We start from the raw sequence: 110,042 nt of genomic DNA, 5'->3' as shown, positions 1-110,042 counted from the left end.
TTAAAGATAAACCCATTGATTATTGTAATAAGGTTGTTTGTTTTACCAATTGAAATGTAATAGTAATGAACAATCAGCAGTGTGGTAAAAAAATAATTGAATTTTACAAATTTATAAGATTCAATGTACGATGGAATTTGTTTACCTCTTTCTGCCACTCCATACCTATTCTCCCACCCTTCAAAGTCACTATCAATCAGTCTCCAAGTTAGAAATTTTATACACTTTGAAATATTTTAAATGAAATAGACAATTGAAAAATAATTTTTTTTTTTAAAGATAAGCAATTTTAGAATAAGCATTAACAGTAATATTATTCAAAGTAGCTACACAACAGGTTTCTATTCTTATTTTGGACTTTCATGCTTATATGAAATAATGAGGCAGGCTAAGAAGTTAGAGAACAGTATGTTTTTTTGGTTTGATAGGCTGTTTGAAGATGTGGAAACATTTTTATTCGAGTTTCCCCAACATGTCAATTATGTTTCTATACCATACAAGATAAACAATGATTTTATGATACTTTTGAACGTATTTTCAGTTCTCTGTACATTTATGTCTAGCAGCATATCTTTACTATAAGGTTAGGAACCATTCTGTGGCAAAGTGCTTTTAATTGAACTTACCTCAAGGTTTTTGTTGTTGTTTACAGAGAAACTGAGGATTTTGCAAACATTAGACTTAACTATATTTAAAAATATTTTTAACATCTAAGACATAGTTAACCTTTTAAGGAATCCTCAAGGTACTTTCACATTACATTTATCTCAATCATCACAGTATAATATTCCAGAACATCAAATTACAACAAATTTTTGTTTGTTCTCTAACCACCCAAATGTGTGAATAGTCTAAAGGAGTTTAGTAATGCCCTAGATTTGGCCAGAAGATGGATCCTGTAAATACAATTTTGACAGTGTTACTACATCCTTCTAACTTGGTTAAAGTCACTACCATGCCTCTTGAATTTTTATTGTCTTCATACTTTTCAAGAATTTTATTGATAATACTTGGTAAAATAATTTAAAGAATCTGTAAAAGCACACATTTATTTAATTAAATATTAACTATTAACAGATGTGTACAATCAGGTGTCAACTTACACTAAATCCAAACAATAAGTTACAAGGTACTCTATATTTTCCAACAGGATAAGCCTATTTTCCTCATAAACAGCGAAATGAGATAAAATGTGTTACTTGTTTAACAAATGTTTATGACATATGGTGAAATCCTGTCTATTTTTTGAGTCAACAAAGAGAATTATTAACAATTTTTGGTCATCATTTCTGGCTTTCTCTTTAAAGATAGATTCTCTGTCATGTTGTAGTAATAAAACATGGAAGTTCAGTATGCACAAGATACTCCTAACAGAAAATGTTTCACCTGCAAACAGACTTCCTTCCTTCTACATAATACTTCTTACATGAAATTACCAGTGTAAAAATGATACAATAAAAAAACAATCAAATTACAAAAGCAATACGTTTTTGGTAACAAATTCATATTATCTTTCTTAACCTTTATCAGGACACTTGGGGTCCATATCTTTCTTAACTAAGCTAAGATAATAATAAAAAAATGTCCAACAACAACTTAATTTCAAACTTTCTTCATACTTTATTTGAGCATAAATCTTTTAATCATTAAACCAAAACACTAAGAACAGAAAATGTAATAATTTAAAACATAATATGAAAGTTACACAAGTTGATTATTTAGCTGGATGACACTTCTCAGGAGCAGCTAACTGGCTGAGCTTGTCTGTGACTTTCTATACAGAGTTGGTAACTGTAAACTTTTAACAAATACTGCTAATTTTATTTTAATGTCTTGTCACATTTATTATCCTATTTTGATATTTAAGGTTTTGAAAATATTATTGAATTATTTTTCAAACTGTAGCTTTTCTTTTAAAAGGCTTAGTAGTTCAAGTTAGAGCATTCAAGGTAACTGTTTCAACATCTGCTTTCACAACTCAAATATTTAATGTTATATTTAACATACGTAGGGTTTTTGTTGTTTTTTTCAATTTCCATTGTTGATATGTAAAGCTTTTTTTTTAACCTATTCACTGCAGCTGAGATGTATTTATTTATATCCTAGAGCACTTGAAAACATGTCCCCAGCTGCAGTGAGAGGGTTAAAAAAATAAAAGCATTTCAAATATGAATTTTCTATTACTGTCCTTACTACTCCAAAGACATTAATTGAATACAATAACATTCAAAAAATAATTATTTCTCTCTTTCAATATTTCATTGATTGTCAACTTTTATATTCCAATACAAAACTATTCAAGATTTGGTGCAACAGGCTGTTCCCTGATGTTATGTAAAGTAATATGATTTATTGAACTATTTCTTGGATGCATTAATCTTGAAAATAACTAGATAAAATATTCAACAAACATTTTTCAATTTGTGAATTGATGTTCATATCCAACTTTTATAACCACAAAAGCTTTTAACAAACACTTCCATCACATTTTACAAAAATACAGAAAATAATTATTTGATTGAAAGACTTGTTTGACATTGCATAAGTACATTTTTTAGTGGTTTTTTTCAATTATTTGAAATGAACTTGCAAAATTAAATAAATGTTACATTGTCTGATAAACTTGTACAATACTGCAAAATTATATTTAACTTTTAAAACTTGTGACAAACACATATGAAACCCTTCACCTAAGACTTCAAATCTAAAAACACTGGTAATCACAGAACACAATTTCTATTACTGATTATTAAATATGTGTATATGTTCAAAATCACACTTTTTTTTTATATAACAGTATTGTGCTCACTGCACTCATGACTATGCACACACAGATAAATTAATAAAAATAAACTGCATTTGGAAATGTTTATACATTGTATCCCCATTACTCTCATACAAAACTGCATGGATACTAATTTATTGCACAATAATTATTGCACAATTAAAAATATATATTCACTAACATGATTGAAAGAAATATTTTAAGTGTTCTTTAATATCAACTGTTAACTAAATTTAATAAAACAAATAGTTGACCCACAACATCGACTGCAAGTCTACATATACACAGATCGTTCCATGCAGTCCACAAAATTTACCTTTAAGCATAAACAATACCAAACAGTTGTTGAAAAATATATCAGCACAACTTGATTCACATGTTGTTATAATTTTTTTGCACGTGAGCTTTATAAAACCTGAACCCAACATACATTAGTGCAATAAATCCATATGTTAAAGCAATCCCCCCAATAAAACTAGGTGCATCAAATCTTCGACTATGAGTAGGTGGAGCTGAAGTGGAGGAAAGAGTTGTTGAAGAGCTTTCTGTAAATGTTCCATTCATGGTTCCAGAATCCTCAAACTGAGTACTTCCTTCAAGCAGAAACCAAAATATTTATCACCTTAATTCATCCAGACATGACTAAAGTACAAACTTAAATTAGACTGTAATGAACATCTATTAAAATCCAACAAAAACAGGCTCTGTGTTACATTTATCAAAGATGTCTACTTAAGAAAACATTACAGTAAGTTCAATAAAGGCTTCTGATTGAAGAAACATTATACTAGAAGGAGTTTAAGTGTTAAACCTACACAATTTTCCATCTCAGGAATTTTGGGATAACTGTTAAAAGGAACTTTCTTGTAATGCTATACATATAAACCATATATGACAACTGTCTTTATAGTTTAACGGTGTGTCATTAGGTGACAAAATAATTTTGTTAATTCTTATTCATCGAACTTTTTGAAAAGTTATAAAGGAGTGCATTGTCAATTTGTTGTATATCAATGCAAGACATGTAAATGAGAAGTCTGGGAAAAGTATTAACACTTTTTCAACAAGCTTAGTATAATATACAAGTTCATCTACATTTAATCGTCTTTCAGTAAGTTTACAAGTTTTTGTACAGACTTTAATGAAATATTTTTACCAAAGATTTGCTTGTGAAATATTGTTTCATTACTAGTCTGAGTGCAAAGTGATTTCACATTATGATTAAAAACTATTCTTCATCCCAAAAATCTTAAATATTATTTACATAATCTTTAACACCTCCTAAATACATTTCAAATGATATGTATTCAGTAAGACTTTATATTTTATGTTATTTTTATATTCTAAGCATGAGGGGTCTGTCAACTGACCAACTTTGTAACCATCATAAAAATTTAGGAAATAAATATAAATATTTTTTTTATGCTAAAATTACTACATATTATAACACGAAAATGAAAATGTTTAGTCTAAGTAGCGTAAGTCTCATAAAATTACACATATATATATATTATTGTTTATTATATTGACCAGTCATACCAAGCTAACATAACTTGCATTGACAAGGAACACGTGCATTCATGTTACAATATTCAATAATATAAGATTCACCTTTAGTATTCTGTGTTGTTTAGTGGAATAGTATTTTGTAATATACAGTAACATTTCAATTATTATACATTATATATGAATTTAAATTACTATTTAGAAACAAATTAAGTTTATTTTTTTTAAATTTAGAATAATAAATAAATAATTGAAGCAAACAATTATCCTTTCTTCCTATGACCTTTGAACTTGGATGCTGCTGAACATAGGTTGCTAATCCTTTTAAATTTTGCATGTGAAGGATATAAAAAATTTTTAGGTTTTATATATACAATTAAATAACCAAAACATCATAAATAAGTATACTGATACCACAGAATTCCAGTACAACGTATTAAGCTTAGTAACTAAGATGTATTTGGATTTTTTAAAAAATATCAAACATCGAGCAGATTACAGACACAACCTACCTTCTTAAAATCTTGGTTCAAAAGGTAGCCTTTTAACAGGTTAAAATTGCTGAAAATGCCACTAGGGGCATTCTAAGCTGCTGATTGGTTATTAACATGTCATATATTGAAGTGTGTATAAGGGGTAGTTTCCAAAAATAGAAACAGGTAAATAGGGCCACTGTTTGATTCAGTACATAAGCTATATCTCAGCAAAATAAAAATATCTGATGTTCCTATTTCATATTCTATTGTGTTAATATTAAAGTTTTGACATCACAAACATCTTAAACTGTGCTGCATTCAACATACCACACAACTCACTAAAATCTAAATTCAAGTGTTCTTTTCATATTTACTTTTAAATTATGAAATTAACTCATATATAATATTAAAGTTTGAATTATAAGCTACAATTTGATTCCAATAATAGACAAATTCATAAAATAGTAGTTCAATAAAATTCTGAATGCAATTGAACAAATGCAATGACATGGCCTTTGACCCATGACCCGTTGTAAGAGGGTTAAGTCAGCAGTTATCAGCCAGTAAAGAAAACTTCAAAAAGCCAAAAATAATTTCAATTATGAACTGGATTACGACTGCCAAATAAGAAAATAAGATACGTTATAAATAAGATAGTCTTTCAGCCCATCATGTTCATTTGGTTGTTGATCCAAGGATCTCATCAAGCTATTATTTAAAGGATCCCAGAGACTTAACTTCAACAAGATGACTGGATAGCTTGTTCCAAAATTGCACTTCTCTTTGTGTCAAGGAATGCCTTCTACTGTTGATCCTAAATGTATCAGCAATTAATGTTCAAATGGCCTCAATATATGTTTTATATTTTTTTTGTTTTAATGCAATAAGTCCACAAGGCTTTTTTGTAGTCTGTTTTGAATGAGAAATTTTTTTAAACTTATATTAACAGTTTCTTGTACAATTATTTTATATCATTGTGCAGTAGATATTGTTTCTGTAAGACACATATTTATTTTTTATTTGTGGTACAACTGATAAAACAAACTTTAAAATGTTGAGTTGCTTCACATGGAAGTTTACATTTTCAGTCTTGTCTACCTTGTTTTACTCTCATCCTTGAATTAGGAAATACCTAGACTGGGAAAAACTTCCACATCCTCCTCATTCTCCAGACCTTGACCCATAATCATCTATTCCAAAGTTTGCAGAACTTATCTTGATGGAAAAAGAGCTTGGAATACATGATGTCAAAACAACCCTCTTTACATTCTTTTCCTCCAAACCCCATGAATTTTATAGAAGTGGCATTCAGAAGCTTGTAAATCATTGGAAGAAAGTAATTAATAATAACAGAACATACTTATTGAATAAATAACATTAAAAGTGTTTGAAATCTTTTCTCTTTTTCTGAACCTAAAAATCAGACATTACTTGAGGGATGACCTGATAAAAATGTCTAATGAAAAACTATGCATGAGAATTTACTAATAGCAGCATTCAATTATTTTCACATTGTTGAATTATCTTGGGAATAATCAGTTAATGGCTGAGGTTTTAATTGGATTGCTGTAGATTCTAGTTGATTTGATTTCAGAAAGCCTCAAAAACATTCTTAAGATTATAACCCAATCAAATAAAAACAGTGACATTTAAAGTTTCTTTTTGATACTATATGGTAGTGTCAGTACAGCTGATTGATTTTATTAAATTTTGAAAAGTATTACAAATATTGATTTACTTAGCTTTCATAATTTTTGGTAAAGAGCTATTAGAATAAATTCCTGATCATTAGTTTAATATGAACTTCAGAAGTTTGAAGATCTTTTTTTGAGTTTATGTGATTTAAAAAAAGCAAATAGGTTTATGCATACCAAACAGTTAGACACTCTAGGCATGTGATTTCTGACAAAATATGGTTAGAAATGGGCATACTTTCATAAGGGTTTTATTAATTACACTGAATTCAATTACTTATTGTTCATAAGGACTTTCTTGAATCAAGTATACTATAAATGTATCACATGTGTAGTTTTCACTTCAGTCAAATTTCCCAATTTTCACTGGTTCCTGAGAAATAAAAATGCCATATCATCAAAGGATTAAAACCAGTAATATTCTACAAAGCATTTTACCTCACATAAAGAACCTACTAATAATTAGAGAACCAAAGAAGGGCTTATCTATAAAAACTTGTGTTATTGTAGATCTTCACATATAGAAAATACTTTAAGGAGCATAATGCACCATATGGTTATTTATAAATACTTCATTAAAATAGGATAAGATAGTTTGAAAGGGTTGTAGAATTATTAACAGAAACATTAAATAATTCATCCAAATCAGGAATAAGGAACTCTCAACAGAGATTTAGGGTGAGAAATCAGCAATCTGCAGGTAGTATTAACCTAGGAACAGAAAAGAAACAACAAAACCCAGAAACATATTGAAGAATGATCCCTCAGTACCACATTGCTTGTACATCACTCCTGGCAATCAACAGATATAGAGACCTTTTGAAATTACAGATATTCTAAAAACAAGCTCAGAAAGAGTATTATCAGTATGAACAATTTACATAAAGAAACATTAGTTTTAATAACAACAGGTTATTGAAACAAGACATCAACAAGCAAACACATATGTTCAAAATTATGAGACTCAAACAGAAAATGCAAATGTTGTCATGCAGCCAACTGAGAAAAGCTGGATCAATTTAAATACTTCCTTCAAACCACTGCATTTTTAAATCCAGAAGTTACTTCCAACACCCAATTAAACAAGTAGTTTTGTTTTTCATAACTCTTCCTATTATTACAAAAAAAAAAAAAACTACTTTTCTGAAGTCAAACAAGTTGAAAAAAATCCAAAATGAGGAGATCAACACAGATGCAACAATATATCTCTAAGTCTTGAATGAAAACTATATGTAAATTCACAAATCCCTCAATCACAAATGTACTGAAATCAATGTAACAGTATCATTATATAACTTTTATCCATAATGGGAGCCCTGTAAAGTTAACTACTAGCTCTACAAAGGGTACAAAATATTCAAAATTTCAAGGGATTTTAAACTCCATAAACTGAAATGGTAGCAGCATTAACGAAATTTTTTTGGAGGGGTTATACATGTTGCACTGCAAAATTATAACTACACTTTAAAAACGAGATACAAGAGTGAATATATATGAAGTGTTTAGATTGAAAACACAGTGTACTCCATTCTCCATAGAAGTGAACTACCAATAGCATTTTACCAATTGTTTTTTAATATTATATAAAATCCTAAAAGTTATCTCCTACTTTTTCCTACAGGAAAGGCCTAGTAGATTTTTATGACATTTTAGTAATATTTGACCATCCCTTTTACAGCTAATATTTAACATTCTCTGTTAAACCACATGGCAAAAAGCATTTATTTATATTTATTCTGAGTTTTCACATAAACATTGGAAGAAAAAGATTTAAGTTATATTTCACACTTCATAAAACCAAGTTTATCTCTTGAATTCTGATACATCATTACATTTTGTTAATTTACTTATCACAAGTTCATACAAATTTTCTTTTATAATTATTCTTTATAATGTTTCATGTTTAGCCATCAAATTACTGATTTTTTTATACCATCCTCTACCAGTGAAGTCAACATCACCATGTTGAGTATATGTTTTGCTCTTAATGCCTGTTGTAATACTAATGGTGAAGAAATAGGTAAAATATATAGCTCTGTATGAAACTCCAAGGATGATGGAAATCATTTTGTAAATATTTTAAAGTCTCTCAACCTAATTTTCATTTATTTTGCTAAACTTGGCATTATTTCTTTTTGTTTTTCCTCTCTTCTTCTTCTCCAAGCTTCAACTTCTGAACCTTTCAGAAGTGATTATCTATATTTCTTTATAAGCAGTTAAAATGTTATTGGGTTGAGGAATAATTCGTGAGCGTTTTTTCAAGTTGAAAAAATATATTCATAAATGAAACGCTTTCGCAAAATATTTCATGTCATTTGGTAGATAATTGTTTGCTCTAATAGATGGTGTGTTTGATTTTCATATGTCTTTAATTTTTGCTTTCATTTTCAGCTCATTAAATTGACTGTCAAGTGGACAAAATCGAGCATTTTCGACACCATCTGCTTTTCGCATTTAATTTCTTGCAATTTCGTTTAAAACAATGCATACTATATACCTAGGTATTACATGAAATAAAGTATCATAATAAATGTTTTGGGTGTAATGTGTTCATGCATTGAAGTATTGTATAGTCTTGCATGTAATGCTTGAATGAAATTATTTAAAAACACTCACGAATTATTCCTCAACCTAATATAAAACTTTCTTCAAACCAGTAAAAATAAAGTTACAAAATTAAGAAAGCTTTGTGATATAGAATCAAGATCTTTATTACATTATTATGGTGCTATGGCATGTTGATGGATTAGTGACTGATGATGCACAGTTCCAGTTAGGTATTACACTGATTTACATTTAGATAAATATATGGTTATCAATTCAGATTTAGAATTCTCTACTGTTTAAATACTTTGATTATTATACAATTCCCCTTGGTTGTTGAAGAAAGACAATAAACAAAATGACATTGTGTACACACTGTATATTCTGCAAACAAGACAATATAGAACCTAATTATCAAATTACTACATCTGATGGTAGGTTACGAACAATAATTACTTTGAAGTGTGACTTAATGCTTAGAGAATTCAGTCAACCAAAGAGTAAGCATGAAAGTGAGCTTTTACATCAAGTTAAGATATTCAAATTAATATTTTAAACTTTACCATTCCAACACAAAGAAAACCAAAATCAACAACTTAACTATACTCTTAGAACTCAAGGTGCATTTGGCTTCCTTACCTGACTGGGAAAATCGGTCTTTAAATATTCAGAAATTTTAAATAAGAATTATTTGTTCAACATTACATTTAGAACAAAGATGCTGGTTTGTCCTTTTACAACTGAAAGATTTTATTTCTTTTATAATTTTAAATAAAGCTAGTCAGATTATTTGTGTTTCTGCTTGTTGGGGTTTGTACATTTGTTCAATTTTGCCAAAGCTACATGAGAGCTATCTGAACTAGTCATCCCTATATTTATACTGACAGCTTGAAGGAAACAAACTAGTCAGGAAATTCCACAGCCAGCACTGGACTACATTTTTCTGACACAATGATTGAATTTGACTATCACCATTGTAGCAGATCCACAATTAAGATATTAGACTGTGCCATGGAAATATTAAATATAAGTTTTAAGAAATTATAATTTCACTGTATAAATCACTGGTTAGGCCTTATCTTGAGTATTACTTTCAGTTTTCAGCTCCTTTTCTTCAAAAACAGAGTGAATTATTGTAGCTAGTTCAAAGAACTACTACTATAATGATACCTGAGGTGGAAATGTTGTCATAAGAAGATTTCTTTTAAGATCTCTGAAATTATTTACTCTTGTGTTATAGTTGATGTGATTAAGGTGTTCAAGATTACACTATGTAACAAAATTTTTACTTTTTCTGTCCTGGACAGAAAGTGTTATTTCCCAATTCCTTATACCTAAAGTAAATGGAAAAGACCTATTTTTCTCTTCAAATTTGGTTTTGTGACCTGGGAGCATATAACGAAAGCATGATGGAAGACTATATTTGGGGGCTCATACATGAAAGTAATTTACATTACAGTCGTAAATCTCGAAAAACTACTCACTTCTAAACATTTTTGCATAACTTTAGTATAAATACATGTAATTCTTGATTCATATGTTGTTTTATTCAGACCTTATGTAAATGAAAATGTGCAAATTTGCCCATTTTACATAGAAAATAGGTTAATTTCTATATTTCATTATCCAGGTCACAAAAGCAAAGTTTGAAGGGAATAATGGCCATTTTCTGTACTTTTACAACATAAGCAATTAAGAAATAACACATACTATCCAGGAACAAAATTTATGTTACATAGTGTTATTAAAGTAACTGATAGTGTTTACGCATCACCTTTCTCTGTACTTAAGGTGAGAATGGAAACACAACTACCAATTCTGGTACAGTAAGAATCATGTTCAACTAAGATAGTTTTAATTTTCTAATATAATGATTAATTTTTAAATTGAGTTGCCTTCAGATATGGTGGCTTGATAAATATTTAATTAATTGATAAGGGTTGACTTCAAATTGTTTGATTTTTTTTTAATTTAGTGGATGGGACAGCTAAAGTGGACCAATAGGTCCTAGTTGTCCTTAATTTTTATGTTAACTGCAATGAAAACAACTTTCCAAAACTTTTTTGAAACACCTTTTCCTTTGATAACAACAAATTTCTAGGAAGTGTCAATTCATAACATATCCATTACATATTTGTTCTAATGACACATTGTAATGTACAACACAAAATCTTAACATTCTGGCCATAAAATTAAAATATCTGAAAGATCAAAATGTTTCCTCTAATTCTTTTTTTACAGACAGTACTTCTTAGCTTCCACAATTGCTTCCTTAAACTCTTAATTTCAGACCTCAACAACTTCCATTTTACAGGAAATCCTAATATTTTTATAAAGTGTATTCAATTTTCCCAATAACATAAACAAATACTTTCATCAGTAGTAATGACTGAATTTCCCATTTATTATCAATCGTGTTATCACTGAATTAGTTCTTGATCACTCTCATCTTGCTTCTAAATTCAAATAAATGTTTCCCTAAAAACATAGGAAGAGCTGTACAACTAATCTTAAAATAAAGATTACATAATAATTGGCATGGTCAAAAGAATAAGTTGTTTTGTACAGATCTCTCATTATCTCTCAGTACTAGGGACAAAGTCCAAAGAAAAATTTTTTCTGTAGGTTCTTTACTTCTGTAGGTTAAAAAAAACAAATCCCTCACAACATGAAGAATCCTTTCTTCATTATTATTCTACATAAATTAAGTAAGCCTATTTTTAGTATCAATATAACTAACTTGTTTGTCCTTATACTAATAGATATGAAAATCCTGATTGAAAAAGCCCTACAAAATAGGGGTACACATCTTTCTATTGTTAGGCAACTAAGTATAATTATATTTTTATAGCTTGAGTTCTTTCAAACCTTGATTGAATGAATTTATGAACAGAATTAAAATTAATAGACTCTAATCATCTCACTCGATTCCTATATTTTGATAACTTTTGTAATACCGCACAAGCATATAAAAAATTTATCAGTTTGAATAAGCACAAATATCAAAGATTTACTAAATTAACACAAAGAAGTTATCATGCAAAAAATATACTAATTAATAACAACAGGATCTTAAACCCTTGTGTTTATTCAAAAGATAAAAATATTCACAACCAAATGTTATTTGCCTTTAAAAAATTGAAATACAAATTTTTGCATAATTATTAGAACACTAATGAACACATCATATTTAAATATTATCTTAAAATAACAATACAAATGCTGGCATAAACAGAAACCTGAACTATTTATACAGTAAATTATTTTATCTCTGCTTGCTACAGTGCATTGCACACAAAAAAATAATGCCACTGAACACAACAAAGTACAAAACAAACATCTTGTGAAACAAAGTGCTAGTTTGTTTTTAGCATTATCAAAGCTCTACACATCTAACTTACAGTTTCTTTCCAAAATATAATTTTACAGTAGTCTTATTCTCAGTAAACATCTAAAAAAATATTTAGGAGTTCTTCTAAATTTATCTTTAGGTGTTACAAAACATCTTGGACAGATAAAAATTTATCTGGCTACAAAATTTGTTCTGTAATACACTTTGTTTGAACAACTGGGGCAAATATCTTTTAGCCCTGCCCTCAAAACTTCCTCCTTGAAAAAGGTTCAAAGGAAAAAGAGCAAATGTAAAAAAGTAATGGCAAAAAAACAAACATAAATGGACAGTGCTATATCTCTCCTCTGATCAACACAGACAAGGATATCGATATAGCAACAAAAGACTAAACTCTCAGATTACCTATTGACTTATATGCATGCAGGTTCATATATCTTTATTACAAACTGAAGAACTCACTCTTGGTGGAAATAGAGGGAAGCTCTTATAAGTAATATCCTTCAAGTTACTCAAACAGTATATAAACTGTCAGAGTTTCAGCAAAATATGGTTATTTACCATGTAATACACGAATAAAATATGAATATTTATAATTCAATGATGCCTCTTTAGTGCCACATTCAGGAAACTTATTCCTAATAAAGTTTAATTTCAAGCTGTTGAATATTCATGTTTTTCTTCAGGAGTTAGTTGAATTTATACACCAGTAAGTTTGTGATAAAAAGACTAATGATTATGAAAATATTAAAGTTTATGGAATTTCATCAAAATAATATAAAACATTTCATGGTTGCACTTGTAAACCTGCTTTATGACCTTACTGCAGTCCTGTTTGTCAAACTGTTTAACATATTTCTTTCTGTTAATCAAAATTTCTATTAATTAAGTTGAAATAAATAGAATAATAATAATACATTTATAGAAATGTAACACATAAAACAACAGTCAAAACTGAAATTATGATGAGCGAGAATTTTAAACATTTTAAATATCTTGTTTTGTAAAAATATTCCATATGCACATATAAACAAAAGACACGAGTGCAACTGACACTCCAGCAGATTTACACAAATGACAGATAAAAGAGGGAAAGAAGAGAGGAAGAAAAGACAAAAAAAGGAGTGAAGAGATGTAAGGAAGAGGAATATGGAGAGAGAGAGAAAAAAAATAGGCTTAAAATACCAGTTCTCACTGATTAACCCTGAAATAGAAAAAGGTTCCCATTACTTATCCTTGACTTCTGGATTAAACAATTTTCCCATCTGCAGGTATTTTTATTTTTAACCACACAGAAAACTTTGAACAATCATAAACAAAATTTTGACTGAGCTCAGCTACACATTACAGTTTCTAACCAATCAAAATTAAACAGCATTTAGTGGGACTTCTTAACAAGAAAGTGGTAAGAAATACTAGAGCTGAATGTCATAAAGCAAAGGTGGGTATTAACACACTTGCAGTTATGGTTTTATTTTGATTATTAGCTCCATTTTATGTAGTTGCCCCAATCCAAAAATGCTTCTGGTGTGCCTTGATATGTGGCAATTCAACACTAAGTCTACCAGTATCAATCATTAACATTAAAAAGTGGAAATACCTATTTGTCACACAAAATGTTATATTCAAAATATAGAAACTACAACACATTTCTTAAAACAAACTGTAAATCTTGTTTTAAAAAAATGAATTCATAATCCTGTCACTGGTAAAACAACTATTAAAGAGCTAGAAAATGTGTAAAAATGTTAAAATTATCTTTGCTCTTTTTATTTATATCAATGACAGAGATGAAGGAATGCCAATAAAATTTACTTAAAATTGCTGATGATTGTAAAATCTTGTGTGCTGAAGACAGTGACATCACTGCTGCTGCATCTTATAATGATTCAGATCACCTGGTGTGTTAAGCAAATAAATAGCAGATGGTTTGTAGTTATGATAAATGCAACATAATGCATGTACGTTACTGCAATTTGAATCTTATGCATTATTTTGCTAGGAATAGGCTTAAAAGACTGATAAACCAAGACATCAAGATCTTTATTTCCATGACACTGTTAAGGTTATTTCAATGATATTGGTAGTGCTAAGCAAAAAATTATTTTAGATTGTATCTATAGAAGTAATTAATACAAGTCTAAAATAGGTTATAATTTCACTATGTGATCATTGATTAAGCCACATTTGGAGTACTGTATTCAGTCTTAAGTTCCTCAGGAAAGCAAATAAATTGTTGAAAAAGGTTCAAAGGAGGGATATTAGGTTGACACCTGTAATGGAGAGTTTGTCATAAGAAGAGAGGTTAAGATACCTGAAACTGGTTTCTTGAAGAAAATTAAAAAATAATTGAAAAGGATCTGATTGTTAAGGGAACTGTTAGTTTTGATGCATTATTATTTTTCATACTTAATAATGAGACTAGTAGGACTGAGGGTCAAATACATCTTTTGTTTTTTTTAATAGGATAGTTGGGTTTTAGAATGGGATGCTTTCAGATCTAGTGGGAGTAATAAATGTAAATAAAGGCTAGATGAATATCTGAATGATAAGTTGGAATTAAATGTGTGCATCTTTTTTATCTCTATAGGTGTAAAGAATAGGTTGGCTCATTGGATAGAAAACTGTATGAAAGAAAGCAAAGAGTTGTTGTAAGAAGTTTGTTTTAAATTTTGTGCAAAGCTACACAAGGGCTATCTGCACTTGTTGTATGAAGAGTTCAGTCAATCTAGGGTACCTCAAGGCTCAGTATCAGTACCTTTACTATTTTTAACTTACTTCATTAGAAGTATTGGTATCCAACACTTTCAGAGAAAAATAAAGGTGGGCTTCAATTTTTACTTATTCAAAGAGTAGATATGAAACTTTAATTGGTCAAATAGTTCCTTGTTGCTCATTAGTTATGTTAAATTTGCTGAATATGAATATATTCTTAATAAACTTTTATGTTAAAACTAGAGACAAAATTCTAAATGGTTAAAGAAAAGTAGTATATTTCCAATAAAAAGTAAACAAAGGCTTTTCAAAAATATTAAAATCACTATTGAAGTGAAAGATGCCTTAAAATACACAAAAACAGATTAAGAAGGCTAATGCTGAGGCTAAAATGAAGTTTAATTTACAGAGTTTTAAGGTGTCAAAGAAAATACTGGACTTAAAGTGGAAGTAGAGTCTGTTGACACTGAATTAGATTCAAATGACTTCAGTTCAGTTTGTTTGCTTCTAAAAATGTGGTAACTCTTCATACTTGCCTTGCATACAAATATGCCAAGTTTACTTGGAAATAGAATTTGTTCTTGTGGTTCACTTCTGCATTTTGTTAGCACTCAAGTTCTTTCAATGTTCACATTCAGGTTACTCTAGTTAAACAAACTTCTTTCACCAAACAGACTGAGACTACCTTGTCTAATGACCTCTGTTTAGTTCAAATGCCAAACAAATTTTGTTCTTGACATTGTTCAATAAATGATCTAAAATGAGGACAAGGAAAGCCCTAGTGCAAACAGGTCCTTTGATAATAAATGGAAACCTTAGTGTTGATGTGAAGTACATAACACAAGTGTTAAACAACTTTTGGTCTAACATTTTTACTTAAGCTGTTTAATAAAGTTAAAGGGACAAAAAGAGCTAACTCTACTTAGATATTATTGAAGGAAATTATATTTTTGAAAAGCTCAGAAATGTTAGATATAGTAAATCTCCTGGTCTTAAAAAGATTTATCTAAAAACCAATGTAAGAGATTTAAAGTTAAATCTTTGTGAAGTTTTTATCATATTATGCACAGAAGATGTTGATCTTGATTGCGAGGTCACTAATGCAACTTCTTTTTTTAAATAGGTCTAGAGAACTCCCACAAAATTGCACACTAATGAGCCTGCTTTCTGTTCTCAGTGAACTTTAGAATCTACTACCAAGGTTCATTGTGAAAGTACCATGTAATTTGAGTACAAATTCTCAGCATGTATATAAAGAAGGTTTATTAATTCCACAAGTCTCTTGCATTTCTTTGGATCAGGGTACATTTCTTGATGTTGTATTTCTTGCCTTCCAAATAGATTTTCATAAAGTTTTTCACAATAGTTTGGTTAATAACTTACTCTTACAGAATTGAATAAAACTCAAAAGGTGAGTTAAAAATTGGCTTTAAAGTAGAAAACAAAACATTATAAGCTGGTCCCATTCTGACAAGGAATATGTAATTACTAATACTGAAGCCCTTCAGGGGTTTACTTTGCAGTATTTATTGTTTAATATCCATGAAAATATCATGGATTAATATATGAGTAGTAAGATTTCTAAGCTCTGCTGATAATACTATATTGGTGAGTATAATTTATTTCATTGGAAAATACTTCTAAATGAAGAAAAATGGTAGATAACCTTGCTTAATGGATTTACTTGAGAAATAAATCTTAACACTAGTTGATACAAAGTGATGAATTTAGGATGTACGAAATATTTTGAGCAGTCTTATTTTTTGTGCTTACAAAATATTAATACAATGGAGTCTGGTGTTATGATTCATAAAAACTTCAAATTATCAGCTAAATATTCACAAGCGGTAAAAAAGAGTAAATGAGGTTGTGTGTCTGTAAAACTATTGATTTCAGGAGTTTATCATTACTTTGTATAAACTCTTCTGAAGTATAGTGTTCAATTTTAGTCTCTTATAATAATGCTGATTTATTTAACGTTTAATGAAAAGCTTCCAAATCAATCCTAGTGTAAAACATAACTATTAAAAAGACTCCAAAATTTGAACATATCTTTGAATGTTACATGATTCACACATTTAAAATCATTAGAAGCTTGAATAATATACTCAGGGTAGAATAAGATGTGGAATGAAGTTATGCTAGGTTTTCAAAGAGAAAACTTTCACTTGTATCCTACAAATATAGTATTTTATACATGATTAAGAAACAAGTTACTAAACAGATCTAAATAAAATTGTTTGATTAAAACAGAATGCAGGTTAGAAGGATTATAGAACTTTAAGAATAAACAAGGCCCACTGAATACCTTGCTAGTGATATGCATGTTCAAGTGCCTGAGGAAAGATACAACCTGGGCATACTGGATCAAACACTACAAGATTCCAAATTTTAAAACAACAACAACTTCAATCATTGAATATTATCTAGACAAAATCCTATTAAAATCCAACACAGTAGAAGAAATATGCATAACTTATTGATGCTCAGGTGAATCCACGTTGGTCATTATTAAGTAGTTTTTCCTATTCATTGCTAGATTTATTACTATGAAATAGTTTGCTAGATGATGTGATGATACCTTTAAATTATATTTATAATTTTACAGGTTTTGATGGTTCAAAAAGAGATCTTTCAAGAATAGTTTTATGAATGGAAGGGTTATCTGTTTTATCTTTGGGAAAAAAAAAATGGAATGAAGTGATCTTATTTCTGTTTACAATATTATCAAAAGGGATCAATAGGATAAAGGCTTCCAAATTAATTTTGATTAATGAAAATATATTTACACATAAATATAAGATTTGAAAAAGGCAGACTAGAATGCAGCTGACAATTATATTCTTCTAACAAGGTGATTAGTTTATGAAATGATTTTATATCAGCAATAATGGAGAACAACTAACTTCCTAGAATGGTAAACCAAGGATGGAATTAACCTTTTAAATTACTACTTTTCTCAAGGGCCTGATTTGCAGACAGCATTGAAGTGAAAAACCAAACTGACCACTGTTGTTTGTATGATATATGAAGGATTATATTTACCCTTTACTTCAGGTTCAACTGTTGTTTTTTGCAGGTGGAAGCAGTAAGACAAAATACCTTTCATTACATTGTTTTTTTATGTTCACCCAAGGAAACAACCCTAAATAAACATGTACTACTCCCTTAAAAATACCAACACCAGAGTGAAGTCTTGTTTTTAATTCCTGCTTATTCTGTGCTTTACTGGATACTATCCTAAACCTATATTTCTCCATAATATAACAATGTTTAGAAACAACATTTTATCCATAGTAACCCTCTTCTCAACCCTTTCCAGCAATTCAATGTATGTCCTTCCTAATGTAAGGAACCCAAGACTGAAAACAATACTCCAAATGTGACCTAACCAGTAAAATTATAATTTCTAAGGCTTATATTCAATGCTTTTGTAAATAAAACCTAAAATCTTACTTGCCCTATCACTAGCAATAGCAAACTGCTTGGATGGCTAAAGAGACTGATCAACCATTACTCCAAGATCCCTTTCTTTCATAACACTGTTAATATTATTCCCATCCAAATTATATTTAAATTATGATAACCCATATGTATTATCTTGCATTTTAACATAACTGAAACCAATCTGCCACTTCTATATCCAACTCACTAAATTATCTAAATCCTTTTTATAAATCAGCACACTCTCTTAACTGCTAGCAACACCAATCAGTCTGCAAATTTAAGTATTTTATTGACAATTTCTTCATTTGTGTTATTGATGTAATACAAAATGAGCAAAGGTTCTAAGGCTGGGCCCCAATATACCCTTACTATGTTAAATTAATCCAGTTAGAAACTCCATTTATAACAACATTGTGCTTTCTTCCATTCAATCACTCTTCTATCCAATTAGCTAACTTACACAGATAATTTTTACAAGCCTTTCATATCGCACCTTATCAAAAACTTTCCAAGAATCAAAATATACAAAAACTACTCTGTCACCCTCATCTACATATGCAGTAACCTTTTCAAAGAATATCAAAGGATTTGCAATTTTCAAGGCAAGATTCTTCCTTAATGAAATCATGCTAACTATTCAATAAAATTATAAACGTTGTTAAGCGACTTTCCAAAACTTTTCCTATAATAGTCCTTATATTACTGGAACAATTTTTATTACCACTCTCGAAAACAGAAGCAACTTTTAAACAACTACCAATCCTCTGGCACCTCACACTATTCAAGGACATAATATAGATTGACCACATTTTTTTCCAAAATCAATTATTATTAGCGAATGTACCTTCTAAATAACGTATCTCCCTACTAATACTAAACTGAATGTGTCGTAAACTATTACTAAAAGTTTATTCTACTTCACTACTTACTTTCGATAGAATTATATTCAAGATTTTCCAAAGGTAACGAACCAGATTTGTCACTTGAACTTAAACTATATTGTATGAAACAAATCACAAATAAAAAAACTACTTTAAAACTTATGGCAAACGATACACCCATTTTTGCAATACCGTTCGATATCAAAATTTTGATATGACAATCTTACAGTTATTTATCGTGCGAACAGTAAATATTAAGTAAACACACTCACCCCAAAGAATCACGTTAGAATTTTAGGCGCGACCCCTAGCGAAATCTAATATTAAAAACATACATAAAAACATATATATACATATAACATTGTTTGTTTGTTTTTAATTTCGCGCAAAGCTACTCGATGGTTGTTGTTTTGAATTTAGCACAAAGCTACTCAATGGACAATCTGTGCTCTACCCACCACAGGTATCGAAACCTGTTTTTTAGTGTTGTAAGTCCGCAGACATACCGCTGAGCCACTGAGGGGCGCTACTCGAGGGCTATCTGTGCTAGCCGTCCATAATTTAGTAGTGTAAGACTAGAGGGAAGGTAGCTAGTCATCACCACCCCCCAACTCTTGGGCTACTCTTTTACCAACGAATAGTGAGATTGAACGTCACATTATAACACCCCCACGGCAGAAAGGGCGAGCATGTTTGGTGCGACTGGAATTCGAACCCACGACCCTCAGATTACGAGTCGAACGCCTTAACATATAACACAAAATTTACATTTCCTATAATATTTTGTTTGTTTTTATACAAAAGTACATTGAGCTACCTCGCGTCCACTGTGAATAATCGAATCCTGAATTTTAGCTTTATAACTTCATAGACTTATGGCTGACCTCAGGGGGGGTCCTTTCTTTACTGAAAATTTCATAAAAGACCAGCTTTCGCTGGTCAATGAGATTGAAAGCTGGTTTTCTGTTAGCCAAAGTGACATTAACTGATCTTGATATACACAATTTTAAAAATTTATATTGCCATATATTGATACTTTCAGCCAGTTAAATTGAGTTTATTTGAACTTTCCAAATGTTATAACACGAACTTCTTGTAACCATGATAAGCCATATTAACAGCTAAAAGAAATAACCTGATAGAATATTTTTATTTTGGATAATTTTTTATTAGGAAACTAGGCCTACAAGAAAACATCTTAATTAGATTGATATACAGACACATCAGTATCTAGAATAAACACAAAACTTTAAAAAGATTATATTAACATAACTTTGAATTTGCAAATTAGCAATTCACTGACCCATGGCTGATATAAAAGTGTGGTAGAACAGGATGTATCAGGACTACATTTTAGAATTGTTTGGCATTCTATAGGTAGTAGGATGTCATCAGAAATTGATCGCTCTTGCAAAGGATATTTAACACCTCTTTCTGACGCAAAATATTCGTGCACTTATCGCAGGTTATAATCCCGTCGTACCTAACATGCGCGCTCTTTCAGCCATAGGGTGTTATAATGTAACATTCAATCCGTTATTCGTTGATAAAAGAGTAGCCAAAGACTTGGCAGCGGGTGTTGATGACTTCCTAATCTTACACTGCTAAATTAGGGATGGTAGCACAAATAGCCCTCGTGAAATTCATAGCAAACAAACAGAACAAAGTAACAGAATAAACTAGTTGCATCCAAGATTATGAATGGCCCCCCAGAGGCTCAACGGTATGTCTGCAGACTTACAACGGTAAAAACCGGGTTTCGATACCCGTGGTGGGCAGAGCACAGATAGCCCATTGTGTAGCTTTGTGCTTAATTCAAAACAACAACAACCAAGATAATGAAATAAGACTAAATACATGCCAAACATGAACAGAATGCAATTTGTTTATTTTAGAGCAAAGCCACAGTGGGCTGGCTATCTTTTATGACCACCTGGAAAATCAAACCTCGTATTTCAACATTTAAAGTTCACAGACTTCCTACTTTCCTACCAGGGAACAATAGTATAGAGAAATAATTAATTGAACAATAAACAAAAGTGGGTAACAGAGGAACTTAGCTTTAAATTAAAATATAGGAAAACAGAAAAGAAGCTAAACATAATATAAATTAAAATGAATATGCCAATTCACAATAAAAAAGATGAAAGAAAACCAAATAAAGTAGTACACAATTAAAACATTATAACCAGAAGGGTAATTTCATCTCTCAAGGAAGTGGTTTCTGTGATAACACAATTTTAAATGGTTATATCAGCTTATCCAGTGAAACATGAAAATAAAACCAACAGTAGCGGTAATTTAAACTGCACATCTACCTCCAAAAACGCCTCTAGGATTTTGGACCCTAAGGCTTAATAGTAGCATCGACTGTCTTCACTGCAGCAAATGTTACAAGGCATTATTAGTATGCAACTGCCATGTTTGTATGTTATTGTATAATAAGAGCGGTTTATCAGGCACAAGTATCATTCAGACTAACGAGTCCGTTCATTAACTCAGCTAAGTTTAGCATTCAGCTTATAGATGATATTATGATGGCTAATTTTGAGAACCACGGTCTGGTAATTACGTAATATGAGTTGATAACAATATATGGAAATGAAGACTAGTTTTTAGTAGATGCTGTGATATGTCAGGACCTCAATCAATATTGTTGTTTGTCAGACACTCCGTGGAAGAGGTATTTAGTACCAACTTCGTTCTGGAAAATGGTGGCTATCCAGACATGACTGGAAAAATGCATCTCTGAATTAGTCTTGACAATGTAACTCACCAAGTGGACGTAATTGTTTTCTGTCACCAACATCTGGCAGGTGGACTTATTATGGAGCTTGTTTACCAGTTTCGCTTGGGTAACAAGCAAACTATAGCTTTGTGGTAAAACCATCTAGAAGTAGCCACACTGTCCTGAAAATATTAGACTGTATCTAATATTATTTCCAAGTAAGTATATTCCCCTAATATGCCAGTGGTATTCCACTGTGAGATATAGTGCAGTCTTGTGCATTTTTCCCATTTGTTGCAGTAAGAGTACCGACAGACAAACCAAAGTACTGTTAGTGTTTGTTATTTTTTTCATTTTCATGGGTGAAAGTCTATACATTTATCTAAGTGTAACTATTAATCAGTTGCTCCTTCTTCAGTAGACTATTATTTGCATGGAAGGTAAAGTACATTTACCGAAAGAGATCTGTACCAATGTTAGTCTGCAACTACAAATATTTGTTTACTCAATTCCCCCACGGAATGGTTTAGACACAGCTTCCAGATTGTCTGAAGCCTTTAAATGGGAATTGTATTAACACTCTGAACTTAACACAGAGACATAAAGTAAGTAAATTATGCAAGAAGTTTTCTAATCTGTTTATGATTCTTGTCTGAAAAAAACAAATACAACACAGGCTTCCATGGAGTATAAGGAATGCTCCCTGTAGTTAAATTGAACATATTTTGAATGATGGAATAGTACAATCTTTGAAGAGTACATGTTTGATGGTTGTAAAGAAGGAAGGAACATCAATTCTTATTTATTTATTTATTTTTGTAGACTTTAGAACGATGAAGGCAATACTATACATCAACATCTTTCTGTTAATGCATATTATTTTATGTCTGGGTGCACTGTATGTACTCTGACCGTTATTTCAGTACATTAGGTCTGGCTACTAGAAAGTTGAACTCGATAATGAACATAGATCAAAGACTGTTTTCGATACTAAAGAAGGACTGCGTGGATTCCACATTCTGCCATTTGGCCTCTGTAACATGTCTGTAATTTTCTCGAGAGGCTAATAAAGCTTATATTTAAGGAATTGCAATAGGAAAGATGTCTTATTTATGTAGATAACATCCTAGTCTCTTACTGCATGTTTCTGGAGGGAACTAAGAATCTTAGTATTGTATTTCACAGTGCCAATACAGTGACGAACTGATGTTTAATGGCGTCCTCTGTAACATATAAATTCGGCACTCCCTAAACTCATTAGTTCTCTTTGTTTGTCATTCGGGCAATCGACGCCCTCTTTCGAATTAACGCCTTGTGCGAGCGCACCTCTCGCACTACTCACGATACGAACCTGCGGGAACATGCTTTTATTTTCTTGTTCCGGGGGCTTTCTTGGAGTGGTAAGTAAAGACCATTAACACAAGACAACCAAGTATTCTTCCCAAACTCGAGCAGAGTTCATCGTACAGAAGAGGAAAAGCAAAAATGTTCACATCGGAAAAAAATATTAATTTCTTTAAAACAACAACACAGTACAAACAAACAATGTTTGTTTGTTTTTTAATTTCGCGCAAAACTACACGAAGACTATCTGCGCTAGCCGTCCCTAATTTAGCAGTATAAGACTAGAGGGAAAGTAGCTAGTCATCATCACCCACCGCCAACTCCTTGGCTACTCTTTTTAACCAATGGATGATGGGATTGACCGTCACATTATAACGCCCTTACGACTGAAAGGGATAACATGTTTGATGTGACGGGGATTCGAACCCGCGACTCTGATATTACAAGTCGAGCGCCTTAGACACTTCTCCAAACGGGGCCAACAAACAATGAATTAAATGTGTTCTATTGGTATGCAGACCTAAAGAGATATGTGTGAAAAATTTTACTGGTGTTATTTGTTGTTGCTGTTTCTATTGGTATGTAGGCCTGGAGAGATATGTGTGAAAAACTTTACTGGTGTTATTTGTTGTTGTTGTTTCTATTGGTATGTAGGCCTAAAGAGATATGTGTGAAAAACTTTACTGATGTTATTTGTTGTTGTTGTTTCTATTGGTATGTAGGCCTAAAGAGATATGTGTGAAAAACTTTACTGGTGTTATTTGTTGTTGTTGTTTCTATTGGTATGTAGGCCTGAGAGATATGTGTGAAAAACTATGGTGTTATTTGTTGTTGTTGTTTCTATTGGTATGTAGGCCTAAAGAGATATGTGTGAAAAACTTTACTGATGTTATTTGTTGTTGTTGTTTCTATTGGTATGCAGACCTAAAGAGATATGTGTGAAAAATTTTACTGGTGTTATTTTTTGTTGCTGTTTCTATTGGTATGTAGACCTGGAGAGATATGTGTGAAAAACTTTACTGGTGTTATTTGTTGTTGTTGTTTCTATTGGTATGTAGACCTGGAGAGATATGTGTGAAAAACTTTACTGGTGTTATTTGTTGTTGTTGTTTCTATTGGTATGTAGACCTGGAGAGATATGTGTGAAAAACACTACTGGTGTTATTTGTTGTTGTTGTTTCTATTGGTATGTAGACCTGGAGAGATATGTGTGAAAAACACTACTGGTGTTATTTGTTGTTGTTGTTTTTCTATCAGTTAATCGTGGTTTCCTTTGTAAGTTAAACTAAACATAAATCAAGTAAAATATAAACGTAAAGTAGCTCCAATAGTTAAAATGAGACAATTAGTACAAATGTTTAGCCTGTAACTAAACCCAAACAAACTAACTCCCTCTGAAACCAGTCTGCTACAATTGAAGTCGACGATTAGGAGTTAAAGCTTGAAACTTAGCAGCACTGATACACTAAGTAGTAGTTTGAGAGACAACGTATTTGTGTGTATGTATATAAAACTTAGCAGCACTGATACACTAAGTAGTATTTTGAGCGACAAATTATTTGTGTGTATGTATGTAAAACTTAGCAGCACTGATACACCAAGTAGTATTTTGAGTGACAACTTATTTGTGTATGTATGTAAAACTTAGCAGCACTGATACACTAAGTAGTATTTTGAGTGACAACTTATTTGTGTGTATGTATGTAAAACTTAGCAGCACTGATACACTAAGTAGCAGTTTGAGTGACAACTTATTTGTGTGTATGTATGTAAAACTTAGCAGCACTGATACACTAAGTAGCAGTTTGAGTGACAAATTATTTGTGTGTATGTATGTAAAACTTAGCAGCACTGATACGCTAAGTAGCAGTTTGAGTGACAACTTATTTGTGTGTATGTATGTAAAACTTAGCAGCACTGATACGCTAAGTAGTAGTTTGAGAGACAACGTATTTGTGTGTATGTATATAAAACTTAGTAACACTGATACGCTAAGTAGTTGTTTGAGTGATAATTTCTTTGTGTATATGTATGTAAAACTTAGCAGCACTGATACACTAAGTAGCAGTTTGAGTGACAAATTATTTGTGTGTATGTATGTAAAACTTAGCAGCACTGATACGCTAAGTAGCAGTTTGAGTGACAACTTATTTGTGTGTATGTATGTAAAACTTAGCAGCACTGATACGCTAAGTAGTAGTTTGAGAGACAACGTATTTGTGTGTATGAATATAAAACTTAGTAACACTGATACGCTAAGTAGTTGTTTGAGTGACAATTTCTTTGTGTATATGTATGTAAAACTTAGCAGCATTGATATACTATGTAGTTGCTTGTGTAATAGCTTCTTCATAAGCGCGTATAATACCGAAAGCACTCACGCATTGTACAGTAGTTTGAGTGGTAGTTTCTTTATGCAAGTCTGTTTAATACTACAGACTAACCTAGACAAAGAAGCTAGAATGTACGTAGGTCAGTTCCAAAAATTATCAAAAGTCAATTAATTGTGTCTGTACTTTTATTAATATATTGATTTTAGTTGGTTAGTTTTCCTGTCTGTAGCAATTTAAACTAATAGAAAAGCGTTTTTCATTGAATATGGTATGCACTCTGCGAATGGGGTTCATATTTTGTCCGTTAGATGGAGGATTGCACAAAGAGCTTGGGAGAAAATCTGTTTACTTGTTCAGAGCAAACCCACATTCGGCTATCTGGTGGGTGTGTCCATTGTGGTGCAAGTCAGTGAACTTACCGCTGTCTCACTGAAGGGATGGCCTGAGGGGAGGGGGTTTAAATCATTTGGAAAATAAATGCATTAATAAAATTAATAATTCTTGATCATTCTGCTCATTCTTTACGTATGCAAGAAGAAACAGACAATACTCACATATTATTTATTTGTATACTCTTAAATTTTTGGAAAATAAATTGGTCAGTTTAAGCATTTATTTATCTCACATTGTTGTTGAACCTTTCTGTGTTCAAATAAAGGTGCAAAAACAAAATAATGTGGATGAGGTGTGTTTTTGGTTCGTATGTACAATAAGATCACACTTAATACTGATTATTGTGTGTTATATGTACATTATAATACATGATTTATTGGTTCTATTTTTTTATCTGCACGTGTAACGACTATACTGATATCAGAATATATATACCTTGATAAATCATTGCAGAACAGTTGCCTTATCCCAATTCGTTTCTGACCTGCAAATATTATGATTTTTACAATAATCAAAGAAATAAAAAAACACCAGGTGATTGTTTTGCTCAAGTTTGTTTAATAAAGAAACGTCAGGCAACCTCCTTGTTCAAGTTTGTTTTATAAAGTAACACCAAGTGACCACTTTACTCAAGTTAGTTTTATAAAGTAACACCAAGTGACCACTTTACTCAAATTAGTTTAATAAAGACACATCAGGTAACCACTTTACTCAAATTTATTTAATAAAGAAACATCAGGTAATCACTTTACTCAAGTTAGTTTAATAAACAAACATCAGGTAATCACTTACTCAAGTTTGTTTAATAAAGAAACATCAGACAATCACTTTACTCATGTTTGTTTAATAACGACACATCATGTAATCACTTTACTCAAGTTAGTTTAATAAACAAACATCAGACAATCCATTTACTCATGTTTGTTTAATAAAGAAACATCAGACAATCACTTTACTCAAGTTAGTTTAATAAACAAACATCAGGTAATAACTTTACTCATGTTTGTTTTACTCATGTTTGTTTAATAACGACACATCATGTAATCACTTTACTCAAGTTAGTTTAATAAACAAACATCAGGTAATAACTTTACTCAAGTTTGTTCAATAAAGAAACATCAGGTAATAACTTTACTCAAGTTAGTTTAATAAACAAACATCAGGTAATAACTTTACTCAAGTTTGTTCAATAAAGAAACAGCTGATTTGCTCAAGCTCTATTCCTTTTTAATAGACCCTTAACATTGTTATTTCTTCATATAATCTAGCAAGTTTGTTTTGTTTTAGAATTAAGCGCAAAGCCACACAATGGACCGTCTGTGTTCTGCCCACTATAGATATCGAAACCTGGATTTTAGGGATGTGAGTCCGCAAACATGATGCTGTGCCACTGAAGGGTACACCAGCAACTTGACAATCTGGCATTTCTAAACGTTTCCTTGTGGTCGAGACACATAAATCTTATTTAAACATACTGCAAGTCGTGGACAAGTATTCTACTTGATCAGTGTGTCTAATGATGTCATTATAGTGAAAACATTCATATTTTTACACACACATAATGGCTCTGCTTGGATGCTCGGTCGACTATCTCCTTTAGATTATATATGGAATATATTTTTGTTTTCATGCAAGTTTTCGGACAACAGGGTGAGAAATAAGATACTTTCAGTATGTGCTGGAGAGAAGCCAGACTTCCTATTTTAATTTATCGTCTAACTGGACTGAGATGCTTTATAGAATGAAACCTTGAACCTTAAGGTTTCTGGGGTAGACCGCTAGCGGCACAACCAGGATAACGAATAGTTTATTCTGCTTCGTTACTGAAAGTACAGCGGCCCCTGTAAAAAAATAAGTAAACACAAGTAAGAAATTATCTTACTTGTTTACAAAAGTGTTTTAGTCGGCGCCAACAGGATTAGTAAACATTGCTCTATATAATGTTGAATATAGCTTGAAATGGAATTTTCATTATTCTGTGATCTTCGATATCAACATTGTTTTTGGCACATGACTCCTATGGTACTGTGCTTCAACAACATATGACTTTTATGTACTTTAAGTGCTATTATTAGCACATGCTTGTCATAAAATAAGGTTAACACGTCATGTTTGAATACAAGTAAATAAATGTGTCACTGCAGTGACTTCAAAAAATAAACATAAAAAACAAAGAGATATATGCAATTAACGTGTCCTGATCTTTACCTCGTTATCTTTAAGGATTTCTAATACATTACGTCACAGTTGCGTCATATCCGGAATCAAATGTCGCCGAATTTCAATAATAATTTTATAAATAATTATTATATTCATTGCTCCAACTAGATCAGAATCACATAAGTTGCGGAAGATGCGTTTTATAGAATATTTCTGAAGTTCTAAAATGCGGAAATATTGTGCTAGTTATCAACTATCTTGATATAAAGAATATATATGTTTGCAAAAATAACTCACTTGCATCATAACCCACCCCCTCTTCACCCACTTTCCCTTTCCAGTAGAGTACTTAGTTTCCTTTCTGAGTGTGACGTGTGTACCTCTCCGCACTTGTGCCATATGGCTGGCTGATCCTCACTAGATGGTTAGCGTGAGTGAGATTGAGAGACGTCTGAAAGCCAGGCGGGGCTCCGAACTACCAATGTCTGCTCGCTCCTTTTTAATTAGCGGTTATATAAATTACAGATGGTGAGGGGTTAGGTTTGTATACTCTGGACAGAAGTTATCTAGATGTTTTTTGTTGTAATATTGTGTTAAATGCTTTTAAAACTGGGTTAATATGGGGCGAAGCTAGTGCTGGAACGAAACTTGAGGATTATCACGTACGGAATTGCGTTGTAGTCGGATGGACAGACCGCACGCCGGTTGAACGTGACTACTGGCAGGCCCTTTTGCGCTGGTAGTCTCAAAAACAAGCCTGGAAACGGTCGTTTTTGAACCCACTGGAAACGTCAGCTGTTCAATGAAACTGACTAGGTTACAGGGACATGGAATTAGCAAGCTCTACAGCTCGCAGGTGTTCGTATTTCTTTCGCACAAAAAGCATTCTGGTAAGTCATGATAACTAATACCACTAAAACAAATTACAGGATTTCATGCCAACTACCCTTTTTTAAAAGCAATTTCCTACTGTTCAGATACACATACGTTCAGGCGTTATAGAACCGGAAGAACGTTACGAGATAATATGTCCACTAACCTCTCCGAAAAGTAAGACCCACGTAAACGAAAAATTAGATTATCGTATTCTGTCCACAGAATGTCTAATAATATTACTCGCAGAGTGAACCCATTAAGTCTGTACCGGTAATCTGTTTAGCTTAGACTCTGTAGTAAAGTTCAAAACACTTATAGCAAGTTCAAACGTATTAAACGTAACATACGACTTAGTTTTCGACTAAAACGTGATCACGTGATTACTTGAAACATACTGATTGCCCGGCGAACAATCATGAGTTTTAAGCAAATTAACCCTTTTATTTCTTTTATGATCATTCAGTTTCACTGACTGTCAGTTTTCCTTTCTTGTGTTAAGACTTTAATAATGCATTAACTATCAGTAACTGTTATTTTTGTAATAACTGGTAATAATTTGGTATTCTTGTACTTCCAGTAATGTGTAAATTTATTAGGACATTCCATTGGTCCTGTAGTTTTTATTTGTTGAGGCTAAGAAATTAAACTATCGTTGTTTAAAGTTTGGAAGAAGCAAACGAAATACGCAAATTATTGATTTTCCTCAGCTATCCATAACCTTAGTATGCTAAACATTAATTTAAAATTTCAAGAGAAGAGCAACACATGGCCACAAATGATAAAGCGAAGTACGTATATTAAACACTGTTCAGTATGTTTAATCGATGTGCAAAGTGGTGTAACTTTGTTGCACGTAAGTATTTAAAGATTTTGTACCACTCATCACAGACAAACTTTGGGATTTTAACATCCAGAGATTTTCTTGTAGATGTTGCTATTAAAATACTAAAACATAGAGAAGTAACACACTTTGACAGTGTACGAATAAAATGTTTACGCGATGCTGGTTGGAGTCGAAAAAATGTGTAGAATACCTTGGCCGTTCACCAAATAAGGTGAAGTACACATTGGACCCAGTTTTATGACATCATAAAAGGAAAGGAACAGAGAAACAAGCTATCGGAAAGATATGTCATAGAATCCTTGATAATGACGCTAACAAGTCGCACACGAATAAAATGTCAAGAGTTATGGTCTCAACAATGTTATAGAAATGTGGCTTTTGAGAACGAATAGAAACAAGAAAGCTCCTACTGTACCAGAAGACCAGCCTTTGTGAAATAACATGTATCCTGATCTTTGTAGCAGTGACACAAGGGGCTTTGAACAAACTTGTTTAAATTTTAATTTGGTTCCAACTGACAAGCATACGATTCATGCACTGGCGTAAAAAAAATCTATGTGGTCTACAGTTTACTTCGCAATATTGGATTTCAAGTGCTTACAGTCGTTTAAGGTGAAAAATGATAACATTTTCTTCTAATATTGTTTTATCTGACGTTCTAAATTATCACAGCAATGTGCATAACGAAACATATGTCGAGAAACTAAAGAGCCGTAGAGTTTCGAATATTTATATTTTGCCACAAGCACTTCTTACGCCATTGTCCTAATGAAAGCTTTACCTAATCTTCTAGTGGTATGGGTTATTGATTGCTAGAAAGAAATCTTTGGTGTTCAATAACGTTGATGAATTAAACACAAAGTTTTATATCGTTCAAGAGTCAATGAGAGATTATACCGATAACTTAATATACAGGAGGCTTTATGACCGTATGGAGCCCAAATCTGCAAATAGTGTTACCAATCATCACGACCTGATGGAACTATGGGTCAGCATTAATAAACAGTATATTTTTATCGCGCTAGAAGCTGATTTGGCAAGATCTCATATTTCCAGAAGATAATGACTCCAAACATACAAAAGTGTCTAATTTATTTCGCAAAAAACAAAAACAAATTTCGGGAGATCTCCAGCGAATGGAATGGCCACTACAAAATCCAGACCTGAACCCTATCTCACAAATCTAGGAGTTGCTAGATTTTATACATTGTAAAAGTACCAGCTGTACTAAGAAAGCCTCTGGACGTAGCTTTAAAAAAAAACATTGAATTATATGCAGCAGAGATTTTAAGAAGATACCTGGAAACAATGCCACAATGATACCAAGCTGTTATTGATGTCATAGGTGGCTACAAAACAGATTAGCATTAAATAAACTTAAATTTATTTTTTGTGTATTAATTTTGTAATAATTTGCTGTGGGATTATATTACAATAATAAGTTAATTGGCAAGTCGTCGAGGACTCTTGTTTGTACAACTTGTAAGATGTTGGGAGGTTTTAATGAATTTGCACACTAATACACATACAGTCTATATCACATAAAACACCATACCTATATTACATGAAGTAGAATAGAACCCCTAAAAAAATATCAGTTTACAAAGATAACTCTTCAGTGAATAATATATAAATTAAGAAAAAAATATACCATACCACTTACAATAAAAAAAAAACTAAACCTCCAGTTTTGGGGCGCAGATAGGCTAGTTGCTTTGCGCCATAAAACGCCAAACCAACCAACCAATCCAGTTTTGGACATATATAAAGAAACGCAACTCTTTGATCTATACAAGATAAAGTGAAAATGTAACTCTTTTCTTCAAATAAATTATGACACATTACTCTTCCATACATACCTAATACAATACGAAATGTTATATCAAATAAATTATGACACATTACTCTTCCATACATACCTAATACAATACGAAATGTTATATCAAATAAATTATGACACATTACTCTTCCATACATACCTAATACAATACGAAATGTTATATTTTATTTTAATAAAATGAGAGTGAAAAACGTCACCCTTCAGTCAATACGGTGCAAACATTACATATCAGTCTATGTCAGTCAAATCCTGCAATAATAAACGTAATATTTCAGTATATATTACGCAAAAGAAGAAATGTTGCTTTTAGGATATATCAGCTAAAGTGAGAAACATTTTATTTTAAGCTATACTAAATAAGAAAATGTCACCCATTTTACACCAAATGAGAAAAAAAATAATATTTATCCACTTCATATAAAAAAGATACAATTTTTTTTCTTAAAACACATAAAACTTTAAAATACTCATCACTTTCTGCAGTAAAAAAGATTAACCCACAGGCTACGTTATACCCAGAAAAAAATAAAATTTACATTTTATGTATTATGACATAAACAGTAAAACTGTATAACACTATACTGCACAGTGAGAACCATTAACCCTCGCGCTATACTATATACAGAAGCAAAGACTATTTATTTCATAACGCATGAAATTTAAAAATGTCCACCGCTTTTTACCTCTAACTTCCGCGCTATATTACATGCATTATTTAACATTTTTCTAAAATATATAAGGAACACTAATATTACGTTTTGTATAATTTGAACAAAATAATTATAATGATATATAATGAATTAAAATTTTGCGAAAATAATGGTTGATGCCAAGAAAAACTAAAAATGATAACCTTAAAAAAATATCGTGACAGATATAATAGATTACTTATGTCTTAATCAAGTAATAATTTCCAAGATGGCGAAATGAACATATGTCAATCTGTCTGTGAAACAGATAACATTTTTTGAGTTAATTACTTTTTAATAACAACAAAAAAGACTATACATTTATTAATAAATCTAATCATATCTACTAGCTTTATGTTACAGATTATGGAATTTTCATTGTGCTATTTCACCATGACTAACACACCGGTCAAGTAAAATATCGGCATATTTTTCATAATCATTTTAGGCTCACGTAGTCTTCCGAGCATCGGAAAAGTTCTATCATACTTTCATTTAGTTTTTATTTTAACCCAGAGAAAACTCCTGTGTGAAATACATGCTACTCTTATGTTGTTGGAAAAGATAAACAATATATTCTACTGATAATGGAGGCCTACTCACTGTAGAACATGCAACATGACCCTATCATCCAGCAGTCAAATTCGTAAAACCAAATGATGCTGGACCAAAATAGATCTATAGTCAGATTTTGATGTCGCATGCTGTGATTGAAATTGAACCTGTAGCAACTTAATATCGTGTTTTCAGTGAAGAACACATTGTTATGTGTCTAATTAGTGATCCTGAATATACAACTTCGCCTGTTTGAGCTGATAATCGTGTTTTCAGTGAAGAACACATTGTTCTGTGTCTAATTGGTGATCCTGAATATAAAACTTCGCCTGTTTGAGCTGATAATCGTGTTTTCAGTGAAGAACACATTGTTCTGTGTCTAATTGGTGATCCTGAATATACAACTTCGCCTGTTTGAGCTGATAATCGTGTTTTCTGTAAAGAACACATTGTTCTGTGTCTAATTGGTGATCCTGAATATACAACTTCGCCTGTTTGAGCTGATAATCGTGTTTTCAGTGAAGAACACAATGTTCTGTGTCTAATTGGTGATCCTGAATATACAACTTCGCCTGTTTGAGCTGATAATCGTGTTTTCAGTGAAGAACACAATGTTCTGTGTCTAATTGGTGATCCTGAATATACAATCTCGCCTGTTTGAGCTGATAAATGTATAGAATTAGACAACAAAAATAATTATCAGAAAGTACAGATAAATCAACTGACATCATACACAGCAACACAAAATTTTCTAGATGTAAATGGGAGCGTTAGATATCACTATGTTCTTATATACTTCTCTTTTAACAACATGTCTCCAAGTCAGGTAATAGCATTTTCTCCACCTCCGATTATATTACCATTAACGGAGTGTCTACAACATAGGTATTTGTAGTTTTTATGACAGATTACATGTTCATAATTACCTACAGAAATGGAAATTCCTTCCTTGCCTCGTTTTACTGATGGGTGATACAGTGGACCATTATAGTCCATTAGTGACTCTCATCCTTAGGGCAAGCTAATATAAAATAGAAACTGTGAAAGTTTGCCCTGACATCATTCTATAAATAAAGCTGCTACAGGAAAAATGCAACTTGCAGACACGTATTTTTAATTTGATGTGGTTTATTATTAAAAATTACCTTGCATAATCCATTTTAGAAATTTAATGGCCAACATGGATATTGTTATATAGTAATACATATGTTGTTAGGTAGCTAATTTACTTTCACAGAGGTTTATGTAAGATTGTTTTAAAGCTGCTGCACATACGAATGTATGTGTGTGTGTGTGTGTGAAATGGAATAGACCTTAACAGGATGTTTTGAAAGTTCCACGAATTGAAATATAAAAACCGTTTTTGTCTCCAAGATTAAAATAAATGTAATTTAAAAAGTCTGATATTACATAAAAACTCGATTCGCAATTTAAGAGCAGTGGGTTCGAATCCCCGTCTCACCAAATATCCTAGCCCTATACCTTGTTGTTAAAACAGTAGCCTTAGAGTGGTGATGACCACCTGCCTTCTGTCTAGTTTTTACTGCTAAATTCGGGACGGCTAGCGCAGATAGCCCTCGTGTAGCTCTGCGTGAACTTTTAAATAAGTATGAAAACAATTGGAAGATATGATTATTATTTTTCTGAGAGGGAGCTGGAGGAGGTCACCTGTTTTAACCACTTATGGTACCATACTGTAGCGTGTTGTCTGTTTGTCAGTCAGTGGACACTAAAATTATGTCACATAAGAGACACTTTACGTCACACTTTTATACTCTTGTGATGTCATTCCATGAATCACAAGAAGAATTACGCACTCTGTAGACTACAACACAACATGACATATGAACTTCAAAACCCAAAAAATAATATTTGTGACTCTTAATTTTGGTTTTATTTACGGTAGAAACAGAACATTTCGGGGGGCACCGCGGAAATACAACTTGTACATATACTTGTATTACCCGTGTTTTATGTACCTGCTGTGTTACTGTTCTATTACAGTAAATCTTGGCAATCAGTCCCACCTATTAAAATAATAATCGTGTAAATCCTAATTTACTTTGTATTAAAACAACACTGCATCATTTTCATGTTACATTTAGCTGGTCCGGCATGGCTAAGTGTGTTAACGCGTGCGACTCGTAATCTGATAGCGATTTGGAAAAGTCTGAGAAACAGTGAATTAGATTTAAAATAAGACAAATAATGGATGAAACATTCAGGGCGACAGGTTTAAATGACTTTAAACAACTGCACACGTACAAAGTAGAGAAGACAACAAATAATGCATTTGTTTAGGCGATCTATGGTCATATAGTAGTGTGAGCCACCTTTGTATTGGTTTTTAAAGTTGTTATAACATTGTCCTTCAATTGGCAGGTTAATTTAAGTTGTGTTGTAAAATTATTCCAAGTCCAGTCCATATAAACTATAACAACTTACTTCATTTTTTTTCTTAAGGTTTTAAAAAATTATTTTCATTGTATACAGTTGTAAACCACGCTAACAAATGGCACTAGTTGTGCTACATTGAGGCCCGGCATGGCTAAGTGTGTTAACGCGTGTGACTCGTAATCTGAGGGTCGCGGGTTCGCATCCCCGTCGCGTCAAACATGCTCGCCATTTCAGCTGTGGGGGCGTATAATGTGACGGTCAATCCCACTATTCGTTGGTAAACGAGTAGCCCAAGAGTTGGCGGTGGGTGGTGATGACTAGCTGCCTTCCTTCTAGTCTTACACTGCTAAATTAGGGACGGCTAGCACAGATAGCCCTCGAGTAGCTTTGCGCGAAATTCAAAAACAAACAAACAAATACATTCAGCTATTCTTGACCAAGAAATACGATATGTTTATAACAAAAATGTTGATTATTTACTAATTTTTTCTCTGCCTTTTAATCAATTATACAAATTTTACAAACTATTTTTATAAGCATATCAGTCCATATAGAACAGCCAACGTAACGTTTAAGTAATTATCCATAAAATGTCAATTATTTGCAAATTGTAATCGAGCTGTAATTTAGTATACATAGTACTAAAAAAATGGGTTTGTAGGTAAAAGAAAGACAGTAAAAAAAACTTGGTTGTTTATCTAGAATTATCTGTAACATTTTGCAATCAGCGCCTCAACTCTTAATATGTTTTTGTACTGAATGAAAAAAAAGAGAGAGAAAGAGAGAAGCATTATATCTGTGCCCCCGCCAGCTCTTCTGACCCTGTAGGAGTGAATTAATAAACCTATTTAATGATGTCGTATGTAACGCTTTGAACTAATGCTCACTTCCTAAAGGAACTAAAGCAGGTTATTTGTCCCTAGACTCCATTTAATTTCACTCACCTACATAACCCCATTACAAATATGAAAAATGTATTCCAGTTTAATAATATCTAGAATTTATTTTAACATTCTCTCTAATTTATACTTGGTAAATTATATTTCTGCTTCTAGAATAATTCGAGGTTCTATTTCTCTGCGGCTGGTAGAGTGCAGATAGCTAATTGTGTAGCTTTGAACTAATAAAACAGCAACTTCTAGAACAATTCTAACCATATGCAACGTAACATCTGTTGACAAGAATTAAAAATATATAATTACAATGAACATTCGATAACCATTTATTTAAGAAAACAGCATCTTATATTACAAAACTTGCAATACCAACCACATTATAATTTTATATTGATAAAGCTTAAAAAACTCCACGTGATCGAATTACAAATCTCTGTATTTTATTTTGTAACAAAATTTGTCAGCGTGTGTACAGACGGCGGTGTTATAGAATTTGTTTCTTAATTTCTGCGCAAAGCTACACAAAAGGTTGCCCTTGTACAACAACACCTAATTTTGAAAACACAAACTACAGGATAAACGAATTAACGCACCGAGTTAAAAAAACAAAAGGTTTCTAAAATTAGCAGAATAGAAGCAGCAGTGAGTCATTATTTTTGTTATTCCTAACTATTATCTGTACCTAGGGCCCCATTAAACCTTAATCCAGCCTTATATATAGTTTGTTTTGAATTTCGCGAAAAGCTACACGAGGGCTATCTGCGCTAGCCGTCCCTAATTTAGCACTGTAAGACTAGAAGGAAGGCAGCTAGTCATCACTATCCACTGCCAACTCTTGGGCTACTCTTTTATCAACGAATAGTGGGATTGACCGTCACATCATAACGTCCCCACGGCTGAAAGGGCAAGCATGTTTGGTGCGACGGGGATTCGGATCCACGACCCTTTGATTACGAGTCGAACGCCTTAACCCACCTGGCCATGCCGGGCCGCTTTATGTATAGGGAAGAGAGTTCGTCAACAGCACCACCCGTCGACTCTTATAGCTCATTCACAGCCCCAAAGTGGAATTATGAGGTAACCCATTATAACGTGAACAGCTATTTATTGCTAGTGTCTGTATTTTATTACGTCTTTCATACACACGTATTATTGAATTATGCACATTGTATCAAGGTGTATTTTATATGTACAAAAACAAATATTATATCCCACCCACACTCTTTTTTTTCCAAAACTTCATATCAAAAGTTTTGATTAGTCGTTGTAATATGTTTAAAACTGCACATATGCATGTTCTGATCAAACTGTAGGTTTATTTGGCTGTGGAAGCTGTTATTAATACTGTAAGTTACTTTACTCGTGAACCATGGTCCTGCCCACTGTTGTGGCATGTGACGCAAACCTTTGTCCTCTAGCAGTTCTACCCCCTCTGCTTCAACTGAGTATATCCTCTTAAGATTTTTAAACTTTTTATATTATGACTTACACTGACATAAATATGGTCATATCTGTTTGTTTTTTGTTCTGAATTTTGCGCAACTCTACATGAGGGCTATCTGCGCTAGCCATTACTAATTTGGCAGTGTAAGACTAGACAGAAGGCAACTAGTCATCATCACCCACCGCCAGCTCTTGAGCTACTCTTACCAACGAATAGTGGGATTGACCGTCACATTATAACGCCCCCATGGCTGAAAGGGTAAGCATGTTTGGTGCGACAGGAGTTCGAACCCGCAACCTTCAGATTACGAGTCGAGCGCCCTGGCATGGCCAGTCATTTCTGCTGACTGCAATCTCACTTTTTGCCGCTCTTATGCTCCCAAACTAAAAAAAAAAAACAAAAAAAACTGAAAAATGTCACTGTCCTAAGCACATTAGAATTAAACAGTGGGTTTATTTAACTCAACACTACAATTAATACTACGAGTTCATTTACCTCTAAATAGTAGCTTTATTTAGCTGTGCACACGTGTTATAAATTCGTCAAAATTTTCAAAGAAACCGTGAATAGCTAGTTATATGATTAACAAATAGTTTGGCACTTGTTTTATTAGACAGTCATAAAGTCTTTAACTTATTCATTCTTGATTTCTTTCTTTTTTGCCATTCTTGAGAACACATCATTTACTCATATTAGAAGTAACATTAAAAGCATTCTATTAGCTTATCATATACCTAGAAAAATGTGGAACAAACTACAGTGGAATATGTCTTCTGTCGTCCTACTCATTTGACGACGACTTTCCTTCTGGCCGTCCGACCTATATTTCGAGTTCCAATTTCAAAATTCTAGTTACTTATTGATCTACTTAACATAAAGTTATGTGTACAATAAAGTATATAAGTGTAGATAGGTAGAGAGAAAGCAATTTGTGTCATTACTTTAAAAATGTATCTCTTATTAAGACTAAACTACACTTGTCAGTTTTTCGATATTTTATAAATACACATACGCACACAAAGCAGATGTAACTTCATGTATATCATTCATATGTTATAAATGATTTCAAAATGGTTAGCTGTATCCAGGTTCATACTTTTCTGTGTCGCAGTTCTAGCTTGGCATTGTTTTAAGTGTTAATGCATTGAGCAAGGGAAAAGTGGTTTGTATAAGAAGTAATCTAATGCTCTTAAGGAGATCCACTTATAAAAGTAAAGTCTGTAAAGTAGCGAATATAAATCCTTTTTGATATGTTTTCTACCTGATTTGTTTTCATCATTTTGGTGAACCGCGCAATAAACTCAATTAATTTAATTATAAAAAATGTAAACATTCCTTAAACACCTAGGCCTACCGAGGCCTATACAACTGAGTGTTTCCTTTTTCTATCCAACATGCTCATCGTGCATAAAAAAATCACATATTTCTACCTGTTTCTACGGCAGACTTTTTGAAGTCTAAAGCTTCGCGTTTATAATCGGACTTTTGACCTTGTACAGTCTTTCTGTGGGCCTCCTGCAGAGAGTGGATCCTCACTTAAGAACCTCTTCTCTAAAGCTTCTGATTATTAAGGTTAATTGTATCTGCGGTGCGGGATATTTTAACATTAATATTTGTACTTGTGTATACCACAGAGGTCGCTAACGGTTAAAAAAGGAAACTGGGCGCAAGAATAAAAAAAAGTATTGATGGCACCTTCTATATCAACAATTAAGTGTTTTAAAGACTTCCTTGGTGTTCATGACTACATGAATATAAAGGACGTGGAAACGTCGTTGGTCTTAAGGAGCGGTGTCACAGTTCTATATAAACACACACTTGTATACGTATATAAATACGTATAAGTCTTATACAATTTGCTGACAGTGTATAAAACAATATAAATATTAATTAAAAAGCGATCCCATGACTTCTTGCTTCCAAGAAGAAGTTTCTGTATAAATCACACTTGTAATATGTCTGTAATAACGAGCTTGTGGCTATCTACACATATGGTAACGTCTGTTTACCCTTACACAGCAATTCGAGGAAGCTATGCATATATTACTCGTGTGTTTCACGTGATGTAGACTACAAGATGGAAAGAGTAAGCAATTTCATACATACACCAAAATTTGTTTTTTGTAAAATAAAATTACAATGAAATAAAATATTCAAAAGTATCAGTTCGAAAGTATCTAATGGGTTTTTAATCACAATGATATTGCCGTGCAAGTTATATGCAAGTATGTATATGTGCGCGTGGTAACAACATCTTGAGTTTTTATTCATAAGAGGACGAGAAAGCGATTTCAAGATTTTCTGTTTATGAAGGTGATTTTGTGCAAAACTATTCTATTTTCAGTACATTACATCATTTATTTACACATCTAGTGGAATAGACAACCACTCCTCTTACACACTAGCTCCACCTATGTCCTTCAGGCGATGTTACAAGATGCTTTAAAGCAATGGAACACACGCTCGGGTTTTGTGCTAGCTGATTATTATGGCTGTTATTTGTCTCAACTCATTGTTACTCGCACCATAAATATGAAATAGAAATTTATCGATACCGAAAAAGACGTGGTTTTCACCTTAACATTTCCCCAATGCAATTAAAGCAACTCTACCCAGAACCAAATAATACGACAATACACTCGTGTCTGCTAATATCAGTTAACTAAGTCTAAACAAACTTAAAACGGTCTCACGCTATGATATCCTTCATACCAGTGCCTATAGAAGGAGCAATGGATATAACTGTATATAAAACATCAACCAATTTTCTTAGGATCCATATTTCTTCATCCAAAGTGCACCATGGGTAGCAGGATTCACAATTCCATATGATGGTCGACCATTATTTTTCACTTCACTTTCGACGCTTAAATAAAAGTCATTCCACATAGAAGAAAAAAGTGAGGAAGTTAAAGAGGTTAATTTAGTTTGACCGTCGGGAAGAGGTTATTGGTATACATATATTGTACAATATAAACACACATCTATAAAAGACAAACTCACACTTCGAAAACCCTTTCTGAAAACATCAAAATTCTCATGACTTTTGTGAGCATGTTTCCAAAATCTGCTGTGAAAAGAACGACTTAATTAACAAATTATGAGAACCGATTGTGTTGAGCAACCCGTCTGTGGAATCTAACAGTAAAGGTATAGATAATCAGCATGCTAGCCTGCAAATCGTAACTCTTATAAAGTCATGAGTGGTAGATTTAATACCACCTGCACAGTTATGTTTTAAATCATCATGAATAGAGGAATGGTTAATTTTGAATGGCTGACCGATATATGTCGTTAACACTTTTTCAGTAGTCCTTCCCATTATCTACAGTGGACTTCAATGTGAACATGTGGACTGAAAGTCATTAACACCCATACTACTGATGATAAGTATATATAACATATTTTGGAAAGTTTACAAAACATTTTCTGCGCGATATTTTGAACTCCCAATGGCTATCTGTGGCAGTTCTTGACCTTTGTCAATCTAACGCAGTAACACCGTGAAGTTCACACGCAAGTACAGTTGGAAGGATTCCATTACGAACTAGAGGGGCATACAGCATATTCCTCCTTCACTCAGTATTGATCATATTCGGCTCACAAAATAATAGGAAAACGTATGGGCGTAACAAATGAACACGGACCATTTTTGGCAGAACAATGATAAATAATATTCTACACAAGTTCAATAAGTTTCATCAACATCCAGTCACCTTTAACTGAGTTGTAGAGCAAAGACTGTATGAAAAATCTTTCTCCATATTTGTTTATTCACGTGATTTGATCTTCGAGTTTCTATCGACTTTCTATCACTCAGTATTTCTTAAATAATGTCCAAATGTAATCACTTTGTACTGTTATTGTGAAATTATCGTCTAATATTCTGTAACTTGAAATGTCCAAGTATTAAAATGACTGTTCCGCTATCGTTTGTATCATTCTCTTGTAAATTGACTAATTGTCTACTGTTTGTGCTTGTTAAACCTTTTCTATTTATTAAATATTGACAACATAAGTTAGACCCGGAGCAACATTTTAAATTTTATTAAACAACTCATTTCGCATATCAGATGATTTTATTCCATTTAGAAACATGAACAAAAGTAGCAACGCAACAAGAACTTTGTCTGTGAATTAGAGCGATCCAGAACAATGTACATCTGAATCAGAAAACATTGGAATGTGTTGTAACTTTGTTTACAACTTGCTGACATTACGCTAAAAAATACCAGTTTTTAACTGTCGTCCTAAGAAGGTGAGTTTCTTCTCATTCATGTAAAGGGAGGTATGTTTTATAACTATAAAATATATACATATATATACATAGAGAGAGAGAGAGAGATAAATGAAATATATTTGAGTTACTACAGACATTTTTATGTCTACATGTATGTATAAGTTTAGTAAAGGTTTCAGAAGAGGGCGCACATATGCACTTAAATTCTAGAAAAACCAAATCTCTTAGTTTTCATAATTTTACAGTTGTGTCTTGATTCGAAATAAGCGAACTACATATAGCAAGAACTGATTATAAGAGTACATGAGATAGCTAGCCACTCCACATCTCTTGAGTAAGTGTCACCAGAATACATGGGGTCTAAAAGACACTACTAACCCACTCCCTGTCACACTAATAATTTTTGGAATCAGCCAGTGTAGTTTAAAACTTTTTCGGAAGAGCATGCCTCAGACTTCATCAAGTTGCCGCCCCCTCAAATAAAATCCTGAGTCAGCCCACGTAGCTGTTTTCATCCACAACATAATCGGGCTGTTGGACGAAACTAGCAAATGTATAGTAATAATATAGTTCTTGTCTTTTGAAAAATAACAGCTCAGCAGTGCATTTATACCACAAAAGACGACTGTCACGATAAAAAGAATCAATTCACTGAAGCAAAAATAAGACGGAAACATGTTTCTTGTTGCAGCTGTGATTAAGATTAAAGTGTGTTTCGAGTCTTCTCAGTTATGGTATTTTTTTCATATCGATATGACTACAAAATAATTTGTTTGACACCTGTTAACAGACTTCCCATTTATTTTAATATAAGCGAGATTAGAAGGTTTTAGCTTTTAAAGACTTATCTTTTTCTCCTTTCTTCGTCTGTTTATTTTGGACATTACGATGCGTTCTGCCCTTGACATTATGTTCTTCATAGATTATAGAACATCCAAACTTGTATATATAGTTAAGACACTCGAGAACAAGTGACGAAACGACATCAAGGTTGACACGTGTGACGTGAGAGACAGTTTGAAATTGTAGGCGGAAAATGTCAACCCATATCCAGAAGTTAAGCTAAGAATCCAGACTCTTATCTGCTATTCTCTGAAAATTAAATGTCCACATGTAAGAAAGATTCCCTTTTTTATGTCTCTTGTATTATAAATTTTTCTTGATACCAATTGACCCCTTTAGCAGAAAGCTATCTTCGCCTCCTGGTGTCAGACTGCAGTGCTTAAGAAAGTGATAGTAACTAAGTGATGGCTCATTACTTTTTGTCATCTTAAAGTGTTGTGTACAAGTTATATAAGGTATGAACGTACACTTCCATACAAACGAAAATCTTAATATTGTTTAAACAAAATTTATTTATGTCCTCAAACGAATATTTCAAGAGTATCTATACTATAAATATTTTTGTTTCCTGAACAATTTTTCAAACCCTTAAGAAAGATTTATTAAAGCAACTGCTAACTATAACGAAAATTACATGGAGTCCTGGGAAAATCGTGAAAGTTAAGGTGAATGGGATATTCGCTTGATTATTACAAATATAAACAACTTAGGATTTCACATAACACTGTCATTATTAATAACAGTAATTAAAGTGAAAATCTGCATACAGGTAGATGGACACTGTATTATACCAAGCTTTTTTAAATTACCAAAGTTATATTTTGTTTAACTTCTGTCTAATCGTGGGATAACGGCTGAGATAGATGAAATAAATAGTACGAAAATTTCGATCTACATTCAACTAAATCGTGTTTAATCATGTAGATGTAATTTATGAGACCTACTGATCAGAGATCTCGGACGGTAAATCCGAAGGTTCAAGGTTAACGTCCTGATGCCGGAAAAAGGTGTTCAGAACAATGGGGTCATGATTTCATTATGAGAGTCACACTGAGATCCCACTATTCATTAAGATAATAAAATCAAAATAACTTATGGTGGGTGGTGTTAACTGGTTGTCATTCCTCTAATCTACCACTGCAAAAATTAGGGAATATTTTGCGCAGATAGTCCTATTGTCGCTTTGCGTGAAATTTTAAAGCAAACACTGTAATTTTGTCTAGTATTTAATGGTATTTCAAACCTGTGAAAGTTAACAAATGCGAATACAGAGTCGGTCATTAATTCTTTTAAACAAAGAACTACGCAAGATAGATTTATAATGTATAACACTCTAAAAAGCCTGTTATAAGTTCAATTTGCAAACTGTTCCGTCTACTACCCATGACCTTCAAAGAAGTTTATAATTTCAAGGTGTTATGTTATGTGAGACAGTAAATAAAGGTGGTTCAAAACAGTGATCTCATGTTATCTCTCGTGCTGTAATTTTTATCCCATTTTTATATTTTCTAATAATGATCAGTATAGTTACATCAGCTTATATGTTAAATTTTACATTATGTTAAACTTAGCTTAATTAGAGCTAAGTATTTTAACATCTGCTAAGAAATCTCATAGAATATCGTTGATTCATCATTTTTATGTTTTTGTAACATGTTTATGCCTTTTTCATAGATTGAAGACATTACAAAAAATATTATTCATATAAGAAATATTGTTGATGCACTTGTAGTCTAGTGTAAGTAACCAGAAAGAACACACTCTACTGACTGCTCTACGAGTTCAAGTTTCTCTTCTGAACACTTAAGTTAGTAAAGCTATTACAGCACTTCAAACACTGTTAGAACCCTAAACTCGCCCTCTCTGCGCAGTAAATATAAACAGTTTTCTGTTGCGTAAATTGAAAGTCAATGTTATTAAATTGCTAATTCTCCGTGTTAACCAACTCTAATACATACATGTATGGAAAGTTAATTCTACTTTATAAACATGTTTTGCATATTATGCTAATACGGTAGCGTGACGTCGCAGGTGGCGTCACGAACGGCATATACAACACCTATACATATATGGTTCACAGCGAAATCCCGTCCACTTGAGAGACACTGTGGTTTTGGATAAGCTTAACGCTAGAGGGATATAAAATTCATTTTCAATACCTATCGTACAGGCAAATTGGGTAATATTAGCTTCTGGTAGAATCAGGCCCGGCATGGCCAAGCGTGTTAATCTGAGGGTTGCGGGTTCGCATCCACGTCGCGCCAAACATGCTCGCCCTTTCAGCCGTGGGGGCGTTATAGTGTTCGGTCAATCCCACTATTCGTTGGTAAACGAGTAGCCCAAGAGTTGGCGGTGAGTGGTGATGACTAGCTGCCTTCTCTCTAGTCTTACACTGCTAAATTAGGGACGGCTAGCACAGATAGCCCTCGAATAGCTTTGTGCGAAATTCAAAAACAAACAAATTAGTAGAATCATCGAACGTATTTCTCGAGTCAGATATTACAGAAGGAGTTGTAATTCTCATATGGGTTTACTTGTTTGTTTTTGAATATCGCGCAAAGCTACACGAGGGCTAGCTCAGCTAGTCATCACCACCCACCGCCAATTCTTGGGTTACTCTTTACCAACTAAAAGTGGTATTGACCGTAACATAACGCCCTGACTGCTGAAAGAGCGAGCATGTTTGGTGCGAAGGGGATTTGAACCCGCGACCCTCGGATTACAAGTCGAATGCCTTAACCACCTGTCACTGCCGGACCTATTCATAGGGGTGGAATTATTCCTTTGTTTGTTGTTGATATTCTAAAAAAACAAAAAACTTCTTAAGGTTTGCTTTGAATTACGCGCAAAGCTAAATGGGGGATATCTGTGCTAATGATCACTAATTTAGCATTGAAAGTCTAGAGGAAAGGCAACTAACTGTTACCCCCTGCTGCCAAATTTTGGGCTACTCTTTTACCAATGAATAGCAGGATTGAACGTCACACTACAAAGCCTCTACAGCCGAGAGAGAGAGCATGTGTGCTAGGTGCCAAAATAACGTATATATTATTCGGAATCGCAGCAATGGACATGCGAGCAAGTGCTTTTTATGATCGCTAAGGTAGGACAATGCACAATCTTAACTATATTTTCAATCTTGTACCACAATGATAGTGACTGTTATCGGTTTCAAATTTCGTGTATACTTCGCAAAAGTCAAAAGCAGTCGCCCTCTAACTGCTGTCTGACGAAAAAAGGAACTTGAACGTCTATCTTAGAAAACACCTACAGCTCAAAAGTTCAGAACGCAGTTTTACAGCAATGACTCACGAACTAGGTACCCTCGGTTTCACACTTTGAGTATGGTTAACATTTGTCCACATATAAATCTTGTGCATAATAAATATTTTACTCTGTTGCATTATTTTTTATTAGGTCTAATTTTGTGTTTTTACCATATGATAAACTTTGTCCTTATGTTTTAGTTTATTTCATCGGTAAGCGGATTTGGTGTCCGTTGGATAATTAATAGCTTTATTTTGACATATAGACGACATGCAAGAGAGCAGGAAATGCTTTAACCGTAGGCGGCGGAACATGTTTGAATTTGGGATGGGAGATCACTGATGACTGGGGGCACATTATTTGCTGTGCTAACCTTGTTGGATTCAAAATTGAAACAACTACTCTCTACGATGGTTGTGCATCGTCTGTATTCCTCATTCTAAGGGGCGCTTCACTAATTATATCCAATCTAATTTCGTAAAAACTACCAAATAAGCATAATTTCACAAAGTGATACAGGATGGCATGAGGAAGGTTATGAGGGGGGCTGGATCCCCATTTAATTTCATACTGATAGAATATTTGAAGACAATATGTTTTTTCTTTCAACGTTTGCACCTTTCTGTATTTTATTGCACTTTTCAATGTTTATTATGCTAAGAAAAAACATAGAAACACAATGTTCTATTATTTATTACAAACGAGTTTTTATTTCACACACTCAACGGACGAATATAAGGGAACAAAAGCTGAATGCTAGTTGGACATTGTCTTTTATAGGTCAGTTAGTAATTTGCTGCCAGTTGACCATTCAGATGGTTAATGGTAAGTTTTGAATGGCTAACTGGCCACAAACTTTTATTACCTTCAATAACAATGAATTTTGTAATTTCTGAGATCAATAGCTGTTATTAATAAATCTGTTTTTTTCGTTCCTACAGATACTCTGGATGTTACTGATGGCTGTCGTTTTCTGGAACACTTACTCTCACTATAAGTATGATCCTAAGTATTATTATTTGCGGGAAATGTTAGGGGTAAGTTTAAGATTTCTGTATGTTATCGTATCACTATATTATACACACTGTTGGTTTGTAATTTAGCAGAAAGGTTTCATAGAGATTATCTTTAGATAACTCAGGAGTTTCGTGTAACAGTTCGTTTCGATCGTCCTTCCAACACTGGACTAAAAATTAGAGATTACTATAACTGTATGTGCCATCACCTTATTTCAATTGGCCTGACATTGCCAAATAGGTAGTGAGCTTAACTAGCAATCTACGAGTTGCAGGTTCGAATCCCCATTACATCAAACATTCTTGTCCTTTCAGAAGTGGGGAGTTTTAATGTTATGGTCATTTCCATTATTGATTGGTAAAATAGTAGCCCAAGAATTGGTGATGGATGGTGATGACTAACTGCCTTCCATCTAATCTTTTACTGCTAAATTAGCTTTGTCTAAAATTAAAAAACAAAACATAAAGTTATTCCAGTCTTTGTAGAAACAATCGATAGCTGTGAAGAATCATTACTTACCGCTAGAAAATTGTGGAGGTTCTAAACTTGGAGCTCTATAGTTGTGGAAACTCAAAGCTTAAAACTCGATAAATAGGTAACTTTAGAACTTGAAACTATCAGGTCATCCCTTAAATAATGTCCGACTTTAGGTTCAGAAAAACAGAAAGGAATTCAAATGCTTTTAATATTATTTAAACAATAATGTATGATTCATTATTATTAATTACTTCCTGCCAACGATTCACAAGCTTCTGAATGTCACCACTGTAAAATTCTTGGGGCTTGGAGGACAAGAATGTAGAGAGGGTAGTTATGACATCTTCATGTATTCCAAATTATTTTCCATCAAGATAGTTCTGCAAACTTCGGAATAGATGATAATCAGATGGGATAAGGTCTGGAGAATAAGGAGGATGTGGAAGATTTTCCCAGTCTAGCTATTCAATCTTTGCACATGCGATCCTTGCTGTATGGAGCCGTACACTATCCTGATATAACACAACACCTTTATGATTGATCAAAGCAGGCTTCTGTTCTTTCAGTGCAACGTTCAAGCGCTCTAACTGTTGACAATAGAAGTCTGATGTAATCGCAACATTGAGTGGCAGCAACTCAAACTGGATCACTCCAACAATATCCCACCAAATGCTTAGAAAGATTTTCCTAGGTTGGAGGTCCATTATTGTCTATGTTTTAACCAGTTTCCATAGACTTAGCCATTGCCTGCGGCGCTTATCACTTTTATAAAATATCCATTTTATCTCCAGGCATTAACCCATCCAAAAAAGGTGAGTTACGCTCACGAGAGTGTAAAAAAGTGCAAATGTCCAGCCTTGCTCTAAGGTTAGCTTCTTTCAAATCATGGGGGACTTATTTTTCAAGTTTTGACACCTTTCCAAGCTGTTGCAGATAACGGTGAACTATTGAGTGGGTTGAACGAAGTTTTTGTGCTAATTCTTCAACTGTTACAGCAGCCAGCAGCAAGTCATCATTAAACTCAAAAAGACGACCTGAACGTGGCTCATCACTTAAGCTGTAGTCGCTTGATCTGAACTTTTAAAACCACCTTTGATATTTTCTTTTACTGAGAGACTACGCACCATAAACACCTTGATGTTTCATGTGGTTTCTATTGTACTATTGTTGTGTTTTTTTTTCAAATGTATAAAGCATTGTATGCCTAATGTGCTCCTCAGACACATCCATCTTCATAAGGGTTTATTTGATTAATGATCTGAAGAAGTAGATTTGGATTAATTTATTTTATTTGTCTGAACATTTTTAGTCATGTTCTACTACATATTTTATTTATTAAAGTCTTCTACAAAGAAAGAAATGATGATACGCTTTCTGTATTAAATATTTGGACATTACTTTTGGGATGACCTGATGGATAACTATATAGATAAAGAACTTGAGACAGGATAACTGATGGCTGTGGAAATTAAGAATTTGAACATTATTATTTTTGAAATGTCAGTTCTCGATGATAGATAATAGTGCAAATTCATTCACAACTTGGACCTCGTAGTTGAAGAAATTCAAAATTTGAGGCCTAATAGTTATGGAATCTCAGAACGTGAGGTTTGATAGTTGAGAAAATTTTGTACATGATGCTATATAGTTGTGGGAATTAGAACTTGAGGTTGGTTAATTGAAAGTTAGTATTTAAGAACAACTAGTTGTGGATGGTCAAGACTTAAGATTAAACAATATGGTGAAAATAGTTGTGAAAAGTTAATGGATGTAGCTGTCTAACTATTGGAGGTTAATGATTGTGAAAAATATCATATTAGGAGGTTGTAAAAGTTATGGCAAAGTCAATTTTCTGTGGAATACCAGTTTTCTAGAGTTTAGACAAGTTTATTGAAAAAAAATAGTGTTTCATAATGGTTGTTCATGGGAAGTTATGGTATTTGATATGTAAACCCTTGTTGTACTAATAACTGTTAACAACACATTCGTGATAATGAGTGGTTGATGAAACTACAAAACTACATATGTAAACCATTGCTGTATTAATGTTTACTAAACACACTCGTGATATGTCTTTATGGCACAAGAGGAGCTCAGGTCTCCAAGGTATAATTTATACTAACAAAATTCAAAACAACAAATTTTTAAACTTTATAATATAACTGAGTAAATATCTTCTTGATTAGGAGTTTGTAGGGGGCACAGGATAGCAAAGAGGAATACATTTGAAATACGATTCAGTAAAGTGTAATTTAGGAAATTACTTAATCAGTAGAGGATGCAAGATAGCTAGCAGGAGTAACCTAAAAATTCATTAAGATACAGCTCAGAGTTACCTAATAAATAGAGAACACAGGGTAGCAAAACAAAATAAACCGAATATAAAGTTTAACAACATGTAACAGGAAGTTACTTAGTTGACAACACAGATAGTAAAACAAAGCAAAATAAACATTAGGTGAGGTATATGTAGGAACAAGGGCAGTGATAAGGAGGAAATTTCTGGGGCTGAAGCTACCCCTAAATGTACCTCAGTCTCTCCTGTGACTCACCCCATACCCAACTGAAAGTGCTTACTGTTAAAGTTGGTTCATTCCCTAAATACTACAATATGTATGCTCACGAGATGTAGGTTGCAGCCCTCTAAATTACTTTCTAGCTCACCTCAACCTCCTCTGGATGTATAAGAGTCATTTAAAATTTAATAGTGACTGCAACGAGAGATACGAGATGGAGTGAACTGGAAAATCCAACATTATAAAAAAATGTAATATACAACCTCGCTGTCTAGCTTTTTCGATAAGGTCCTCAGAATACAGCGTATTTCAAATTTAATATACACTAAATACACTAAAAATATATATACATAATATACACTTAATGCAGTATTGACTTGTGGCTTCGTTGTGAAAAATATTTAATGAAGAATACTAAATTGGTACCTGATAATGCATGTAGTGGGTAGTTTGTACATAAATAGATTTATTTACAATAAGAAAAACCTTTTAGGTATACTTTTAGCAAATAAAATCTATTATTTGTCACAGTATCTTAAATTCCATGCATAATATGAATTAATATGCTCTAAATAACCATCCTATGCAACGTTTATGAGTACGAACAGTGTCTTAGTTTAGAGTTCCCTGTTACATACATTGTGATTTTTTGTTACCTTTGACCCTTAATTTTTTTTTTAAAGTCACAAATTCCAGGTCTGTCTGATTTATTATTTTGGGATTGTTTCAAAGTATCATTGTGTCAAGTCTAATTTGGATTGATGGAAGAATACAGGAACTGTAGGTCAAACAAACTGCCACTCTTATAACGCACTTTCAGCTGAAAGTGCGTGGCGTCTCTAAATAGCATATTGTTTGGAAGCCGAGATAATTAACTCACCAGCACAATACACTAGCCAATAGGCTACGTTCGGGCCGGTAGCGAGTGAGCTGATGATAAAATGAATACAAATGATAATGAAATTGCGAGACAAAGTGAATTAGCACACACTTGGGCATTTAGTGCATAAACACTACGGTAACCATAGTATACAAAACCACATATCGTTTCACGTAGTTACACCATTTGAACCAGTTAGCGAATAAATATAGCACTCAAAACCATGTGTCATGTCACCCAGTTACTCCATGTGAACCATTTAAAGTAAAAAATAGTACACCAAAACGTGTATATCATTGTAACGTTTCATTTCACCTACTTAAAGTATATGAACCATTTAAAGGAAGAAATAGTACATAAAAACATGTCCAACAGTGTAACACGTTATTTCATCATTCACGCCATCTGAGGCAGTATATTACGGTCACTTCATGTAAATGACCAAGAATGTAAAAAACGTTAACTTCCAACCTGACAAATGAAAATACAGAGCCCGCTATACACAACTGAGCACGTATAACAAAGCACGAAAATTGATTAGTGTTAACCAGTAATGGACTTGTATAGAAAACGAGTTCAGAAATACGCAAAATTTTTGATATCTTAGAATTAATATGATAAAGGGAAACATTTGGTATGAAAACCTTTACATGTATTAACATCTTTAATTGCTCAATAAGTTGTCTTTCTGTGGTCAAACAAATTAAAGTCTATAATGTTTATAAAAATCTATGTGTGAAATAGTGCTTCAGAGCAACTTATCAGCAGACTGGCATAACTTGGAAGTATTCTTCCAATGAAAATAACCATTCGTAGCATAATGACAAGCTAGAATCATTCAAGCGAGATGTTATCTTGGGCTTTGTCTTCAATAGAACTTCACTTTGTAAAAACTATATATTTTATTTAAATCATTGTTTTCTTAATGCTGTTGTTGTTTAAATTTGTTAGTATTTTGCCGTTTTATCTGTCGTTTATTGTTGTTTATTCCTCTAGAGAGGTTTTCTTTTGTTCTGTTTGTCTTTTCGCTGACTTATTATGAAATACGGTCCGGTATGGCCAGGTGGTTAAGGTACTCGACTCGTAATCCGAGGGTCGAGGGTTTGAATCCCCATCCCATCAAATATGCTCGCCCTTTCAGCCGTGGGGGCATTATATGTTATGGTTAATCCCACTATTCGTTGGTAAAAGAGTAACCCAAGTGTTGACGGTGGGTGGTGGTGACTAGCTGCCTTCTGTCCAGTCTTACACTGCCAAATTAGGGACGGCTAACACAGAAACACACCTTTGCGCGAAATTCAAAACAAACCAAACCATTATAAAAAAAAAAAGCCGAATAAATCACTGTAATCCATTACAAGGAAGTTTCTCAAAAACGGCTCTGACATCAAATGAAACAAGACCATCCACGATTCATCTTAAATTTACTTAAAGGCTACAGTTCGAATGGTTTTTAAATGAAAAGAGAAAATATGAAAACTGCTAATTACCAAAATTTGTTTTAATACACGTTGTGGGTACAAAAAGACTTCAAAGTTTGATAAATAGTGCATCATTGTAACACAATAAAAAATATCGAACCATCACAATTTCTTATTGTAGCCCACTATGATCAAAAAAATAATATATATATGTAGTCTTGTTGTTTTTATGTAAACTTATAGTAAAAAATATTATTCAGAATTAACCAGTTGATTTATATAAACTATTGATCTCCAAATGGGAATTAATTACTATCTCATAACATCAATAAAAAGTACTATTTTAAACCATAAACTCCTTGCAATGAGAAATGGCCCACACATACTAACATGGTATGTTCACTTAAGAATTTCAGTTAAGTTTTGTCATTTATTTGGATAAATGCCCACGTTTTCATGTAAAAGAATACTTTAAAGTTTTATTACACATGCCGACATTATTTTCCATGTACCAGTTGTCACTGTATCTGTCAAGAGGCACAGCATCCATGTTGAACATCAGTTGTTGTGTGGTGGTGCTACCTATGTGCAGAGGACTCGGTTATCTTCTGCTCTCGCTTGCTGGCAAGGTGAGTTACTGTTCCATGAAATAATAACACAAGAACTTCTGATTTTTTTTAAAGCAAAACAATGTTAGCTACTAATCAATAAAATTCATGTTATAATGATTAATAACTGTTTTATACATTATTTTTTATCACTTAAAACTAGATTGTATTACCTTTTTAGCATTTATTGGATTTATTTATTTCTTATTTAATTGTTACAGTTTTGTTTAACAGGCGGCTCTCTCAGCACAATATTCTTTTATTCTTAACTGGAAAGTTTCTGTAAAATTATATATTTAAGTGTGTTTACCACTTATGAAATTTCGGAATGACTTTAAGAATTTTCGGAATAAAAACGCTTCACGCTTTTCACCTAATTTCTAGACCCACTTTAGAAATTCAAGATGATATATATATTTTCAACCTAATTTCTAACCTTACTTTAAAAATTCCAGATGATTTACGTTTTCCATCCAATTTCTATTTTTTTTAAGACTTCAAGGCAATTTAAATTGTCCAACCACATTTCTAGTCTTATTTTAGTAAATCGAAAAAATTAAAGTTTTTGCAACTGACATTTTTAAGTATTTTGACTTCCAAGATACTTCGTTTTATCTTTCTGCGTTTCTAATTATCATATTTATTTTTAAATAGCATTCATGCTCCTTAATTCGTTGCTGGATCAACGAAAGTAAAAAAGTTCACATCATATGTGCTGTAACTATAGTGGTTGCATCAAGTAAGTTTAGGTTTTGTTTTCATTATTTTAATCTACAGAGATTTATTACGTTATTAAAACAATCTTATAGCGTCACAATGTTGTTAGTTCATGTCGCAACGTTCTGTCCTGCTTTATCTGACAATAAACCCACAATGTAGTTTTCATTATAAAAGGTTTCATTGTAAGACTGTAATGCCTAAAGCGTACAATTCCTTCCTGTGTGGTTTCTATAAGCTATTTAATGCACAAGGACGTCAGTTTCAAAAGTCCGATCGCATAGAAATCCATAGGCTCTGCATATGGAATAGCATGAACACCCATTTCTTTCTCCAGCCACGTGTTTGTTTTTGTTTGTTTGTTTATTTTTGGAATTTCCCACAAAGCTACTCGAGGGCTATCTGTGCTAGCCGTCCCTAATTTAGCAGTGTAAGACTAGAGGGAAGGCAGCTAGTCATCACCACCCACCGCCAACTCTTGGACTACTCTTTTACCAACGAATAGTGGGATTGACAGATACATTATAACGCTCCCATGGCTGAAAGGGCGAGCATGTTTAGCGCGACGCGGGCTTCCCAATACTAGTAAACAAAAAGGATATCCACATCTTGGGGATTCTACGTTCACGATCTGAATACATTTTTATGATCTGTGTGTGTTTTGATGTTTTTTTTATCAGAAAAGGTTTTAATGCGCCCTTCTAATAGATGACCAGTTTTTAGTGTGATTCTACAAAGCGCCAAACAGTGTAAATATGTAGTTCTAATACAATCTGTTCCACCGCGATATTATACCACTATGGTTGTTACGTGATTTGCTGACTTGCACATTTAAAAACATTTTGATATAACATATTAACCCATCTGTGGTAACTAACAAATGGGTTTCTCAGTTGTTGTTGTTTGTTTATACAATCTTATATTATACCATTTAAGTTAACAAATGTATCAAGGGAATTAATAATATCTTTTTTTCAGATAACAACATCGCACAACATAATAGAGAAGAATCTCCATGTAAAAATGTGACGCAAGTCGTGTACACAAGATGCTTCCAAGATTTATTAGTTTAATGGTCCAATGCAGAGACGTATCTTGGGCAATGGCACGCGGTGTCCGTGCCCCGATTCTATTTAAAAGTTCACTGAATCCCCAGTTGATATCTTAAAAGAGTAGAATATAAAACCATGATCTTGTGGAGGGGGGGCTATGGGCTTGAGTCCCAAATCCATTAATAACCTATCAAAACCTATAGGTACATATCTCAAGTAGGTGGAAAATGAAATTGATATTTACTCTATTCCATGTTTAGGTCATTTTGCCTGATGTAGTGCCTATAAGCTTTTGTACGATAAAACTTGAAATGGGCAATGGAAAACCATGTTTTTCGTACAGTGAATGGCTTATGGAAAGCAAGCAGGGAGGGTGAATTTGCTGGGAGCATGACAAAGCCGTTTACTATGGGAAATGTGCTTCAGGGCTATTGTCAAGAAGTAGAGTGATAAAATAGAGCATGATTGCATACGGCAACATACCCTGAAGTGACGTTTATTTTATTTTTATTTAAGCACAAGTTTACGTAATGTAATGAGCTATCTATGCTCTGTCAAACACTGTCGACCAGACGTGACAAAATGAACTGTAATGATGTGGTTTAATGTACCCAACCGTTGTATCAATATCTTCACAATATTTGTATTAACTATTGTTTACAGCAACATGTTTACTGTGTTTAATCACACATATCTTTATTTCTTTGTGCAGAATATTAAATTTTATTCTTTTGTGCTTATTTTTAGTCCTCCATTCTGTCTCGCACGTGATTAACGCTCAGAACTTCTCTCATCATTATAACTATCATTTCAAGGATGTGAATGTGGCCAGTTTTTGTGGAGAGGTAAGATTAGGACTTACTGGAGAAACGTTAATATTTTTTGCAACGGTTTTAAAAATATTAATTTAGCGGACAAAATTAGTTCAACTAGCATAGTAACAATTGTTTTAGAAGGCACATTGGTTGACTAATGTAAGTATGCTATTTTTTTACATTAAAAATGAATGAATAGAACATAGATAACATTATATGTGACTAGATCGACTAATGTAAAGAATGTGTTGTTGGAGAACCTACAAGTGATTGTTTACTTTAGAAAATATTAATATAATTGCCCATAAGTTCCTGTGCCTATCCGGCGACTGCCCGTGACCGCTTTTGAACACTGCTAACAAATCGACACAAGTTGATGATTTTATTCGAAATACACTAAGAAATCAGTGGGAAAAACGGGTCATACGATACCTCTGGTGGCGTCTCTAAACCGTCTAGACGCACCCGGGGCAGGAAACATACACACACGTTTTTACGTCTGTTACAGCTTTCATAGTTCGTGAATTTCACCAAAGCCGGAAAGGCCTAATAAACATAAGATGGAAACGCGATATGCAGACATAATATGTGCTTTAAAGATACATACATACACACACACACACGCACACATGTTGTTTTGTATATATACAGTTTCAGCTTGATCAGGTGGTCCAGGAAGTCATTGAGATTCCTTATTGTAGTTGTTTTATTTATTTTACCTATGTAATATGTAATGTCTATTTCTTCCAAGAGAATATTGCAGTAACATATAGCACCGAGGTTAAAAGGATAGACACTGTAATATCCTTTGCTGACCGTGTTGACATTAGCTGAGTGATGTAAGAGAACAAAAGTCACCGAGTGACGCTGTCGCGTATACAAAGAGAGCGAGTTTACTTGTTAAAGATCGTTGAATAACGACTTCCTTGAAGATAACCATTTGCTTCGACGAAAGTCTAATCCGAGAGAAAAAAAAAACTGTGGTACCAAGAACACACACTAATAAAACTGACTATAATTCCTTCTCTGCAAATTCGCTCACGATACTATACAAATAGCTTATTTATTTACTTGTATTTGTCTGGTCTCGTTATTTCACACTTAAAGTCAAGTTGTCAAAGACTGAGGATTCCCTTTTTTTCTTGATTGAATCTGCTGTTATTAGTGAAATTACTCATCGGGAAATTCGTTTTATCTGAACATTCCACACAACGATACTATTATTAGAAAACTAATAAACGGTTTGACAATTATGGACATGATAACAGCATATTTTTAATAACTAAGTCACGGACACCGCATGGGAAGTATTTAGTACGACTGGAAACTTAAACTAAAGTTTATTGGTTTTGTGTGTGTGTGTGTGTTTCTTCATAGGAGTCGAACGTATTACTGTTATTACAACTAGAGTATATGTTATTTAACATTAGACGTTTCGACCATATCATTCTGAATAATTTGTTTTTACTAAGGTTTAAATGGTAATCTCTGGTGTCAAAACTGTCAGTTGAACAAAGTAATTATAGTGTGAAATATTTACCAACCACAGGGCCTGCTATCGGCGTAAATGGCGCGTGTCCCCGCACAGGACGTCCACCCCAAGGAGTGCCAAAATTGACATCGACACTGCTATTAAGTGTTCTCGTCATTTTACAGGGGGGGGCACCGAATAAATAGCTTGCACAAGCCTTAATCTCTATAACCGTCTCTGATCAACCATACCACTGAAAGTATGTTTGAATTACGTTCTAAAAATTGTTATATCCGTCCATATGGTAATTATTTACATTCGATTAAACACACAACTACATTTAATGAAAATATTATTTGTTTACATGAATTTCTCTGAGTTACTGGGTTATCGAATAAGAGTTATAATCGATCATGTAAAAGCCTTTCTTTAATTTTCTCTTCTTCAGACGAGTTTTAAAGGGGCGTAGGTCCTGGGGGAGATGGGTTGGATACATTCCCCTTCATTTTAGGTGGGGGTTTGGTGCATACAATCATCCCCCTCCTACAGTTTGGTCTGTTGAATTGTTTTATTGCATCACAGGCCTACAAATTGTGTGTTTGTTCTTGTGATTCTCGTGTTCTTACCAATCGAATTATATAATTAGGCCTAGATGTAGACTTTTTCAGTAGCTGAAATGTACATCTTTAATATAGGCGTGCTTCTAAGCTTTTCGATCTAAGCGATAGTTCATAAGTATCAGTCAGTAGGCCTAAGTATACATGCAAGTATCGTGGCAACAAGATTAATCTGTGACTGCATGTTTACAGCTTTCAGGTTCACGTAATCAGAGATTACCAATTTGCAAAATGAACAGTCCACATAAGCGGTTGTAAAAATCATCACCCCCCCCCCATCGGGTGTAAAAAAGTCTTCACCCCTGACTTTTTGATAACAATATTCTATAAGGTTTCATTGTCCCGTTCCAATAAGTAAATAATAAGCAACGATACGACTGAGCACTCTTCATTTTTCATTCCGGATGAAACTCAACTTCATAGTAAATTAATATGTAGCCAAAAGGAAATCTAAAAACAAACAAAGAAAATAAGTGCAAGGGTACATAAAGTGTAGCATATCAAGATATAAATACAAGTTGAAAGGGAATACATCAGAACTTCGATAATGCACAGACAGGGCTGGTACAAAGTACGTTTTTCTGTATATATATATATTTTTTTATTTATAGGAACTAAAACTGGCTCTGACTATTTCTTTAGTGTTAACTTTGAGCGTTTGTGCCAGTTCGTTTAACCGATAAACAAATGAACAAGCTTTGAAATCAAATTCGCATTTTACCGCATTTCCTGTTTTTGTCCTGTATTTCCTTGTATTTACCAACTAACATAGCTGTATGCCCTTTGGTTTTATTACCGTCAATATTATCATTTCCAAACTTGGTTTGGTTTGTTTTGTATTTCGCTCAAAGCTATCCGTCCCTAATTTAGCAGTGTAATGCTAGAGGGAAGGCAGTTAATCATCAACACCCACCACCAACGCTTGAGTTACTCTTTTACCAATGAACAGTGGGATTGACTGTAACATTATAACGCTCCCACGGCTGAAAAGGAGATCATGTTTGGTTGTGACGGGGATTTAACCCACGACCCTCAGATTACGAGTCGTGTACCCTAACCACCTGTTCATGCTGAGCCTTTTCAAACTTACTTTCAGTCACTTCTGTATACGAACTACAATGGAATACACCACTTCCAAATCTCCACGTAAAATAAAACTAAGTTAAAAAGTTAATTATTTCAGTGGTTCAAAAGTAAATAGATTTTTCACTAAAAAGTACAGCAGTATCTAAGTACAAACTAATTCGTAACTGAGCTGCAGCAAACCAAAACATAAGTGTCAAATATCAATTAAGACACTGAAAGATCAATCAAACGTGTTAACAGTAAAAAAACAAAAAACATATTTATAGAAATACATTTTCCAATTTGGGAAATATTAAATAAGGCATTTTAGTGCTCAAAAATAATTCCTTGACACTGTATAAAATAATGTTTTTAGTTTAAGTTGGCCCAGCATGCCCAGGTGGCTAAGGCACTCGACTCGTAATCTGAGGGTCGTGGGTTCGAGTCCCCGTCTCATCAAGCATGTTCATCCTTTCAGTTGTGGAGGCGTTATAATGTGCGGTCAATCCAACCATTCGTTGGTAAAATAGTAGCCCACGAGTTGGCGGTGGGTAGTGATGACTAGCTGCCTTCCCTCTAGTCTTACACTGCTAAATTAGGGACGGCTAGCGCAGATAGCCCCCGTGTAGCTTTGCGCGAAATTCAAAACAAAATCTAGTTTAAGTTGTACTCTTGAGCGTGAATTGTTCAGTTAGCAGTCAAAAAAATTGCTGGAATAATTGTGTAATTTATTACTTGCTGCTAAACAACAAAACAGTCGGAAGAATTATTCAATGACCTTGTGTCTTGTGATTTATATCAAATATATTAACAAATAACTTACTTAATTCTGCCTTAATGAGCCAATGAAGTTGAAATGTTTATCTTTTTAGCAGCATATATTCAGCTGTGTTATAATTATTTTTGTTATATTTTACAGGACCCTTTATTTACTGTGCTAGGAACAGGTACGTTGATGTTTATATTTCTAGTCATTTCTTTACGTAGTACAGATGTAATTCTATGGTTTCAGCTTACAAATGTGTTTCCAGGATGATACCTATAACATATAAATCCCCCACAGAATCTGCTGCACTGGCTGTTGTAGGCTTAGTATTTTATTTGATCTGGTATAATTATATGCATATCTCCAAGACGTGTCACAGATTTATTTTATATTATCGAATTTTATTACGTATATGAGTTCATGTGTTTGTATTGTTTATTTTGATCGCATAGCTGCTTATTTGGTTACACGCTCTGCGTCCATCGCAGGAATCCTAACTACTCTAAATTTTAGAATTATAAGCTTTCAAATGTACCTCTGAACCACTAAGGCAATATTACTATATATCTAGAGTTTCTGTTTTTGGTATTTATTTAATTCTAAGAAATCTATGTTCACTTACAGTTACTTATATTTTTATTTAGATATCGTCAAATCGGTGTCTTGTCGGGATTTTTATTTTTAGTTCTATGAAGATACCACAAAATCGGTGTTTTTCAGATTTTTTTTTATCAAATACTGTAATTGGTGTACTAATATATCCTGTACCTTCTGCACATCAGTTTCTGTTATGGGAGTAATAACAGGTACAAAACATAGTTCTATTTATGTTAAGACTTTCTAAGAGCAGCTAATGTCTTAAATGAAAACATAAAAACAAACTTCTCAATAACTCACGAAATATATTTATGTATCAGTGGTATTTCGTTAGTTAGTATCTACATGTATATACAGTGTGGTATTTCGTATATTGTTTTTTTTTTGTTTGTTTGTTTGTTTATTTTTTTAAAGTTCGTGCAAAGCTGCACGAGGGCTATCTGTACTAGCCGTCCCTAATTTAGCAGTGTAAGACTAGAGGGAAGGTAGCTAGTTATCACCACTCACCGTCAACTCTTGGGCTACTCTTTTACCAACGAATAGTGGGATTGACCGTAACATTAAAACGCCTCCACGGCTGAAAGGGCGAACATGTTTGGTACGACGGGGATTCGAACCCGCGACCCTCAGATTACGAGTCGAACTACGTGTATATTCAGTCACGTTGTCGGGGAAAACAAAACGGGAAGGAGTTTGAAATCTAATTAATGATTTTCTGTTAGCATATTTAGAACATAAGCGTCTACAGGAACTGATAAATCACAAACAGACTGTGCTTCTTAGTACTCTGAGAACCGAAAAAGTATTTGTATATTATCACCAGGTGGCGATAAACAACCCTGAATTGCGACATTAACCTGCAGCGCTGATAAGGCGAAGCAGAACCGAATTCTGTGTATGAAAAATGTAATTAAAGGAAGTTTTGCACGTTTAATAAGATTGTTGTAGTTTTGCTTCTTACATAAAGTTTGGCGTTTTTATTTTATTCCCGTAAACTGTTAACAATGTTAGTATCTTTGTTTCTATTACATTTATTATAATGAACGCAATTTACTTACACATGTATTTGTTATTGTTGTGGAGTATTTTTTTTATTTATTATATCAACTGAATTGCACACATGTCATATTAATCAAGCTTGTTAAGTTTCACGCATGCTTTTTATTATACTTATGAACTCAGTGATTTTAATTACTTAATGTGAATTAAAGACGTGCTTTAGTGTTTAGGAAGACAGTTTACTGTTGCTGTCATTGTTTGTGTGCTATATTCCCTAGCCATCCCTAATTTTAAGTGATAGACTAGAGGGAAGACAGCTAATCGACACCACCCACAGACAACGCTACTGATTGAAAAGTGGAAGAAGTTATCATTCTTATAAAGCGTCCATGGCACCAGTGCAGAACGCCTTTTTTTCTTTTCATTTTTTTTATAACGACGCGCGAGCCACAATACCAAAGACCCACAAACAGCCACGCTAATATATATGGCATACGCATTTCGTCTTTCACATTCTTGACCTAGAAAGTTTTAACATTGCTGTTTTATGTTACTAAATCTAGTTGCTTTGGGCTTACATTCTCTAAATAACATGTTTTGTTCCATAGTTCCTGGGGTGACTGGTGTTGCAATGGTACTAGTCCTGTCTTTATTGTGTTCATCTTCAGCATCGTACGTCAGGTAAGTTACTGAAACATTACTATAGCTTATTGATAAAAATTATACGAGTTAAATACAAGAAGTATAATAATGTTAATCACTATCTGCTACCTCTAGTAACGAGGTTTTTTACGTCCCAAACTTCATATCTTCCAGCCAAATGAGATAAAACAAGTGTGTTAGTGGTTTAGATGCTATTTCCTATTGGTTATTGGTAAATGGTTTTACAACAACTGCTACGGTGTGAACTGAGCTATGTTTGTGATATGTAATTTTCACCAGTTTTATTTAAGTGACAATTCATCAGGATTATGGTACGGAATTTTTAGCATTATAATATTAATTTATTTTAAAACCATATATGGTTAATTATTACTTTCTTGAATTATCTTTTCAGGTTTCATGTATACGTGGGATTATTTACTCGTAATTAGCCTACTTATTATTCACCTTACTTTAGCAGTTTTAAAATCTGGTCTTATATCACGTTCATGCCACAATTCAAAGTAATGACATGAGTATTTGTATAAGTAACTAATTTCCTGCTCAGGTTTTTTCTCCTTTTATGGCAAACAACCTTAAAAACTCATCAACTGGCGAAGAATGTTTAAATGCAAATAAAACAGCATAAGTTTAGCGGCAATCGTATATTTCAAAGTAGTAACTTGAACATAAACCCTGTCTCAAAATTTTAAAATTATAACAACGTCTCTTTATAAATAACATTTGCAATTTGATTTCCATCTACCAACAAATAAATATTTTAAGGTGAGCCCACTCTTGAATACCCCTACACTACTTTACCGAAAATAAAAGCATAGTTGTTTGAGAAACAATCCAGCAACTTTTATACTTTGACCTTGAATCCCTTTAAAATATTCAACATTGTCTAAAATGTCAATCTGCCAAGATTGCTTGAGATTGACTCAAGGGCTGGAAGTAATTAACCAACAAGCTTTACAAAATACAAGTAGGGTTAAGTTCAATTTTGACCCCTTTAGAACATTCCTCATACCTCATAGTATTTATATACAAATTTTGGATGAGATTGGCCTCGTAGGATCGAAGAAGTTACGGTCCAAACAAACATTTCGTCTGCATTCGTGTGTGTGTGTATATATATAGATACATAGCTTAAATATAGTCGGTGTTGTATAAAACTTACGTTAAACTATTACTGACAATAAGTAAGTACTTGACAGATGAACAATTATTTATATAAATATATGAGGTTTTAGTATGACAAATATTTATAGGGGGTACAAACTGACTATAATATATCTCCCTTGGTATTTATTATATGAATATTAATGTATGGAAACTGTGTCTGAAATATTCTAATTCCTTACTTACTGTGGAGAATAAAGTTTGGATAATAGTCTAAAAACAACTAAACAACTCATGATATGTACATATTCTAAGTTATAATGTATTTTCCACGAAGGCGAAGATAATAACGTAACAGAAATAATATCGTTAGTCAAATATTTTTTTTTCTCTCTCTCTCTTCTATATCAAGGGAAACTTGCTACGATGCGTTTTGGTATACCCACCGATTGTTTGTCGTCTTTTTAATACTGTTGGTTCTCCACCCTATCAGGTAAGACGAAACAAACTGCTAAGTATTATGTTGTGAATACCTCTTACTGGTGACACGTAATTATGATGAATTATACATCTGTTATAAGACAGTACTATTAGGTTTAGGATATTTTAAAATACTACATTCTATACCTTAGGGTTTTACCAAGAAAGAGATTGTTATATTAGTATTTCAACAACACCATCCATCTCTGCCATCCACTACCGACGCCGCATATCTCTCAGTACTATGTTATCAGATTGCATAGATGGAACAAACACAGTAGTGGTTGTAACGTTATTTGTACAAATCGTTTGTTCGAATGACAATTGTTATGATGTGGAAGCTTTTTCCCGGTACTGAAAGAACAATAAGCCAAATATTATTGTCTTTTGACAACTGATTACAATTACAACTTGTATCGTTATCGTTTATATGCCTTGCTAGCCTTGTTGGTTTTAAATGCTGCTAGCTAATTCAAAACGTGACTGCTGTAGTTATTTCTGCATATATAAATATATTTGGTTTTAAATAATCACAGGTAATTTAAATTCTTTTTGAGTGGAGTGACTGTTGTTTAGCAGAAACAATTCAGATAAAAATAGTGTTTAACTTAACACTCACCTAAATGAAAACTTTCATTTTATTTATACGACTTTTTGGCAAAGACCCTTCATTCTTAACCAGGCGGTTAGGGTACTCGACTCCCAATGTGAGGGTCGCGGGTTCGAATCCCTGTCACGCCGAACATGCTCTCCGTGGGCGCGTTATAATGTGATAGTAGAAGAACTATTCTTAGGTAGAAGAGTTGGCGGTGGGTGGTGATGACTAGCTGCCTGCCCTCTACACAGTCTTACACTGTTAAATTAGGGACGGCTTTGCGCGAAATTCAAAAAACACCCTTCTCTGTATAGTTAGTTTTAAATACATTTACGTGAATCAAAAGTTGGTATTTGTGGCTCTTTATTTTTTCTTATTTTGTTTAAGTACACTTGGGTAACTAAAATCACGAATGTTGGCATCTTTTGTTTTATATTGGATCTCATGCACGCTTAAGTAAATTGAAATGTGAATGTTCTACTTCTTGTCGTTTTTAATGATGTTTGCTGAAATTCTGCTACTGCTCTAGATTATTATTTCACTTCACGTTTACTGTGTCTGGTAGTTGTTTCGTTTTGCTCGCGTTTTTAAACTCACTATTATCTGTATACATATAAGGTACTGTCTGTTGTATGTACATGTAACTGCTTCACAGGGTGTGGATGAATCTTCACCTAAATTGGTATGCAAGTTTACTAGGACCATGTGGAGGCACATTCACATTTTCAGTTTTGCATTTTGCGGTTTTTATGGGCATTTTTACAGTTATCTATAAGAGAAACAACTTTTCATATCTTAAGATAACTTTCATTATTCATGAATTTATTTCCATCCATCTAGTTTATAACAAAGGTTCACTCAAACTACGTGAATTTCGGAAATTAACAGCACAGGTTTGAGTGCACTTTTGTTTACCAACCAGATCCAAATGCTGACCCCTATGTCACTCAAGGGAGAGGGGGAGGGCTTCTAATGAAACCCTCAAGATTTGATGATAATACAGGCTACGAATTTAAACTTCATGAAAGTCGTTTTGGTTTGAATAACGGATTTTCCAAAATTCAGCGACGCAGATTTCGAAATTAATTTTCATTTCTGTTTTGATATCATAATCTAATAATTATAAACAAATCGATTATCACAATGATTATTTATTATTATTATTATGTTTGTTAATAAAAAATATTTCATGTATTGTGCTTGGAGCATCTTGTTTCATTGACCATCAAGAGTCAATCATCATGCTGATGTTTCATTTACCCTGATGTCTTAATAAAAAAATTTCCCTTGTTCTCCACTGACGACACCGAGATTTTCAGGGAAATAGTCAATATGTGTGTGTGTGAGAAATAAGGTTTCAAGTTCATATTACAACTCAGCTCATCCGAGCATGTTATTCACAGTATTTTCCTAATTTCGGTCTTTGATGTTTCCTAAAAAATTGTCGATAACATTTTAAAAGGCAATCCACGCTTCTTTTCCAACTTTCCTCGTTGTCCTTTCGAACTGTCCGTCCGAAGTAAATGCCCTAATCTAAAGCCCAACAAAAATCTCTTCTTTAAGATTCGCTTCTGCAAGAGCTGGAAATTGCCCACATATGTATTTTAAAACAGTTACCGTCTTTGTCTAAGGCCTAAACGAAATTTTCGTAAATTTCCTTTCAGTAAACGGAATGAGAAATATGAACAGAAGCTTATTTATTGCCATTGTTAGGGAAAACACATTTTAGACTTCTTTTAGAGGAATCAATGAACAATCGCCACTCACTTGGTTCATAGTCTGCAGCTTTTAGTATTGATATTAATTCAGCAAAATTATTGCAATAAACAAGTGAACCTTTTTGCAAAAAGTATGATATAAACTCTTTCTCACGATTTCTGTAACAGTAAAATTATATCCCTGGTGAAAGTAAGTTCTTAGTCTGAAGTTTGGGCCCCCTAATCTCTGAAGAATCCTTTAAAAGACTCAAATCTTTCACCAAATCCAGAAATGGCACGTCATGCGTTCTATTAACCGTTTATATATTAGCAGTGTGTTTCTCGTAGGTTCCAAATCAATCGATAAGACTGTCACGTCGCGACTGGTCTAGAGAAATTTATAGCCCGTAGCTGTTAACATTTTAAGGATAACAAAAATGTAACCCTATTTCAATGAAAATGATTCACTTGTGTAAAAGTATATGTGATGTTTTGTACAAAAACCTGTACGTGGTGGGGAAAAATGGATATAATTTTCGGATTGATTCAGTGTATAGGAAGTACTGTAGAACGTGTAAAAATTTAAGAACAATAAACCATCGTAGGTTTATATAATTGGTCCAGTAGTTTGTCAGTTATAAACAGACAAAAATATAAAAAGTTTTGGCAAATGATGTTTTAGGTGTTCTGCTGTATTCACTGAGATATGGATCGTTATACATTTTATTTGGGTCCCCCCGCTGGGACAGCGGTAAGTCTGCGGATTTACAACGCTAAAATCAGGCGTTCGATTCCTCTCGGTGGACACAGCAGATAGCCCGATGTGGCTTTGCTATAAAAATACACATACAATTTTTTGGGGTTTTTAATCATTTTCATTTGTCAACTGAAATTTGAATGAATATCCATAAAAAGTGTAACGAAATTGTGAAGACATACACAAGTTTATTAATTTGAAACAAAATATAATTGTTAAAAATCTGTAAATACCTTACCAAGTTTGTCTCTCGATAAGTAAGTGGTAAGTTTAGAGACTTACAACACTGAAATTCAAGGCTCGATTTTTGAATGTTGGTTTGCTATAAAATAAACATTTTTGCCAAATTTTCCAAAGCTTGTTACAACTATTAATATTTATTCTTCACATCTACAACTAATAACAACCAACTACGCCACTACGACTGTGCTTCGCTTTTCTTATTCTAATTAAATATATCATTAAAAGTAGGGTTTACATTTATAACTAATAATAACCAAGTATCACTACAGCTGTACCTCGCGTCTCCATCAAATACACCGTCGTCGTAGCTGTGCTCATTTTTACAACTACTTATAACGATATATATTCCTAAAATCGAGCTGGGCATCTACTAATTACAACCAAATAAACTTACTGTAACAATATCAAATATTTGGTTATCGAACTGGAGTAGCTAAATTAGTGACAGCTGAGGAAAGAAAACCACTTTGATGCAGGAAGGGAAACTTACACAACACAACATTTATGGTGATTATATATGAAGGCCCGGTATGACCAGGTGGGTTAAGGCGTGCGACTCGTAACGAGGGCATTATAATGTGACAGACAACCTCACTATTCGTTGGTAAAAGAGTAGCGCAAGAGTTGGTGGTGGGTGGTGATGACTAGCTGCCTTCCCTTTAGTCTTACACTGCTAAATTAGGGACGGCTAGCACAGACAGCCCTCAAGTAGCCTTGCGCGAAATTAAAAAACAAACAAACAAATTATATATGAAACAATAAGAAGTATGAGTGAATATTCACTCGTTAGTTTATGTTTGAATATTTAAGTTGCACTTATGGCATTTTACGGCTCACGGATTTCCTACAAAGCAACGAGTTTAAGATCCGTTAACTGAACGTTCGAGAGATACCAAGTGACGGAATGCTAGATATCTGTTTATCTTTTTGATATTCAATTGTGTTAGTGAGAGAGCAAACAAACGAGGCCAATTGCGAAAGACGCGCAAGAACAGTCATATTTACTGGTGCAAGAGAAAACAATGGCATGTGAATCTGTGGTTAAATGTGTTGGACTGGCTAGAAACAGAAAATGGGAGAGAAGCTCTCCATTACAAGTCCATTATGTGTCTTCCCCCTGCAAATGAAACTAAGACAAGCCTACATAATAAAAGTTAATGGAAAAAAGAAAGAATATAAAGACATAAAATTCACTAAAAATTGTACTAAAGCTCGACAAAAATCTGTTTTCACAAAACTTCTAATAAAAAGTCGACTAAAAGGTAAGTTACAAAACAATGTGCCAAACAAAGGAGAACCTGACTTTTATTACAAAAAACATTAACAGCTTAAACCAGGCTTGCACGCGAAATGCTCTTCTGCTCGTCACTTCCTTCCGCTCATGCTTGAGTGCTGCGTGAGAGAAATCCCAAGCCATGACTCAGTTCTTCAACAGGAAAAACAGCTTTTTATTCCTGGACGTTAAGTGCCATCTTCCATGCTTATTGCTATGTTAGTTGCTAATTAGTGAACGAGGTTCCCAAGAAAGTTAGAAATAAGCAAAGCGAAGATTTTTTTTTTTTTTTATAGAACGACTTTCCATGACCAAACTGAGCTTAAAGAAATTGCAGAAATTTCGAAAAACTTAGACAAGGGAAAGCAAAATGCGTATACATACAAAAGTCCTGCACCGCTCACTTAAGAATTTAATGCTGTTGTTAAGAAAATCATGTCCACTTTAGAGATTGGATTGTTACAAAATGAAGTTAAACATTTCAAAATATACCAATTTACACTGTCGCTGAAAATACAAGTGGTGACAAAACCACTACTGGTAATTCTAAAATTATTGTTATCGTTGTTTATCTGCTTCTTTTGTTTTACCAAGAACATGCTAATTTTGGTTATCACCTTTCATTGACAGATGAATTTTAGATTCTATATGCACTTGTTTGATACGTTTTATAGCAGGTACTGTTGAGACTTGAAATTTTAAGTATATAAGCAATTATTTAACAATGGAATAAATAATAAATATTTCAAAAATTACGATAATACAAGTAGGAATTAGGAAAATCTCGTGGTCTGAGTCTTCACATTACTGACACGTACATTCGTTATTATTATCGACAGTTATACTGTTTATCTGTACAGTGTATTGTCCAATCGGTCATCCAGTTATAATATTGACTATTAAAACTATCTCTGAATAATAAGTTTTGGAAAAAGAAGTTACCTACCGTGTTTTACTGTCTATAGTAATGATATGTTTGCTTGTTAGATATCGTGCAGAGCTACTCTTAGGCTACTCTTAGCAGTCCCAACATGGGATTTCACCATCAGTCTTATAACGTAGGAAGCACGACTTTTTATTGCAGTATCAAGATTCGAATCGTGAAACCTCAGTTCTGTAATCCAGCACACAAAGTCACAAACCACTAGACTGAGGGCTACCACTCTGGGTTATGGAAGATGATGAAAAGGATTTTCTACTAACTACTATAAAATACCTGAATTCTGCCGTGAGGTTCCTAGTTTCCCTCGCGATTCACAGATGTTTCAATTTACCGATCAAGCTCCTCTATTCTGAAACACTTCTATAACCTCTGCAAGGGATATTTATACTCAAAAACAAATGTTTACCACGTTTCATCCCATTAACTCGTGAATTGGGGGTATGGACACAGTTTTAAACATAGTTCCCAGGGGATCCAAGAGAGAAGCCAAGAAACTAAATTCGGATTCAGCGACTTTGAAAAGTTACTCCTAGATTTTCAGCACGTCTGGGTAACCTTCTGGTTGCGTTCTAGTTCCCCGCCCCTAATCTTTGTAGTGGTTCAATACGAGTACAAATTGATAAGGGTACCCACGGAATCGTCTGTCGCGTTTGGCTCTGCTAACTACAAAAAACCGTTAGAAAACTGTGGATAAACACAAACAAGTTCACAAACATGCAACGTTAATGGATGTATGATAAGTCTTATCAAAGAGCTCGGACACACCTCCTGAGTAATATTGGTGGATAGCTTTTGATAAACTTTAATCATCAGTGCATCATAAGACTTCACTTACTACGTCCACGTTCACTACTTTGCTTTACGCGGGCATCACAACTTACCATTTGTGAATTACATCATTCACATTTTAGTTAGATAAAAGTAGCCATTTATTTACATCACAACGAGATGTTATGACTTGGTGATAATCTTCACTGTGAAACCTAAAAGTAAATCTGTTTGTATCAATCACTTCTAGCTTCTATTTACATTTTGCTTGAAATATTAACAACTATTTCTCATAGTGAAATTATCAACTGTTTCCTTGGCTGCGAATTCTATATTTCTCCGTTTTTATTTAACAGTGGGGTGCTGAAGGAACAGAGTAATATTGACCATCACATTCCTGGATGTAGAATGGACAACCTAACCCATATTGACTCTAAAACGACCCACGCAGGTCAACTGAATGAAGATTTTGATGTATGTGTTGTTCAACCTAAATTTATCCCTCAGAATACGCAGGTGGGTAAAAGTAGATGATTTACTAATTAACTCTTAAGTACCCAAAAGGTACTTTCTTTGAGAACATGTGTGAGTGTATATGTTCCACAGTGAACAAACTATTTTGCTTTTCTATAAGCTTCTAAGTTATACATTTACCTGAGATGTTAGAATTACATTTTGACAAAACGAAGATATATAAAGAGGAGAAGATTAGTATGTTTAACTTTGTGCTACTTTTTTATACGACGCTTCGTTCTTTATTTCTTTTCTCTCAGACATGGAAGTGGGTGATTTCCGGATTAGTTGTTTATGTTTTAGACTTCATCTACAGATTGTTACGTCGCAAATCAACATCTGGTGTGGTAGCAACGAACAACACCCCAGCGTCGGTATTGGAGTTAACGTTGGAGACAAAAAACAAGTTATACTTCCGGCCCGGTCAGGTTAGTTCAAACGATTGTTACCAGAGGTCTCAAATGTCCTTTTTATAACTATCACTCCAAACCTTCCTTTTCCGTTAAAATGGCAAGTAACATTTCCCGTCTTTCTATCCCGTTAAAGTGGCATGTGACACTTCCCACTTTTGTAACAAGTAATACCTCCACCTTCTTTCCCGTTAAAGTAGCATGTGAAACTTCCCATTGAAGTAACAAGTAAGGGGCCCGGCATGGCCAAGCGTGTTTAGGCGTGCGACTCGTAATCTGAGGGTCGCCAAAATATTCTCGCCCTTTCAGCCGTGGGGGCGTATAATGTGACGGTCAATCCCACTATTCGTTGGTAAGAGTAGCCCAAGAGTTGGCGGTGGGTGGTGATGACTAGCTGCCTTCCCTTTAGTCTTACACTGCTAAATTAGGAACAGCTAGCACAGACAGCCCTCGAGTAGCTTTGTGTGAAATTTAAAACAAACAAGTAAGACTTCCTATCTTTCTTTCCCATTTAAGTGGCATATGACACTTCCCATTAAACTAACAATCAACGCTTTCCATCCTTCTTTTCCGTTAAAGTAGCAAGTGACACTTCCCTTTAATTTTCCTGTTAAAGTGACAAGTTAATACTATTTTCCATTATTTTTAAGACAATGCTGTAAACCGTTTTATAAGCGCTACTGACATGATTCACTTTGTGTTAAATATGGTGAAAGAAATGTTACCATATGTCTATTTGAAACAGATCAGACAAGTTTTGTTTCAATGAAGAATGGCACACTTATCAACACAAAGTTAAGTAATCCATAATAATGCGATAATTAGTTTAAGTGTTATTAACTGTAGTTTAATTCATTATGTGTGTATTATCCAGGCAACACAGGCTATTCGGAAAACATCTATTTGCAAGTAATTTAGTCAGTTATACAAAAAATTGCAGTATGGCCATATAAATTCGTGTAAGCAGTGAACAGCATATTTTAAATTTGTTAAATTAAAAGACAGTTTGGTTTGGTTTGGTTTGAATTTCGCGCAAAGTTACATGAGGGCTATCTGCGCTAGCCGTCCCTAATTTAGCAGTGTAAGACTAGAGGAAAGGCATCTAGTCATCTCCACCCACCGCCAACTCTTTTACCAACGAATAGTGGAAATGACTGTCACATTATAATGCTCCCACGGCTGAAAGGGCGAGTATGTTTGGTGCGACCGGGATTCGAACCCGCGACCATCAGATTACCAGTCGAATGCTTTACACACCTGGCCATGCCGGGCTAGAATATAGCAGAGCGTGGTTTCGATCCGGACCTCTGGGTTATGGGCCCAGCACGCTCCCACTGTGCCACTCTGCTTCTGAAAGACAGTTACTAATATAATCGGTTTGAGAAAACACGGTAATGATCAGTTTGGGAAAGCAGAAGTCATCACTTCATGGTTATGATCTGATTATGCAATCAGGATACACAGTTACATGACATCCATCTGTTTGGTGTAACATAATGAATAATGATAAATGTTAATGGCCAGTTTTGAAAAGCTGCACAGATGCACAGTGAGTCATCTGCGTTGTGCCCACAACACAGATTGAATCTCGTTCTGGTTTTATAAACCCTCAAGAGATGGGAGCAGTGTTAGAAAAAAAAAAAAAGTCATTTCTTGATAAGGATCAGTTTAGGGAAAATAAGGGGCACGTACTGACGCTGACATGTAAAAGCTGTGGGTAACATTTGAAAATTTAGGACACAAAAAAAGTGTATGATAATTATGATTAGGCCCACGCGAAACAGTGTCTTAGTAATAATCAGTTTGCAAAAGCATGGCAAGTTGATATCATTAAGCTCTGTGTTAGAATTATTGCGAATCCTTCACTTAAAAGTTTGAACAAAATGTGAGCATTTTGAAACTGGAGTTGTTAATAATATCCACGTATATGATTTATTTTCTTTAGTATGTCCTTCTCAATTGTCCCAAAGTGTCGTTATTGGAATGGCATCCGTTCACAGTCACTTCGGTAAGCAAATGTTTATTTGATAAAGTTTTATATAAATATCAAATAAAATAATTTTACAAAATAGCTCATAGGAGACTTTCAGTTTTGTTTTATCCCAAACTCTTAGAACGTTCTAGAATAATAATAACGTATAAATCGTTCAAAGTATTTCTTCTTATCGAATTTTGTTTATATCTTCAGTGAACAATCATACAGTTTGAACCATAAAAGCTATTACTTAACAAGAAAAATTATTGTTGAGATATTACCACCGAGTCCAACGAGAATTTCCTTTGTGACTTTGGCATGACAATACATTGAGGCTTTATAAGAAGAAATAAATATATAGTTAACCGCGTAGGCGACAAATATATTGATTTATTTAAATAAAAAGAAAAAGGTTAAACAATGTCGAAGGCTTTTATACGTTTTATTTTAGTTTCGTTTTTATGTTTGTAATGTGACTTAAACATTTAAAAACATGATGATCATTTAGCCTATTCTTTAATTTCATTAAGTTGAGGCTGTCTCAGGAAATGACGCCATACGTCGAGTTGGTATCATCAGCCTGGCTTCAGTTAAGGCTTCCTAAATTGACGTGGGCTCATTATTTTTGACATGAAAAGAAATACCAAAAACAAACTTGGCTCTTCCCTTAATATTACAGTTGAATCACTTGCATTTCTGTTTGTTTTAACAATAAACGAACACGTTATTGAAACATAGTATTATAAGAAAAACTAGATAGTTAAGGAAAGAACTCTAAATGCCACTTGTGAAAGACTCACCACATAACGTTATCACGCAAACAAAGGTCCTGGTAATTTTCGACGGGAAAGGCAACTTTTTTTTTTCTGCATTAGCCAATCAAAGTCCTTTTACTTTTTTTGTTTTATTCACTTAGTGCGCGACAGCAGATCAGGCCAAGTTTACACTTCATCTCAGAACAAACGGAGATTGGTCACGTAAGTATTTTTTTAACAATGATTTAGGATATATAAAGTTGGTCTGTGTTCCGTTACCTGTGTATCGTTTGATTCTTTGTTTGTTCGTTTTTTGAATTTTGCGCAAAGCTACACACGAGGGCTATCTGCGCTAGCCGTCCCTAATTTAGCAGTGTAAGACTAGAGAGAAGGCAGCTAGTCATCACCACCCACCGCCAACTCTTGGGCTACTCTTTTATCAACGAATAGTGGGATTGACCGTCACTTTTTAACGCCCTCATGGGAATTCGAACCTGCAATCCTCGGATTGCGAGTCGAGTGACTTAAACCACCTGGCGATACCGGCCCTTTGTATCTTATATAAGAAAAACATCAGTGAGTTTATATTTTCTTTCTTTTATGTCTGTTTAACAACAAAATCTAGAGAAGTGTTCCTATTTATTTTTCGTTTGAATTCTTAATTGATAAATAAAGCCACACAGTTTGTACTGTGTTTTAATATTATGACCAGCTTTGCACTTCCCCCTTTCCCCTGGAGTCTGGCTGTAAGTCTTGGTTTCAATACCCACTGTTGTCGGAGCACTGTTTGTTTGTTTTTTGAATTCGCACAAAGCTACTCGAGGGCTATCTGTGCTAGCCATCCCTTATTTAGTAGTGTAAAACTAGAGGGAAGGCAGCTAGTCTTTACCAACCACCGCCAACTCTTGGGCTACTCTTTTAATAGCAAATACCGTCACATTATAATGCCCCCACGGCTGAAAGGAAGAGCATGTTTGGTGCGATGGGTATTCGAATCCGCAACCTTCGGATTACGAGTCGCATGCCTTAACACGCTTGGCCATGCCGGGCCTCTGTCGGAGCATAAATAACTCATTGTCTAATTTTGTTCTTAATAACAATAAACAAACAAAAACCAAACATTATGGCTGAATAATTTTACCTTTCACTAAACAAACCTATGCTAATTTCTAGAATGCCTTCGTTTGAGGGGAGGGGGTTTGAAGAATTGTGATAAGTAATATATTTATGGCACTCTGTTCAGCTGCTTAGTTCTTCATTAAGCAGAAACCTGCACAATGACTTTGTTGTCTGTCCTGTCAAAATCATATTTTTAACATTATAAGTCCCAAGCTTGCTGCTGAGCAACCCGGGGGGAACATAATATTTATATGAATACGTCAATTACGTCAGTCGTCTCATTAACGAAGTTAATTTTAAATTCATCTGTCCACGTCTTCCTCTTTTAATATGTGCACTAATCAAATATCTCAAAATGATATTACGTTTGGATTAACTTTTGCCATAACGTTAGCTCATATATATCGTTGAATACACACAATTTGGCAATTTGTATTTTATTTTATGTTTAGAAGCATTTTTGAAATACAAAATTTATGTCACGATTTGATTAACTTTTGTAAGTTTAAAAGAGCGTATACTCTCATCTGCTTATTAACTACACTGCTGTTTGGACTGGAATAGGAATTATTTGCCTACAGAAGGCATACACATTAACAAAACGTTAATACGATAAGGGCCAGTTGGCTAGAGCGCTGGGTTCGTAATCCGAGGGTCGCGAGTTCAAATCTCCGCTACGCTAAACATACTCGCTCTCCCAGCCGTGGGGGTGTAACAACTTGACGATCAGTCCCACTATTCGCTGGTAGAGAGTTGGCGGTGGGTGGTGGTGACAAGCTGCCTTCCCTCTAGTCTTACACTGCTAAATTAGGAACAGGTAGCGCCGATATTCCTCGTGTAGCTTTGTGCGAAATTCAAAAACAAACAAACACTTAATACGATGTAAATTCATTTTATTTGCCTTATTACTGTACTATAAATAATTGTTGGTAACTCCTGAACATTAGTAAATTAAAAACGTCGGTGAAAATACTTGAAGTGACAAAATGCATTACGTCGCAAATTTTATGTGCTGCAACATTTCAATGCACTTTTTCCTTTCAAGCATGAAAACTATACTTAGATTCTTAAACCAAACATAAATATCTTTATGTTGCTTCGATCTATAAGTCTTGGTAGAAAACCTAAATCATTTAATGTTATTTTAATTACCATTTTTTCCCTCACAGATAACCTGAGAGTCCAACTGTTAGGCAGCAGAACGTCACTGTCAGTCGACCAATTAGAACATACTTCCGTATCCAAAGTGCCATGCAAGGCGACAAGGTACGCTAGTACGTAATCCTATGTAGATGGACACAATATTTTAATACGACATTAGTAACCTCATACAAAGGGACAGTAACACTAATATACTAATACATAATTCATTTAAAAGGAGAAGGTTCGTGAACAGGTATGAACTGCACAGTTTTTCTCCATAAAGTTTCCTTTGAACAGCACAAACCCTCAACAAAGCTCAATATATTTAGAATCAGACTTTTCGTGGGTTTGCTTAAAGTTACTTTTACATTATTCCATAAGCTTTGTGTTAAATTGTATTTGGAACTATTTTATATTCTTCTTTACATTTAACGTTGGTTTGCTAAAACTGAAACTGTTTCACATTCTTCCACAGACTTTACATTGATGGGCCTTTTTGCAGTCCTTCAGAAGGTGTCCTTCACCATAGGGTCAGTATATGTGTGGCTGGTGGTATAGGTGTCACACCATTTGCCTCGTTCCTCAATTATATAAGGTAGTGTGCAATATTTCGGTTTCATTAATAGGATGTGTTTGAATAATATATACTTTTAAATTAAATCCATTATTTTTGGGTAGTTAGTGTGGTACAACATCACAACATTTGGTAACATTCATGTTTCCAGTCAGAATAATGTATTAGTAGAAATTCATGTCCTTTTCTATTCTAGACAACTGGTGTTAAAGCTAGAATACAGCAATACCAAATAGTACCGAACACCCTCCTTTCTATTCTTGACCACTGATAATAACTACAATAATTCAGAATGTTAAGTACATAGTATTAAAACGATTTTTGTATAAAAATTAGCACAACCGAAATAAAGTTGCAGTGGAATGGCTTTTTTCAGAACAACATTTTGACATTGTTTGACATTTCTAGGTAACTTGATCCCACCTAAAATTAATGCCTTTTAGAATAGTTTGTAACAACTCTTTCTGACTCAAAATATTCAAATACTTAAATCATAAATATCAGCTTAGATCCATATTTAGAATGTTCAAGATGGATATATCCCTTACAGTTAATGGAAAATGAGTCCTCAAGTGGCACAGCAGTATGTCTTTGGACTTACAATGGTAGAAACCAGGTTTTGATACTTGTGGTAGGCAGAGCACAAATATCCCATTGTGTAGCTTTATGTTTGTTTACACTACATAAGAAAAGTTTTACTTTACTTGTCCCTTGGCAGAAAGTGTTATTTCCCAATTGCTTATGCCTAAAGTAAATGGAAAAGACCTATTTTTCTCTTCAAACTTTGCTTTTAACGAAAACATAATGGGAGACTATATTTGGGGGCTGATACGTGAAAGTGATTTACATTACAGTCACAAATTTCGAAAAACTACTCACTTCTAAACATTTTTGTTCATTTTTGTATAACTTTAGTATAAATACATGTAAATCTTAATTCATACATTGTTTTATTCAGACCTTATGTAAATACAAATGTGCAAATTTGCCCGTTTTTACATAGAAAATAGGTTAATTTCTAAATTTAATTATCCAGGTCACAAAAGCAAAGTTTGAAGGGAATAATGGCCATTTTCGGTTCTTTTACAACATGAGCAATTCAGAAATAACACCAGGAGCAAAATTTATGTTACGTAGTGTTATGAACAAACAAACAATTTAATGGAAAACAAAGAAATGTGGATGGGTTTGAACACCAAAGACCATTCTGAAGAGCCTTTCAATAATTCTTACACAAGCCACATTAAGCAAAGTGTGGCCTATGGTAACAGATAAGAATTCACAAACACAAATGTCAGTGACAAAAGATGTTCAAATGTTTCAAGCAACACTACTAAACATTATCAAGATGGATCCCCGTCTGGAAAAACGACACAAGTTACTTCCAAACATACCAGTTCAATGGTCGCATACCTCAAATAGCTGGAGAACAAGCCGGACATTCATGCTATTTCGTAAGAATACATTCAGACCAAGTCAACAGATGCAATTCCATACAGATTTCTGTAGGATAACATCGTAAACAGGCATCGGAAAACCGTTGTCCTCCTATATAGTTGGTTTATGGGAAGGAGAAATGTGTTTTGAACATGATAACTTTATGACAAAACATTTGCAATGGATACTACACTGCATGGTTAATTTCAAAATGCACATCCTTCAAATAAGGCATGAGAAGATGTGGCGACATAGACTGAAAGGACATAATGAGACACCAAAATCGTTTTAATATAACACATTCAATACTAAACATTATTAGTAGTTCAAACGGTTTTTTTTTTTTAACTATGTTAATGCAACAATAGCGAGAATAATGCATTAACAGTATTTTAGGCTGTAGCAAGTATTTAAAGTAATATATAAACGGTAATTCAGACGCGTCTTTTTCAAAGGCGCTGCTAGTGCCCTGACTGTAAGGCTTAAGTGCTAATATCTCATAAATGGCAATTTAAACGGTATTTAAACTAAGACTTCCTTCCAATTGTACTATCCGTTGATGGATTAGGGATAAGTTTACTTGCTTGCACTGCTTAAATTCAGTGTTCAATTTCATGCAATGTACAGAGCAAAGAGTTCCATCATGTTGTCTTGCGCTAACAACAATAGCATCAGTTATACTCTAAATAAACACTGTTCTACACAAATTTTACACTAGACTACATTGTTATCTATTAAATAAAGAGATTAATTTTGAATCAATTTACTATTAACAAAAATTGTCTTATGAACATTATGACCATGGTACTTCAATATGTATCTGTTAGAACTAAGTTTATAAGAAAATTAATATATTCAACCCTCTTTTAATTTATAATTACCTATTTATGATAGTTATGACGTATTACACAAGTAAAAACTGATAGGCTCCGGCATGGCCAGATGGTTAAGGCACTCGACTCGTAATCCAAGGGTTGTGGGCTCAAATCCCCGTTACTCCAAACATGCTCGCTCTTTCAGCCATGGGGACATTATAACGTAACAGTTGATTACACTATTTGTTGGTTAAAGAGTAGCCCAAGAGTTGACGGTGGATGGTTATGACTACCTGCCTTCCCTCTAGTTTTATACTGCTAAATTAGGAACGGCTAGCGCAGATAATTTTCGTGTAGTTTCGTGTGAAATTCAAAAACAAACAAAGACTGATAGCATATAGCATCAGCTATATAGATAACGAAGCCATAAAATTTAGAGCAGTTGAGAAACTATGTCAACTTCAAATTATGGTGAGGAGTGAAAGTGTGAAAGTTTGTAGAAAGGAATTATAAAATATATAAAATTAATCAATAATTCACATTTTCAAGTTAGAAATAGAGTTTTTATCATTGTTAATGAATAAAATTAATACTTATTTATTCATTTCAGAGTTAGAACAAGAAACTTAGATAAATTAGCAGTTAAACGTTTTCATCTCTTATGGCTTTGTCGAGAGATTCAGGCCTTCCTGTGTTTTACTGATCTTCTGACTAATATCCAGAACCAGGTAAAAATTTGGTATTTTATTGGTTTCAAAATATGTAAAGTATTCAAGAATATAAAAACGAATACACTTTTGTTTTATGTTTCTAATAAAAATTAACTTATTTTGTCGTCTGTTACAGTTGAAGTGATCAAATTAAAGGGACGTTTTTGTATTTCCGCTGGGCCTAATTAGACGTCCATTTTGCAGATTAAAAACTGTAAGTCCTGCTGCAGCCAAGATAATTGTACTTTTCTGTCTTACAGATGTGGGAAGAAAATCGCCCAGATTTTATAGACATTCAATTGTATCTTACACGTCAATGTAAACAAGAACTACTGCAGGTGAGAGAAAGTTATAGAAAGTTTATATGAGTCAAATTTCTAATGTGTTGAGTAAGTCTATATGATGTTTAATTTGAATGTAGCTTAGTACATGGAATTAGTTTCTCATATACAATGGAGAAAAATGAAACGTTCTTTAAATTTAAAACTATCTGAACTATCACTTGATCCGAAGTGAGGCATTAATCAAAACAAGGTTAATTTACCGTAAACGTCTGTAAATTACCTCAAAAACTCAAGTTTTGTACAAGACTAAAATAGTCTTTACACGTGTTAGGGTATGTATATGACTTACGTGTTATGTTTCTGTTCTGTTACTGCTCTACGCAATCTACGACTGCTCACGACACCACAAAGAAAAATATATATATATGTCGAGTGATCTATTACCCTTTTTCACAGTTAGTTCACTGTTTTGAAATGTTGTCTCGTATCATGAAACAACATTCAGAGAAGCTTGATTAAAAAAAATAGTGTTTAAAAACAAACAAGTAAAAAATATTGGAATGACAAGAGAAAAGGAAGACGTGTTTATATATACGTGTCTTTTCAAGAATTCTGTTACCACTTGCGAGATGATTAATAATTAAAGCCTAAAAGCCACTCTATTTTTTATTACGTAGCAGTTGTACCACAGAACTGTCTCACAGAATAACTGTTGCAATTTGGTTATTTTTTATACTCGCGAGTTTATATTTGCCCCCTTTGTTCAAATACGATAGAAAAACCCATCTGATTTTAATAGTTTTTAAATAACATATTGTGAATTAGTTTATTTATTGTAAATTATTTTAATTTGAACACATCATAACGTTTTTGTTTTTCTTTAGAATATTTTGAGTAATTGTCCAGGTTTGGTGTACAAGGTTCGATTTGGGCGACCTGACTGGTCATGTCTGTTCAAAGAATGGGAAGAACTATACAGAGGGTAAGTTGGTTTTGACTATCTCAAAGTCATATGAACTAATTTTTCAGTTTCAAATCCATTTTAATTATGTAGCAAACATAAGTCTGCTACATTTTGTGATAAAAATACAGATAAACTTTAAATACCACTTTCAAAAGGTATGTTATAGATTATGATCCATGTTAATTCAGTAAATAATACGTTGAAATAAAGTCATTCTATTGTGTTTGAATAATATTGGGTTAATTATTTAAGATATGATTATGAAATACTGAGATTATAGTCGTATGATATTTTCTAAGTCAAACCTGAGATGTTGTGCTGCAACGTGTAAGTTTAATATGCCAAGTTTTTTGCAGAATTAATTTTCTTTAAGTATGAAAAAACTACACATTTTAAATTTACTGGTGAAGTAAACTGGGTGGATGTTTTTTTTTAATAATAATACGAATAAAGACAAACGTTTTTAACACTCAGTGTATTTATGAAAGTATAATTAGTTTCTATTCTAGTAGCAGCTGCAAAACGATAAAAATTAGCACTGTTATATAATTGTACTATTTCAGTTCATTGTGTTTTTTACAGTATGGATGTGGGAGTATTTTGCTGTGGTCCAAGGGGACTTCGTCATGAACTCGCAAGGTTATGTAGGAAAGCAAATTTGTCTGGGAACAAGTTTGTATACAGACAAGAGTCCTTTTCTTAATCTGATGCAAACATCGTTACTGGATATGTTGTGGTTCTTGCTGCAAGTGTGCATGCCCTATCCTCATGAAATTAAATATGACGAAAGAGGGCGCTGTCTATACTGGAATATAAATAACTACCTCTTTAACTAGTGTATTAAATTTGATAGAAAACACACACGCGCGCGCGCATAAACAGGGCCAGATTAAACAGGAGGGAGGCAAATGTGTGAAATTGTCCCGATCTCCCCGATTTGAAGGGTTTTTCAGTTAAGAAGAAAAAAAAAAATCAAAAACTGGATGCCTCATTGAAAAACATATATTTACAATTGTGTCAGTATAAAAACATTGATTTTAGTCTCCCCCGATTGGTCAGCGGTAACTTCGCAGACTTTTAGTACTAAAATCTAGGGGTTCAACTTCCCACGGTGGACACAGCAGATAGCTCAATGTGGCTTTGCTCTTAAATAGACAAATAAACGTGATTTTAGTCTCTTTTCGTATAAACTTATTATTTTGTAATTTTTCGTTAATGTGTTCTTACAACTTATTTTTTTCATAGGTATTTTTTCTTTTTTTTATTAAAATAACTCCTTCCCATTAATTTATATTTAATATAAATATTAAAATAGCATCTTGTATATTACCGATCCATCGCTGGTAATGGAGTTTTTTTCGTAAAAGCACAGTATAATCCATAGTGCTCTTTGGGGAATTTTGCGTGTATGTGTGTTGGTAATGTCTATTTAACTTCACTTAAATGTATATAAACAATACGCCTGCGTTTGTATGTAACAATTTTTCTCGCAAATTCCTCGATCAAACGTTACAAATCTCACGTCGTTAGAAAGGCCTTTGTTAGAGGAGTCCGGACTGCATATTGACTTTTCAATTTAGAATATCTTAGCTGTTTTTTAGTCAAACTTTTCAATTCAACGAGCATGATACACGATGACACATTGTCATTACTGACAAATGGCTTCATCTTCAACTTTAGTTGTTTTTTTTTTTATTTGTGAGGCATTTTACACAAACAACACTTAACCTGTGTGTAATTTGCAAAACAAAATGAACATTACGGTAAATACAATTTCTATGAGCTTTATCGACTTACTTAGGTCTAAAATACACATTCGCAGTTCGTTTAAATCCATATATTTATCACTTTATGAACACGTATTCAAACGTTTCTGGATATTCGGCTAAGTTTTCCTCTATTAAAACTTCACACTTGATCTACCTTGCAATAATTTAGTTTCGGTTCGTTACATAGACTGTTATAAACACCTTTTAGCTACTTGTTTTTGAACCACGGGTTTTGTTCTTCGTTTTTATGAGTTTCTTTGTTTCAACTCGTAAAACTGTCAGCGATACACTGAACGCCAGTAACAGTTTCGTATTCACTACACTATTATAAATACCATTACTTTAATGTTTACGTTACGTGGAGTTTTATTACGTAATTATATCTACGTGACTTATTTGCCTGGCCACGTTTGTTTGTTTGTTTGCTTCAAATAGACCAGGATATATGTGATCGTCTGTTTAGTTGTTTTTAGAATTTTAAGCAAAGCTACACGAAGGCTATCTGCGCTAGCCGCCCCTAATTTAGCAGTTTAAGACTAGAGGGAAGGCAACTAGTCATCACCACCTACTGCCAACTCTTGGGCTATTCTTTTACCAACGAATAGTAGGATTGACCGACGTTGTAATGCTCCACGGCTGAAAGGGCGAGTTTGTTTAGTGTGATGGGAATTCGAACCCGCGACCCTCAGATTGTGAGTCGAGTGCCCTAACCACCTGGCCATGTCGGGCCAGATTTTTATGATCTAATACATAACTTCTGCAAGAAATCGTAATTTAAATCGCATGCGTGAAAAATGATGTCATGGGAAAACTTCAAGTGAAGGGCACGAAAACTACAGCAATTTTTTGCGGGTAGGGGCTAGTACATGTTAGAAGTTTATTATAAAATATGTAGTAAGTCTGATTAAGTTATTTTAATGTACTTCATGAAACTTTGGTTAGCTCTTTAATTTATGTAAATGAGTGATTTTAAAAATCAGGAGTTTAATTGTGAGGTCTCCCCTAGAAAATTTGCTCTGAGACTCCCTCCAATTCCTTAATCCGGCCATGCTGATAAATATCACATTAGTAAAGTGTATTTTACCGGTGTTACAATGAGAAGCTGTTATATCTATTCAGCAGTCTTTATACGAAAGATGGGTTTAGGTTTTATGGTTGCTTTCTGAATATAAACTAGCACTGCCAAGTTTGTCATATATTAAACAATATGTATCACATATTATTGTTTGTCCGCGTTTAAGCCTTAATAACGTATATTTTTACACAAATTAAAAAATGTTTTTATATAGAATTTAATAAATTAAATTGTTAACTGTATTCAGCTTCCTAAAGCAAGATACTTGTGATATTAACCTCTGTGCTTACTTATGTGAGAGACTTTTTACATTTAGAATTTAACTTAAATTACGTGGACTAAAATGCTACGCCTCTGTCTGTAACTTTTTCGGTAAATTATCTGGAAAATAGTTTTTTAAAATTTCTAGACGATCGATCTACATTGCTATTTGTAGTATTTTTTAGGTATACACGCCTTTTTTTAACTTTTAAATATGATGGTGGTGAAGTTTATTCAAGAAAAGATATAATCTTGAGAATTTCAATATTTATAAAAATTATTCTCATATTAAAGAAATTACTTAAACTTATGCAAATTTAAATTATTGTGAGAGCTCAGTGTGGGGTAACAAAGTAATTCATGCCGTTTACGTTTTAAAGACAGCAAATGAACAACCTTTTTTATGTAAGTGAAAATATAAATATTATTTTATCTAATAAAACATATTTTTGTTTTACTTGGCTTTGAAACAAATTTTTTTAAGGACTGAAATGCAGTACACTTCGTTAAAAACATACGAGTATTTATTTTATTTAAAGCAGTTAGACAACAATATTTTTTTACTTGTTTAATCACCCAAGTTAAGGCTAGAGTTTGTACTCGTTGAATAGTTTGAATTGCACAACTGAATTTGGTTGCCATGTTTCTTTGAATTGATTATAGTTCATTTTTTTATTCCTTATTTTTGGAAGGTCGCTATTCGCAAACGTTGTAATCTCTGTTTTGTCATTAATTATGTACAAGATTGTCTACAGTTTTAGTCGTTAGAAGATATATTAGAAATAAATAACTTAATGTTATAAATGGCCAGGCCAATCACCTGATATCAATCCGACTGCAAATTTATGGGCTGAGTTAAACCGATTAACGAAAGATTGCAAGATGAACTTTTTGGAGTACTCAAAGAAAGATGGCAGTCAGGCACTCAGAAATATCTGTACAAACTCATTGAAAACATGCTACGTCGATGTGACGTAGTACTGAAATACAAAGGAATGCCGACTAAATGTTAACTTGTGAAACTGGTTTGTGTTATTTTGAGTTTCATTTTTACGTTCGACTATTCCAGAGAAACTTGTTTGATCATTTTGAACATTTTCTAGGCTAATTGGAGTAAGAAGATCTATGAAACTACAGCACGTGCACAACACTTTTTATGATAATATGCGACTAAAATAATGAAAGGTTTAGTTAGCTACGAAAGCCAGTGTTAAAATTAGGACTTGGATCATACTGAACAGATCTCGTGAAATGCGTTCTGAAACCGTATAGTTTTACATATTTTCCTGTTATCTAATGAAAAATACAACAAATTAACAACATTTTTAAAGAGGGGCACTTTTTTCTTTCCAGCTTTGATTTCGTTGCTTCAAACTTTGTCCCCTCCCTAGAGAAATGAGTGGATCCCTACAAAATGTATCTGAAACACAAAAACAGGGCTACAAATTTAAATTTCATAAAAGTAATTAAAAATTGAGTTCCTTTTTTTTATCGTGATCTAAGCATTATTTACTAGACTGGGAGAAAACATCTTGCTTAGACCAAATTATTATTTCGTTTATCACAGTGAACATTTCTTATGATTATGTTTGTTAACTAAAATGCAAACTGAAAAAAATGTGAAGAGCATTGTTATCAGAAGAATTTGCATCTTCATTCACCGTCTGTTTGTTTTTTATGAAATCTACGTCTTTTAGTCTCTAAACTACGTATTGTGGTCTTTCTTTTACCCATTGTGTCTGGAATATCTCGTGTCAATGACTAGCAATAATCAGCCAACATGCTGATATTCCACCTGCCCTGGAATCTACCCCATCTTCACTACCCTTATGTCTTAATGAAACTTTTCCCCTTTTTTATCTCTAACGACACCAAGTTTTTCAGGGAATAGTCCTTACCTGAGTGTAAGAAAAGAACTTTCAAGTTCATATCACAACCCATCTCTTTCAATTTACCGAGCATGTTATTCACAGTATTTCCCTTATTTGAATCTTTCGTGTTTCCTAACAATTTGTCAATGACATCTTTAAATAAAATCCAATGCTTCTTTTCCACTTTCCTCATTGTCTTTTCAAAGTCAATTTTTTAATCTGAAACCCAACAAAAATTCCTTCTTTAAGTTTTACTTCTTTGTCTAAGGCCTTTAGAAACTGCTTCATCAAGCCCAGTTTTATGTTAAATGGAAGCGACAGAAGTGTCTTTGTGGCAACCAAACTTTCATGTCCATTTTTTCGATTCTCGTATCAGACTGACTCTGTGTGGCCATTGCTTCTAAATCCAGTGCTGATTTCGTGCCTTGTCCCATTCGCGTAAAAAAACATGGAAATATTGTGTAACCAAAGTGTTAATCCAACAAAACACAGAACTTTTGACTCTCCACAAAGTAGTCAAACGTTTTTTTTATATTTGACCTTATTAAAAATAATTCGAGGTTATTGTACGTTTCAAGTGAACCAAATGAGAAGTATAAACAGATGCATATTTGTTACCATAGTTACGGAGAACAGCTTTTAGACTTCTTTTAGAGGAATCATTAAACAATCGCCACTCACTTGGTTCATAGTCTGCAGCTTCCAGTATTGGTATTAATTAAGCAAAATTGTTCCAGTGAACCTTCTTGCGAAAAGTATGATATAAACTCTCACGACTTCTGTATCAGTAAAATGGTGTCCCTGATGAAAGTAAGTTCAAAGCTAAAAATCTGGACTCCAAAATCTCCGAAGAATCCTTTAGAAGACTCAATTTGGAAGAAACCTATAGCTAGTGGTTATAAATATTTTAAGCATAACAAAATGTAACCCAATTTCAACGAAAATGATTCACTTGTATAAAAGTATGTATGACGTTTTGTGAAAAATCTCTATGTGACGGAGAAAAATGAACACCATTTTCAGATTCAGCGTACAGAAATTACTGGAGAACATGGAAAAGTTTCAAGACGGACGATAAAGCTATCACAGACATGTTATGTGCTTCTCATTTTAGTATTGAACTGAGACCTTAAATATTAAAATATGAAATGCTTTTGAAAGAGGAATTTTTTATCATGGTTTGAATCTTGTAATAAGTATAGTTCACTAATTTCCTTTGAGAATAATCGATTAGGATTCGTTTAATAACAGATTCGATAGAAAATTGTGTTGCGGAAATAAAACTGAATTCTCTGGCTCAAAGTGAGTTATAAAAAATATAAAAACCAAACACAGTTTAAAAAGACATGAAAATAATCTTTATTTTCTTACAAAATTCAATGAAATTAGCGTGTTTAGTAAGTTCAGTGCCTTTGCTGGAGGCTGAGAGCTCTCAAAAAATTTATCCTAGACTGAGAAAACACTGTGTTGTATATACGTTTCTATAGCGTTGGCCATCAAAATCGAAAAGGAAGGTGTATTTTCGAGGTATCTTGTGACTGATCAGTAGAAAAGATGACTGTATAGTTTTATTACAGAGTACTCAACTTTACATAATTTTTTACCCATAAGGACATGCGTTATACCACTGGTGAATGACCACCAGAAACTAAGTAAAAAAATAACCAAGCCACTTTCTTGAACAATGTTCTTCGTAAAACCTACACAGGAATTTTTTTGAAAATGTTATGCGAGCTTTACATTTTATTAAAGGTGAGTAGAATGTATTTAGCATCCCTATAAACTACATAGACATTTTTAAAAATTAAAGCCTAAGGGGTCACCTACATATCAAAAAGACAAACTATTTGACTAAGAAAACACTAATAATAATAAAAAACTAATAATAAACAGCTAATATAATCAATTACACGAAACTCATTAATCTAATTAAGGTTAAAAAAGTAGGGCTATCAAACATCTACAGAAATAAACCTACTTTTACCAAAGAATTTTTATTTGTTGAACTTTGTGCAAAGCTACTTGAGGGATATTTGCACTGGCCGTATCTAATTTAGAAATGAAAGACTAGAAGAAAGGCAGTTAGCCAACGCCTCTCACTGTTACTTTTGGTATACGATATCGAACAGTGGGACGAACATGCCTAATAATGAGATTGAACTAGTGACTCACAAATTGCGAGTTGACTCCTTTAATTACGCCTTCCCAGACCCTTTGGGCATTGATTGTAAAGACCGAAAAGTAAAATTGAAATTTTATGAATAAGCAATAAATGTTATGTCACAAGCATCTGGATATTATTACATATTTTATGTGAAACATTCCAGTGTCCTATCTAAATTAACTAGTGATAATACCGAATTGGCTTGCTGCTGATGTCTGGTACAATTTACAGTGCAATTTTTTTGCTTATGGAAGCTAAATAATAAATTTTGTTTGCGTGTTATAATACTAACAATAATTGGCAAATAAATTAGAGCTTATGGTTAAACAGTTAGTGGTTTAGTAGATTTAGAAGTTGCCTTAAACAGGTGCATTGATTTATTGGAATCCAAAATGTTTGACTTATTCTTAATTTTCACTTTACACTGTTGATCTATAGGCCAAAGTAACTTTACAGAGATGTTCAAACGCTAATGGTGGTGCGACTAACTTGTACAATATCGCGGCTAATCGATTAAGTGAGTATATGCAATAATAATTGCATATCCAAATAGTTCACTGAATTACACTTATCGATCTACTGCTCGTCAATTCTCGTATTTATAATGTAACCTTTTTTTAGACACTTCAAAACATCTGTCAGTCAAAATATTCCTGATTGTTCGATGTATTCTAGGAGTAATATAACGTCATGCACCCATTAGTTAACACCTAAGTTAAACCATTGATGATATAGCTTCAATAAGTATTTTGTAAAATTGTTTAAAGTTAAATTTGAAAAGAATAGATAATGTCAAAATGTATTGGACTTAAACCTTTATCGGTTTATTATATACTTAATATACAGGCATTTCTTGATGACGAGAAACCCACTTCAAATAAAAATGTATGTAGTGTGTGTATATGTTTGCTTATAGCAAAGCCACATCGGGCTATCTGCTGAGCCCACTGAATAGAACCCCTGACTTTAGGGTTGTAAATCCGGAGACATACCGCTGTACTAGCGTGGGGCAAAAATGTATCGCAGAACGGCTGTTATGGGTATTAACACTGTTATTGATAAGGAGAGAACAACGGTTTGACGTTCCTAAGTCATCTTCAGTTTAAGAAAGAGAGAATTTGAATGTGACCGTTGACGGATGCATGTCTTAGGGACGAGAGTATAAACGGCGTTTCAAGTTGATGTAAGGTTATGAATTGTTTGTTTGGTTTTGAATTTCGCACAAAGCTACTCGAGGGCTATCTGTGCTAGCCGTCCCTAATTTAGCAGTGTAAGATTAGAGGGAAAGCAACTAGTCATCACCACCCACCGCCAACTCTTGGGCTACTCTTTTACCAACGAATAGTGGGACTGACCGTAACATTAAACGCCCCACGGCTGAAAGGGGGGCATGTTTGGCGCGACGGGGATGCGAACTCACGACCCTCAGATTACGACTCACACGCCTTAACACGCTTGGCCATGCCGGGTTTGTGTTTTTCTTATAGCAAAGCCACCTCGGGCCATCTGCTGAGCCTACCGAGGGGAATCGAACCCCTGATTTTAGCGTTGTAAACCCGTAGACTTACCGCTGTACTAGCGGGGCGCTGGCCATGCCGGGCGAGGTTATTAATTAGTATAGGTACAAAGGTGTTCCTTTATATTGGTTTAATTTTGGCTTTAGTTTATGTATAAGTAGGGCTTTTTTGATTTTGCGTTTGTTTATATTTGTTTCCCTACTTAATATCTGGGTGTTTTTATGGTTATGTTGTGTTTATTTAATTTGCAGTGTTCAAAAACGTGTGAAGGTGTTTTTTTATATTCTTTGAATATAATTTCCATTTTTCTCCTTGTTTCTCCAATATAGAAGTCGTAGCAGTTGTTGCATTGTATTTTATAAATTAGGTTGGTGTTGTTTCTGTCAATGTAGTTTTGTACCTAGTGTTTGAATACATTTGGTGTTTAATAGAATGTTGTGTTTTATTGTAACTTTTTCCCAAATGTTGGTTATTTTTTCGCTAATGTCGGGAACATATGGTATGTTTCTTGTATCTTGGGTTTTATTATTGTTGGCCGCAAAACTATGCTCACTTGGTAAAATCAACAAAATAAATTGTTGTTGTTTTGAATTAAGCACAATGCTACACAATGGGCTATGCTCACGTGTAAGTCCGCAGACATACCGCTGAGCCAACTCAACAAAATAAAACAACACTTCATCGACGTCAACAAATTTCCTCAATAAACCGTGGAAAAAATTATACGCACAACCCTAGACCAAAAGCAAACGAACAACAATAAACCCCAGGATACAACAAGCCACAAAACCTTATACTGCTACATACTATATGTTCCTGACATCAGCGAAAAAATAATCAACATTTGGAAAACAACTTAAAACACAACATTCCAGTAAACACCAATTTAGAAAAAAAAAAAACTGGTACAAAATTAAAGTCCATACTGTGTAAAACCTATACTGACAAACATAACACCAACATAATTTATAAGATACAATGCAATAACTACCACGACTTCTATATTGGAGAAACAAGCAGAAAAAGTGAAACTAGATTCAAAGAACACTAAAAAACACCTTCACGTTTTGAACACTGCAAATTAAATAAACACAACATAACCATAGAAAACAAATATAAACAAACACAAAACAAAGAAACCCTACTTATACAACAACTAAAGCCAAAATTAAACCAATATAAAGGAACACCTTTATACCTATACTAATCAATAACCTAAAATCCACCTGCAACGCCCCCTAAAATCCCGTATCCGTTTATACTCTCGTCCTACGACATGTATCCGTCAACGGTCACATTCAAATTCTCTTTCTTAACGTGAAGATGAGTTAGAAGGTAGAAACGTTGCTCGCTTCTCATCAATGTTAATACTCATAACGGCCATTCTGAGGTAGAGGCACTTGTGAATCAACAGAATATAATGGAATGTAATAAAAAGTAATCGTAGAAATTGAGTAGGAGGTGGTTATAGGTTGTCTTTGTTTTGGATTGCATTTCATTGTTACAATCTGTACATTTTACAGATTTCTTTCCAATTTTACTAAAGTTAAAACTGCAAAGAGAATATGTGATGTAGAGGCCTAATCATTTCTTTGATTAGCCGTACCTTTTACTGTGGACTGGTTTAGTACTCCTTGAGCTGAGAAAAAAGAAATGCATTTATGCCTGTTGTAACTGATTTGTATACAACATTGATAGGGGTTTTAAGTCCTTTTCAATCACCAATAAATCAGCCAATAATTATTTTGGTATTTGAATAATGTTAAGAGTTTGGTTGGCTACCCTTTTTAATAATTTTGCACCTTTACACTCTAAAGTGCACCCCTTTTAGTAATAAATAATTTCAATAAAATATTTTTTTTTCCTGTCTCCAGGCTACAGATCAGTAATTTGTAATACTGTATACAAGTTTTATGTATCATCTAGTTGCACCCACATGAAAGATATGTGCTAAAATTATATGGCACTCATGCAGGTGTTTGCACCCCCTTCCAAATTCCTAGATCCATTAGTGCATATAGGTCTAACAAACTGATTTCTGAAACCAACATTACAAATTAAAAAATAAAATCATTATATTAATGTAGATGACACAAAAATTGTCTTAACATTATAAACAAAATTTGTGTTAACAATAATCTCCAAAAAAATAATATTGATATAAAAAATTTAGCACTGGAATCTGGAAATATTTCAATTATACAAATCAAAAATATATATTTCTCAATCAAAAATACTAGAAAATAAAAAATGCACTATATTGTCCTTCTGATTTTATTTAATGAAGCTTAAATTCCAAAACCTATGAGCATTTCAGTCACCTAGACTCAAAAATATTTCTTCACTGCAAGTGGAAAATATTTTTAATAGCCCCATACAGTTATTCACTAATCAGTATTAAGAGACTTAACTGAACCTTAATAAGAATTCTTATGGGATATTTTTTTAACAGTATTGTCTTTTTCCAACATTTAATTGCGAGTTTGTTCACTATCTTAATGGCAGGATACTGTTCTGTTAGTTCCATTCAGATAAATTGTATGTAAAAAAGTGAACCAAACTAGAATATGGAACAATAGAAACTACCTATTTAGAAATATATGTGCTTTTCTCAATTGTTATGATAAAACAACAGATATTAATCAATACAGAAACAACTTCAGATAATAAACAGTGAGCTTATATATATAAAACCCATCTAAACCAAAAATAAACATTTAAAGACAACAGGTTCTGTGTGTGTGTTCCATAAGCCAAAATGTTTGTTCTTCATTTTTAGTTTCAAATATTTATGCAAGTTTATTAAGTTTATCTTAATAGTATTTTTATAATAGTTGGTTATATATTCAAAAGTGTCATAATTTTATGAAACAAAACTTTTAATGGCAAATACTTTTAAACAGTTCTTTCCATTTCCTAAAGTATGTATCTGAAAGCAATCATAATACAGCTAGAATATTAATATTATACATGTTCTTCTAAAGTGCTTTGCCAGATTAAAGATATTTTATTGTCTTCTGTGTAATTTTTTAATTTAAGAACAGTTTGATGAAATTTTGTTAGTGTATTTCATTAAAATTCTTTACAAGATATTTATTGATTTAAATTTTTCTTTCTTTCTATAACTTACCAAGTCTTTATGTAAATTTAGTTATATTCATATAAAGTATTCCTAAGTATGATTTATAAAATGCAGTTTGATTTATACTAAAATAGTATTTAGTAATAAAAAAAGTTTTCCTAATATTTATAAAATTTTTTAATAAACTTCAAAACTACTTGTAGCTACAACTTATTATCCAACATTTGTAGTATCTCAACTAAATATTCTAAAATCTGATTCATAAACTTATGTTCTCAGTAATTTTTGTTTTAGAGGCAAACACAGAATTAGTTCTTAAGTAGAAATGGTAATCAAATTAAATAGTTTTCTAATGTGTACCAAATAATGATGAAGTTTCAAAACTGCAGGTAGCTAGTTACAAGTGGTTATTCATAGTTCATCTGATTGTGTATAAACATTCACAACTGTAAAGTGTGTCCATTTTCAAAATTGCAATTGAATATTCATCATTAAAGTTGTGTAAATCTAAAAGTAACTATTCAGTGTATGTAGTGGAATAAATCATTACAATGAGTAATTAAAAGTGTATTCAGATTATATTAAACTGATTATTTAATGTCCACTCATGTGAAACTACAAAGCCTTATTCACATTATACAAAAAGTAAAATTACAAAGGTAGTTACACACACTAACAAGTTTTGTGAAAATACTGTGTGTGAAATTAAAATTGATTATTCACTCTATCTGGTTATAGGAAACTAATGCTGTCAAAATTGGGGTGAACGTATTTAATTATTCATACTTTGAGTTGCAAACAATAACAAATTAGTTAGTCATGGTCAATCTAATGATACTAAATTATATCTCATTATTCATACTTCAGCTGAGTGCAAGTGTAATCTGAAGATTCAATTTATCTAGATCACAAACTAAATATTTTCAATACCAGGAGCTGACTTTCTGCATTCCTAATCTATTACAGACCTCTAAAGTACAAGTAATATGAAGACCATTATGGTTTGCATATGAATATTCTACAAGTTTTCATGAAATCTCATAAACCTTCAAGGTTGTGAGAGACAGGTGCCAGTCCCTGGACCAGAGGTTGAGAAATGCTGATGTGGATGACTAAATAACATACACTGAGATAATAATGAAACAAAAAAAAATCCCTGAACATGTTTTCTTTTCAATATTATTGCATTTACCAAAAAAGTTAGAACTATTATACTCCTTATATAATTACCACTTATCCTGTTTTTTTTAATAGTGATATGTAAATCATAGTGTGGAATTTTAACGGTCTAAAAACAATTTCAGATCTCATTAAAAATAAATTGTGGTATACAGTGCAGATTCATTTAACTTGCACTGATTAAAATTTGTTTTTTCAAAGTTTCAATTACCACTGTAATAACATCACTTCTGCATTTCCTTGGCTCACAATTGACTCTGGAACCTTTCACATGCCAGCAGTGTTCTATCAACTGAGCTGAATGGATAAATATACTAGTAATACATTTGACACCTCAAATCAGCAGATTTTTCACCTTTCACAAACACAGTTCATCTTCAAGTCTTATCTCAAGGTTATAAGACAAGTTGGGTGCCACTTTTTCTGTGATTTCATTCCTTCCCAGATTAGAGTAAAATACAAGACCTCTCACATGCTTTACAAGTGAAATACCAATTGAGCTAAAGGTTAATCCACTAACAGTTCTTGCTAACGTAGTTTTAACAACTAAACCACTACATCTAAAGTGAGTTTCATGACCAGTGTAATGAAAAAATATCACTATAAATTGGGTTGTAATGCAGACCTGTAAATAGAATTTTATAAAGAGGGCACAACTTTTCAGAAGGCCCATTATTTCAATACAGAAATTAGTAAATTATATCAATTTGTGAGAATAACTCATAACTTACACGGATCAAATAAATATGTAAACATACTAAAACTTAGGTGATTTCAGCTAGTAGGTTCTAGAGCATATATAAATACTTTTTGAATTTCACTGAGGGTTATATAAGAGTTGGGTTACAATAACAAGCAAATACACATACTGCTGTTCCATATGCACTTCAAAATCATTTGAAATAAAAACAGTAAGTCAAAAAAATCAAGTTTCTTTGTATTACAACTACACCCTAACCTACCAGCTTATTAAAATCTCTATGACAGAAAAGCATTTTTCCATTACACTACAACAAACACTTAAATTTGCTCCATGTTATTAAATTTTGTTGTACTGTAAAAACCAAACATTTAAATTTTGTTCATATCATTAGATGAGGAAGATTAAGATTTGTTTCCATTAACCAAGTAATTAAGACTTTTCAAACCACTAGTATATAAAATAATTCCTTGTACTACGACATAAAACATATTCAAGATACTAAATGTAGAAAAGTCTAGTAAAAAATTAAGTGTAAGATTTTTAGAATAATTTAACTTTCCTAAGTTATCCTGAAAGATAGAAATTTAGGTATAACTAAAAGTATACCCATTACCAAGACTGAGGTTTTAATAGTAACAAAATTTAAAATCAAGTAATGGATTAATTTTTCAAAGAATGTTAATGAAATAGAAGAGTGTCATACTAATCTAATTATTTCACATTTATTCCAATGTTTGCTATTTTGTATTACCATTATAAAAAATAAAATAATCCAACAAAAGATGTGTATTTTGTTGAAAGAACATTAAGTAGTACAAATTACTAATATAAATATTCAGTATAAGACATGGTTAATAACAACAGCTTCAAACTTCACACCTCTAAAAACCTTTTTTTTTTTAATAATTAGTATTTAAATTGCAAAATCACAAACATTTCAGTAGGTTTCTTCATACATAGGCTGATCTGTTGCCAGAGATGTGGGTTCTTTAAAACAAAACAAAAAAAAAACGATTGAATTAATTTTTCATATGTATTTCATTATACATCAAATTACAATTGAATACAGAATCAAAGGCAGTGTAAACACAGTATGTCAATAATACTGATAAACTTTGACTACTGAGATTGTTAATTAAAAGCACAGTTAAATGCTTTTGAGGTAAAAAATTACTGCACCATGAGGTTCTTTTCATGAAATGCTTCAAACTAATAACACTTATGAAAATCATTTTCCATTATTTCCTTGCATGCAAGGATTTACAATGTAAAGCTACATACTGTATTTTAAAATATTATCACATCTGGGAATTTTCAGATTGGATGAAACTAAAGATTTTTTGAAATAATCATATAGTAAAATGTTGATATATAACTTTAAACATTCAATCAAAACCCCTTTCAGTAATGCTTCTAGTTTATCTTCATTTATTTGTATTACTGAAACATCAAGTAAAAATATTTCTCTAGGAAAACAATTTGAAATCGGAACACAAAAGTATGTAATGCACAAGTCCTTATTCAATGTATATAATAAGAAATCTTGTAATTACATTTAACTTTCATTAAATCCCATTTAATCTGCATGAAAGGATTAACGAGATTCCCACTGTCCCTATCTTTTATCTAGTGAAACCACAGCCAAGGGAACGGGCTTGGAGAAATCAGCTGGACACTACGTCTAAAGTAGTGATTTACTGATAATTAGTATTTCAGTAAATACTAATTTACTGAAATTAGAATACAATTTTATTCTAATTAACAAAATAATTAATTAGGTATTAATTAATACCTAATCATATAGTATCTTCATTTAAATGAATGATTTACTGGTATTATTTACCAGTAAATCTATACTGGTTGATAATTAGTGTAAATCTGTTATTTATATAAATAAAAGTTTTTTATTTGTCATTATATGACAACAATGAAACATGAAAAAAAAACCTTTAATCTATAAAATGCAAGAAAAACTGTTCATAGGTATAGTGCTCACAGAAAAGAGTTCCATTATATATATGTCATTAGAAATACAGAAAGATAAGAGAATTTTTGGACGTACCCAATGATGCCCAAGTGCAATCTAATCATTACAGATAGTGGTCACCCGGTGTACAGATTTATAACTGTGATACCTACGTTGCAAGGCTGTTTATTGTATATGTTGTTTTCTATCTTCTAAGCTACATGAACTGTCCCCAGTTTTGAACAGACAGACTAAAGCAAAACAGCTAGTCAACAATACCCACCACCAGTTCTTGGGATACTTCAAATGAATAGTGGAATTGGACTAACTCATAATGTACCCAAAACTCCAAAAAGCAACCAAGAACCCTCGCATTCTCAATCTGGCACACTAACCATTAGATAAAATATGTCCCATTTCATTTCAGATTCATACAGTTCAATTGCTCTTGATTGAACATTAATAAATAAACTAAAATATTTGTCCATTTTGACTTGAGTGAGATCAAAGCATTTAACCTTTTACCTTGAAATCTAAAAACATACTTCTCAAGTAACGTATACTATAGGTTATTATGTAAAAGTACTGCATGTGAAATCTGTATCTTGTGTTTGAGAAGTTTTTTGAAATGGTAACTACATTATATATAATAAAACAATATTTTTACTGTTGTAAATCATATTATTTCAAGTAAAAAATTGTACTTCTTTTTATAGTTTGAAAAGCTGTCCAAATTAAAATTAACTACACAAAATTTGTAGTTGATAGATTTGGATTTGTAATTAATAGTCATGCATAGTGTAATGAGTTAAAATATTTAATCATTCTACTGTTTCACAAAATTTCAATAATTTTTGTTCCTTGCACAAATCTTTACCTATAACAAAATAAATTTAGTTTTAACGACTGCACATACACACACACGGTATATAAAATTGAGTAGGTCAAAACTTTGTATATAAAATGAAACATGATTAATGAAATTATATGAAGATAATCCCAACTACCAAATTCCATTGGTGCAAAACGTTTGGATATATAAATAAGTATATCTACACATAAAACAATAATTATAATATAATTTTTATTTATCCCTTTTCCCAAAACTTCCCACATAAAAACATAGAAGTAAATACAAATATCAACTGTACAAAACACTAAAATATATATATAAGGCACAATTGTGGAATGTTATTGTTTAAATGTTTACAAAATACATGAAATGGTTATGAAATACTAGACCATATTTCTATAAACCAAATTTGATTCAGTCATTTATAAAAACACAAACTACAAAAGCATTAATAAATAAAAATTAATGACTTGTCAATCAGTATATGTTAGAAGCTCAACAGTTCTGTAGTAAATTATATAACATGGAAAATTATTTCCATCTTATTAACTACAGCTGAAGACAGACATTAAAATCATTTCTCATGTATACCATACAGAATATGCACTTAGCATAAATAAAACAGTACATATATATATACTTCTGCTTCACTGAGGTTTTTCTTATTTTGAAACAAAGTTTGAATCATTTATTTACTGCATAAGACAGCTGAATAACTGTATGATAACTTGTCTACTTTAACTCTGTATTTTTTCCAAGTATTAGGACTGCATTACAAAAAAAACACTAAATTTTGGACATAATACATTTTTACCTTTCTTCAATGTTTTGACTAATGACTTCTTCAAAAATTTAAAACAGCTGTATCTTGAAAATAAACCTTAACCTTCCAAATATTTACATTAAAATACGTCCCCCAAACAAAGCAACACTACACACTTTTGTGGTATGAAGTATAAGAGCATCACACAAGAACAACGTGAAAAAAGTTTCTTTTAGTAAATTTGTTATGAGAGAAAAAATTGTTGAAGCATTTTAAATTACTTAGTTTGTTTTGCTTATTCAGTTACAGGGAGATACCTTTATAATCAAATGATAGTGGTGTGGTCATACGTTCGTAATCACATTTCTAATACATATTAGATACAACTTAAGCAACTACAAGGATACTCATTATAGCGCATACCTTCACCATGCACCATATTCAGCTCCCAGAATATACAAAAATGTATCTGTTCATTCACTGTTATCAATGAAGATAGCCTTGAGGTAGCTTTGTTCAAAATTCATCAATATTTTAAATTAACAGGAGATTTTTGTATGATCATTTTTAATACATATAAACGAATTAAACTTTAAATTCTGTTCTCACTTTATTATCAGTGTACTGTCTGTGTTTGGTTTATGTTAGTAGCATCTTGATTTTATTCTGTCAAATGTACAAGTTCCTGTAAAAGGCACAGAAAATAAAAATTCTTAATTGTATTAAAATCAAACTTTTGCACTTAATTTTCACTTTTTACTTTATGACTGATTTTGAAAACCAATGTTTGCACTTGAAATTCATCTTACATTTTGCTTCATATCTGTGTGTGTGTATATATATTTATTAGGCCTGTTTTCAACATCAATTATTTTCCACTCTTAATTTTTTTTTATCAATACATATTTACTACACCTGTCAAAAATTTGAATCACTCAAACTTCAATCTAATTTTAAAAAGGATAACTCAGTGGAGCTCATACATCCACCATAAAGCATTAATCATATTCAACTCTCCCAAAATATGCCTGTATGCCTATCTTTTCAGTGGACATGGACCATTTTCAATAGGAAAATGATATTCTACATACAGTCACCACGCTCATCAAAATCCAATCATTTTTGACCGAGTTACAGAGCAAAAACATGTAAAAAAAACTTACTTGTGTTAACAAATAGGGATTTTTTTATTTTTGTGATTTTTGCTGTGACCTTGACTTTGACACCTCAAAAACTGAACACTTCTAGGTTGAGTTATAGTCCAAATCTATACCAACTTTTGTTCAAATCAGTTCAGCTGTTTAAGAAATCTTGATGAAAAACAGAGGGTGAAAACGTAGCCTTCATTTATCTTCATTGGCAGAGATAAAAAAGTATACCCCTGTGGCTACTGCTTTCTTACACTGATTCAACAATCTTTTGCAGTGCTATATAAAACTGAATACACAAAAACCATAAACCGACAATATACAGAACAATGGCACTTTCATTGTTGATTATAATGTTTACCAATTTCCTCTAATAAATAATTGTGTTTTCTAAGGAAAGTCAGGAAATTATTAATTTTTAAAATATCAAATCATAACAAATTTACACATAAAAGGAAAAAATTAACTGATTCATCAAATATATTTTAATGACAGAATTCATAATCAGAAGTTTCAAAATGCCCCAAAATACAGAGGGTTGAGGAACATTATATTAAAACATTTTTGAATACTCAAAATCAGCAAATCACAGCAGATATAAAATCACAATGGAATGAAATGTATTAGAATTATGTTTTAACACTGTTTGGCATTTCATAGTGTGACAATTGAAAATTGATCACTTTTTGGAAGGATATGTAACAACTCTTTCTAGTACAAGATTTTCATACACTCAGATCATAAAGTATTATTAATGTCAGAAACTTAGAACTTACAAGATGAAAAATATCCCTTTATTTAATGATATTTGAAAACAGAGGCACATGGATCAACATTAGACACCAAGACCACCCAAAAAGAGAAATGTAATAGATCATATTCTGTCTGTGAAAACCAAAGTGTGATGTCTTGTAACAGATGAGAATCCATTAATCCAAAGTTAGAGATAAAATCCATCCAGGTACCCCAGAAAACAGTACACAACATAATGAAAGAAAATCTCAATTTAAAAAAATGACAAGTTGCTTCCATTATTGTCTATTCAATTGCTGTGTACTTCAAACAGCTGGGCAATGAAATAGGTATTAATGTTATTCTGTACAAAAACAATTAATTTATGGTTTGAATACATGTTTGATAAATTTTTGATTTACATGAAATCACTAAAAATAATCTGTATGCCTAGTTAGCACCAAAATGAAGCCAGATCAACGTTTGTACTTATGACGTTAAACTGTATCCAAATTATCTACCATCTTCCAGTGTGAAATGTGTAAAACTGGTTGCAAAACGTAAATAAGTGGGAAGTAATATACTGTTAAAATGTGCTGCAAAACATTTGATGAAAATAGTACAAACCTATTTTACATAAAAATACTGACAAAGTTCCTAGGAAACTTCTGTGTTCTAGTGGTGTTATTTTGAAAGGCAGAATGACTGAGCTCATGTACATGAAAATGTAATAAAGTAATTATAATTTTTTTACTATTACATATTGTTAAAACAAATATCTTAGTGGTTTCACTGAAACTCTCTCTCTCACTATAGGCATAAAACAGTAGCTGACAAACATTTATATTTCATAAACATCAGTGAGAGTTAGATTTTTAAAAATTAATAATTTTCTAAGTTCATTATGAAATTTTACATATATCTCAGAATTAGCAAACAAAAACTTGATATATATGTGTGTGTCAATAATAAATCAGCATGTCAAAAAATTATAAAACCACTTTTTCAATTAAAAATATATGTAAGAACTACACTATATAAAATTATGATTTGCAGGAAATTTACATCTGAAGTTTTTCCCATTAGTTTAGATGAGAATAGGTGAATTGCATTATATGATAAGATACAAAACACAGCAGCAGTGCAAGCTTTAATAACAATCATAACAATGGCTATTACTTGAGAAATACTTGCACCTACATGGGTGAATGTAAAAGATTGATTCTTGCTTGGACATTCTTCAAGCCATAAACAAGGATCCATATCATACTAATGGCACCACAGACCAAGGACATACCTGAAACATTTATCTCTATTATATTGATTCTACACTTGCTTAAGTTACAGAATTGTCATTCTATTCAATTAAAAAAAGTAGTTCAATACTTTAGGGATACTCTATATTTTGACATTACATGTTTTATAATAATGACACCAGGGGATCATGTTCTAGTTGGTACTGATACTTGTTTCATATGTATTTAACCAATACTATTCTTATGAGCAAAGAAAGAACAACACCTACGTTATGTGAATACACTGTACAGCTCAGAACGTATTAAAATCATAATATTTCTGCACAATCTACCATGTACATTGTATAAGCCAAAATAATAGCACTGTTCCCCATTTTTAGAAAACGATTGTCATTTTATCCACACTACATCACATGAATCCTGTATGATATGTTATTACCATGTAGTTTCAAGGATACTTTTGGTATCAGGCATGAAGTATGACAGCATGAAATATCTGAGATGTGCACATTTGACAAAGATAGCACTTACATATTTCTACAATGAATAGATTTTAATCAAAAATTTATCAATCTATAATAAATCATTCTTGAACACTGAAAGGAAATCACCAAAGTAATGAATTGTTAGTTTTTAATTCAGTAAACTACTACACAGTACATTAACACAGGAATCATGGTAGCTATAGAAGTGTCCATCATTCAGTTTAATAAAATACAAAACAGTGTAATCACTCTTAAAGAAACTAGCGAGTTTCGAAGGAAAATATGCACAAATTCCATCTAATGAATATTTATAATACCTTTTTACCAAGTAAACATACTTGTATGCTTTAATGTATTTTTTTGTTAATGTAACATGAAGTCTTACCTTTGTTCCTTTAACAAATATTACCAAAACTACATCCACGTAGAGGATACAGTTTATAACATTAAGGAACTAGTTGCTGAAATGCAACATGTAATTTCAACAAAAGTTTGTGCATGATACAGTTTTTGTACTTCCCACTTCCTGATAAACACTGAAGCTCTTAATTAAATAGTAAGCTATACATCTACCTGCTTAATTAAGAGTGAAATATCAAACTTTATGTGGCTTTTTAATAACATCTGAAACAATGGTTTCACGCTAGCAGCTCTAACTGCTATACATCATGTGTGCATATAAAAGAAATACCTCCTAAGGAGTATATATGGGGTTCTTAAACATCACTATAAGGATGTCATAGCCGGGGGCCTTGCATACGCTTTAGGGATAAAACCATATTTTCTTGTCTTGGGAGCATAAGCCCATAACCAACCATCCACTGTCTGGTTGTTCAAGTCTGCATACACCCAGTCTCCCCTTCGTACACTGAGGTCATCAGGAGCCTGTGCCTTATAATCATACAACATGACAAGCTCGCTGCCATGACACCGGAGGTCTTCAGGAGCTCCAGGAGATGGATGGTGGTTGTTATTTAAAGACTGGGTAGGATGTGTCTGATCTGCAGGGTTCACAACTTGTTGTCCTACGTGCTCTATTCAAACACAAGTTGATATTTTTAATCAAAATTTACACATTATTTTTCATTTAATAACTATAATTTTATTCACTATATTATTATAGTTCAGAAATTACCACTTTGTAACTGTTCAAATCAGTTCTTTTGCCATACTAGTTATATATATTTGTATACTTTTGAGGTTCAGGTGAGTTATTCATTCAATGGATAATTTACAGCCATGTGACCACATATTTTATGTCTAAATCATCTTCAATATTGAGGATCTACAACAGTGTTATTTTGTTTCAACACAATATACATAATACAAATAAATACGATTAAAACAAGAATTTATTAAAAATAATTAATAAAATCCTAAAATGTACCATTCTATGCATGCTTGTATAAAACAGAAAACTTCTATATAGGAATCATGTTTATATAAATTGAAAATGCATATAAACTCAAGTTGAAGAGAGGTTTATCATTGATAATATGAAGAGTGTATCTTCAGTACAATACCTTGAATTGCATCAGCAGGATAAACAAAAGCACTTGGCACAAATCCTTCCTGACCATCAGAACGAACTATCCAAAACCAATCTGGATCTTCACGATTCATAACTGTCACAAGCTCACCCCGTTCAACACTCACATCATTTTCATCCCTAGCTATGAATGTATATAACACAATAAACCTTCCTGCAGGATCTTTGAAAAATGGATGGACATTGGGCAAGGACACTTGAGATGATGACTGTGAATTCTGCAGTCCAAGACTGCTTATGCCTTTTTTAACTTGATGTGCACCACCAAAACTCTCTGCATCAGAATGCTGTCCGCCACTGTCACCTGAGAGAGTCCCTCTCGAAGAAGTTTGGTCAAGTTCATGCTCAGTCTCATTTCTTGGAAGTTTCTTATGTTTGACATTTAGAGCTAAGTCAGCTGGTTGCGTACCATATGGAGCACAGTAAGAATGTGGAATAAAGCCTTCCTGGCTGTTCTCAGCTATTACATACACCCAGTCATTTTCCTGGTAAAGTACATTTACAACCTGACCTCTTCTGACTTCTAATTCATCATCAACACAAGGAGTAAAGTCATGAAGTACAACCACCTTGGAGTCTGGAGACAAGCCATTTTCTTTTTCTATTCCAACTCGGACTAAAGTTTCAATGCTAGCACTTCCAGTGATACGACCAATACTGGGTGTTCTGGATGAAAGCTTGTCTCCTTCTGTATAGAACAAAAACAAACAAATTTTCTGACCTTGTAAGTTGAGTATTGTTGATAAAAATCCTAAAGTCTTTGCTGAGTGCTTAGCTTGGATGTTAAAAAAAAACAAACAAAGAATGAATTAACAGAATAATAATTGGTATATCTAAGCTCTGATAAATGGTACACACTTTTGGATTTATAATAAAGTTAATCTAATTCAGATTCTGACAAGTCATAACACAATGCAATAATCATGTGAAGTATAAAAACAATTTTGTCCATCGTATAGTTTGCAAATTGTACTTGCATGACATCTATGACCTCCTAAACACACATCTAAAATGTATCCCCATTTGTTAAATCAGGTATTTTCTCCATTAAAAAAAAATGTTATAAAATAAGAAGGTAGGGTAACTACTAAAGTTAATTGACATAAAATTCCTAACATATTGAATAAGACTCTGTACAAGGTTTTAACGTGCACAATTTGCCCCCCACTGTGCACATGGGGTTACTAATAAGTTATGTTATTAAATAGTCACAAGTATCACACATATTGCAAAAGATTTGTCTTACTTCTAAGAAGCTCAGGTAAACCTCATGTAGCTTTGTGCAAAATTCAAAATAAATATTTCTAAGAGTTAAAATGTATAAATTTTTGGATGAAACAAAAACTAAAAATAACATGAACAAAAGTATGATATATTTGAAAAGGAAATTTTTCCATAACAAAACAAAATAATTTAATAATATAAAAACCCCACTATCACCCAAGGCATCAAAATTGTTACACGTGTTTGATAAAATTCATGTCTGTGTTGATAAAGGCAACAGCTAAAGTGCAGACAGAACCATGGTGGAGAAAAGCCCTAGTAGCTCTCGCATTTTATGGTTGAAAAGTCTTTCAGGAAGTTCAAAAGCTGAAACTTTTTAGGTTTAAAAATCTTGGTTGAAACTTCACTATTTTCAATGTGTTAAATCCCTATTTATATTTTGATATTATTATCAAATATACATATCACCATATGACACGTCATCCACGTTTAACTCGTGCTATCCCAGATGATTAATTTAATGGCCAAACATCTTTCCTCAACAATTACAGATTAAACTGGCAAATTTAACATTGTTCTGAAGTCCCCCAATCCAAGAAGTAGCAGAAATTCATAGATTTATAACTGCTCAGTTCACAACTAGTAACGTAATCAAATCAAAACCATTCTCGGATACCCATGACAGCTTCTAGTACAACTGGAATGTTAACATTTAAGGACAACAAGAGACCTGTTGGTCAATCTAGGCAGTTCCATCCACTAAAATGATCTCTTTAAAAAAATAAAGCCAACCATCATGATTCAAATATTTATCAAGCTTTCTCTTAAACTTACTTCTTTCACCACATATGAAGGCAACCCTTTCCAAATGTTAACTATCCTGTTAAAAAAAAAAAAATTAAGATGACCCTTACCCTACATAGATTTATATTTGTGTTTCCCTGTCCTACTATTCTAATCATTAAGCACAAAAAAAATATGGTGAGTTGTCTTGCTGGTTATTGGTTATGTATCTTCCTGAAAATGTAGAAAGTTATCGTTAACCCAGAAACCATGACTTCACTGACGGATATTGCTACAACTGAGGACCAGATGATACCCAGGGAGATGGTTCATGCTGGAATAATGTAACAACTGGAAATGACAATGGGAACATTGACAAACTGTAAAAGTAGCACTTCCTAGTTCTTTGCCCAGACACTACTGGAATGTACTCACCATATCTCATGCATAATATTGGACACATGTTAATTGCTTCATCCCTGTTCATGAATAAAATATGAATTAACCCATGAATTAACCAGTGAAAGGATTAAAGTTGTTGGCTAACCTTCTGTAAGTATTAAAATACCTTGAAACTGTTCAAGCACATTTTATGAAACAACCAAGGCTATGATCACTAACCTTTCTTTCTTTTTCCTCGACGTATTCGTACAGGACATAAAAATGCCATACTTTCTTACTATACTATACAGTCTGTGGTTTCTCAGTTAATCCAATTCTGCCTGATCCACATTTTTTCCACAGAAACACTTAAGAAAACAAAGAAAAGAAGCTATTAAAAGGAAACTGCAGACAATGGATCATCCCATGGTTATGTACTTCTAATAAGGCTGTGATGAACAGATATCACTAACTCTAAAGATTAGTAGATTATTTTATCAAAATTTATTTAGTAATTAGTTATTTTAATTCATCAAATACTAATTACTAAGAACTATTTACCCTACATTTCAGCTGCAGTATTGTCAAATCTTTTACAATCATGAACTTTCTGGTCCAATCACCTGACACATTCTATATTACAATTAAGTTGTACAAATCACCATTTTGAGGTTAAGCCATAGAGAGCAGTTTTTAAAATAAAAACAGTACTGCTAAATTTTGTCATGAGATTTGGCAATATTGTTAATCTGTCAACTTCAAGGATATTATAACAAGAATAGTTTTTCAGGTAACAATGACCAGTTTTAATCCTGGGTCTTCCTTATGAAGAGACTAGTGTACTGCATCCTCATCTACTTCCCTAGTCAACCACAAAGACTCAGGGTCAAATCCCAGCCACTACTACCAACAGAACAGTCTTTCTCAGGACTTTCCTGAAGATGGCAGCAGAATAGTAGCCAAAATACAGGATATAAAGTGGTTAGTAACAACAGTTAAATATGAATGATTGTACAGTTTACTAACTGAGAAAAATAAAAAATTCATGTTTAGATATGCTTATGATCTGTAGTACGGCAGTAATGTTATAATCTAAGTTGTTCATGTATACAAAATACTTAACCACATACAAAAGATTCAAAATATAACTTGATTGTACAGACTGTATGTTGAAGCTCAACTAAATACAAAGTCCTCTCCAAATTGCTATACTTAAACTAATTTTCCACATTATGGCCCAACCACTTCAAGTGTCAAACTTTGGTAAATGAGACAGATATTCTTCTACACAATCAATTCATTACAGCACTGTGGCAACATTAAAAATATTATCTAGAAACTGTCAAATTTGTTTGATAAAGACTTCTCAAATATCCCAATCATCACAAAAATGCCTGTTTATCATGACTCTCATTACTCTCTATGTAAGGTATTCTTTATCTCGTAGTTCAATCATTCACATCCAGTTTCAATGTACCTGTCTGATTTAAATATCAAAAAGACAAGGGGGCTTAAGATCTTCATGAAAAAGAAATCATTAACCCAAGAGGCTCTATGCCAAAATTTGGAATCTTTATAAAACATAACAAACAGTTGACAAGGGATCATGCAGTCCCTTATTCTTTGTTATTTGAAACAAAGATATTACTTGTAAAGACATAATTAGCAAATTACTATTGCCTGCTGATAACACTGAACTCTTAGTGTATTTCTAGTGATACTTAAATGTTGAAGTATTACAGAATAAATTGTTAAACTAGACAAATTACCTTTAATTAAGAATAAGTACAATAAAGTTAATTTATTCTATAAACTCTCCTGATATATAGTATGCAAAGTCAACTCACAACAGCAATTTAAAAGTACACAAAATGTTTTCAGCTTGCTAGTGAATTGAAAGCCATTAGACAATGAAAACAACAAAACTTTAACACACAGAACATGCCACATAATACACAGCTTATAATTAAGAAAAAAATATTTATTCCACAAACATCATGTCCATATTTCTCAGCTTAACTAACACATATATAATACCCAGAAAACAGGAGAATATTTAGGCATTCGAGGCTGAGAAAAGAAAAAAAAATTCAAACCATGTTTCACTTTTCACAAATTTATCAGTTACCGTCTTAAACTTCCATAATGTTGAAGGTTCCATTAGTGTTGATACAAACTCATTCTATAAGCCAATCTCGCTGTTAGAAAAATAAAACTGTCTCTTTCAATCTTATATGTGTTACCCTACTGTCCTCAAAATACAGCACACACAAATGAGGTGTTTATAACATTTAAGGTCAATAGAGTTCATGTTGGTCCATTGAAGCTGTCTAATCCATTAAACTATAAAACAAATTAAAAACTTAAAACTTGCCCTTATCATTTTAACATTTATCAATGATGAAAAATACAACCACAGAAATGCCTTGTAAAAACATTCCATATTCAGCAATTTCCTACAGTAAAGATAAAACTATAATTCTCAACAATTACTTAAATGTTAAACAAAAGTTTATGCATTATGATAAATATGCCCTTTTGATTTCCTAATCTATATTTAAAACATATCCCTAGATTTCTTATAATCCTTCAAATATTTCATATGTCAATTTAAACTTTTTAAGCTTATGATATTTATCCATGACTTTTTCCTTTATTTCTTCAGTATACCAATTAGACTAGATCTTCCCTGCTATCCTTTTTTTTAGGAGATATCTATCTTCAACTAAAAGCAAATATTTATAAAAGTTTATTCAAATTTAACCAACATTCCCTTTTGAGCCACTGTCATAAATCACTAATAATTAATCTTATCTTATGGATTCAAAACTGATTGTGAAAATTGGGAATGAATAAAATAATTTAACTAAATAATAATCACTCTTTTTCTCAAATGTTCCTCCACCCTACACACCTTACCCTTGTAATTACTTCCTAAGTTAACATTAAATTTAGAATGATATGCTCTCACTTGGCATAAACATACTGAATCACCTCAAGAAACCTCTCTCCCTCATTACTTCACTCCATACATTCCCACACAATGTTTCTAAAATTATCTTTTTGCATTAAACTTGTAGCATACAGATATCAATCATGGTCATGGTTAGTAGCCCATACAATCAACTAAATACAGATTTTATCCAATGTTTCTACTGCTAATATGTTGCCACCTGCAAAGTTCTGAAAAGAGCAATATTTGTGTTTGTAGTGGTCAGTTTACAATCCTGCATCTTCTTGAGGAAATTCTGGTTACCCATTTGACTGGAGTTCCCTCCATTAGAACTTGAATAAATTTTTTGAATATTTTTAAGAGGGTTATTCAGGTTTTGCTGATTGATTATTTATTAAGTAATAATTAGGCTTGGTTGATCATACACAGTATTAACCAATACAAACACAATGTTTTTTAAAAACAGTCTCTCACAATTACTGCACCAATAATGCAGCATTCTTTTGAAAATAATCTAACAAACTAATTTATGTGTTTTAGGATTTCTACTGCTATAACATTATGAAATTAAACTGACAACAGTATAGACAAAATTACTAACGTTTCGTCAATTTCTTAAGTGTAGTCTTACTTCACTTGGCTTATAAATAACAGAGACTATTAATTTTATTTTTATAAGTTTCGAATAATATTTAATGTTTTTATACTAGGGAAACATTAGCATAAATAATAAATGTTTAAACTGTGGGTTATTCTTAAGTTAAAAATAACATATTGTAAGTTATAACAATTTATTAATATCTAACTAGAAACTAAGTGTAAATTCAAATTACATTTGTAAAATTGTGATAACTATCATAGAGTGATATACGTTACATGTGGTTTTAACATCAAATAACAATGCCAAAATCACTAGCGTCATATGACAGAAAAACTTCGTATTTGAAATATCACATTGAATAGGTGAATTAGTTTAACTTATTAACATTTCAAAAGGTCACACAAACCTTAACCTTAACCATCACAAGTTTTCGAAATTGACACCTGGAAAGAGAACTTTCAGTACATTCCCGCCAGAGGGCCATGTGACATGATTGAGTGACAGGTTTATACAGGTGTTATTCTGCTGTAACTTTGTAAATTAAATTTTAAAAGGGGAAAACCCTTTCAGCAGCACAGAAATGTAATCGAAACCTCAGTTTTCTTATTAATCACAGCCCTTCACGTAAGTTACAAAACAAAAAGAAATTATATTGATAAGAACTTATGAGTAAAAGCAAAGTGTAACAAATAGTATATCACAAACGCCACATCAGTCATATCGAATTCTGAGAAAATATTTCGTACAATACCAGGGCTAATCAGGCCAACTGTGATACCATAGACCAGTGGTTTCCAACCAGGGGTGCGATATAGCGTTCCAGGGGAAGCAAGATAACATTTGTTTTGGCCACCTTCACCTTTATTCTTTAATAAATAATTGCTGTGAGGGGTGCGAGAACATATTAAGTTTTTTTAGGGGTGCGGGGCATATAAAAGGTTGAAAACCACTGCCATAGACATAGTATTAGTCGACGCTTTATTTATATCATCAGTCTGGTGGTGATGTTTTGTTAAACTGTTTACAGAAAAGATAAAAGAGGATATAAGTGTCTTATTTATTCGGCGGAACTTTAGTCTCTAGTGGGTGTAATATTTGTGATAGAAAGACTACAGACATTTTTTCTTCTTAGATTTTTATTTGAAATTTGAAAAAAAAAACGCTTTTTTTAGAATTCTGGAATATTAATTGTTAAAACTGCCTTACAAGGAACATTTAGCGAATACTGGTGTATTTTAGTT

General features: G+C 32.9%; 3 protein-coding genes across 9 annotated transcripts; 1 reads left to right on the top strand and 2 right to left on the bottom strand.

The window, feature by feature from the left end:
- Positions 1-1,600: 1,600 nt before the first annotated feature.
- Positions 1,601-19,678, bottom strand: LOC143250717 (uncharacterized). Its single transcript, XM_076501648.1, has 2 exons — positions 19,446-19,678; positions 1,601-3,378 (listed from the first exon to the last, which is right to left on the bottom strand). Exons 1-2 carry the CDS (start codon positions 19,576-19,578, stop codon positions 3,158-3,160), a joined length of 354 nt encoding a protein of 117 aa, XP_076357763.1. The 5' UTR covers positions 19,579-19,678; the 3' UTR covers positions 1,601-3,157.
- Positions 19,679-28,526: 8,848 nt separating this feature from the next.
- On the top strand, positions 28,527-84,048 carry LOC143250714 (NADPH oxidase 4-like). 5 transcript variants are annotated; one of them, XM_076501638.1, is made up of 19 exons: positions 28,776-29,245; positions 36,647-37,529; positions 47,188-47,283; positions 53,073-53,186; positions 53,820-53,904; positions 55,682-55,779; positions 59,822-59,849; positions 61,873-61,945; positions 63,444-63,524; positions 70,144-70,303; positions 70,561-70,728; positions 72,656-72,718; positions 73,602-73,662; positions 75,729-75,825; positions 76,178-76,297; positions 79,139-79,256; positions 79,499-79,576; positions 80,407-80,504; positions 81,069-84,048. In XM_076501638.1, exons 2-19 carry the CDS (start codon positions 37,434-37,436, stop codon positions 81,187-81,189), a joined length of 1,755 nt encoding a protein of 584 aa, XP_076357753.1. In that variant the 5' UTR covers positions 28,776-29,245; positions 36,647-37,433; the 3' UTR covers positions 81,190-84,048. The 5 variants fall into 5 exon arrangements, with proteins under 5 accessions (XP_076357754.1, XP_076357753.1, XP_076357756.1 ...); XM_076501641.1 differs by lacking the exon at positions 36,647-37,529 and adding an exon at positions 41,989-42,154 and having other exon boundaries at positions 28,778-29,245; XM_076501639.1 differs by lacking the exon at positions 36,647-37,529 and having other exon boundaries at positions 28,527-29,245.
- A 13,095-nt stretch (positions 84,049-97,143) lies between these two features.
- Positions 97,144-109,419, bottom strand: LOC143250713 (SH3 domain-containing protein Dlish-like). Of its 3 annotated transcripts, none has more exons than XM_076501635.1 (4): positions 109,208-109,419; positions 105,488-105,615; positions 102,834-103,547; positions 97,144-102,344 (listed from the first exon to the last, which is right to left on the bottom strand). In XM_076501635.1, the coding sequence occupies exons 2-4, from the start codon at positions 105,534-105,536 to the stop codon at positions 102,037-102,039; spliced, it is 1,071 nt and encodes a 356-aa protein (XP_076357750.1). In that variant the 5' UTR covers positions 105,537-105,615; positions 109,208-109,419; the 3' UTR covers positions 97,144-102,036. The 3 variants fall into 3 exon arrangements, with proteins under 3 accessions (XP_076357750.1, XP_076357752.1, XP_076357751.1); XM_076501637.1 differs by lacking the exon at positions 109,208-109,419 and adding an exon at positions 109,077-109,186; XM_076501636.1 differs by lacking the exon at positions 109,208-109,419 and adding an exon at positions 109,034-109,175.
- Positions 109,420-110,042: the final 623 nt, after the last annotated feature.

This window comes from Tachypleus tridentatus, chromosome 5, assembly GCF_004210375.1.
Source record: "Tachypleus tridentatus isolate NWPU-2018 chromosome 5, ASM421037v1, whole genome shotgun sequence".
In the NCBI taxonomy this organism is placed as follows: Eukaryota; Metazoa; Arthropoda; class Merostomata; order Xiphosura; family Limulidae; genus Tachypleus; species Tachypleus tridentatus.
The sequence above is the reverse complement of the archived record's forward strand: the minus strand, read 5'-3'. Positions and strand labels throughout refer to the sequence as shown.

What these genes read in the sequence shown, in the direction of transcription:
- LOC143250717 (XM_076501648.1), bottom strand. Translation starts at nt 19,578, where the DNA reads ATGGGTGTATCGTTTGCCATAAGTTTTAAAGTAGTTTTTTTATTTGTG. An exon ending in TGAATATAATTCTATCGAAA is followed by an intron (nt 3,379 to 19,445) that starts GTAAGTAGTGAA and finishes TTCTGCTTGAAG; the next exon opens with GAAGTACTCAGTTTGAGGAT.
- LOC143250714 (XM_076501638.1), top strand. Translation starts at nt 37,434, where the DNA reads ATGCCGGGCCGCTTTATGTATAGGGAAGAGAGTTCGTCAACAGCACCA. An exon ending in ATTTACTGTGCTAGGAACAG is followed by an intron (nt 59,850 to 61,872) that starts GTACGTTGATGT and finishes TTTGTTCCATAG; the next exon opens with TTCCTGGGGTGACTGGTGTT. An exon ending in TGACTAATATCCAGAACCAG is followed by an intron (nt 79,257 to 79,498) that starts GTAAAAATTTGG and finishes TCTGTCTTACAG; the next exon opens with ATGTGGGAAGAAAATCGCCC.
- LOC143250713 (XM_076501635.1), bottom strand. Translation starts at nt 105,536, where the DNA reads ATGGCATTTTTATGTCCTGTACGAATACGTCGAGGAAAAAGAAAGAAA. An exon ending in TCGAGGAAAAAGAAAGAAAG is followed by an intron (nt 103,548 to 105,487) that starts GTTAGTGATCAT and finishes TGTTCTATACAG; the next exon opens with AAGGAGACAAGCTTTCATCC. An exon ending in TCCTGCTGATGCAATTCAAG is followed by an intron (nt 102,345 to 102,833) that starts GTATTGTACTGA and finishes GTGTTTGAATAG; the next exon opens with AGCACGTAGGACAACAAGTT.